The sequence below is a fragment of the Dendrobates tinctorius genome, unplaced genomic scaffold, assembly GCF_039654945.1.
Source record: "Dendrobates tinctorius isolate UK_male_01 unplaced genomic scaffold, ASM3965494v1 ptg000019l, whole genome shotgun sequence".
NCBI lineage: Eukaryota > Metazoa > Chordata > Amphibia > Anura > Dendrobatidae > Dendrobates > Dendrobates tinctorius.
Genome location: NW_027361687.1, coordinates 64958740 through 65102918, shown reverse-complemented (window position 1 = coordinate 65102918; position 144179 = coordinate 64958740). Strand labels below are relative to the sequence as shown.

Genomic DNA, 144179 nt, shown 5'->3' with positions numbered 1-144179 from the left:
GCTGATGTTATAAATCTTCAGGGTGCTTTGCAGCCGGGACACCCAATCAGACAGGGGCATATTATTGCCGTCAAACTTTGGAAGCACACTAAATATGGTGCCCATAGGGAGTGTCCTTGCAGGGGTTCCTCCAATGCCCACAGCATCCCCACTAACACTAGCATTTCTGCCTGCATCTTGGTGACAGTAACCCTGCTCGCAGCGCCACTTGAAGCGATGGCCGGGGGACCACCACAGTGCAGGGAGACTACAGTACGCAAGATGAGGTGCAAGCAACAAAGGGTGAATTTATTTACAGGCAAGGAATGCAGTGTTAGAAAAGTGTAAACAAGGGTATGCAATGTCATATAACAATTTACAAAAGTGATATTCTCTAGCTGGGCCGTACAAATGGCACGGTGCACCAACTATTACAGATCAGTGTATTTTTCAAAAGGCAAAACAATACAATAAAGTACAGTATGCTGCTACTCTAACTATAGCCTGACTGACCGCTGCTACTTCGGCCACACGACTACCGTGCTCTGTCTATTGCAGTCCATCCTAAGCCCTAAACATGAGCGCACACGGGGTTAACACTCACGGTAAAGTTGGTGTCTCAGTTCCTTCCTGGGGGCCCCCTGCAGTTCTCTGCAAGATGATGCGATGTCCTCCCTGGAAGCTCTGTGCAACGTGGCCTTGTCCTTGTGTGACAGTTCGGAACCTGTTCCTAGAAATGGTGAATTCTCTCCTCTGAATTTCTTCTTTGTATATCTTTGTGGCTCCTCGCAGCAACACAGGAAAATCACCTTCGTTATCCCCAGAAGGGTATACACAATCCCATAAGTTCAGTCAGTTACAAGCTGCATGTTTTTCTCCTCACAGCTTACAGCACACCAGTGTCCTGCAGAATCCCAGTTCAGAACACTCAATGGAAAAACAGCCCCTCCCCTCTCCATAGCTGGAGGAGCAAACCAAAACCAGTCTTATTGCAGGGAGAGCCGAATGTCCCATTGCTCTAGCCAAAGGGGGTTCTGTCTCTTAAAATGGCAGTTTATCTCTACTGTTCATAGCAATGCCACCCCATTACATGTGCATGCCCTAGACACAGTGTCCGGAGATTTGCCAAGTGTGCACAGACTTTGAGAAGCAGCAGAAGGAAGAGGACAGCTTCCCTGCTGGGGAGGGGAGGACGGGAAATGTGCAGGGATGCCGGTGCTACAGTTATGTTAACAAAGTACGCTATATTATTTTGATGCACTATTGCTATTTATTTACTTACTGCAGGGTATTTGATTATTTTGATTTTATGCTAGTTGTCAGAAGGTCTGATTGCTTAGACCAGTCGATCATTGAAGGGCACTGAGAAGAACCCCGATAATCACAGTTAGTCGAGTTGGAATTACTGATGCTGGTGTGGGCTATGACTGAAAAGTTTGTGGAGTACCTGTCGGGATTAGGCGTACATGTACAAACTGATAACAATCCCCTCACGCACCTGGAGAATGCAAAGTTGGGTGCACTAGAACACAGGTGGGTTTCGAGAATGCCCAAGTACAGGTACAAGATATCTTATTGATCAAAGTCTGGGAACACGCATGCAGATACGCTGTCCCTAGTGACCCAGTGGGCCCAAATAGGGATGCGGACGGAGAGGTGCAAAGTGACGAAGCCCCAGACGTTCAGCATTTCATGGCAACCCTTGTAAACCACCCAAGATTTAGGAGAGGAGACCAAACCCACTCAGATTAGGTGCAACTGCAACAGTCTGATCCTGAACTATCGGAGCTATGGAAATGGATCACCCTAAGACAGAAACCCAACAAGGAGGCAAGAATGGATTTGTACGCAAGTGCCTTGTAGATCCTGGGGCCAGAGATGTATCTAGGTTTTCTGGCACCCAGGGCAACAATTCAATTTGGCACCCCTCCTGTTGTGAGTTCATTCTCTGGTCCACCAGTAGTGAGTTCTCCTTCCAGACTCCCTCTGGTGGTAACAGGAGGTAGTGAGGCTGATTTAATCAGTAGTGATCCACCACCTGATAATGAGGATGATGATTGGACCTCAGGAATCTTAGACTGGATTTAAGACAGCCGACGCCCTAAGTCAGTGCCTGTGATTGCTTCTGGCTTCTCAGGTCTTGGTTTTCAGCTCTGTTCTAGCCTTCTCAAAGCTGTGTTTTTGCTAATGTTCACACTTGATTTTGTTGGTCTATTCAGTTTTTTGTGTGTTCAGCCAGCCCCGGCTGGGGCTGTGCTAAATTTCCACTCTTATTTATCTGTATTTGCCAATTTGCTTTTTAGTCTCGTATTAGATTGGCCTCTTTTTTGCTCTGTCTCAGAATATTTCAGAGTGCTGATATAGTGGGAGAAGTCTAGTGACTTCAGGGTTAATTTTGTTATCAGAAGTGTTGGACATTATTTTTGTAGGGTTTTTGGCAGATTGCAGACAGTGTCTTTCCTTTCCTATCCTTTATAGTTAGTTTGGGCCCCATCGTTTGCTCAGCCTATTTTCCTGCCTGTGTTTGTGTTTTCTTCCTGTTTCACCATCAATACATGTGTGGGGGCTGTCTATTCCTTTGGGGTCTTCTCTGGGGCAGTTAGTTCTCCCCTTTCCTTGCTCTAGGCTTATGTAGTCCTCCGGCGGTGACGAGGCGTCTAGATCATCGTAGGAACACTCCACTGCTACTGCTAGTTGTGTGGATAGGATCAGGGATCTGCAATCTGCATAGTTACCAACCTCTCTGGTTTTCTGGGACTTGGCTTTTTGTTGTCCTCCTCGGTGACCCATTCATAACAGAATCACCAGCCATACCGCAGATTCTAGGGTACTCAAAAGCAGGAGAAAATTGTTTAAAAAAAAAAAAAGGAATAGTGTCAGAATTTTTTTTATATATATATTTTTTCCTCTTTTTTTTCTGGGGCTGTAGGAGGATTTTTTTTTTTCCAATGGAGATTAAGCAATTGTCTGATCGTGTGGAGCAACTTGCTGCTGAAGTGCAGGGAATTTCCACTTACCTCATTCAGTCACATGATGCTGAACCTAAGATCCCCACTCCTGATGTGTTTTTTGGGGATCGGTCTAAATTTCTGAATTTTAAGAATAATTGTAAATTATTTCTTGCCTTGAAGCCTAACTCATCGGGGGGCTCTGTGCAGCAGGTTAAAATTGTCATCTCCTTGCTGCGCGGCGATCCCCAGGATTGGGCTTTTTCTCTGACATCTGAAAATCCTATTTTGACTAATGTGGATGCATTTTTTCAAGCCTTGGGGTTGTTGTATGATGAACCTAATGCTGTTGATCAAGCTGAGAGAACCCTGTTGGCATTAAACCAGGGTAAGGATTCTGCAGATTTATACTGTCAAAAATTCTGAAAGTGGGCGGTCCTCACTACATGGAATGATAGTGCATTGGCAGCTCTCTTTCGGAAGGGTTTATCAGAGACCGTAAAAGATGTTATGGTGGGATTTCCTGTTCCCTCTGGTCTGGATAATTCTATGTCATTAGCCATTCAAGTTGATCGGCGATTACATGAACATAAAACTACACGGGAGGCGCTGCCACCTTTTGAACAAATGTCTGAACCTATGCAATGTGATGGGGTTTTGTCTAGGGCGCAATGTCAGGAGTTTTGAAGGCGTAATAAGCTGTGTTTTTTCTGTGGAGACGCCTCTCATGCTATTTCTGTCTGCCCTAAACGAGAGAAAAGTTTTGCACACACATTTGCTGTGGGTGGTGTACAATCTAAGTTTCTTTTGGCAATTACTCTGATCTGCTCCTTATCCACATTTTCCACTAAGGCTTTTGTGGATTCTGGAGCAGCGTTGAATCTGATGGATTTGGACTTTGCTAAACATTGTAGTTTTTCCATGACGCCTCTGCGGACGCCTATTCCTTTGAGGGGTATTGATGCTACTCCTTTGGCGGAGAATAAACCTCAGATTTTGACCCAGGTGATATTGCGAGTTGCCCCAGACCACCAAGAAAATTGTAAATTTCTGGTGCTGCATAATTTGCATGATACTATTGTTCGGGGTTTTCCCTGGTTGCAAACTCATAATCCTGTTTTGGATTGGAAATCTGGGTCTGTGGTGAGTTGGGGCTGTCAGTGTGTTCTTAGGGATGCTCCTGTTTTCTCCACCTCTCCTCAGTCTCATGATATTCCTGATTATCTGGCCGATTTTTCTGATGTATTTAATGAGAGTAAGTCTGCGTCTTTGCCTCCTCATAGGAGTTATGACTGTGCAATTGAGTTGATGCCTGGGTGTAAATTTCCCAAGGGTCGGCTTTTCAACTTAGACCATCCTTGTCACCTTTAGGTGCTGTTTTTTTTGTGGCCAAGAAAGATGGTTCATTAAGACCGTGTATTGATTATCATTCCCTTAACAAGATGACGATTAAATATCAGTACTCATTACCTCTGATGTCTGATTTATTCTCCAGAGTTAAGAGTGCCTGCTGGTTTACTAAGCTTGACCTCAGGGGGGCGTATAATCTTATTCGCATCAAGCACGGGGATGAATGGAAGACGGAGTTTAAAACTCCGGAGGGACATTTTGAGTACCTGATGATGCCTTTTGGGCTCACTAATGCCCATTCTGTCTTCCAGTCCTTTATGAATGATATTTTTCGAGACCTTGTGGATAAGTTTTTGATCATCTATCTGGATGATATTTTGATCTTTTCTAGTGATTGGGATTCTCATTTGGAACATGTCCGGACTGTGTTCCGAATTTTGAGGGAGAATTCCCTGTTTGTTAAGGGATCGAAATGCCTCTTTGGTGTACAGAGGATTTCATTTTTGGGATTTATCTTGTCTCCGTCGACTATTGAAATGGACCCGGCCAAGGTACAGGCCATTCATGATTGGGTTCAGCCTAATTCTTTGAAGGCTCTCCAGAAGTTTTTGGGTTTTTCTATCGTAAATTTATAGGTAATTTTTCTAGTATTGTCAAACCACTGACTGATCTGACCAAGAAGGGCGCTGATGTGCTGAATTGGTCTCCTGAGGCAGTCTCAGCATTTCAGGAGCTTAAGCGGAGATTTACTTCAGCTCCAGTTTTACAGCAACCTGATGTCTCACTTCCATTTCAGGTGGAGGTAGATGCTTCTGAGATTGGTGCAGGAGCTGTTTTGTCCCAAAAAGACCCTGTGACTTCTAAGATGAATCCTTGTGCCTTCTCCCCATCTGAACGCAACTATGACGTGGGGAATCGGGAATTGTTGGCCATGAAGTGGGCATTTGAGTGGAGACATTGGTTGGAGGGAGCTAGACATCAGGTTGTGGTCCTCACCGATCACAAGAATTTGATTTATCTGGAGTCGGCAAAACGCTTGAATCCCAGACAGGCTAGATGGGCCTTGTTTTTCACGCATTTTAATTTTATGGTCTCTTTTCTTCCGGGCACTAAGAATGTAAAGGCAGACACTCTTTCTAGGAGCTTCTTTGCTGATTCTCTTAATGTGACCGAGCCTACTACCATCCTAGGTGAGGGGGTAGTTCTTTCTGCCATTTCGCCCGATTTGAGATGCACCCTGGAGGAATTTCAGGAGGATAAACCTGAGCGTAGCCCTATGGGAAAATTGTATGGTCCTGACCAGTGGAGAAAGAGAGTGATGTCTGAAGTTCATTGCTCCACATTGGCTGGTCATCCAGGTATTTTTGGTACCAGAGATTTGGTGAGTCGGTCTTTTTGGTGGCCCGCCTTATCTCGTGATGTCAGGAATTTTGTGCAGTCCTGTGGGACTTGTTCTCGGTCTAAACCCTGTTCTCGTTCTAGTGGGTTGCTGATGCCCCTGCCGTTGCCCAAGAGGCTATGGACTCATATCTCAATGGATTTTATTTCTGATCTTCCTGTTTCTCAGAGAATGACTGTTATCTGGGTGATTTGTGATAGATTTTCGAAGATGGTCCATCTTGTACCACTCCCAAAGTTGCCATCTTCCGCTGAGTTGGTGCCCTTGTTTTTACAACAGGTGGTTTGGTTACATGGGATTCCTGAGAACATTGTGTCGGACAGAGGAGCCCAGTTTGTTTCCAGATTCTGGAAAGCCTTTTGTTCCAATCTGGGAATTCAGTTATCCTTCTCCTCTGCGTTTCATCCCCAGACTAATGGGCAGACTGAGATAACAAACCAGACCTTGGAGTCTTATTTAAGATGTTTTATATCTGCTGATCAGGATGATTGGGTTTCATTTTTGCCCTTGGCCGAATTCGCGCTGAACAAGAGAGCTAGTTCTGCCACTTTGATGTCACCCTTTTTCTGTAATTTTGGGTTTCATCCTCGATTCTCTTCAGGGCAAGTGGAATCTTCATCCTGCCCAGGTGTGGACACTGTGGTTGAGAGAATGCAGCAGATATGGGACCAAGTAGTGGATAAGTTGTCACTCTCTCAGGAAAAGGCCCAGCGGTTTTCCAACCGACGTAGGACCATTGGTCCCCGGTTTAAAGTGGGTGATATGGTCTGGTTGTCGTCTAAGAATATTCCTATGAAGGTTGCATCTCCAAAATTTAAGCCAAGATTTATTGGACCTTATAAAATTTTGGAGATTCATAATCCTGTTTCTTTTCGATTGGCTCTTCCAGTTACGTTCAAGATCCATAACGTATTTCATAAATCACTGTTGAAGAGGTTTGTTGAGCCAGGGGTTCCTATGGCAGCACCTCCTGACCCTGTATTGGTTAAAGGCAATATGGAATATGAGGTAGAGAAAATATTGGATTGTCGTTTGGTTAGACAGAGACTCCAGTATTTGGTCAAATGGAAGGGTTATGGCCAGGAGGATAATTCTTGGGTCTCTGCCTCTGATATTCATGCCAATAGATTGGTTCGTGCTTTTCACCGGGCCCATCCTGATCGGCCTGGTGGCGTGGATGATGGTTCGGTGATCCCTCCTCAAGGGAGGGTACTGTTGTGAGTTCATTCTCTTGTCCACCAGTAGTGAGTTCTCCTTCCAGACTCCCTCTGGGGGTAACAGGAGGTAGTGAGGCTGATTTAATCTGTAGTGATCCACCACCTGATAATGAGTATGACGATTGGACCTCAGGAATCTTAGACTGGATTTAAGACAGCCGACACCCTAAGTCAGTGCTGGTGATTGCTTCTGGCTTTTCAGGTCTTGGTTTTCAGCTCTGTTCCAGCCTTCTCAAAGCCAAGTGTTTTTGCTAATGTTTACACTTGATTTTGTTGGTCTATTCAGTTTTTTGTGTGGTCAGCCAGCCCCGGCTGGGGCTGTGCTAAATTTCCACTCTTATTTATCTGTATTTGCCAATTTGCTTTTTAGTCCCTTATTAGATTGGCCTCTTTTTTGCACAGAATATTTCAGAGTGCTGATATAGTGGGAGAAGTCTAGTGACTTCAGGGTTAATTTTGTTATCAGAAGTGTTGGACATTATTTTTGTAGGGTTTTTGGCAGATTGCAGACAGTGTCTTTCCTTTCCTATCCTTTATAGTTAGTTTGGGCCCCATCATTTGCTCAGCCTATTTTCCTGCCTGTGTTTGTGCTTTCATCTTGTTTCACCATCAATACATGTGTGGGGGCTGTCTATTCCTTTGGGGTGTGCTCTGGGGCAGTTAGTTTTCCCCTTTCCTTGCTTTAGGCTTATGTAGTCCTCCGGCGGTGATGAGGCATCTAGATCATCGTAGGAACGCTCCACTGCTACTGCTAGTTGTGTGGATAGGATCAGGGATCTGCAATCTGCATAGTTACCAACCTCTCTGGTTTTCTGGGAATTGACATTTTGTTGTCTTCCTCGGAAGCCCAATCATAACACCCTCCCTAAGCACATAGTCGATTTGCTTTGCCTATATAGTGCTATCTTATTCCGCATCACTTTACAGACATCACTATCCCCAATGGGGCTCACAATATAGATTCCCTATCAGTATGTCTTTGGAGTGTGGGAGGAAACCCTAGAACCTGGATTAAACCCACGGGAACACAGGTAGAACATACAAACTCCTTGCAGATGTTGTCCTTGGTCGGATTTGAACCCAGAACTCCAGTGCTGCAAGGCTGCAGTGTTAACAACTGAGCCATCGTGCTGCCCCAACTTACAGTCACATGCCGCCTAGCTGCTCTCCTTAACCCCTTACCTACAATTGACGTAATATTCCGTCCATGTGACCCTGGACCTAATTACCATGGACGGAATATTACGTCACCGCGATCAGCGGCGCCCACGTGGTGAGCGCCGCTGATCGCGGCCGAGTGTCAGCTAATTATCATAGCTGACACGCGGCACAATGTGTCAGGGGCGGTCACGGACCGCCCCTGGCACGTTAACCCCTTGCACACCGCGATCAAACACGATCGCGGTGTACCGGGGGTTAAAGGGAAGCATCGGCAGGGAGGGGGCTCCCTCCTTGCTTCCCTGAGCCCCCCACGGCAGCGCAATGTGCAGCCCTGCTGCGGGGGACTCCTTTCCTGCAGGTCCCCGGATCCAATATGGCGATGGGGACCTCCGGGGGCCTGCAGGAAGCTGGCTTCCTCAGTGCCTGCAAAGCGCAGGCATGAGGAAGCCTGTGCAGTGCCTGTGACAGATCGCTGATCTGTCACAGTGATCTGTGATGTGACAGATAAGCGATCTGTTACAGGACAGTTATATCCCCCCTGGGACATTGTAATAAAGTAAAAAGAAAAAAAAAGTGTAAAAATAATTTTAAAAAAAATCGCTAAATAAATTAAAAAAAAAATATTCCCAAATAAATTCATTTTTTGGAAATAAAAAAAACCCACAATAAAAGTACACATATTTGGTATCGCCGCGTCCGTAACGACCTGCCCTATAAAACTGTTCCAATAGTTAACCCCTTAAGCAAACCCCTTAAAAAATAAAAATAAAAAACAAAGCAAAAAATAATGATTTATTATCATACCGCCGAACAAAAAGTGCAATAACGCGCGATCAAAATGACGCATATAAATATCCATGGTACCGCTGAAAACATCATCTTGTCCCGCAAAAAACGAGCCACCATACAGCATCATCAGTGGAAAAATAAAAAATTATAGCTCGCAGAATGAAATGATGCAAAAATAATTATTTTTTATATAAAATTGTTTTCATTGCATAAAAGCGCCAAAACATAAAAAACTACCTAAATGAGGTATCGCTGTAACCGTACTGACCCAAAGAATAAAACCGCCTTATAAATTTTACTGCACCCGGAACGGCATAAACGCACCACCCAAAAGAAATTCATGAAACGCTGGTTTTTGTAAATTCTGCGTCCCAAAAAACAAAATAAAAAGCGATCAAAAAATTTCACATGCCCGAACATGATACCAATAAAAGCGTCACCTCGTCCCGCAAAAAATAAGACCTCTCATGACTCGGTGGGTCAAAATATGGAAAAATTATAGCTCTCAATATGTGGTGATGCAAAAACTATTTTTACAATAAAAAGCGTCTTTTAGCGTGCGACAGCCGCCAAACATAAAAACCGCCATAAATAGTAAATCAAACTCCCCCGTTATCACCCCCTTAGTTAGGGAAAAATAATAAAATTAAAAAAATGTATTTATTTCCATTTTCCCATTAGGGTTAGGGCTAGGGTTAGGGTTAGGGCTAGGGTTAGGGTTAGGGTTAGGGCTAGGGTTAGGGTTAGGGCTAGAATTGGGCGTTTCCACTATTTGCGCACATCAGGTGCTCTCCAAACGCAACATGGCGTCTGATCTCAATTCCAGCCAATTCTGTGTTGAAAAAGTCAAATGGTGCTCCTTCCCTTCCAAGCTCTGCCATGCACCCAAACAGTGTTTTACCCCCTCATGTGGGGTATCAGCCTACTCAGGACAATTTGAAAAACAACTTTTGGGGTCCTATTTCTCCTGTTGCCCTTAGGAAAATAAAAATTTGGGGGCAAAAATATAATTTTTGTGGAAAAAAAATATTTTTTTATTTTCACGCCTGGGCGTTATAAACTTCTGTGAAGCACTTGGGGGTTCAAAGTTCTCACCACACATCTAGATAAGTTCCTTAGGGGGTCTAGTTTCCAAAATGGTGTCATTTGTGGGGGGTTTCCACTGTTTTGGTACATCAGGGGTTTTCCAATCGCGACATGATGTCCGATCTCAATTCCAGCCAAAAACGTCAATTGGCGCTGCTTCCCTTCCGAGCTCTGCCATGCGCCCAAATAGTGGTTTACCCCCACATGTGGGGTATCAGCATACTCAGGACAAATTGCACAATAACTTTTAGGGTCCTGTTATCCTTGGGAAAATAAAAATTGGGGTGAAAAGATCATTTTTGTGGAAAAAATATGATTTTTTAATTGTACCGCTGTACGTTATAAACTTCTGTAAAGCCCTTGTGGGTTCAAAGTTCTCACCACATATCTAGATAAGTTCCTTGGGGGGTCTAGTTTCCAAAATGGGGTCACTTGTAGGGGGTTTCCACTGTTTAGGTACATCAGGGACTCTCCAAACGTGACATGGCGCCCGATCTGAATTCCAGCCAATTTTGCATTGAAAAAGTCAAACGGCGCTCCTTCCATTCTGAGCTCTGCCATGCGCCGAAACAGTCGTTCCCCCCCACATATCAGGTATCAGCCTACTCAGGACAAATTGCACAATAACTTTTGCAGTCCAATTTCTCCTGTTACCCTTGGTAAAATAAAAAAAATTGAACCTGAAGTATTTTTTTTGTGAAAAAAAGTTAGATGTTCATTTTTTTTAAATATTAAAAAAATTCCTGTGACGTACCTAAAGGGTTAATAAACTTCTTGAATGTGGTTTTGAGCACCTTAAGGAGTGCAGTTTTTAGAATGGTGTCACTTTTGGGTATTTTCTATCATATAGACCCCTCAAAGTGGCTTCAAATGTGATGTGGTCCTAAAAATAAAATGGTGTTGTAAAAATGAGAAATCGCTGGTCAAATTTTAACCCTTATAACTTCCTAACAAAAAAAAATTTTGGTTCCAAAATTGTGCTGATGTAAAGTAAACATGTGGGACATGTTAGTTATCAAGTTTTTTGTGTGCCGTATCTCTGTGATTTAAGGGCATAAAAATTCAAAGTTGGAAAATTGCGAAATTTTCAAAATTTTCGCCTAATTTCCGTTTTTCTCACAAATAAACGCAAGTTATTTGAATGAAATTTTACCACTAACATGAAGTACAATATGTCACGAGAAAACAATGTCAGAATCACCGGGATCCATGGAAGCGTTTCAGAGTTATTACCTCATAAAGGGACAGTGGTCAGAATTGTAAAAATTGGCCCGGGAGTTAACGTGCAAACCACCCTTGGTAGTGAAGGGGTTAATTCTCTCAATGTCCAGTGGAAAACTGAAAGAAGCAGGAAGAGAAGCTCGTCACATGACCATAGGCATCAACATCGCATTTTAGAGAAATGGCTGGAACCAGCGAGCAGAGCTAAATTCTGACAGTGAGGATATTACATGCTGTTAGGATTGGCTACAGGGCTTTATTTTATATATAGCAGGTTTGAGATGAAGTCTACAGTCACTCTAAGTGACTGCAGGCTTCTGAATTTTTATAGCGCATGCACTGCACACCTTTAGGGTCTGTGCACATGTTGCGCATTCTGCTGCGGTGTACAGTACCATTATTTCCTATGTAAATTAAAAAACGCTGCATGCTGTGGATTTTCTGCGGATTTGAATCTGCAGCATGTCAATCCTTTTGTGCGGATCTGCAGTGTTTTGACATCTGCTCAATTATAGGAATCCGCAGGTGTAAAGACGCAGGGGAAATCAGCACTAAATCTGCACTAAATCCGCAGTAAATCTGCACTAAATCCACAGGTAAAACGCAGGACATTTTACCTGCGAAATCTGCATGGAAAAATCCGCAGGGTAATCGACAACGTGTGCACATACCCTCAGGATTCTCCCTTGCTGATGGCAAGAGTGGACGGTCATGTCAGCACACGTATGCGATTTGAATACTTCTGGTCACATTCCAACTAGACTTGTCCAGCCTCGCTCAATTAATTTTCATTAAGTAAGGCTATGCATATCTTGTCAGCACGTGACCGCATGTATGTAAATCGCCCAAAAGAATCCTGACAGTGTCCAGTGCGCAGTGTGTGAATTCAGAAGTCTGCAGTCACATAGAATGACTGCAGACTCATCTCAAACCTGGACAACCCCTGTATGAGAATTAGTATTACAAAAAAAATTTACATCTTGGTACCTTTTTAGATGAGCGACTCCAGAGACAACGTCTCTTTCATTTATCTTCATTTTGTCCAGATGCTATGATGACTCTTCTCTCCCACAGCTCCTCTCCGCAGACTTCCATCTTCTCCAGTCATGGACCGCCCCCGACACATTAACCCCTGGCACACATCACTGATCTATCACAGCGATCTGTGATGTGACAGATCAGCGATCTGTCACAGGACAGTTATGTCCCCCCTGGGACATTGTAATAAAGTTTTTAAAAAAAAAGTGTAAAAATAATTTATAAAAAAATCGCTAAATAAATTAAAAAATATATATTCCCTAATAAATTCATTTTTTGGAAATAAATAAAAAAAAAACAATGAAAGTACACATATTTGGTATTGCCGTATCCGCAACAACCCGCCCTATAAAACTGTCTCACTAGTTAACCCCTTCACCGAACCCCATAAAAAATAAAAATAAAAAAAAGCAAAAAAATAATGATTTATTTATCATACTGCCGAGCAAAAAGTGCAATAACGCGCAATCAAAAAGACAGATATAAATAACCATGGTACCGCTGAAAACGTCATCTTGTCCCGCAAAAAATGAGCTGCCACACAGCATCATCAGCGAAAAAATAAAAACATAATAGCTCGCAGAATAAAGCGATGCAAAAATAATTATTTTTTATATAAAATTGTTTTCATTGCATAAAAGCGCCAAAACATAAAAAAAGACATAAATGAGGTATCGCTGTAATCATACTTACCCGAAGAATAAAACCGCTTTATCAATTTTACTGCACGTGGAATGGTGTAAACGCACGCCCCAAAAGAAATTCTTGAAATACTGTTTATTGTTCATTCTGCGCCCCAAAAATCGGAATAAAAAGCGATCAAAAAATGTCACACACCTGAAAATGGTACTAATAAAAACGTCAACTCTTCCCACAAAAAATGAGACCTCACATGACTCTGTGGGTTAAAATACGGAAAAATTATAGCTCTCAAAATGGGGTGATGCAAAAACTATTTTTACAATAAAAAGCGTCTTTTAGCGTGCGACAGCTGCCAAAAACAAAAACCCGCCATAAATAGTAAATCAAACCCCCCGTTATCACCCCCTTAGTTAGGGAAAAATAGTAAAATTAAAAAAAAGCATTTAGTTCCTTTTTCCCATTAGGGCTTTGGTTAGGGCTAGGGTTAGGGCTAGGGCTAGGGTTAGGGCTAGGGTTAGGGCTGGGGCTAGGGTTAGGGCTGAGATTAGGGTTAGGGGTGTGTTGGGGTTAGGGTTGGAGTTAGAATTGGGGGGTTTCCACTATTTGGGCACATCAGGTGCTCTCCAAACTCAACATGGCGTCTGATCTCAATTCAAGCCAATTCTGCAATGAAAAAGTCAAATGGTGCTCCTTCCCTTCCAAGCTCTGCCATGCGCGCAAACAGTGGTTTACCCCCACATATGGGGTATCAGCCTACTCAGGACAAATTGCAAAACAACTTTTGGGGTCGAATTTCTCCTGTTACCCTTAGGAAAATAAAAAATTGGGGGCAAAAATATCATTTTTGTGGAAAAAAAATATGATTTTTTTATTTTCACGCCCGGAAGTTATAAACTTCTGTGAAGCACTTGGGGGTTCAAAGTGCTCACCACACATCTAGATAAGTTCTGTGGGGGGGGTCTAGTTTCCAAAATGGGGTCACTTGTGGGGAGTTTCAACAGTTTAGGCACATCAGAGGCTCTCCAAACGTGACATGACACCCACAAACCATTCCATCAAAGTCTGCATTCCAAAACGTCTCTACTTCCCTTCCGAGCCCCGACGTGTGCCCATACAGTAGTTTTCTTCCACATATGGGGTATCAGGGTACTCAGGACAAACTGGACAACAACTTTTGGGGTCCAATTTCTCCTGTTACCCTTGAGAAAATAAAAAATTGGGGACTAAAAGATCATGTTTGTGGAAAAAATATGATTTTATTATTTTCACGCCCGGGCGTTATAAACTTCTGTGAAGCACTGGGGGGTTCAAAGTGCTCACCACACATCTAGATAAGTTCCGTAGGTGGTCTAGTTTCCAAAATGTGGTCACTTGTGGGGGGTTTCCACTGTTTAGGTACATCAGGGGCTCTCCAAAGGCAACTTGACACCAGCAGACCATTCCATCAAAGTCTGCATTCCAAAACGTCACTACTTCCCTTCCGAGCCCCGACGTGCGCCCATACAGTAGTTTTCTCCTACATATGGGGTATCAGGGTACTCAGGACAAATTGGACAACAACTTTTGGGGTCTAATTTCTCCTTTTACCCTTGGGAAAATAAAAAAATTGGTGACTAAAAGATCATTTTTGTGGAAAAAATAAGATTTTCTTTTCACACCAGGGTGTTATAAGCTTCTATGAAGCACTGGGGGGTTCAAACTGCTCACCACACATCTAGATAAGTTCCTTAGGGGGTCTAGTTTCCAAAATGGGGTCACTTTTCGGGGGTTTCCACTGTTTAGGTACATCAGGAGCTCTCCAAATGCAACATGACACCAGCAGACCATTCCATCAAAGTCTGCATTCCAAAACGTCACTACTTCCTTTCCGAGCCCCGACGTGTGCCCATACAGTAGTTTTCTCCCACATATGGGGTATCAGGGTACTCAGGACAAACTGGACAACAACTTTTGGCGTCCAATTTCTCCTGTTACCCTTGAGAAAATAAAAAAATTGGGGACTAAAAGATCATGTTTGTGGAAAAAAATATGATTTTTTTATTTTCATGCCTGGGCGTTATAAGCTTCTATGAAGCACTGGGGGGTTCAAAGTGCTCACCACAATCTAGATAAGTTCCTTAGGGGGTCTAGTTTCCAAAATAGTGTCATTTGTGTGGGATTTCCACTGTGTAGGCACATCAGGGGCTTTCCCAAGGCGGCATGGCGTCCAATCCCAATTCCAGCCAAAAAAGTCAAATGGCGCTGCTTCCCTTCCAAGCTCTGCCATGCACCCAAATAGTGGTTTACCCCCACATATGGGGTATCAGCGTACTCAGGACAAATTGCACAATAACTTTTGTGGTCCTGTTACCCTTGGAAAAATAAAAATTGAGGGTGAAAAGATCATATTTGTGGTAAAAATGTGATTTTTTAATTGTACGGCTGTACGTTATAAACTTCTGTGAGACCCTTGAGGGTTCAAAGTTCTCACCACACATCTAGATAAGTTCCTTGGGGGGTCTAGTTTCCAAAATGGTGTCATTTGTGGAGGGTTTCCACTGTTTTGGTACATCAGGGGCTTTCCTAACGCGACATGGTGTGCGATCTCAATTCCAACCAAAAATGTCAAATGGCGATCTTCCCATCCGAGCTCTACCATGCACCCAAATAGTCATTTACACCCACATATGGGGTATCAGCGTACTCATGACAAATTGCACAATAACTTTTAGGGTCCTGTTACCCTTGGGAAAATAAAAATTGGGGGTGAAAAGATCATTTTTGTGGAAAAAATATGATTTTTTAATTGTACGGCTGTACGTTATAAACTTCTGTGAAGCCCTTGTGGGTTTAAAGTTCTCACCACATATCTAGATAAGTTCCTTGGAGGTCTAGTTTCTAAAATGGGGTCACTTGTGGGTGGTTTCCACTGTTTAGGTACATCAGGGGCTCTCCAAACGTGACATGGTGTCCGTGAAAAAGTCAAATGGCGCTCCTTCCCTTCTGAGCTCTGCCATGCGCCGAAACAGTGGTCCCCCCATATATCAGCGTACTCAGAACAAATTGCACAATAACATCTGCAGTCTAATTTCTCCTGTTACCCTTGGTAAAATAAAAAAAATTAGACCTGAAGTAATTTTTTTTGTGAAAAAAAGTTAAATGTTCATTTTTTTTAAACATTCAAAAAATTCCTGTGAAGCACCTGAAGGGTTAATAAACGTCTTGAATGTGGTTTTGAGCACCTTGAGGGGTGCAGTTTTTAGAATATTGTCACTTTTGGGGATTTTCTATCATATAGACCCCTCAAAGTGACTTCAAATGTGATGTGGTCCGTAAAAATAAAATGGTGTTGCAAAAATGAGAAATCGCTAGTCAACTTTTAACCCTTATAACTTCCTAACAAAAAAAAATTTAGTTCTAAGATTGTGCTGAAGTAAAGTAAACATGTGGGAAATGTGTGCCATATCTCTGTGATTTAAGGGCATAAAAATTCAAAGTTGGAAAATAGTGAAATTTTCAAAATTTTCGCCAAATTTCCATTTTTTTCACAAATAAAAGCAAGTTATTTGAATAAAATTTTACCACTAACATGAAGTACAATATGTCACGAGAAAACAATGTCAGAATCACCAGGATCCATGGAAGCATTTCAGAGTTATTACCTCATAAGTGGACAGTGGTCAGAATTGTAAAAATTGGCCCGGTCATGAACGAACAAACTACCCTTGGGGGTAAAGGGGTCAAAGAGAGCAGTGTCATTATAATGCTCCCAAATAAAAATATCTGCCATCTTGTGCAGCACATCCCCATATGATGCCCTTAAAGATAGCCATGTCATTATAATGCTCTGGAATAAAAATATCTGCTGAGCCTCTCAATAAATAATTGCCCCTCATTATATTCTCTGCACAAAATATGACCCCCATACTGTCCCTTTTATGCTATGTAAGGGGGTGAAGAGAAAGAAGAGTCAGAAGGGGGTTACATCCCCTGCTCCGTGTCTGGAACCACATAGCCGGGCAGCAGGGTTGCCGGGGGCAAGACTTGCTGACTTGGACCGACTACACCATGTGACTGTCAGGGGCAAGGGGGAAGAGAAGGGGCAGTGGACTGGAAGCTGTGCAGGCTGAGGGCGCGACAGCAGGGTGCACGTCACGTAAGAAGCATGCTGCAGCACTGCGCTCCAGGAGAGAGAGGACTCCCTGTCAGAGGACTGAGGCTGAAGGACAAGATATAGAGAGCGCTGTCTGTGAGTACGTGGACTCAAAAGCCCCTGTGTCCAGAGGACAGTGCAGAGACAGTGACCCGTGCACGCAGCTCCGGTGCCCGCGGTGACAGGCTAGAGCCCCTGAGTGTGGCAGAGAGACTTATCAGTGTGTACAGCATCTTTCCTGCGGAGAGACTGTTAGCTTGACATACAGAGACTTAGAGCAGGGGAGACCCAGTTTCACAGCGTCACCCGACCTCCTGCTTTAACCCCGGAGTTCCCGTTTCCCAAGAGAAGAGAGACTACAGAGATTTCAAGTGCCGCTGTTGACGGTGCCTACGTTGGAGAAGATGACCCTTTATCAAGACTTCATCGGACTGATAAGTTACTAGAATACCCGTTTAAGCATTTTTACTCTGCTTAACTGCTTGACAGCTTTGCCTAGCTTTTAGTGTTCCGTTGATTGATGAAACAGGCCCTGCGAGAGCGCATGCGGGTAAAGCCAGATATGACTTTCTCTGAGGGTGGGAGTGAGGCACGCATGCGCGAGCAAGAGCGGGCAGTGATAGTGCCAGTGGGGAAGGTATGGAGCAGGGAGGTAACTGCCACCACGGACGCTGCCCCTCAATGGGTGGAAGACTTGAAGGAGACTAAACATGTCTGTGAAGAAATGGCTGTGTCAAAGAGAACCCTGAAACTAGAGCCCGGCTCGCTGGTGGGAGATAGGGAGACTACCCCCCCTGACGTGAGACTGGTGCCACCCGGAGAAGAGGCCCACCTACATGTTATACCTGCTGAGAACCCGATCACATTGCTCGGTGGTGCCCCCAGTGGAGCCGACCATCCCCGCTGCATCCATTAACCCTCCGTCAGGAACAATGGATCTGACAGACACAGCTCTTCTACTTTCATTTCTCCCTTCTCACCAGATTTTCAGGAAACCCCCTCCCTCTAGATAGTCTCCTGGCTCTAGCTGCTGTGTGAAACCTGATACCACAGTTGGTCTGCAGAGCTTCTGGAAGGAAGATATAGCTGTGCTGGCTTCTCAGGCTCATTGGTCCCGAACACATCACACTTTATAAGGTTGGTATGTAATGTTTTTAGTCATTACTATTGTTTATTTAGCTTGTTTTATGAATGGATAGAGAAAGGTTAGTGGATATTTCATATAAATAAGGCAGATTTTCTTACAAATGAAAGTGTGTTTCTCACTCACATTGTTCCCTAACGCATATTCTCTCTCTTGCTTCAGATTATCTTCTGAAATGGAGAAGAAAATGTATGATCTTTCAAAACCCCATCATGTTGAGGAAATGGAAAACATGCTGTTAGATGATGATGATGATGCAGACCCCACAATGAATGAGGATTTTGAAGAAAATGAGCTTGATTCTCATGATGAGGTGGAAGTCTGTGAACTAAATTCTGAAACAGAGCAAGATGGTGACAGTGATGAGGAGGAAGAAGATATAGAATCTTATTATATGGGAAAAGATAAAAAAACCAAATGGAACAAGAATCCACCCATAAAAAACGTATGGAACCTCATAACATTATCACTCACCTTCCTGCAGTTATGGGAACAGCACGTAATGCAAAAAATGCAGCTGAATGCTGGAATAGTTTTTTCACAAATGACATTCTGGACTCTATTGTCATATACACTAATCAATATATAGACAATATAAAGCACAAGTTCATCTGTGACAGAATCCTGAAGCCCACGGATGAAATCGAACTGCGTGCATTTTTTGGATTATTATACCTTGCAGGAGCTTATAGGGCAAATCGGCAAAGTTTGGAGGAACTTTGGGGTATAGAAAGTGATGGAATTGAAAAATTTAGCCTTATTATGTCTCTAAAAAGATTCAAGATTCTAATTCGTTGCCTTCGGTTTGATGACAGGACTACCCGAACCAAACGTAAAACATATGACCGGCTTGCTCCAATTCGCGATGTATTCCAAAAATTTGTGGAAAACAGTAAGATAAACTATCGCCCTGGGGCAAATGTCACAATTGACGAAATGCTCCCTGGTTTTCGTGGCAGATGCGCATTTCGTCAATACATACCATCAAAACCTAGCAAGTACGGAATAAAAATGTATGCCCTTGTTGATGCCAGTAAGACCTACACATACAACATTGAAATTTATGCTGGAAAACAGCCAGATGGTCCTTACTGTGTCAGCAACAAACCCACTGATGTTGTGAAAAGAATGTCTGAGCCCTTATTTGGATCAGGTCGCAATATAACTGCTGACAATTGGTTTTCAAATTGTGATCTTATTGATTATCTAAAAACGCAGAAGCTTTCATATGTCGGAACTGTAAGAAAAATAAAAAAGAATTGCCGCCACAGCTTGTTACTGTGACAGGGAGAAAACAGTACAGCAGTATGTTTGCATTCCATGATGGAAAGGTTTTGGTTTCCTATGTACCACGCGAAAAAAAAATGTACTTCTTCTCTCAACGCTTCATAATGATGATGCCATCGATCCTAAATCTGAAGCACAACAAAAACCAGAGATTATTACATTTTATAATGAAACCAAAGGGGGTGTTGATACAGCTGATCAGATGTGCTCAACTTTCAGCGTCAGCAGAAACACCAAGCGCTGGCCAATGGTCATATTTTTCGCTATGCTAAAATTGGGTGGTATAAATTCACAAATCATTTACCTTGAAAACCAGCTTGAACCACTCCGTAGACGATTGTACCTGAAAATATTGGCCCATGAACTAATGCTTGGAGAGCTACGCAGGAGAAGTATGAAAACCATCAGTATCCCCTCTGGCCTTCAAGTTAGGCTCATAAGATTCCGCCCAAATATTGATACTGAAAATCCAACACCTGTACCACCTCCCTAAAGAAGGAGATGCACCACCTGCACTATGGAAAGCGGGAACAGAAGGCTTTCTAATTATGAATGTCTCAAATGTCATCATGCAATCTGCCTGACACATGCAAAAATGTATTGCAATTCTTGCTCTTTGCTTTGCAAATGTGTTTTTTCTGGGGAACCTTCAGGATCTAATTCAGATTAATTCTGTGTGTAATATTATTCTAGGTGCCTAGAAAATGTTTTTGTGCCAAAATTTTCTCTTTTTAATAACAGTTACTTGATATCATTGGGGGCTATTTGGTGGGAGTTTTGAAATTTGTGTATATCAAAGTTATTACTTTTATGTTGAGTAAATGGGTTTGTTTTGCACCTGATAATGTGTAGTCTCTTTTATTACATCCCTATGAAGGTCTCTGATCACTTTTAGATCACTGAAATTGAGAAAATTAGATATTCTAGGCATTTTTCTAGCCTACGCTTGACAGGCACATTGTTCCATTACGAGTTAGCGCGAATATTGTTCCTGACGGAGGGTGGCTCCAAGCCCGAGGGACGCCGCCCGGAGCGTGAAAATTGGAGAAGGAGTATCAGAAGTCCTACCAGCCTCATTTCTCCATGCCCTTTGGTATGGGATGAAATGAATGGAAGAGCAGTACATTGCCTAGTAGACACCGGCTCACAGGTTACCACCATGCCTGAAGGATATTTCCACCGACACTTCACGAAGGCTCTGCGGCCAGAATCCGGCCCAGTGATCAAACTCACAGCAGCCAACCACTTACCCATCCCGGTCACAGGGGTGGTAAGGATGAACATAGAGGTCTGCGGTAAAGATGTTTTGGGAGAAGAGGAGTATTGGTGGTGGATGGAGAAGCAGCTAAGGAACATACTGTAACTCTGGGCATGAATGTGCTTAAAGATCTCGGAAGCCTTCTCTTCAACAAGTCCCCAGAACAGTTCCTGCAACAATGGAGTGACCAAACCCCTCAAAGAAAGGTCTTCCAGTCCGGGAAACATACAGCGACGGGAAGGCATTCGGCAAAGTCATTGCATCCGCCTCTATCAATCGAGTGTTGCCCCCTGGACAGACCATGCTCCCCTTGCCTGTCCGAGCTGATTTTCCGCTGGAGGGGGTGGAGTGGAGGTCAAGTTGAACCTAGCAAAGCCGACCAGCTGCCATCGGGAATATTGGTCGCACGGACCTTGGCTACTGTGCGGGATGGCACTGTCCTTGTATGCTGTGTAAATTTGGGGGAGACCGATGTAACCTTGCCCCCCACGAGTGAAGTTGCCCACAAACTGGGTATGCCAGACGTGCTGGTTCCATCTGAGAGAGTACAGCTGACTGTAAAGCCAGAACATCCGTGCCTGGTGACTATCAAGGCAGAAGCAGCCCCAGACCCCCAATTGCTGCAGGAAGGGCGACAGATACTGGAACACATGCAGGCAGAGCTCTCGGAACTGACTCCTCAGAAGGTTTCTCGGGTGGAAGCCTTGTTAGGAAAATACCAGGAGGTGTTCACCAAAAATGAAAATGACTTTGGGTGCACCACGGCCATTACCCACGAGATACCCACCGGGGATGCGGCACATATCTGGGAACTGTATTGCCAGATATTCCCACAGATGTATCAGGAGGTAAAAAGGATGCTGTCACAGATGTTGAAGAGGGGAGTGATTCGTGAGAGTCACAGTCCGTGGGCTGCCCCCAAAGTCTTGGTGCAGAAGAAGGAAGGGTCCTTACGCTTCTGTGTGGACTACCACCGGCTCAACGGTTGTACGGTGCGAAACTCCTATCCATTGCTGAGGATAGTGGAGTGTTATGAATGGGTCACCGAGGAGGATGACAAGAACAGGCTAAGCCACCAGAAGACTAGAGAGGTTGGTAACTAAGTTGATTGCAGACCCCTAATCCTATCAACACAGCTAGCAGTAGCTGTGGAGCGTTCCTACGATGCCCTAGACGCTTCGTCACAGCCGGAGAACTAACTAAGCCTAAAGACAGAAAAGTGAAATCTAAACTGCCCCGGAGGAGATCCCCAAAGGAATAGACAGCCCCCAAACATATATTGTCAGTGAGACAAGATGAGACACAAACACAGGCAGAGTACAGACTGACAAAGAGTGGGGCCAAAGCTGTCTAGACAGGACAGAACAGACACTGTCTGCAATCACGCATAAAACCCTAAAAAAGTCCAACACTTCTGATATACAAAATACCTGAGGTTACACGACCTCACCCCCGCTAGATCAGCACTCTGGTATAAACTGGAAGCAAAGAAAAAAGATACTAACATAACAGGGGACTGAACAAGCTGCAACATATGAAGCATGGCCCAGTGCTGCCCCCAGCAGGGAGCACGCTGAACCCTAGGAGAAAAACAGAAAGCAAAAAAAAGACAAAACCAGATTAGATGCAAAGGATTAGCAAAGGAATCACTTAGCTGAACCATACAGATCAGGCAGGGGACAAAAGAACTCCAAATGCACACGGAGGAAATCACCAGCAACCTTCAAGAGGAGCCAGCTCAATTATATGCTCCCAGCCAGCAATTCCAGGTTCCCAATTATCGTCGTCAGGTGGGGAACCTCCATCAACCTGGCTAGCTCCACTACTCTCAGTAACCACCAGAGGGAGCAGAGGGAGCTTCAGCTCAGAACTACAAGCAAGGGAATTCACAACAGAGGAATCCCTATCGGCGCTAGAGAATGCCATGTACTTTTCCACGTTAGATCTGGCCAGCGGTTTCTGGCAGGTACCAATGTCCGAACAAGATCGAGCCAAGACAGCTTTTATCCTTCCAATGGGATTAAATGAGTTTGACCACATGCCCTTCGATCTAGCCAATGCTCCGGGAACATTTCAACGCCTCATGGAAAGATGTCTTGGGGACCTGAACTTTGAGGCCACTTTGATTTACCTGGATGATATCATCGTCTTTGCCCCCACCTTTGATCAACATCTGCAGAGACTGGAGCAGGTTCTGAGTCGGCTACAGAAGTACAGGCTGAAAGTGAAACCTCAAAAGTGTCACCTATTCTGTACCCAGATTGAATACTTGGGACATGTTGTTTCCGCTGAAGGAGTGAGGCCCTCTCAGGAGAAAATCGCAGCGGTACAAGAGTGGCCGACTGCAAAGACCGTGAAAGATGTGCGTGCATTTCTGGGACTCACAGGATGCTTCTGGTGCTTCCTAAAATACTTTACCTACATCGCAAATGAGTGCCCTCTTGTGCAAAAAACAGGAACATACAGTGGGGAGAGAGTCAGGAAGAAGCATTCCTAGCCCTGAAGAAAGCTTTGACGGAGGCCCCTGTGCTGGCCTATGCTGACTTCATGCAACCATTCATCTTGCATACCGACGGGAGTCTACAGGAGCTCCGGGCATTCTTGTGCCCCGCTCGATACTTGATGGTGAATTCATAGTTAGACAGCCAGGCCATCCATCGCTGCTACAGTGCACCTCGTTTGGCAGTTTCCAAGTGAGTCAACGGGTTGTTGTCCGTGAAGATGGTAAACTTGGCTGAAGCTAGGTAATGCTTGAATCGTTCAGTCACAGCCCAGACTATGGCAAGGAACTCCAGCTTGAAGGAACTGTAGTTGTCAGAGTTCCTTTCAGTGGGACGAAGCTTCCTGCTGGCGTAGGAGATCACTCTTTCTTTGCCATTCTGTACCTGTGACAGTACTGCTCCCAGTCACACGTTGCTGGCATCAGTATACAACACAAAGGGTTGGTCATAATCTGGGTAGGCCAGAACTTCATCTCCTGTGAGAGCCATCTTCAGTCGAGTGAAGGACCTCTCTAGTTCCTCATTCCATTCGAATGTAGGACTCTGTTTTCTGATTTTCTTGGGCTGGCCCACCAGAAGATTTTGCATGGGGGTGGCTGTCTCAGTGAAGCCCTTGATGAACCTTCGGTAGTAGCCTATCAACCTGAGGAATTGATGTACCTCATGGAGGTTGCTGGGCTTCTGCCAGTCCCGGATGACAGTGACTTTGTCAGGATCTGGTGCCACACCTTCTGCACTCACTACATGACCGAGGTACTGTACCTTGGGCTTCAGGAGGTGGCATTTGGAAGGCTTCACCTTCAGGCCAAAGTTGGACAAGGCTTCAAACACCTCAGCCAGGTGCTTCAGATGGTCTTCATAAGTTTTGGAGAAAACAATGACATCATCCAGGTACAACAAGACTGTCTCGAAGTTCTTGTGTCCAAGACAGCACTCCATCAGCCGTTGGAATGTCCCTGGGGCAGTGCAGAGCCCGAATGGCATGTAGTTGAACTCGCAGAGACCCATTGGGGTAGTAAACACTGTTTTCTCCTTGTCTGCCTCTGCCACGGGAACCTGCCAATACCCACTAGTGAGATCCAAGGTGGAAAAATAGTTAGCAGTTTTAAGTGCGGCTAATGAATCCTCAATTCTGGGTAATAGGTAGGCATCCGTATGTGTAATGCTCTTAATTTTCCTGTAATCAACACATATTCTCATGGTACCATCTTTCTTTTTCACAAAAACTATTGGGGCTGCCCAGGGGCTACAACTGTCTCTGATCACCCCAGCCTCCTTCATTTCCCGCAACATACTTTTGGCACATTGATATTGTGTTGGGGGTATAGGCCGGTACCTTTCTTTGATGGGTGGATGATCTCCAGTGGAGATATGGTGTTGATCCCCTTTTGCCTTCCCAAAGTCTAGGGGGTGTTTACTGAATACCCGCTCATACTCCTGGGTCACTCTGTAAACCCCATTCTTTTGGTATGAAGGAGTGGAGTCAGTTCCCACCTGCAGTTGCTGACACCACTCCTCCAGCTGCTTTACAGAGCCATTATCCTCCAACCTGGTCGGACGAGACCAAGGGCTCTGCTGCCCATATGGTGTTGTTGCTGACAGTAAGCAGCTTAGCAACTGTGGCATACCGAGGTACTATGGCCTCCTCCTCCCCACAATTCAAGAGGCGTACAGGTACTCTCCCTTTGCGAACATCAGCTACCCCTCTGGCTGTCAAGACAGTGGGCCGGCTGTCAGAGAACACTGGTTCTACCAATGCCTGGTAATCTTTTCCTCTTAGGCCTATGGCTGCCCGACACCAAATCAACATTTCACATCTGGGGGGTATTGCAATGGGGAAAGAATCACTCACTCTGACGCTGCCAATTTCTCCGCCAGAGAGTTCTACCTGCTGTCGTTGCATCAGGGCCTTGATCTCCTTCTGCAGAACTCGTTGTTCACTGGAACCAGCAGTCTTAGCCACCTGTTGCAACAAGACAATAACCTTGGAAAGACAATTTTCAATCACATTGGTACCAAGAGTCATCATTGGGTTACATTCTTGTCGATCAATATCCACAACTATCAGACCTTGAGATTTTAACTCTACTCGACCCACTTTAACAGTAATTTCTTTACATCCTACTTGCGGCAAAGACTGACCATTACTGGCAACTACTGTGAGTTCATCACTTGGGCCATGGGTAAGTTCAGAGTCTGCCCAATACCGCTTGTAAAGGTTATACGGCATAGTTGTCACCTGAGAGCCAGTGTCCAGCAAAGCGTTCATGGGGATGCCGTCAATCACCACTGGGAGGACTGGTCTCCCTCCAACATACTTGGCTCGCCAGTTCTTTGGGCCTTGTGGTCCTACTCTTGGGGGTTGGCCCTCTGCCCCAGGGGTTTCTCATTTAAATAACAGAATCTTGCAAGGTGCCCTGCCTTGTGGCAGTGACGACAGATGGGACGTCCATCCTTGTCATAGCAATCGTTGTTCCTTCCTCGGAGTGGCGGGATCATCTTCTTCTTTAGCCATGGGACATGCTCTGGACTGGAGGTGAGTTGGATCTTCTCCTTGGAGGATACCTGCAGGGATTGCATGGTTTTAGCAAGTGCAGCCATACCCTTGGTCAACTCCTGGACCTGAAGACGCAATTTTGCAGATGGATCTTTGTCTAGAGTCTGTGCATCAGCCTCCACAGGGATGGAAGGGAAAGATGTTGCTTCCTGGTGGTATGTAATCGCTGGGCGCCTAAGGGGCGCTGGACGGCTGACATTCAGTTCATGCAGCACCTGGATAGCCCTGTCTTTGAAATCAGCAAAGTCTAGATCAGGGTTCTGTAGGGCTATGATGTGCAGCTGTGCTCTGTGGGTACTGGATAGGAGTCCCTCAATGAATTGCTCCTTTAGCAGTCCATCTCCATCTTTCACACTGTCTGGGTCACTCTGCTTGACGGCTCACAGCGCCTCCTGCAGGTTAAGAGCATTGTCCCGTATACTGTCCTGCGCTTTCTGCTTACACCAAAAGAATCTCATCTTGATCTCAGCGGCAGTGCGGGTGTCAAAGGTGCTTCTTAACTTAGCCAGGATCTTTTTAACAGTCTCCTTATCAGTGTCCTGCCAGGCTTTTACCTCTATCTGTGCTGCACCTGTTAGCTGCCCAATAAGGATGTTCACCTTCTGGCTTTCAGACAGAGGATACACTTCAAACAAACTGCACTGTCTCTCTTTGAAGTCACTCAGGGTATGTGACTCCCCTGAATACTGCGGTAGCCATGCTGCTCCCGGTATGTAAGGCATAGACAGCGGCATTATGGGGACTGCTGCGGTGGGTGCTATTGGAGCCACAGCCGCGTTGGGCCCTGCATCTTGCGGCGGTGATGGGTTGGCGGGCGCGTCCACCGCTGCATCGGCGCATGCCTCCGACATTCTCTTCCCCCTCAGTTAACGTTAGCCAGGCCCCGGGGTCAAGTAGGCTTGCCGGCTGCAGGCCTCAGCTCCTCGCTTCTCGCGCGGTGTCCTTTTACCGCGCAGGGCTTCCCTTTTTCGTGCTCTTCGGCTGGCTCCGCCCACGACGGCCCGCCTCTTTGGGTTCCCGCGCGCGCCCAGCAGCGGGATAATGGCGGCAATGATACAAACAGTCTAATGCACGCAACACAGTCTCTGGCACACAGGACCAGGGGACACCGGGCTCCGTAAATCCTGTTTGTGACGCCAAAATGGGTCGCCCTCCCAGGGCTGTGGGGTACTCGGTACCGGGCCGGTCCTTCAGAGGGGAATGTCACAGCAGCGGTGACCCAGTCCGTGGCCCTCGGCGCCCATGCAAAAAGGGGTTGAGTGGTGGAATAAAGTTTATGAGTGATTCGTGACGCCACCTATGGTGTTCGGCAAGGGAGGTGTTAAGCCGACGCTGCAGACAGATCCTCTGGGACAGATGGTGGGGTGCAGCAGTGATGTTATAGCCCTCCACAGGTAGGGCTGTAGTCCCAGGGCAGAGTAGATGAAGAGGATAGGTGTTGAGGAAGAGGGTGCAGTGTCTGGCACAGAGATGTAGCAGTGCTGAAGAAGTTGCAGGAAGAAGGCAAGGACACAACAAAGTGTAGTTTCTTTACCTTTACTTATAAGTGCAGTCCAGGGTCCAGATTACAGACGGCACAGGAGCTGATTAGCCTGGAAGCAACTTAGGAATCTCTCTGTCAAATGGGTTGTGTAGTCTCCTCTCTAGCGCTTACTTGAGGTACATGCAGTACTGTGCTGCACTGAAGTTCCTCCTTCTTCTTCCCTTTAGGATCTACCTCGTATGGCAGACAGCTGTAGCCTTCTATCTGCTTTGTCTCACACGTCGCTGTTGTGCCTCCGAGTCTTAGATGGGAATAGAGAATTTACAGCTTCCTATTCCTCTGGTTTCTGTTGCAGGACCGTCAGTATCCATACAACCTTGGAGACCAGGCTCCAGATCATGCGCTCCAGCTGGGAATGAGCCTCAACTCTCTGCTCAATCCCCCAGCTCCTCTCCTTACGTCCACACACTTCACCCTCCTTACAGAACTAACTAATTTCCCCTCCTGGCCCCCAGAGAGAAGCTCTTCCCCTTAGTATTGGTTCAGAGCTCCCTCTGCTGGCCTGGAGTGGAAACTGTGTTGTATGTAGAGATTAACTTTCAGAGAGACCCTTCATTGCTTCCAGGCTTGACATCACACTCCCTAGGAGGAAGGTAATGCCATTGTGGCGACCATACTCCTGGGGGCGCCACACATGCAATCTGCAAGCATTTCATACAGGTGTGCACCAAACGTATCCTCTCCGATCAGGGGGGCCTGTTTCCTTGGAAAGGTGATGGAGGAGCTGCACCAGTTGTATAAGATCAATAAGTCCCAGACAACTTCCTATCACTCATAGGGGAATGGAGCTTGTGAGAGATTTAATCGCACCCTGATCCAAATGCTGCGAACCCTGGAAGAGGACCAGAAGGCACAATGGGCTGAATTCGTCCCTGAATTGGTGTGGGTGTATAACAATCGGAAAGACAGCACCACCGGCTTCACACCCTACTCTCTATTCTTCGGATGGCCCGGGAAAGAGTTGGCGGAGTTGGAGTTAGAGCTCGAGGAGGACTACCCACGGATGGGGGTGTACTCCTGGGTTTGAGAACACCGTCATCGGCTACTGACTCCATCGACTAGTGCAGAACCAGCTACACCAGTTGGAACATCCTCAAGTCAGTCCTCAAAAGGGAACAGCTCTACGGCCTGGAGACTGAGTCTGAGAGAAAAATGCCTACACTTCAAATTCATAGTCGTAGTCATAGTTATTAAGGTTGAAGGAAGACTTTAAGTCCATCTAGTTCAACCCATATCCTATCCTAACCTGCCCTAACACGTTGATCCAGAGGAAGGCAAAAAAAACCCATGTGGCAAACAGTAAGCTTCACATTGGGTAAAAAAAATCCTTCCCGACTCCACATACGGCAATCAGACTAGCTCCCTGGATCAACGCAATATTAAGGAAACTAGTGTATATACCCTGTAATATTATACTTTTCAAGAAAGGCATCCAGTCCCTTCTTACATTTTAGTAAGTAATAGGGTTGAGCTTTCCGATACCGCAAGTATCGGGTATCGGCCAATATTAGCTGTATCGGAATTCCGATACTGACTTCTGATACTTTTTTCGTATCGGATACCGGAATCGGAAGTTCCCATAAAGCTATCAACCTGCTCGATTTGATTCAGCCAATGGGAATCCTCAGAAGTGTGGGCACATCCTGTTAGGCATGTTAACTATTGGCATGACTGTGATTGGCTGCTGAAATGACGTCATCATGATGCGCGGTCTGTGCGCATCATGATGCGCAGTCTGTGCCGACTGCGGGGGGTCTGTGACGACTGCCGGTGGTCTGTACGGGCCTCTCGGGGGCCTGTGCCGGCTGCAGGTGGTCTGTACGGGCCTTCCGAGGGCCTGTGTCGGCTGCCGGTGGTCTGTACGGGCCAGACGGGTGCCTGTGCTGGCTGTCGGTGGTCTGTGCGGGCCTGCCGGGGGGTCTTGTGTGTGTGCAGGCATTGTCCGATGGGACTACAAGTCCCATCGGGCGATGCCTGCTACACTGACAGTGATTGACACATTAGTCAATGATGGGACAGTAGTAGTCCCATCATCTGGCTAATGTGTTGAATGTTAAAAAAAAACAAAAAACATACATACTACATACTACATACATACTACATACAGTATATACTACACTCATACAACATACATACATACATACTACATGCATACTACATATATACAACATACATACATACTACATACATGCTACATATATACTACATACATACATACTACATACATACTACATATATACTACATTCATACAGCATACATACATACTACATACATGCTACATATATACTACATTCATACAACATACATACATATATACTACATACATGTTACATATATACTACATTCATACAACATACATACATACTACATACATGCTACATATATACTACATTCATACAACATATATACTACATACATGCTACATATATACTACATTCATACAACATACATACTACATACATGCTACATACATACTACATTCTTACATACATACTACATACATGCTACATATATGCTACATTCATACAACATACATACATACTACATACATACAGTGCTACATATATACTACATACATACTACATACATACTACATATATACTACATTCATACAGCATACATACATATATACTACATACATGCTACATATATACTACATTCATACAACATACATACATATATACTACATACATACTACATACATACTACATATATACTACATACATACTACATACATGCTACATATATACTACATTCATACATACTACATACATGCTACATATATACTACATTCATACAACATGCATATATACTACATACATGCTACATATATACTACATTCATACAACATACATATATACTACATACATGCTACATACATACTACATACATACAACATGCTACAGACATACAACATACATACATACTACATACTGCATACATACATACTACATACAACATACATACATTCATACAATACATACATACTACATACAATACATTCATACAATACATACATAGACATACAGTACATATAACATAGAGTACATACTCACCAATACTTGTCACATTGTTCCCCGAAGCCAGTGTCATCTAAGGAAAAATATGAAAATAACAAACAAGCCATATACTCCCTGATCCGCAGAAATCCACGAGTGTCCCACGATGATCTCCCATGGAGAGCAGCAGCATCAGCTGATGCGACCGCTCTCTAGGGGCTCAAGGAATCCAGTGTTGGGAGGTAGGTATCCTTCCGCACTGTATTCCTCCGCCACTGTAAAAAAAAATAGTCCCTAGTCTCACTTTTGGCATTGCTGTGTGAAAAAGTTCCCACGCAGCATTTGCCATAAAGTGAGACCAGGGACTATTTTTTTTACAGTGGTGGAGGAATAGAGTGCGGAAGGATACCTACCTTCCGACACTGGATTCCTGAACCCCGTAGAGAGCGGTCGCATCAGCTGATGCTGCTGCTCTCCACGGGAGATCGGCATGGGACACTCACTTGTGGATTTCTGCGGATCAGGGAGTATTTGGTGGTTTGTTATTTTCATATTTTTCCTTAGATGACACTGGCTTCGGGGATCAAAGTGACAAGTATTGGTGAGTATGTACTCTGTGTTATATGTGCTGTATGTCTATATGTATTTATTGTATGAATGTATTGTATGCAGTATGTATGTTGTATGTCTGCAGCATGTTGTATGTATGTATATAGTATATATGTATGTTGTATGAATGTAGCATATATGTAGCATGTATGTAGTATATATGTATGTTGTATGAATATAGTATATATGTAGTATGTATGTAGTATGCATGTACTATGTATGTATGTTGTATGTAGTATGTATGTTGTATGAATGTAGTATGTATGTATGTTGTATATATGTAGTATGTAGTATATATGTATGCTGTATGAATGTAGTATATATGTAGCATGTATGTAGTATGTATGTACTATGTATGTATGTTGTATGTAGCATGTATGTTGTATGAATGTAGTATATATGAAGCATGTATGTAGTATGTAGTATGCATGAATGTAGTATATATGTATGTTGTATATATGTATGTTGTATGAATGTAGTATATATGTAGCATGTATGTAGTATGTAGTATATATGTATGTTGTATGAATGTAGTATATATGAAGCATATATGTAGTATGTAGTATGTATGTATGTTGTATGTAGTATATATGTAGTATGTAGTATATATGTATGTTGTATGAATGTAGTATATATGTAGCATGTATGTAGTATGTAGTATATATGTATGTTGTATATATGTAGCATGTATGTATGTATGTTGTATGAATGTTTTATATATGTAGTATGTATGTAGCATGTATGTAGTATGTATATATGTAGTATGTATATAGTATGTATGTAGTATATATGTATGTTGTATGAATGTAGCATATATGTAGCATGTATGTAGTATGTACGTATGCTGTATGAATGAAGTATACGGCAGAGAAATAGCAGTATAGTACAATGAAAAATACTTCACTTCTTACATCTCATGACTGATATCCATTTTAAATTCTCCAATACCTCCAAAAACGGACAGTATATAACTCCATACAGTATTATGGCCAGCGCTTAGTGCGCTATACAGAGTAATGAGGCCCATATATTTCTCCATATGGAATCATTGATCCCATATAATGTTTCAAACCGTATATGATGAGCTCCACATAATGTTATAGTATATGTTGGTCCCAATGGATGAAGTTCCACTGTCTTATGGGCCCAAATAATGCTCCATATATAATGGGCCCCATTTCTACTGCTCTAGTGTATAATGGGCCCTGTAAATGCTGCTCCAGTGTCTGATGTCCACCTTTGGAATGCTCCTGTGTATGGCGGGCACCATATATCATTCACCAGAGTATAGTGCTCCCCAAAAATTGCTGTCCCAACATTGAAAACAATTACATAAGTCTCCTTGCTAGGGAATCCCTGCACTACTCTGAACTCCTTGTCGTCCCCATCTTCCATCTCACTGCACTTGGCTGTTTAGGCCCTCCCACCGGCATAGACACTTTTGCGTACTATGCGGTGCCCTGTGCCAGTGCCATCGCCCATGAGTATGCCCCCCCCACCTGCTCAAGGAACCTGCACTTTCATCTGCACCTTCCTCTTTGTCACTGTGTAAGGTGGTATAGTATGTGGGAAGGGGAACCTGAGTTTCCTCTGGGTCAGATTCTGGCAGTGTAGAGTGCAAGGGGAATGTAGTGGTCTGGGTCAATGTACCAGCAGCATCATCCAGCAGTGGCTGGGCCTCAGTGCACTTGTGGAGTCCCCAAGAGTACGGTCGCCACTGTGGCATTACCTTCCTCCTAGGGAGTGTGTTGTCAAGCTTGGGAGCAACGAAGGATCTCTCTAGCAGTGAAACCAACACACAACACATTTCCCACTCCAGGCTAGCAGGGAGACCTCTGAACCTGACTGCTGAGGAGCTGCTCTCTGTGGTCGGGAGGAGGTAATTTAGGGCACTCTGTGCAGGGAAGGGGAAGTGTGTGGACGTGAGAAGGGGAGTTGGAGGATGAGCAGAGTTAAGGCTCACTCCTAGCTGGAGCGCATGGTTCTGATTCCAGTCTCCGAGTTTGTAGGGACACTGACGTTCCTGCAGCAGAAACCGGGGGAAGTAGCAGCTATAAATGCTCTGTACCCAACTAAGGCTCAGAGGCCCCAGCATCGACGTGTGGGAGCCAGAAGGAAAAGGCTACAGCTGTCTGCCATACAAGTAAAGTCTGAGGAACATCTGTTAGACAGGAGGCGCTTCAGTGAACCACGGTCCTGTGAGTGCTTCCCCCACAAGCGCTAGAAAGGAGACGTTCAGGAAGGTACATGTTGGCGGAGTGTTGGAAGGGAGCTTTCCATTTTGGTCCCGGAGGTTGGCTGAGGTCCTGACCCAGAGGACATAGCACGGAGGCAGGCATCTGTGTAACCTGCAGACTGTGAGTAAAGCTTTGGAACTGCACGCTCTGGTGTCCTACAGTTATTCCAGCACCGCTACATCTGGGTACCAGCACCTACACCGCCTGTGCCTTTCCCCCATCACTACATCTACACTTCCCTGGGACTCCAGCTCCACCTGTGGGGAGCTTCACCATCTTTGCTGCACAACACCATCAGTCCCAGAGGATCTGCATGCAGCGTCGGCCTAACATCTATGTTGCCGAACACCACAGGTGGCGCCAAACTATCTATATAAACTCTTTACCATTATACCATGCCATTTACATGGGCGCCCAGGGCCACCGTCCGGGTCACCGCTGCTGTGACACATCCCACTGACACCGGCCCGGTACCGAGTACCTCACAGCCCTGGGAGGGCGACCCATATGCCGACTGCTGATCGGGCGGGGTTATTCCCACGAACCTCCAAACAGCGTCCATGAAGGCAAAGTTTTTGGTTTCCGGGGGCAGTATGATTGCAAAGCTGAACCTTAAAGGAATGTCCAAAAGGGCACCACCAGGAGTGGAGCCTGTGGCTTAATTGGACTCCACCCGGGAAACCACAACCATGCCACCTAAAGAAAAGATGCACACTTTGAAAGCTTTGTCGATTCTGTGTGTGGTGTGGTATGTGTGTTTGTAGTTGTGCTAGCGATTTCTCAGCTTTATTCCATTAACAACCGAGACTCCGGCATGCCCCCGCAGTACGTGTCAAGCTTACTAGAGGGATAAGCGAGGCTCTGGCACGTGAGATCGAGCAATAACAGGTCTAGCATTCCCGTACATGTCCAGGGCTGCATTCACGCTACACTGAAAGGACCAGCTTTTGTCGCTTACAGGTGCAGATAACCTGCTGAACTCCGTTAGTGATGGGGATCTGGGATTCAGATTTTTCCCCGCGAACGATGATTTCCCAGTAAGTTCAGGTCAACCGCAATTCCGGAGTAAGGCCTAACCGTCATTCCTGAAAAAATTACGTGTCCAAACCACAGGTGCTGTAGCTTGCTTAACAGCTCGGCAGCCGTTCTCAGGCCCAGTATGGATTCAACAACATTGTAGAAAGTTGATAAAGGGTACAGTTTCACCGGATAACGCGTATATGTGTAGCCTAGTTTACACATTAAAAATATATGTCTATAGATCAGGAGGCAGACTCAGATGTTCTCAGGCCCAGTATGGATTTGACCAGATTGTACAAAGTTGAGAAAGGATACTTTGTCACTGGATAGCAGGTATATATAGCATAGTTAAAACATGTAAAATCTCCGTGTTCTCAGTATGGATTACACAGCAATCTAAAAAGTGGAAAAAAGGAAATGCATTTGAGGCGTACACAACTATATACTTTTGGTGTTATTTTTAAATCTTCATATATATTTCTGTCTCAGTAATACAGTCCAGCCTCTCCGCAATAGGAAATGAGATGCATAGTTACTGACATAAAGGCTAGTGATTGCAGAAATCTAGGAATTACTATTCACGGGAAAAACTTCCATCACAATTCTCATAGGCGATGCTGACCCTCAATTAATTTGTGTGTTGAGACAGTGAAAACATTTTTTTGTGAATAAAGTCTTGCTGTATCGCACTTACGTTGATTCCATCACTGTTACTCATCTCAATCAAATTTTTATCACAGGGAGCGATGTAAACATGGTGCTCACTGGCTATCATGATCTGTCACGTAACTTTGGAGTGCAAAAGACAGAAGCCACAGGCCGTAGGCGATTCTATTTGATTGGCATGAGAGGGCACATTTTAAAATGTGCGCCGGAATGTCACACGTTTGTGAGTAGGAAAACTGTGAAAGCTGATGATAAACCACCACTGCATGTCATTGTGAGTCGACGTCCATAAGAAATGGAAACCATTGATCATCTGGAGCTAGAGCCCGGCCAGCAGGACAGGGCATAGCTACATCTTAACCATCATCTTTCAGTTCAATCAATTTGTAGTGGCACTCCCAGTGAAGGATTTGACAGCCCAGACTACACAGCGGAGGAGCAGGGAGAGGTAAACATTGCAAATGCTGGGGCCCTGCCCAAGAAAGGGGGGCACACTCGTGGGCCTCGGTACTGGGGCACTGGGCCCCTCATAGTACGGCGGTGTATCTGATGGCGGGTGTGCACCACCACCATCAGAGTCACTTGATTGCACTATGAGGGACCCTGTGCCAGTGCCCGCGCCCAAGTCGGCCTACCCACCTGTCCAGGGCAACGGCACTCGCACGGTTTCGTGAGCTAGGTGGTGACCCCAGCCATGGGGGGGCAGCCCAGTTAGGGCGTTTTACAAAGTGGCATATGTTGATGTGGGACATTCAGCTGCTGCAAAAGGCGAAATAGGTCAAGTTCGCGGAATAGGAGGAGGACCAAAGCAAGCCATTTTTCTGGCAACCTATGTGTCATCAAGGGAAGGTGGGACAAAATCCTTGGAAACCCATGCATGGTTCAATTTAATGAAGGTTAGATCATCCACATTTTGGGTTGACAGACGGGTCCTTTTTTTGTCAGGATTGATCAAGCTACACTGAAGACTCTTTCCGATAGCATACTTGCAGCTGGGCAAGCGAGCACCTGTAAGGCATATTGTGCCAATTCAGGCCAGGTGTCCAGTTAAGCGGCCCAATAGTCAAAGGGGAATGACCTGTGCGGGAGAACATCGATATGGGAGGAAAAGTAGTTTGTAACCATAGTTGACAACTGCTGTCTCCTGTCACTTTCCATCGATGCAGTATTACCAGTTGTGTGAGCGGTACTTGAAAAATCAGTCCACAACATTGTCATGAAACCCCTGTCTCCAACGCCACTTCTGCTGTGTGCACCACGAACACCTCTGCCAAGCTGCCCCTGGCCCGTACGGCTCGTGTGAGAACCATCACCGCTGCTGTGTGCTGGGAATGCCTCAACCAACTGGTTTACCAGAGTTGCTTGTTTATTAGCCAATATTAGGTCAAGGTTCTCCTGTGGCATGATGTTTTGTAATTTGCCTTTATAGCGTGGATCCAGGATGCTGGCCAACCAGTAGTCGTCATCGTTCATCATTTTGGCAATGCGGGGGTCCCTTTTTAGGATCTGCAAGGCATAATCTGACATGTGGGCCAATGTTCCCGGTGTCAATGATGCACTGCGAGTGCTGGTTGGAGGAGCACTTTCTGGCAAATCCACATCCCTCCAGTCACGCACAAACCCTGTACCAGACCTTGCCACGCCAACATTTTCACTTGCCCCACGAGATGCATCCTCCTCCCCTAAGTAATCATCCCCATCATCATCCTCCTCCTCCTCTTCTTCCTCCACCTCGTCCAGGAGAGGTCCCTGAGCAGACAATGGCTGAATGTCATCAAGGATTCCCTCCTCCTCTTCCTCCTCGTCAACATTGGCTGCAGACACCTGCTCCTTAAGGTGCGTCAAAGTTTGCATGAGCAGACGCATAAGTGGGATGCTCATGCTTAGGATGGCGTCGTCTGCGCTTACCAGCCGTGTGCATTCCTCAGAACACTGAAGGACTTTACAGAGGTCTTTCAGCTTCGACCACTGCACACCTGTCAACTCCATGTCTGCTCTCAAAGTGCCTGGCCATGTATCCTCCCACAAATGCATTATGGCCTGCCTCTGTTCGCACAGCCGCTCAACCATGTGCAGGGTGGAGTTCCACCTTGTTGCAATGTCGATAATGAGGTGGTGGTTGGGAAGGTGGAGCAATCGCTGCAGCTTCTGCATACAAATGGAGTGTACAGGCGACCGGCAGATGTGCGCGCACAGTCTTCGCACCTTCTGGAGCAGGGCTGTTAACTCCGGATAATTGTTGAGGAAGCACTGCACCACTAGGTTCAAGGTATGAGCCAAGCAAGGTATGTGGCTGAGTTTTGAAAGGGCTATGGCTGCCACAAAATTACGGCCGTTATCACTAACTACCTTGCCTGCCTCAAGATGTATACTGCCCAGCCATGACTCAGTTTGTCGCTGAAAGTACTTGGCCAGCACCTCCGCGGTGTGTCTGTCGCCCAAACACATCATCTGCAACACAGCCTGCTGACGCTTTCCACTAGCTGCTCGATAGGGGGACACCTCGTGTGAAACAGTGGCAGCTGCAGATGGAGTGCTCGTACGATTGCGCTATGTGGACGAGCTTTCGCTTCTGGAGGAGGAGGAGGGTGGAACGCCTACAGCCAACTGTTTCCTATACCGTGGGCTAGGCAGCACTGTCCCACCACCACTGTCCCCTGTGGACCCTGCATCCACCACATTAACCCAGTGCGCAGTGATGGACACGTAACGGTCCTGGACATGCCGACTGGACCATGCATCTGTTGTGAGGTGCAACTTTCCACTCACTGACTTCTTGAGTGCATGGACAATGCGGCCTTTCACATGATGGTGGAGGGCTGGGATAGCTTTGCGAGAGAAGAAGTGGCGACTGGGTAGGTCATAGCCTGGTACTGCATAGGCCATGAGTTCGCGGAAAGCTACGCTTTCCACCAACTGATAGGGCATCATCTCTAACGAGATTAGTTTGGCAATGTGGGCGTTCAAACCCAGTGTACGCGGATGAGAGACTGAGTACTTTCTTGACCTACTCATAGTCTCTGGGAGGGTGAGCTGGACTTGAGAGCTGCATATGGTGGAACTAGCGGTGGACTGGGCAGACTGAGAGAGGGTTGATGATGGTGATGGAGTTGGTGTTCTTTCTGATGGCCTAGATTCAGTCTTTCATTGATATAACAGTGGGATTCCCTGACTGCTTTGGCCTTGCAAAGACACCTCAACATTTGGTGCTGTGCTAACCGGTGGGCTTACAGTGGGGGAAACAATGTAGCGTTGCTGACTACCTTCTTTGTGATCAGTTGCACATGTGGTACTTGAGGTTTGGTGTTGTGTCCACGCTTGCAAGTGCATGCTGGTTAAATGTCTAAGCATGCAACTGGTATTCAAATTTTTCAGATTTTTCCCTCGGCTAAAGGTCTTTGCGCACTTCTTACAGATAACCTTGGCCTGATCATGAGGATTTTGTTCAAAAGAGTGCCACACTGCACTCTTGCTACTTTGGAAGACATTTTGCGGCCTAGCACACTGTGCTATTTTGACCGTCTGGACAAGCTGTCCAGCAACTCTTTTGATTTTTGGAACTTGTCTTTGGAGTGCTCCGGGCCTGCCAGATAACAGCTGTTGCGATGTCGATGTCTGCTGTGGATGCTCCTCATCTGAGCTATTGGAAGCAGCACCCTCTTCCCCCAATGGATGCCAATCTGGGTCAACAACTGGGTCATCCATCACCTCCTCTTCAATGTCATGTGCACCTTCCTTTGTGTCACCGTGTATGGTGGTATAGTATGCGGGAAGGGGCACCTGAGTCTCATCAGGGTCAGAATCTGGCTCATTACACTGCGAGGACAATGTAGTGCTCTGACTGAATGTACCAGCAGAATCATCTATCAGTGGCTGTGCATCAGTGCCCTCCATGTCAGAGTCATCTTGGCCTGGGTAATTCACCATTTCACTTGATAACCCAGGCATGGTATGTGAAAACAGCTCCATGGAGTAATCAGTTGTATGGCCTGCGTCATCCTTCAATCTTGCTTGGGGTGAAGGACACAAGGAAAGGTGTGGTTCATGAACATGAGCCTCCAATGACGACTCAGTGCTTTTATTTTTTACAACTTCAGAAGAGGAGGCGATAGAGCTGGAGGCTGAGTCAGCAATGTAAGCCAAAACTTTTTCCTGAAGCTGTGGCTTTAAAAGCGGTTTGCCAACTCCTAGAAAACTAAGCCTTCGAGGCCTTGTGGAGCCAGATGATGACGCAGGCTCAACACCTCCTGCATTCGGTCCTATTTTGCTTTTACCACTACCATCAGATCCACCACCAACACCATCATTACCAGCTGGCAACCCCCGCCCAATTCCACGGCCTCTTCCACCAGCCTTTTTGGTAAAAATGTACACAAAATCCCACAAACTATATAGTAATGTAAAGCAAGGTACAAGGTGTATATAGGACAGGGGAGATGTAGAATTTCTGAACACACTTGTGGACACTGTTGGATTGTGTGAGGCCCAGTGAATATCACACCGCTATGTCACAGTCTCAATGTCGCAGGTGTGAAAAATGTCACTATAGGACAGAGGAGATGTAGAATTTCTGAACTCACTTGTGGACACTGTTGGATTGTGTGAGGCCCAGTGAATATCACACCGCTATGTCACAGTCTCAATGTCGCAGGTGTGAAAAATGTCACTGTAGGACAAGGGAGATGTAGAATTTCTGAACACACTTGTGGACACTGTTGGATTGTGTGAGGCCCAGTGAATATCACACCGCTATGTCACAGGCTCAATGTCGCAGGTGTGAAAAATGTCACTATAGGACAGAGGAGATGTAAAATTTCTGAACACACTTGTGGACACTGTTGGATTGTGTGAGGCCCAGTGAATATCACACTGCTATGTCACAGGCTCAATGTCGCAGGTGTGAAAAATGTCACTATAGGACAAGGGAGATGTAGAATTTCTGAACACACTTGTGGACACTGTTGGATTGTGTGAGGCCCAGTGAATATCACACCACTATGTCACAGGCTCAATGTCGCAGGTGTGAAAAATGTCACTCTAGGACAGGGGAGATGTAGAATTTCTGAACACACTTGTGGACACTGTTGGATTGTGTGAGGCCCAGTGAATATCACACCGCTATGTCACAGGCTCAATGTCGTGGGTGTGAAAAATGTCACTATAGGACAGGGGAGATGTAGAATTTCTGAACACACTTGTGGACACAGTTGGAATGTGTTGAGGCCCAGTGAATATCACACCGCTATGTCACAGGCAGAAATTGGCTAGTGTATGACAAATTACAAGGTGTATATAGAATTGGGCAGAATAGGAATCTCCCTAGAGTGTAGGTCTGTAAGAACGGAACAAGTCCTCGACTTATCCTTACAGAGTCACACACAGATAGCTTCACTGTGGCCGTGATAACAGCCGTTACACGGTACTGAGAGAGTAGCGTGCACGTACACCGCTGTCCGTAAAATTGTCAAGCTGCGTGTTTTTTAAGTATACGGACTGACACACGCTGTCTCTCTATAGTTTTGAATGTGATCAAACAGCAAATATACTTAACTGTTTGAAAACCAGACAAAACTAGAAGGTGGAGGTCTGTAACAACAGAACAGGTCCTCGACTTATCCTTACAGAGTCACACACAGATAGCTTCACTGTGGCCGTGATAACAGCCGTTACACGGTACTGAGAGAGGAGCATGCACGTACACCGCTGTCCGGTGTCCGTAAAATTGTCAAGCTCCGTGTTTTTTAAGTATATGGACTGACACACACTGTCTCTCTATAGTTTTGAATGTGATCAACAGCAAATATACTTAACTGTTTGAAAACCAGACAAAACTAGAAGGTGGAGGTCTGTAAGAACGGAACATGTCCTCGACTTATCCTTACAGAGTCACACACAGATAGCTTCACTGTGGCTGTGATAACAGCTGTTACACGGTACTTTGTGAGGAGCGTACACCGCTGTATGGTGTGAAAAAATGCACGCTCAGTACCTCACCAGGACAAAATAAAAAAATTTGGATTGCTTTTAAAAAAGCAGTTTGCAGAGCAGTGGGAAAACAGCAATGCAGCTATCAGGAAGCCTTATAAGGCAGCCTAACAACCAACACAGCTGATCCAGCAAAATATAGCCTCCACTTGCACTGCACACACAGTGACTGGTGTGTTGTACAGGCAAAATCGCTAGCAGCAGAAGCAGTTTTTGGTATCTTCTTCCCTGCCTAACGCTCTCCCTACAGAATCAGCAGCAGCAGCAGCTCTCCCTATTCTGAGATCAGCATGAGTAACATGGCGGTCGTCGTGCACGCCCTTTTATACCCCCTGTGATGCCCCCCAAAGCAAGCCAATCACTTGCATGCCCTTCTCAAAGATGGTGGTGACCCCTGCCTATGTCATCACGTTGCCCACAGTGTCCGTGGATCCTGATTGGCTGAAAAAGGGCGGAAAACAAACTTTTGAAACGCGACTTTGGCGCTAAAGTCGCCGAGCTCGTGGCCGACCTCACCCTAGGGTCGGGTTTCGCTTCATGAAACCTGACTTTACCAAAAGTCGGCGACTTTTGAAATTTTTCGACCCGTTTCGCTCAACTCTACTTAACACTAGTAAGAAATCACTCACTACAACAACATATGGCAGAGAGTTCCAAAGTCTCACTGCTCTTACAGTAAAGAATCTGCATCTGTGATTTTGCTTAAACCTTCTTTCCTCCAGATGTAGAGGATGCCCCCTTGTCCCCGTCACAGGTCTAAGAGTAAATTGGAGAACCGGTGGGAGAAGAGCCCATACAAGGTGAAGCAGCGACTTGGTAGCAAAGGTCCTGTCTGTGAGGTTCAGCAAGAAATGGAGGAAGGGGCCCCCACTCGCACGCTGCATCAAAATATGTTGCGACCATGTTTGTCTCGAGATCCTGAACCAGTGCAAATGGCACCAACGCCCCCACAGGCCATTCCAGTGGTAGATGTTGATGATGAAGAAGAGGAAGACTCCCAACTTCCCTCAGGGGGATACGGAAACAGGGCTGGTGCCTGAAACTACCAACACAACATGCCGGGAGTGAACCCGACTCCCGTTGCTCCCGCAACAGCTGGTGTGGCGACCCTGAGGCTCAGTCGTCACAGAGGTACTGCACCTCCTCCTGAGGTGTAGCATCCCACCACCCAGGTAAGGTGGAAACTCCTGACCACACTCCAACACCTACACCCCACACCACAAAGTAGTGTAGCAAAGCACTTTCGGAGGCTCCCTACTTGGAGTATAGCAAAGCACCCATTGGTGGCTCCCTGCTTGGAACACGAAACGTGCTGGGAGGTGGGTGGAGTTTAGTTTACATTACAAGGAGCAGGAAGAATTTAGGATTAGAGGTCAGTTGGCTAGAGAGTTGGAGAGGAGAAGGTACCCGGAGAGAGGGATTGATGGAGGTGCTGCAGCGGATCCCAGTGACCTGGGTCTGCTGGCACGGGAGAGAAAGAGAAAGAGCAATGTAGTCTGAAAGCCTGATTCTCCATAGAAGGAAAGATTAGTACGGAACGTGAGGAGTAAGAGAGAACAGAGGACGTTGGTTAGAAGAGCACCCTTCCTAGAAGTTCTAAGCACAAGGCCGGGGCCCGGTCCCCGAGGTTGTAAGGATACTAATGGTCCTGCAGCAGACACTGGAGGAATAGAAGTAGTGACCACTTTATTCCCACACAAGACTTGGGGGCACAACAGCAACTGGATAGTGAGCCGGGACTTAGTAGCAAGGAGTCCCCGAAGCAGGCTACAGCTGTCTGTTGTGCGAGTACAGTTAATAAGAACATCAAAAAGGAGGCACTCCAGTGTAATTCAGTACTAGGAGTACTTCACTTAAAGGCGCTATAAGAGGAGACGTTCAGAAAGACACATGTTGGCGGAGTGTTGGAAAGGAGTATTCCGTCTGGCCTGGAGGTTGACTGAGTCCCTGACCCGGAGGACACAGCACGGAGGCAGGCACCTGTTTGTACAACAGACTGTGAGTAAAGCTTTGGAACTACATACTCTGGTGTCCTCCACTCATTCCTGCGCCAACCTGCCCAGCACTGCTGCATTCTCGGCGCCTGACACTACACAATCTGCATGTAACCTCACCTACACTGCCCTGGGACTACAGTCCTGCCTGTGGAGGGCTATAACATCATTGCTGCACCACACCATCTGTCCCAGAGGATCCGTCTGCAGCGTCAGCTTACATCTTCATTGCCGAACACCACAGGTGGCGTCACGAATCACTGATAAACTTTCACTGCCACAAGCACACTGAAACAACCCCCTTTTATAATGGGCACCCAGGGCCATGGGCTGGGCCAGAGCTGCCGTGACATCTCCCATTGAGGCTCATCGGGCCCGGTACAGAGTACCCCACAGCCCTGGGAGGGCGACCCACTGGCACCACTGCTCCTTCTGATTTGCATCTTTCTGTACGTTCAACGGCTGGTGTACCCCCCTTTCTCTATAACCAAGATCAGTTCATCTGACAGCAGATTGTGCAGGAATTGGAAGACTGTCAACGAGAACTTCAGAAACTTTCGCCCGTGGAATGGCGAGCAAAAAGAGAGGGGGAATCTAAGGAGGTGAAGCACAAGAAGAATCAGAAAGGGGTTACCTCCTCTGCTCTGTGTCTGGAACCACATAGCTGGGCAGCAGGGTTGCCGGAGGGAAGACTTTTAGACCTGGACCGACTGTATCATGTGTCTGTCAGAAGCAGCAGGGAAGGAGAAGGGGCGGTGAACAGGAAGCAGGCTGAGGGCGCGAAAGCAGAGCGTGCGTGTGGCAGAGCAGCATGTGCCGCAGAGAGAGCAGGTGGCAGCCCCGCACTCTAGAAGAGAGAGGACTCCCGGTCAGAGGGCTAAGACAGAAGGACGTGACATAGATAGTGCTGTCTGTGAGTAAGTGGACGCGGAGTCCCCATTGGGTAGAGGAGTATGTCCCCTGACAGTGCAGAGATGGTGACCTGTGCACGCAGCCCCGGTGCCCGCAGCTCAGGTCAGAGCCCCTGATTGTGGCTGAGAGACTTAACAGAGGATGGAACATCGTTCCTGCGGAGAGACTGTTAATTTGAAAGCAAAGACTCAGAACAGGGGAGACCCAGTTGCACAGCGTCCCCCCTGCCTCCCGCATTAACCCCGGAGGTCTTGGATACCTTCTTACAGAGACTACAGAGACTACAAGTGCCGCTGTTGTTGGTGCCTACATTGGAGAAGACGACCCTTCAATCAATATTTCATCAGACTGATAAGTTGCAAGAATACCCGTTAATTATCGTTGTTCTGCTTGACTGCTTGATAAATTTGCCTAACTTCTGAATACCATTAAATCACTATTACTTTGTCAGTTAAACTCCCACTGCTTTTCCCTGCGATGAGATATTGTCCCCTGTAAATAAACCCTTTAACTTTTGGTCTGTCTCTGTTCCCTGGTGACATACTCAGCACCTGCACGTTATTACAACGTCATGACTGGTAATAATCGTGGGTGTCTCAACGATTACTCTGGACACCGGATAATCCCTAGGGACCCCATGGATGCAGAGGACGTCCATATTCCTTCCGGGGATAAGATAGACAGGGAGTGAGGCGCTCACCAGGATCACCATGCTCCCTGAATCTAGAAGACCAGACACACTTTCTCTATTGACTTCTATAGAACACCTCTGTGACGTCTTGTCAGATGTATAACTGAGACAGGATACCAGATTCACGCTGTTCGAACACTGTTCCTGGCCACAGACACTCAGTGCATTTTTTCACTGCCACTTTTTGGGCCACCGCCTCCTTTTGAGATTCCCTCCACCCTTTTTTGGCAACCATCCCTACTTTAGGTGCACACTGTGAACTCCACATGGTCCTCTCACTGCCTGTGCACGTCAGTCTATCTGCCCCAACAGTTCCTCACAGCAAGACTCCACACTGCTCTGTAAGGCTCTGCCCAACTCCACACAGCAAGGATCCGAGCTGCTCTGCAAGGCTCTGTACGGCTCTGCACGGCTCCACATCTTTCTACATGGCTCTCCAGTATTAGGGTGTGTGCACACGCTGTGGATTCTGCTGCGGTTCCGCAGCGGATTTGGCCGCTGCGGGTCCGCAGCAGTTTTTGATGCGGTGTTCAGTACCATTATTCCCTACGGGAATACAAAACCGCAGTGTAGACGGTGCGGAATTTTCCGCGTGGTTTTCCTGCGGTTTTGAAACCGCAGAAAGAATTGACATGTCAATTCTTTCTGTGGAATCCGCAGCGGTTTCCTATCTCCACCATTGTGGAGATGCTGAAACCGCAGGATAATCCGCAGATAAACCGCAGGTCTTTTGACCTGCGGATTTACCTGCGGATTTTACAAAATCCACGCAGTCAAATCCGCACCCCAATCCGCAGCGTGTGCACGTAGCCTTATAGTAGTTATATTCTTCTACATAGGAGCAGTATTATAATAGTTATATTCTTCTACATAGGGGCAGTATTATAGTAGTTATATTCTTGTACATAGGAGCAGTATTATAGTAGTTATATTCTTGTACATAGGAGCAGTATTATAGTAGTTATATTCTTGTACATGGAGCAGTATTATAGTAGTTATATTCTTGTACATAGGAGCAGTATTATAGTAGTTATATTCTTGTACATAGGAGCAGTATTATAGTAGTTATATTCTTCTACATAGGAGCAGTATTATAATAGTTATATTCTTGTACATAGGGGCAGTATTATAGTAGTTATATTCTTGTACATAGGTGCAGTATTATAGTAGTTATATTCTTGTACATAGGAGCAGTATTATAGTAGTTATATTCTTGTACATAGGAGCAGTATTATAGTAGTTATATTCTTGTACATGGAGCAGTATTATAGTACTTATATTCTTGTACATAGGAGCAGTATTATAGTACTTATATTCTTGTACATAGGAGCAGTATTATAGTACTTATATTCTTGTACATAGGGGCAGTATTATAGTACTTATATTCTTGTACATAGGAGCAGTATTATAGTAGTTATATTCTTGTACACATGAGCAGTATTATAGTAGTTATGTTCTTGTACATAGGGGCAGTATTATAGTAGTTATATTCTTGCACATAGGAGTAGTATTATAGTAATTATATTCTGGTACATAGGATCAGTATTATAGTAGTTATATTCTTGTACATAGGGGCAGTATTATAGTAGTTTATATTATTGTACATAGGAGCAGTATTATAATAGTTATATTCTTGTACATAGGGGCAGAGTTATAGTACTTATATTCTTGTACATAGGTGCAGTATTATAGTAGTTATATTCCTGTACATAGGGGCACTATTATAGTAGTTATATTCTTGTACATAGGAGCAGTATTATAGTACTTATATTCTTGTACATAGGAGCAGTATTATAATAGTTATATTCTTGTACATAGGGGGCAGTATTATAGTACTTATATTCTTTTACATAGGGGCAGTATTATAGTAATTATATTCTTGAACATAGGGGCAGTATTATAGTAGTTATAGTCTTGTACATAGGGGCAGTATTATAGCACTAATATTCTTGTACATAGGAATAGTATTATAATAGTTATATTCTTGTACATAGGGGGCAGTATTATAGTACTTATATTCTTGTACATAGGGACAGTATTATAGTACTTATATTCTTGAACATAGGGGCAGTAGTATAGTAGTTATAGTCTTGTACATAGGGGCAGTATTATAGCACTTATATTCTTGTACATAGGAGCAGTATTATAATAGTTATATTCTTGTACATAGGGGGCAGCATTATAGTACTTATATTCTTGTACATAGGGGCAGTATTATAGTACTTATATTCTTGAGCATAAGGGGCAGTATTATAGTAGTTATATTCTTGTATATAGGAGCAGTATTATAGTAGTTATTTTCCTGTACATAGGAGCAGTATTATAGTAGTTATATTCTTGTACATAGGGGGCAGTATTATTGTAGTTATATTCTTGTATTTAGGGGCAGTATTATAGTAGTTATATTCTTGTACATAGGAGCAGTATTATAGTAGTTATATTCTTGTACATAGGGGGCAGTATTATAGTAGTTATATTCTTGTACATAGGGGACAGTATTATAGTAGTTATTTTCCTGTACATAGGAGCAGTATTATAGTAGTTATATTCTTGTACATGGGGCAGTATTATAGTAGTTATATTCTTGTACATAGAGGGCAGTATTATAGTAGTTATATTCTTGTACATAGGGGCAGTATTATAGTAGTTATATTCTGTACATAAGGGCAGTATTATAGTAGTTATATTCTTGTACATAGGCGCAGTATTATAGTAGTTATATTCTTGTACATAGGGGGCAGTATTATAGTAGTTATATTCTTGTACATAGGGGACAGTATTATAGTAGTTATTTTCCTGCACATAGGAGCAGCATTATAGTAGTTATATTCTTGTACATGGGGCAGTATTATAGTAGTTATATTCTTGTACATAGGGGACAGTATTATAGTAGTTATTTTCCTGTACATAGGGGCAGTATTATAGTAGTTATATTCTTGTACATGGGGCAGTATTATAGTAGTTATATTCTTGTACATAGAGGGCAGTATTATAGTAGCTATATCCTTATACATAGGGGGCAGTATTATAGTAGTTATATTCTTGTACATAGGGACAGTATTATAGTAGTTATATTCTTGTACACAGGAGCAGTATTATAGTAGTTATATTCTTGTACATAGGAGCAGTATTATAGAAGTTATATTCTTATACATAGGGGCAGTATTATAGTAGTTATATTCTTGTACATAGGGGCAGTATTATAGAAGTTATATTCTTATACATAGGGGCAGTATTATAGTAGTTATATTCTTGTACATAGGGGCAGTATTATAGAAGTTATATTCTTATACATAGGGGCAGTATTATAGTAGTTAAATTCTTGTATATAGGGGCAGTATTATAGTAGTTATATTCTTGTACATAGGGGCAGTATTATAGTAGTTATATTCTTGTACATAGGGGCAGTACTATAGTAGTTATATTCTTGTACATAGGGGCAGTATTATAGAAGTTATATTCTTATACATAGGGGCAGTATTATAGTAGTTATATTCTTGTACATAGGGGCAGTATTATAGAAGTTATATCCTTGTACATAGGAGCAGTATTATAGTAGTTATATTCTTTTACATAGGGGCAGTATTATAGTAGTTATATTCTTATACATAGGGGCAGTATTATAGTAGTTATATTCTTGTACATAGGAGCAGTATTATAGTAGTTATATTCTTATACATAGGGGCAGTATTATAGTAGTTATATTCTTGTACATAGGAGCAGTATTATAGTAGTTATATTCTTGTACATAGGGGCAGTATTATAGTAGTTATATTCTTATACATAGGGGCAGTATTATAGAAGTTATATCCTTGTACATAGGAGCAGTATTGTAGTAGTTATATTCTTGTACATAGGAGCAGTATTATAGTAGTTATATTCTTGTACATAGGCGCAGTATTATAGTAGTTATTTTCTTGTACATAGGGCAGTATTATAGTAGTTATATTCTTGTACATGGGGCAGTATTATAGTAGTTATATTCTTGTACATAGGGGCAGTATTATAGTAGTTATATTCTTGTACATGGGGGCAGTATTATAGTAGTTATATTCTTGTACATAGGAGCAGTATTATAGTAGTTATATTCTTGTACATAGGAGCAGTATTATAGTAGTTACATTCTTGTACATAGGGGCAGTATTGTAGTAGTTATATTCTTATACATAGGGGCAGTATTATAGTAGTTATATTCTTGTACATAGGGGGCAGTGTTATAGTAGTTATATTCTTGTACATAGGAGCAGTATTATAGTAGTTATATTCTTATACATAGGGGCAGTATTATAGTAGTTATATTCTTGTACATAGGGGGCAGTATTATAGTAGTTATATTCTTGTACATAGGAGCAGTATTATAGTAGTTATATTCTTGTACATAGGAGCAGTATTATAGTAGTTATATTCTTATACATAGGGGGCAGTATTATAGTAGTTATGTTCTTGTATATAGGAGCAGTATTATAGTAGTTATATTCTTGTACATAGGAGCAGTATTATAGTAGTTATATTCTTGTACATGGGGACAGTATTATAGCAGTAATAATCTAGTAGATAGCGAAATATGCTATTAGTCTTACTGGTTTTCAGCCAACTTTCATAGAAAGAAAAAATGAAGCAGCATCGTCAGAATATTTAACCACTTAGTAAATTACTTCTTTTTACTGAGAATTTTAAGGGGAATCACTCTTGCCATTCTATGGTCGGTCCCGGACTGACCTCATCCATTATTTCTGTTGTCGGAATCTCCGCAGTTTGTGTGAAGTCTAATGAATCAGCATGGAAGCCATTGATTGAAGCTCATTCCATCCCGAGTATCAGCTCTCCCTCCCCGGTATAATACGTGTCCCCTCCCAGAGATGCAGATGCCATGATGGTGTGAGGCAGGAGGATTGCCAGTGGGCTCAGCAGCAGTGAGAGGCGGTGCACTGAGCATCCTGTAACACTAGATCCTGACTCCGCTGCATTCACCTCCGCATTGCCCCAACTGCAACATCCTCCCAACTTGCACCCATTCCTCCGTCTCCTCAGAGCCTGGAGCCTGACAAGTAAGTGATCTCCCCGCACACAGCTGCCATGTACATGTAGAGTTAGGAGAGCTGAGTTTGTCAGATGTAGCAGAGCCTAGGTTGTCATTGACTATAGGGATATATTACTACGCTGTCTGTGCTGGTCAGTGGGGCTGCAGACAATCCTGAGCTTACAGAGTTTCTAAGGGGCACAAGCCGGGCATGACACATTCAGCTCTGCTACATCTCCGTGTGTATAGTGCGGTGTATGAGGGGTACAAGTTTCTGGGATCTGGATTCTGCTTTATTAAGTTGTATTCTGCAGGTGGGGTTATGTAATGGGAGGATATGGGACAAGAGAAGACATGGGACATGTTATTCTAGGGGGTGTTATCTACTAGCTTGTATGAGATTCTATGGAAACACACACACATATACAATCCCATGCACACTTATACACAGACATGTATATACACACTCACATACCCACATATACACACTTACATGTACATATACTCACTCATATGTACTAATATACACACATATACACACTCGCATACATACATATACACTTACATACACATATATATAAACATATGTATATTCACATATACACACATTTACATACAGTATATACATACACTATAGACTGTGTATATGTGTGTATATATATACAATCATGCACACATATACACTTATATATAGACACATATACACACATACACACTCACATGTACATATATGCGCACACAAACGTACATACACATGCATACAGTTAGGTCCATATATATTTGGACAGAAACAACACCAAGGACTAGCTGGAACAGTAGCAATGTCAAGGAGGGAGAAGTTGAACAAGATGGTCAACGAGTACATACATGTACCTACATACACACACATTTGCACAAACATACACACATGTGCAGACACATACACACAAACATATAACACATGCATATACACAAAACACACATAAACACATTAATATGTGCACAAGCATACATACACACACACACACACACACACATATATATATACTGTATATATATATATATATACACACACACAGAAACACATACATATACACACACATATATATATATACTGTATATATATATATATATATATAGACACAGAAACACAAAGATACACACATGTACAGACACATACACACAAACATATAACACATGCATATACACAAAAACACACATAAACACATTAATATGTGCACAAGCATACATACACACACACACACACATATATATATATATATACTGTATATATATATATATATATATACACACACACAGAAACACATACATATACACACATATATAATATATATATATACATATATATATATATACACACAGAAACACACAGATACACACATACAAGGATACACATAACATTTGGTATTCTAGTGACCTTCCCTCTTGCGTGAATATTTTTGGCTATTACTCCTAAATCCTAATCCCAAAATGTTGACCTCTATACGTGAGGAGCAGCCACATAGCCTCTTTCCACCCTTAGGAAGGTCCATCACGTATAAACCTATGGCAGTCTATGGGATTCCTGGGGGCAGTAGTGGGGGCCAGCCTAGCCAGAATCTCCTCTACAGACAGCTGTTTGCCCCTGTTCACTGTACAGCAGAGTTGGGCAGACTGAGTGCAACACCCTTGAGGCAACGTACCAGGTCATGTGATCAGTCATAAAAGTGACTAAAAGAAACTTAAAAGTATGGGCAAAAATGTAAAAAAGACTTTACAAGGGGCATCTTCTTTTTATGTGCATCTAATGTGCATGCAGCAGTGAATGTGATGAATGTATGTTCGCTTACTCTGTTTCTATTGGCACAAACTGCAGCCTGAAAAAATAGTGACCACTGGACCACCAGGGATATTCTACTCTCCTGGACCACTAGGGACACACATGGTCAAAATGGTTGGTACCCTTCATTTAATGCAGAATAACCCACAATGGTGACAGAAATAACTTGAATCTGACAAAACTAATAATCAAAAATCTATGAAAATGAACAAATGAAAGTCAGACATTGCTTTTCAACCATGCTTCCACAGAATTTTTAAAAAAAATAAAACTCATAAAAATAGGCCTGGACAGAAATGATGGTACCTTAACTTAATATTTTGTTGCACAACCTTTTGAGGCAATCACTGAAATCAAACGATTCCTGTAACTGTCAATGAGACTTCTGCACCTCTCGACAGGTATTTTGCCCCACTCCTCAAGAGCAAACTGCTCCAGTTGTCTCGTGTTTGAAGGTTGCCTTTTCCAGACGGCATGTTTCAGCTCTTTCTAAAGATGCTCAATAGGATTTAGGTCAGGGCTCATAGAAGGCCACTTCAGAATAGTCCAGTGTTTTCCTCTTAGCCATTCTTTGGTGTTTTTAGCTGTGTGTTTTGGGTCATTATCCTGCTGCAAGATGCATGACCTGCGACTGAGACCAAGCTTTCTGACACTGAGCAGCACATTTCTCTCTAGAATCCCTTGATAGTCTTGAGATTTCATTGTACCCTGCACATATTCTAGACACCTTGTGCCAGATGCAGCAGAACAGCCCCAAAACATAACAGAGTCTCCTCCATGTTTCACAGTAGGGACAGTGTTTTCTTGATATGCTTCATTTTTCCATCTGTGAACATAGAGCTGATATGCCTTGCCAAAAAGTTCAATTTTTGTCTCATCTGTCCTGTCCACTGTCCATAGGACATTCTCCCAGAAGCTTTATGGCTTGTCGATATGTAGTTTGGCAAATTCCAGTCTGGCTTTTTTATGATTTTTTTTCAACAATGGTCGTCTCCCATATGAAGTCCACTTTGGCTCATACAACGACGAATGGTGCGATCTGACACTGATGTTCTTTGAGCTTGAAGCTCACCTTTATTCTGTTTAGAAGTTTTTCTGGGCTCTTTTGTTACCATTTGTATTATCCGTCTCTTTGAGTTGTCATCAATTTTCCTCCTGTGGCCACGTCCAGGGAGGTTGGTTACAGTCCCATGGAGCTTAAATTTCTGAATGATATGTGCAATTATAGTCACAAGAACATTAAGCTGCTTGGAGATGGTCTTATAACTTTTATCTTTAACATGTTTATCTATAATTTTTTTCCTAATCTCCTGAGACAACTCTTTGCTTCCTCTGGTCCATGTTGAGTGTTGTTGTAAGACAAGGGGCATCGGGGTGGTAGTCCCACAGGGCTCACCGAGCTCACCCACTAAACACAGACTGTAGACACCCCGGCCCCTTGTACATTCAATCTGGGATGGATTCAGTCTTTCCCCCCAAACAGACTTACCTTCTCTCCTCGGGCCACAGCAGTCCAGGCAATTAAGAGTCCAGAGATGCAGCTGTATTCCCACAGGGAAAACATAACTTTTCATTGACAGAGCATGAAGGATGGACATAAAAGACAATTTTCAACAATGGATTTCCTGCTCTTGCCCTAACATTTGCTGTAGTCGTACCCACAACAGCCGCAGCAGCCGAGGGTCACAGTCGTCCAGCTGCTGGAATCTGGGCACCTGAGACCCCTTCAGCGAAGGGGACTCCAGAGTCCAGAGGGCCTGTGTTGCAGTTCTTTTTAGTCCTTGATGGTCTTTAACAGTGGTCTGGCAGTTCCCCATCTGTTTGTACATCTGCACTCGTCCACTATCACGGCAGTTCTTTAGGGAAAACAACAACTTTCTCTCTCTGCTGCTAACCCAGCCCCTCACATTAACCATTGTTGTCCCTAACTAAATACAGCCCTTTAAAGGAGAGCAAACATAATATAGTATAATACATTGCAAGATATAAGGCATACATATAACCATGCAAGTACATCACTTAGGTACATGGAAAGTGCATAGGGGGTCACACGGCAAAGGAGGGGGTGCAACTGAGGGGACCGGCCATCTCCTTACACTCTTCCCTCCTTAAGCATGGCCGTCCACGGCCATGGTAACCTGAAAAACACATAAGACAACGGTTTATAAAACGCGCATAGTCTTATTATGGCTGTTCATTCCTTCAACAAGGGCGGCCACAGTCTTTGGGAAGTGGGCCTCAGTCAGACCCGACAGTCATTTTCCTGTGCGTGGGTCTCCGTGACCCTTGTCCTTCAGGGGACAGTCTCCCCCTCCCTCCTTTCAGTGGATCACGGGCCCCTTTTAGCGGTGGTGGGCTGCTTTTACAAACAAAGGGCTTGCCCGTGGTTTGAAGTGGGGACAAAGTTCAGGAACAGGCAGTCCAGCAGCTGCATCCAGAGTCCACCGTTATTAACACTTTGGGGTCCTGGTTCCGTGATCCAGCAGGGGGGACACCAACGTGTGTAATCAAAACTGGGAGGAGGAAGACAAACAAGTGTGGCCACTAACATGGGGCCACGTCAGGAGCCATTGTCTTTCATGTGCCTTGCAGGGCTGACTGCCCTCTTGAGGATGTGGAACAGTCCCTTAGAACAGTTGGGTGCAACCGGTAACTATTAACATTACCTTAAAGGGACCGCATCAGTCTGGACATGGCCACTGTGTTGCCTAGTGGGCCGCATGGGAACCCTGCACTACCATGTACACGTTGGACGAGAACCCACTAGAGGAGGAGGAGTCTCCGCTATTCCTCTGGCTCCGCACTACCTCCAGTGGTGATCCTGCAGCCCCTTGAGTCTCCGGCTCTATGGACGCACTTGCGGCAGCCTCACTGTTCCGAGGCACTGCTTGCTCCTGTGCAGCCGGGGCAACTGCGGGGTCCCTGTGGTGGACTAGTTTCAAAGTCAGAGGCCATTCTTATGGCCATAGCGTAGGGCCCTCAGGGTCCTTGTTCCTTGATAAAAGCCACGTAGTAACCTTGGCCCCAGTTTTCAACTCCTGCAGGAAGTCAAAGCCCCTGCGCAAATCAAGGTACCTGATGAGGCCGCGGGTCATCCGGCCTACTGCTGTTCCTCCGCCCGGGTGCTGTAGCTCCTCGCGGATGCGGTGCTCCTGCCTCCTTTTTTCCTGGATCACTTCGTGTTTCCACTCGGCCTACGTAGGCAGATGGGGCTCCTCTGTAGCTGCACGGTGTTCTTCCACACCTTCGCCATGGGCGTTGGCCGGAGCAGGCGTGGCCTGAGGATGCGCTGGGGCCTGTGCTGCCAAAACTGATGACAAGGACCCACGGGACATCTCCGGTGAGGACGGCGGGACCACGGGAAGCATTTAAGCGGCCGACGAGACGACAGAACAGTCCGATGGGGAGTTTTTACTCACTGCTGTGCCTGATGTTAGCCGGCTTATACGGCCACTGGGTTCAGCAATTGCAGTTGACACGATGCCTCGCAGGACTGCCTCCAAAATCTCCTGTTCACCTGCGGGCTTCCGTGGGGGTACTGCTGGTCCTTCCTCCAAATAGTCCTTGGCCTTCGCGGGTAGCAGAGGCGGCCGTCGGGATAAGGGCCACTCCTCTAGGTCTTCTGTCCACCAGGCCTCACACTGCAGGCCCGCCTCCACCCGGACATTGGAGCACCTCCAGTCTTGGCGGCCCATACTGCCGTAGTGTGTCATGTTGTGTCTCTCTCTGTCAGCAGATAATGGCGCCTTGTCCAATGCCAGGTAGTCTGTCTTTTCTGGGTTCCACCCATTCGTGGGTGGGGTCATCTTCTGCCACTCCACCGGTTTCTCCTGTTCAGACTGTAAGGGCGGCAGCTCCTCCGTCACCTGCACCCATTCAAAGTGGGTATCTTTCACAACGGGGTGCAGCCTTCTCTCTTCTGGCGCCAAATCCACTGTATGACACCCACGAAAGGCGGCAATTTCCCCATTTTTTGCGCCAACAGCCACCATCTTCTCCATAGCAGTCGGCGCCATTTGTAAGTCAGCAACATCCGCCATCTTTACTTCTTTTACAGCAGTCCACTGCTCAAAGTCTCTATCATCCGCCTGCAATGCTATAATGCGGGCAACAAAGCACAAGACCCAAATTCTCAGTCATAAATCTCCAAATCGCTGTCAGCCGACAGTTCCATTTCTTCCAGCTCAGGCAGCACATCACACATTTCAGATTCATAGTCCCTGTCAGCTGCCACCTCTATTTCTCCCATGGCGGTCACTTCATCCATCCTGTCGTGACTACGCCAAGTGTAAGACAAGGGGCACCGGGGTAGTAGTCCGGACTGTGCTCACCCACTAAACACAGTCTGTAGACACCCCGGGCCCTTGTACATGCAATCTGGGATGGATTCAGTCTTTCCCCCAAACAGAGTTACCTTCTCTCCTCGGGCCACAGCAGTCCAGGCAATTAAGAGTCCAGAGATGCAACTGTCTTCCAACAGGGAAAAAATAACATTTTATAGAACAGCGGATGAAGGATGGACATAAAAGACAATTTTCAACACTGGATTTCTGCTTTCGCCCTGAAATTTGCTGCAGTCGAACCCACAACGGCCGCAGCAGCCGAGGATCACAGTCGTCCAACCGCTGGAATCTGGGCGCCCGAGATCCCTGCAGCAAAGTGGACTCCAGAGTCCAGAGGGCCTGTGTTGCAGTCCTTTTTAGGCCTTGATGGTCTTTAGCCCGGAGCAACAGACCTCTCCCATCTGAGGGGGTCTGGCAGTGCCCCATCTGTCTGTACGTCTGCACTGATCCACGATCCCGGCAATTCTGGAGGGAAAACAGACGCTTTCTGTCTCTGCAGATGACCCAGGCCCTCACATTAACCATTGCCGTCCCTAACTAAGTACAGCCCTTTAAAGGAGAACATACATAATATTGTATAATACATTGCAAGATATAAGGCACACATATACAGGTACATCACTTAGGTATATGGAAAGTGCATAGGGGGTCACACGGCAGAAGGAGGGGGTACAACAGAGGGGACCAGCCATCTCCTTACATTGTGATACACAGCATGTCACCAAACAGCACAGTGATTATCTGTAGCCCTCTATACAGGCCCACTCACTGATTCCAAGATTGTAGGCACCTGTGATGCTAAATAGTGGACACACCTTGATTTAATATGTCCCTTTTATCACATTATTTTCAGGAGTACCATCATTTCTGTCCAGGACTATTTCATGAGTTTTATTTTTTTCAAAACTTCTGTGAAAAGCAATGTCTGACTTTCATTTGTTCATTTTCATGGATTTTTTAATTATTATTATTTTGTCAGATTCAAGTTATTTCTGTGACCATTGTGGGTTTTTTTTGGTCATGAAATGAGGGGTACCAACAATTTTGACCACGTGTATAATCTTATCTCATGGATTACCAGGGATATTCTTCACAAAAATATATAATTATTAGTGTTAGTATGAATATTTAAATAACCCCCAACCACACTGGGAGTTTTTTGAGACCACTGGACCAGGGATGCTGTCACCTAATGATAACAATTCTACAGAACTTCTTAGATATTAGGGAAGACCAGAAACCACTGGGTTATCAGTATTTATCGGAGTGTGTGATCGGAGTGGGTACAGGAGGCCCCCTAAGTGCCCTCAGGGGAACTTTACACTGTTTCAGCTCACTGACACAGGCCTGTCACTACAAAGTCAGGAATGTGGGATGGATGTTCACAAATCTGTGTTATATTTTTGAGAATGTTTCTAAATGAGCAATAGACCTTTGTATGCATGTCATATTCATATATCAGAAGACTATAGCAGTGTCAGTGCTCATACAGTGCTCCCTATGGGTACTGCTATACTGCACTTACTGAGGTAGGGAGCATACAATAAGGCCACACAGCAGGACCGACAGTATCGTCCATAGTAGTACAGGGTGCCGGAGGTCAATCAGAAATATCACATAGTATACGTCTGTCAGGACAGTGTGATACTGATAAAGGAAAGTGCAATATATTAAAACTAGCTATGAACCCGTTCTACGCCCGGGTGGTGAGCATTTTTATTGGTATATGGTCTCCCATCCTGGTATATGCTGTCCCCCTCCTGTCCTGGTGTGCATGGTACCCTATTCCTCATCCTGGTATGCATGGTCCCCTCACCCCCCAATCCTGGTATGCATGGTACCCCCTTATCCCTATCCTAGTATGTATAGTCCCCTCACCACCCTATCCTGGTACGCATGGCCCCCTCACCCCCCAATCCTGGTATGCATGGTCCTCTCACCCCCTAATCCTGGTATGCATGGTCCCCTTACCCACCTATCCTGGTATGCATGGTCCTCTCACTCCCGTATCCTGGTATGCATGGTCCTATCACCCCCTATCCTGGTATGCATGGTCCCCTCACCCCACTATCCTGGTATGCATGGTCCTCTCACACCCCCCTATTCGTAGTATGCATGGTCCCCTCACCCCCCTTTCGTGGTTTGCATGGTCCCCTCACCCCCCTTTCATGGTATGCATGGTCCCCTCACTCCCCTTTCGTGGTATGCATGGTCCCCTCACCCTCCTTTCGTGGTATGCATGGTCCCCTCACCCCCCTTTCGTGGTATGCATGGTTTCCTCACCCTCCTTTCATGGCATGCATGGTCCCCTCACCTCCCTTTTGTAGTATGCATGGTCCCCTCACCCCCCATTCGTGGTGTGCATGGTCCCCTCACCCACCTTTCGTGGTGTGCATGGTCCCCTCACCCCCCTTTCATGGTATGCATGTTCCCCTCACTCCCCTTTTGTAGTATGCATGGTCCCCTCACTCCCCTTTCGTGGTGAGCATGGTCTCCTCACCCTCCTTTCGTGGCATGCATGGTCCCCTCACCCCCCTTTCGTGGTATGCACGGTCCCCTCACCCTCCTTTCGTGGTATGCATGCTACCCCTCACCCCCCCTTTCGTGGTATGCATGGTCCCCTCACTCCCCTTTCATGGTATGCATGGTCCCCTCACCCCCCTTTCGTGGTATGCATGGTCCCCTCACCCCCCCTTTCGTGGTATGCATGGTCCCCTCACCCCCCTTTCGTGGTATGCATGGTCCCCTCACTCCCCTTTCGTAGTATGCATGGTCCCCTCACCCTCCTTTCGTCGTATGCATGGTCCCCTCACACTCCTTTCGTGGTATGCATGGTCCCCTCACCCTCCTTTCGTCGTATGCATGGTCCTCTCACCGCCTTTCATGGTATGCATGATCCCCTCACCCCCTTTCGTGGTATACATGGTCCCCTCACCCCCCATTCGTGGTATGCATGGTCCCCTCACCCCCTTTCATGGGATGCATGGTCCCCTCACTCCCCTTTCGTAGTATGCATGGTCCCCTCACCCCCCTTTCGTGGTATGCATGGTCCCCTCACCCTCCTTTCGTGGTATGCATGGTCTCCTCACCCCCCTTTCGTGGTATGCATGGTCCCCTCACCCTCCTTTCGTGGTATGCATGCTACCCCTCACCCCCCCCTTTCATGGTATGCATGGTCCCCTCACTCCCCTTTCCTGGTGTGCATGGTCCCCTCACCCCCCTTTCATGGTATGCATGGTCCCCTCACTCCCCTTTCGTGGTATGCATGGTCCCCTCACCCCCCTTTTGTGGTATGCATGGTCCCCTCACCCCCCCCCTTTCATGGTATGCATGATCCCCTCACCCCCCTTTCGTAGTATGCATGGTCCCCTCACTCCCCTTTCATAGTATACATGGTCCCCTCACCCTCCTTTCGTTGTATGCATGGTCCCCTCACACTCCTTTCGTGGTATGCATGGTCCTCTCACCCCCTTGCGTGGTATGCATGGTCCCCTCACCCCCCTTTCGTGGTATACATGGTCCCCTCACCCCCTATCCTGGTATGCATGGTCCCCTCACCCTCCTTTCGTGGTATGCATGCTACCCCTCACCCCCCCTTTCGTGGTATGCATGGTCCCCTCACCCCCCATTCGTGGTATGCATGGTCCCCTCACCCCCCCTTTCGTGGTATGCATGGTCCCCTCACCCCCCTTTCGTGGTATGCATGGTCCCCTCACTCCCCTTTCGTAGTATGCATGGTCCCCTCACCCTCCTTTCGTCATATGCATGGTCCCCTCACACTCCTTTCGTGGTATGCATGGTCCCCTCACCCTCCTTTCGTCGTATGCATGGTCCTCTCACCGCCTTTCGTGGTATGCATGATCCCCTCACCCCCTTTCGTGGTATACATAGTCCCCTCACCCCCCATTCGTGGTATGCATGGTCCCCTCACCCCCCTTTCATGGGATGCTTGGTCCCCTCACTCCCCTTTCATAGTATGCATGGTCCCCTCACCCCCCTTTCGTGGTATGCATGCTACCCCTCACCCCCCTTTTGTGGTATGCATGGTCCCCTCACCCCCCTTTCTTGGTACGCATGGTCCCCCTCACCCCTTTCGTGGTATGCATGGTCCTCTCACCCCCCTTTCCTGGTATGCCTGCTACCTCTCACCCCCTATCCTGGTATGCGTGGTCCCCTCACCCCCCTTTCCTGGTATGCATGGTCCTCTCACCCCCTATCCTGGTATGCATGGTCCCCTCACCCCGCCTTTCGTGGTATGCACGGTCCCCTCACCCTCCTTTCGTGGTATGCATGCTACCCCTCACCCCCCCCTTTCGTGGTATGCATGGTCCCCTCACTCCCCTTTCCTGGTGTGCATGGTCCCCTCACCCCCCTTTCATGGTATGCATGGTCCCCTCACCCCCCCTTTCGTGGTATGCATGGTCCCCTCACCCCCCTTTCGTGGTATGCATGGTCCCCTCACCCCCCTTTCGTGGGATGCTTGGTCCCCTCACTCCCCTTTCGTAGTATGCATGGTCCCCTCACCCTCCTTTCGTCGTATGCATGGTCCCCTCACACTCCTTTCGTGGTATGCATGGTCCCCTCACCCTCCTTTCGTCGTATGCATGGTCCTCTCACCGCCTTTCGTGGTATGCATGATCCCCTCACCCCCCTTTCGTGGTATGCATGGTCCCCTCACCCCCCTTTCGTGGTATGCATGCTACCCCTCACCCCCCCTTTTGTGGTATGCATGGTCCCCTCACCCCCTCCTTTCGTGGTATGCATGATCCCCTCACCCCCCTTTCGTGGTATGCATGGTCCCCTCACCCCCCTTTCGTGGTATGCATGCTACCCCTCACCCCCCCTTTTGTGGTATGCATGGTCCCCTCACCCCCTCCTTTCGTGGTATGCATGATCCCCTCACCCCCCTTTCGTAGTATGCATGGTCCCCTCACTCCCCTTTCGTAGTATGCATGGTCCCCTCACCCTCCTTTTGTTGTATGCATGGTCCCCTCACACTCCTTTCGTGGTATGCATGGTCCCCTCACCCTTTCGTCATATGCATGGTCCTCTCACCCCCTTTCGTGGTATGCATGGTCCCCTCACCCCCTTTCGTGGTATACATGGTCCCCTCACCCCCCATTCGTGGTATGCATGGTCCCCTCACCCCCCTTTCATGGTATGCATGGTCCCCTCACTCCCCTTTCGTGGTATGCATGGTCCCCTCACCCCCCTTTTGTGGTATGCATGGTCCCCTCACCCCCCCCTTTCATGGTATGCATGATCCCCTCACCCCCCTTTCGTAGTATGCATGGTCCCCTCACTCCCCTTTCATAGTATACATGGTCCCCTCACCCTCCTTTCGTTGTATGCATGGTCCCCTCACACTCCTTTCGTGGTATGCATGGTCCTCTCACCCCCTTGCGTGGTATGCATGGTCCCCTCACCCCCCTTTCGTGGTATACATGGTCCCCTCACCCCCTATCCTGGTATGCATGGTCCCCTCACCCTCCTTTCGTGGTATGCATGCTACCCCTCACCCCCCCTTTCGTGGTATGCATGGTCCCCTCACCCCCCATTCGTGGTATGCATGGTCCCCTCACCCCCCCTTTCGTGGTATGCATGGTCCCCTCACCGCCCTTTCGTGGTATGCATGGTCCCCTCACTCCCCTTTCGTAGTATGCATGGTCCCCTCACCCTCCTTTCGTCATATGCATGGTCCCCTCACACTCCTTTCGTGGTATGCATGGTCCCCTCACCCTCCTTTCGTCGTATGCATGGTCCTCTCACCGCCTTTCGTGGTATGCATGATCCCCTCACCCCCTTTCGTGGTATACATAGTCCCCTCACCCCCCATTCGTGGTATGCATGGTCCCCTCACCCCCCTTTCATGGGATGCTTGGTCCCCTCACTCCCCTTTCATAGTATGCATGGTCCCCTCACCCCCCTTTCGTGGTATGCATGCTACCCCTCACCCCCCTTTTGTGGTATGCATGGTCCCCTCACCCCCCTTTCTTGGTACGCATGGTCCCCCTCACCCCTTTCGTGGTATGCATGGTCCTCTCACCCCCCTTTCCTGGTATGCCTGCTACCTCTCACCCCCTATCCTGGTATGCGTGGTCCCCTCACCCCCCTTTCCTGGTATGCATGGTCCTCTCACCCCCTATCCTGGTATGCATGGTCCCCTCACCCCGCCTTTCGTGGTATGCACGGTCCCCTCACCCTCCTTTCGTGGTATGCATGCTACCCCTCACCCCCCCCTTTCGTGGTATGCATGGTCCCCTCACTCCCCTTTCCTGGTGTGCATGGTCCCCTCACCCCCCTTTCATGGTATGCATGGTCCCCTCACCCCCCCTTTCGTGGTATGCATGGTCCCCTCACCCCCCTTTCGTGGTATGCATGGTCCCCTCACCCCCCTTTCGTGGGATGCTTGGTCCCCTCACTCCCCTTTCGTAGTATGCATGGTCCCCTCACCCTCCTTTCGTCGTATGCATGGTCCCCTCACACTCCTTTCGTGGTATGCATGGTCCCCTCACCCTCCTTTCGTCGTATGCATGGTCCTCTCACCGCCTTTCGTGGTATGCATGATCCCCTCACCCCTCTTTCGTGGTATGCATGGTCCCCTCACCCCCCTTTCGTGGTATGCATGCTACCCCTCACCCCCCCTTTTGTGGTATGCATGGTCCCCTCACCCCCTCCTTTCGTGGTATGCATGATCCCCTCACCCCCCTTTCGTGGTATGCATGGTCCCCTCACCCCCCTTTCGTGGTATGCATGCTACCCCTCACCCCCCCTTTTGTGGTATGCATGGTCCCCTCACCCCCTCCTTTCGTGGTATGCATGATCCCCTCACCCCCCTTTCGTAGTATGCATGGTCCCCTCACTCCCCTTTCGTAGTATGCATGGTCCCCTCACCCTCCTTTTGTTGTATGCATGGTCCCCTCACACTCCTTTCGTGGTATGCATGGTCCCCTCACCCTTTCGTCATATGCATGGTCCTCTCACCCCCTTTCGTGGTATGCATGGTCCCCTCACCCCCTTTCGTGGTATACATGGTCCCCTCACCCCCCATTCGTGGTATGCATGGTCCCCTCACCCCCCTTTCGTGGTATGCATGCTACCCCTCACCCCCCTTTTGTGGTATGCATGGTCCCCTCACCCCCCTTTCTTGGTACGCATGGTCCCCCTCACCCCTTTCGTGGTATGCATGGTCCTCTCACCCCCCTTTCCTGGTATGCCTGCTACCTCTCACCCCCTATCCTGGTATGCGTGGTCCCCTCACCCCCCTTTCCTGGTATGCATGGTCCTGTCACCCCCTATCCTGGTATGCATGGTCCCCCTCACCCCTATTAAACTGCACACATACAAAAAAAAACATTTATAGTCACCCTTCTTTCCTGTGCTCTAGCATTTTCACGTTCTGCTGGAGGCCGGGGGAGGAGTCTGGCGCCGGAGTACGCACATGCCCATAGCGCTGTCCAGCGCCATATTGCTGAAGACACACTGCAAATGTGTCTTCAGGAAAATGGCGCCAGATCGCGCTATGCGCATGCGCGATTCCGGCCGCACTCCTGCCCGATCTCCGGCCGAAGAGAAACGCCGCGGCAACGCTCCTCCCGGTCAGGTAAGTATGTAAGTATGGTGCCCGAGATCACGGTATGTAAGCAAACTGCCGTCTCCGGGAGCCAAACACACTCCTCACCCCTGGCTGCTTCATTCTGTCTGGAGCCAGACTGCGCAGGCGCGTCGCGCTTGCGCAGTCTATAAAAGCATCGGACAGAGTGACGCTTAGCCCGTTATATTATAGATATACACCGAACAAGTTCATTTAAAATATTATCTTATATCAGTGCTCTACAGCAGTGGAAAATCGTGATTTTACATTAGTGTTATATAGTAGTGCCATACGGTATATTAGAGGTGATGTTACATTACTGTTATATAGTAGTGCCATACGGTATATTAGAGGTGATGTTACATTACTGTTATATAGTAGTGCCATACGGTATATTAGAGGTGATGTTACATTACTGTTATATAGTAGTGCCATACAGTATATTAGAGGTATTTTACATTAGCGTTATATAGTAGTGCCATACGGCTTATTATTATTATTATTTATTTATATAGCACCATTGATTCCATGATGCTGTACATGACAAGGGGTTACATACAAATTACAGATATCACTTACAGTAAACAAACTAACAATCACAGACTGATACAGAGGGGAGAGGACCCTGCCCTTTCGGGCTTACATTCTACAGGATGGTGGGGAAGGAGAATGTAGGTTGGGGGGGTTGCAGCAGTTCCGGTGTTGGTGAGGCGGTAGCTCAGCTAGTGGTGAGGAGGCAGCAGTGGGGATCATTGCAGGCTGTAAGCTTTCCTGAAGAGGTGGGTCTTCAGGTTCCGTCTGAAGGATCCGAATGTGGTTGATAGTCGGTAGAAATCTTGGAGGCGGTTGGGTTAGGAGCGAATAAGGGCCTGTGCACACGTTGCAGATTCTGCTGCAGATCCGCAGTGGATTTGGCCCTGCGGATCCTCAGCAGTTTCTGCTGCGTTGTACAGTACCTTTACATTCAATGGAAATTGAAAAACACTGTGCATATGCTGCAGATTTTTCCACGCGGATTAGCTGTGGTTTTAAATCTGCAGCATGTCAATTCTTTGTGTGGATTCCACAGCGGTTTTACACCTTCTCCATGACCAGGTGTCAAACCGCAGGCTAATCCGCAGGTAAAACGTAGGTCTTTTGACCTGTGGAATTAGCCAAATCCGAGCGGAAAAATCCGCAGCACAATCTGCAACGTGTGCACTTACCCTTAGTGTGGAGGACAAAAGGAGGTCTTTGGAGGACCGGAGATTACGTGAGGTAAGGTATCGGGAGATTAGTTCAGAGACATATGGAGGAGACAGGTTGTAGATGGCCTTGTAGGTCAGTATTAGTAATTTCACAAAACAATCACTGACCTCAGGGAGACCAGTCAAAGAAAACAATGCGGCAGCCGGCAAAGGCGCTCAATTACAGTGAAATCCTAGGTGCATTGCTCCCTGGGAAATACAAATATGCAAATAAAGTCCGTGGAGCTTCATTTAAGAGTCTCAAACACGGGACTAGTCAGATCTTCCTCCAGGTAAGGACCTAGCCAAGTGGTGGCTCCTTTCGGAAATCACCATTACCACCATATTAAGTGGCCCTTTAAGTCAATATCCAGCTCTTTACAAGTTTACAGATATGACAAGGGAAATACCAAGGACAGGTATCCATCCACAGACAGCTGTTTCGGGGTGTTGCCCCTCACCAGTGTGGAGTAGGATTCTGGCTAGGTGGGAGCAATGCCTAGTAGACAAACATCATGAAACAATCACTGACCTCAGGGAGACCAGTCAAAGAAAACACTGCGGCAGCTGGCAAAGGCACTCAATCACAGTGAAATCCTAGGTGCAATGCTCCCTGGGAAATAAGAATATGCAAATAAAGTCCGTGGAGCCTCATTTAAGAGTCTCAAACACGGGACTAGCCAGATCTTCCTCCAGGGAAGGACCCAGCCAAAGAGTGAGTGGCTCCTTTCGGAAACCACCATTCCCACCATATTAAGTGGCCCTTTAAGTCAATATCCAGCTCTTTACAAGTTTACAGATATGACAAGGGAAATACCAAGGACAGATATCCATCCACAGACAGCTGTTTCGGGGTGTTAACCCTCATCAGTGTGGAGTAGGATTCTGGCTAGTATTAGTAATTTGAACTGGATGCGCTGAGGGAATGGGAGCCAGTGATGAGATTTGCAGAGGGGAGAAGCGGAGGAGGTGATTTTACATTAGTGTTATAAATTAATGCCATACGGCATATTAAAGGTGATGTTACATTAGTGTTACATAGTAATGCCATACGGTATATTACCCCCTTAACCCCCGGAGCTTTTTTTTTTTGTTTTCGTTTTTCGCTCCCCTTCTTTCTAGAGTCATAACTTTTTTATTTTTCTGTCAATATGGCCTTGTGAGGGCTTGTTTTTTGAGAGATGAGTTGTACTTTTGAACAACGCCATTGGTTTTAGCATATCTTGTACTCGAAAACGGAAAAACAAATTCCAAATGTGGTGAAATTGCAAAAAAAAGTGCATTCCCACTTTTTTTTTGTTTGGCTTTTTTGCTAGGTTCACTAAATGATAAAACTGACCTGCCATTATGATTCTCCAGGTCATTACGAGTTCATAGACACCAAACATGTCTAGGTTCTTTTTTATGTAATTGGTGAAAAAAATTCAAAAATTTGCTAAAAAAAAATTGCGCCATTTTCCGAGACCTGTAGCGTCTTCATTTTTCATGATCTCGGGTTGGGTGAGGACTTATTTTTTGTGCACCGAGCTGACATTTTTAATGATACCACTTTTGTGCAGATACGTTCTTTTGATCACCTGTTATTGCATTTTAATGCAATGTCTGGGCGACCAAAAAAACCGTAATTCTGGCGTTTTGGCTTTTTATCCCACTACGCCGTTTAGCGATCGGGTTAAACCTTTTTTTTAATTGATAGATCGGGCGATTCTGAACGCGGCGATACCTAATATGCGTAAGTGTGATTTTTTTTTATTGTTTTATTTTGAATGGGGTGCTATGAGCACCGACCACAGGGTGACAGAGCAATCCGGCATCAACAACCATAGAGGTCTGGTTATTATGCCGACGAACCGATGACACCCGATCACGTGACTAGGGGTCACCGGTGAGTGCATTTCCGGCTGGAAAGCCGAGAGCACTTGGTAAATGCTGCTTTCAGAGTTTAACAGCGACATTTAACTAGCTAATAGCCGCGGGCGGTTCGCAATTCCACCCACGGCTATGGCGGGCACATGTCAGCTGTTCAAAAGAGCTGACATGTCCCGGCTTTGATGTGGGCTCACCGCCAGAGCCCTCATCATAGCGGGGTGTACTGCCATTAGACATACTATTTTGTCCAGTGGCAGTAAGGGGTTAGAGGTGTTTTTACATTACTGTTTTATGGTAGTGCCGTACGGTATATTAGAGGTGATTTTACATTAGGGTTATAGTAGCGCTATACATTAGTGTCTAGAACATTCTAGCGCCTCCTATTCCTGCCTAATGATATTAATTCCAGAGTAGCTAAAAGAGAAGGATGCCAACAAGACAGAAAAGTTGCGTTTAGCACACACCCCATTTCCCCGAGGTGCTGCCATCTGATTGTTGTGACTTAATTAATAATTCAAGAAATGTTTCCATCTCATAAGTTACAACAAATATATATTCATCGTCCTGAACTGAAGCCAGAACTAGCGCACAGGGAATCGAGTTACAGCAATTCAATTAATTAACAGGATACATTTTATTTCCTTTCACATCTTTATGTTTCGTTGCCTGAAGCCAAGGGCGCGCGTCAGTGTGATAGAGGTAGAAAAAGATAATAATTAATTCTGTACTGACTTGTTTTATGTATTAGAGTGTTTTTTTTTTTTTTTTTTTTTAAGAAAACGGTGGGTAAGTTCCTTAAATACTGCCACCACTAGATGGAGCCCACTGTAATTTAACTCCATGTTAAATCTGCACTCTCTGAGATCCCTCTGGTGTGCATGTCGGTGTGTGCAGCAGTTATCGCGCTGACTACAGGGTTGACTTACTCAACTTCTTTTGGCACAAGCTGCAGATTCAAGGCTTCAAACTGAAAAAGTAGTGATCACTGGACAACAAGGGATATTAATTCCTAATAGGCCACCAGTGCCATTACCATCAACTCCCACACTTGAAATTACTAACCATCTATAGTATTAAACTGATTGTTTCTACCAAGGATATTATTTAACTGCCCCTCCCCGACATCCCGCAATGATACCATTATTCACTGGACCACCAGGACAATTTTTTTTTATTGTAAATTATTATTACCCTGGACACCACAAAGAATATTATTAATAATAGTGTTAGTATGAATATTTTTAATAACACATAACAGCAAAGAGAGCAATTTTATTTGACCACTGGACCACCAGGGATAATAATAACAAGTTTAACCATCAGGACTGTTAACTAGATAACAATCTAAAGGGATCCCTAGTTATCAGGGAATAACAGAAACCACTGAACCACAAGCAGCAATGGGATGAGATATCTGGGCACCCAATGAAAAAATAAAATAGAAGTCCATTTTTTTCAGCTTTACTGACTCACGCTCTTCATCTCTGTGCACAAGAATGTAAGATGGATGTTCACAGTCTGTGTAATATTTTTTCAGATGAGTTTCTAAATTTGCATCAGGCCTTTGTATATATGTGATATTCCAATACTAGATGACTATAACAGGGTCACTGACCATATAGTACTACCTATGGGTACTGCTATATTGAGAATATACTACACTGCTCAAAAAAATAAGGGGAACAATAAAATCTCAGATCCTAGATATCACTGAATGAAGTATTCCAGTTGCAAATCTTTATTCATTACATAGTGGAAAGCGTTGAAAAACAACAAAACATAAAAATGATCAATGTAAATCAAAATGAATATCCCATGGAGATCTGGATGTGGAATGATACTCAAAATCAAAGTAGAAAATCAAATTACAGGCTGATTCAACTTCATTAGAAATGCCTCAATACAATGAAATGGTGCTCAGTAGTGTGTGAGGCCTCCACGTGACTATATGACCTCCCTACAACGCCTTTGTATGGTCTTCAGGGCCCGTTCACCTGAGGGATCTCCTCCCAGACTGAGATTAATGCATCAGTCAACTCCTGGACAGTCTGTGGTGCAACGTGGCATTTGTGGATGGAACGAGACATGATGTCCTGGATGTGCTTGATTGGACTCAGGTCTGGGGAACGGGCAAGTCAGTCCATAGCATCAATGTCAATTCAAAGAAAGCCCAGATGATCGGCACCAAGGCTCTAATCCACCAGCAATAAGTCGAGGATCAATCACAGGCACACAGTGTGTAAAACACTGCTGGGAATAGCGGTGCTCAGCATCAGAAAAAACATGCTAAATTTGTAAAAGAAGGGAAAAGATGCGGCACTCACCCAGATTTGCAGTGCAGTGTTTCTTTATTCAACCATTAAAGGTCACACAATAAAGGACGGGCAGATAAGATGAGGCATGCGGGGAAAAAAGACGGACGACAGCCGTTTCGCGTACACAGACGCTTCAACAGGTCCAGGTCCAGCAGATGACAGGTCTGTCTCCTGGTATCTGCTGCATGCTCTGGACACTCTTGTGACAGACACAGCTACCCTTCTTGGAACAGCTCGCTTTGATGTGTCATCCTGGATGAGCTGCACTACCGGAGTAGCTTCTGTGGGTTGTAAACACAGCCACATGCTACTGGACAGTACCTCTAGGGGTGAGAGCAATGAAACAATGCAAAAGTGACCAAAGCAACAGCCAAAAAGGATGAAATTGAGAACAGTTAAATGGTCTTTGGTCACCCCCTGCAGAACCACTCCTTTAAAGGGGTTGTCTTGCTAATTTCCTATCATTTCTACCAATTGTCTTTTTCATTTGCACAGCAGCAGGCTGATTTCACAGAACTGTGATCGACTTGGAGTTACATTGTGTTATTTAAGTGTTCCCTTTATTTTTTGAGCAGTGTATAAGGGCAAACAGCAGCACCCACAGTATACTCCAAAATAGAGAGACTTCATAGTGCTGTATGGTAATCCCCAAACAGAAAGGCTCCATAGTATAGTGTCAGGTCAGTTATATTGATACACCAATGCCCCAAAACACTGTCATATATTAAAATTTGTGTGAGTCATAATTATGTCTTATATGCAATGCTACACAGCAATAATAGTGCCATACACTATACACATTACCCACTGCTGTGCCCAGCATATGTAACCAAATCGCTATGTCATCAATGCCAAAACTCTCTATCTACTGTTTTTCATAGTGCTCAAAATGGAGGCGACAGGGAATATTAGGAGCAGTTTGGCAATAGTAATATTTAATAATTCCCAAAATAGTAGCACCAAATACTGTGTGAATTTACAGTTATAGTATCTAGTAGTGCAACATGTTAGGTGCTGTATAATAGGGTCAAAGCATTGATTTCCAAGGGGTCCCAAGGGTCTATTGGCTGAGCTGTGCCGCAAGAGAAAATTAATGCTGTAGAGCATTAAATGATTGATTTTAAATGAGTGTTCTACTGTATAGTAGTGCCACAATGCATGTTAGAGGGGATGATGCTACACAGTAGTGCTATAGTACATAGTAGTGGACAAATTGGAGGAAATTTTAAAAGAGTACTGTAAACACAGATAAAGTACAACTTTACTGCATCTATGAAGTTTAGAGTAGAATCCACAGCCTCCAGAATCCTCCTTCTCTGTGACACTTCCAGCATTGAGGGAGACTCCATTTTGGATTATAGGTTCTCACTCCACTCCTGAAATGTGCCCCACCCTTGGGATTCCACAGGATCATTGTTATTCTTTAATTAACTCAAAGAACAAGCCCTTTGAAACTCTGGTCCCCACCAATTAGCACAGGGTGTGGACTCTCCTGCAGGACCAGCCAAACTGGATTCCTTTGTGCCCCTGCCATTTTTCAGCAGATGGTCAACATGCTGCTCCAGGGACTTTAAGGGTACGCGGCTGCGAACCTGGATGATATTGCCATCTTCAGTCCCACATGGGAGGATAATCTAGAGCATCTGACCCAGGTGCTTAGGCGGAGCCACTCGGCAGGTTTGACCATCAAGCCGGAAAAGTGCCAGCTCGGCATGAGCGAGGTCCTCTACCTGGGTCACCGGGTAGGCAGGAGGGTTCTGAAGTCAGAGCCCAGGAAAGTGGATGCCATCGCATCCTGGCCCACCCCAGGACCAAGAAACAGGTGATGTCCTTCCTCGGGACCGCTGGGTACTATAGGAGGTTTGTTCCACACTATAGTACCCTGGCCAAGCCCCTGATGGACCTCACCAACAAAAAAAACTGCCTCTCGGGGTAGGCTGGTCAGTCACCTGCGAAACCACATTTCAGGCACTCAAGACCGCTCTCTCCAGCTTCTGGGTACTACACGCTGCTGACATTACACAGCCATTTGTAGTACAGACCGACACCAGCGACTTTGGCCTCGGTGCCGTGCTCAGTCAGGTCAACACCATGGGCCAGGAGCATCCCATCCTGTACCTGAGCTGGAAGCTATTGCCAAGAGTGGTGGCCTACTCAACAATGGAAAAGGAATGCCTGGCAATGGTATGGGCCCTGCAGTATCTGCAGCCCTACTTGTACAATCACCCCTTCATCGTGGAGATGAATCACAACCCCCTCAGCTGATTGCACACGGTCTCCAGGACGAATGGGAGGTTGCTCCGCTGGAGCCTCGCGCTCCAGCAATACCATTTTACCATTCATCACAAAACGGGGCGTGACCACAGGAATGCTGATGGGTTATCCCGGCAAGGGGAGATTGTGGAGGGGCACGCGGTGGAACACAGGAATGTGATACCCCCTAGCGCCCTCTAAAGCGGTGAAGTGTGAGGGATGAATGAGACTCCATTTTGGATTATAGATTCAGGACATCACATTCCACTCCTGAAATGTGCCCCCCACCCTTGGGAATCCACAGGGTCCTTGTTTTTCTTAAATTAACTCCAAAAACAAGCCATTTGAAGCTCTGGTCCACACCAATTATCACAGGGGTGTGAACTCTCCTACAGGACCAGCCAAACTGGATTCCTTTCTCTGACCAAGCACATGGAGACATCGTGGCACTATAGGTCCAAGCAAGGCTCTGAGGTATTGAATTTGGAAAATGACCTATAATAATAGAATATAATATCTCTGAGACTTACCAAGCACATAAATGGAATCGACATTCCTTCCCCCACACGCCCGTGCCCCATGACCACACACTCTGTTGTTTTATATACGCGACCCAGGTTGGTTTCTGATCTGATATAAGCCTGCTGTCGGACGGGGCTTATTTCAAATGAGGAACTGGTGGTCACAAACCATACTGTTTTAGTGAGGATCTATGGCAGTGATGGCCAGGACGTTTAAATATATATCCCCAGCCTGGACTGGTGATAGAAATCACCCCTCACTGGGAGCGCCTTATTAACTCGTACCTATAAGGGAAGCCTTTCCTTCGACTATTTGCCCTCGGTGCAGTTCCATGACTGACCTGTGGCAAGTGGTGGCACCAGAGAGCCGATCCCAGCTGGGTCCTTCTCTCTCCTCACCCGAGGTGAAAGAAGTCGACACCCCCTTCTCCTGTGCAATTCGTCACAGTGTACTTCATCTAACGAGGCTATCAGTTCTCCTGAAATCAACAAACGGTCACCGCCAATAATCCTGTCATAAGTGTCCCATAGAAGAACAGAAGAAAAAATGAACTTTAGACACACAAAAGATATATCAATCATATATTGCTTTGAGTTTCCTCAGTAAGCTTCTTCCTGGGAACACTAATATAGAATACTATATATCAAGCCCCAAGAAGAAGCCGAAAGGCGAAACTCAGGGTCTGGTATAAGCTGGCGTGCAGCACATTTGATATATTTTATATGTGTTTTTAATTTATTTATTATTTTAAGTATAATAAAATCACAATTGGAAGCATAGTGTGTAGCAATGATGCTCGATGAGGAGGATTCCAGATATTTCAGTAAAGTTGTATTTAATCTGAGTAGTGTTTAGGACCACTTTGTTAAACTTTGCCTTCCTTCAGTCTCGGTGTCTTTTTGGTTCCAGGAGTGCCAGGTTAGATATAGTCGTGTAATACCGCTGTATAATGGTGACACAGGGCTTATTAGAAGTGATTTTACATAAGTTCTCAATAGCAAATACTGTAGATGAGAACGCGAAAGAAAGAGATATGAGCAAGAGATTGATAAAGAAATAAAAGCAGAAAGATGTATCTATACAGAGCTGTGCCCCATTTTTCAGCATCCAGGTTGTATCTTTGGATGGTCCAGTTGGCGTTGGCCATGAAAATTAGGTAAATTTAATGGTACAATACATGATACCAGGATCATAGTCACCATTCTAGTTAATACCAAAGGTGTTGGTTGGAGTTGAGTTCTGGGCTTTGTGTGTCCAGTCATGTTCTCCCACACCAAGATCTCCTAACTGGGCACATTCATGGGGAACAGAAAAAGGCCTTCTCAAAACTGTTCCTACAAAGCTGGAAGCTACAATAGTCCATTGTTTAGGGGGCCACATATTTCCTCTATAAAAGAAAATTCTTATTTGAGTTTGATGGTGCGGAAAAGGATCACCCCTTTTGAACAGGTCATGCTCTATCATGCCTTGATGTATGTTTGGATGCCGGGGCAGAGTTTGATTATGTAGCATCTAGGCATTATGCTCAGAGCACACTAAATGAGTATTGCTTCCTAACATAATTTTCTGGCACCTTTTGGAACTTTGGAACTGTCTTGGGAATCCGGGAGGTATATTTTTTTTCCCAGGAGCTTGTCAATATTATTGTATTGCTCGAATTTACTGGCAAAAAGCACTTAGGAGAAGTTGTAGGATGTGACCTTCACTCTATGTTGTCAGTGTAGGACTAGTGCATCCTGTGCCACCACTGTGGTGAGAACTCATATGTTGAGCAGGCAGAAGACACAGTAAGGCACTGAACTGCCCTTTATGTTCCAAGTAAGTTGCAGCATCATTATACTCCTCAGGGGTGGGGCCAATAGGCTGTGCTCGTGGGAGGTGCCCCAATGTTGAATTTGTGGAAATAATTTGACTACTATCCAATCCACAGTTCATGGATGGAATGTAAGAAGTTTTGCAACAGGCAGAGCACAGGGTGACAGCTAAGGAAAGTCAGCGTGACAACCGGTCAACATACCTGTGTAAAAAACTGAATAGAGAAGATGAAGTTCTAGGTAATTTTTTATTTTAGAAAACAAATTAGGTCACTTTCTTCTCAGATTTCACTAATACTTGACTCTTATGTAAAATCTGGTGCTCAGTTGCTATGGATATACTGTAGATCGTTGTCCTTCCAGGAATATAGACCAGTTACAGATTGTGTGTGGGAAAATTCAGAGAAAAGGAACAGTTGGGTCCTGATGAGACAGCTGCTCTGATATGAAGGAAGTCTCCTTATGGAGGAAGCTTCTTGGAAAACTTCAGAAAGACGTCTGGGGTGATAAGTGACGGGTTCCAAGATAATTACACAAAAAGAAGAAACTAATACAATATAAGCTGACTGATAATAACACATTTTATGTATGGATCCTGCTGGTATAACCTGGGCATCTTCTTCATAGTATTATATGGGTACAGCTGGTATAACCTGGGCATCCTCTGTAAATAATTATATATTTACAGCTGGTATAATCTGGGCATTTCCTGTAAATACTTAAATATATAAGTGGATGGTTGTGGATTTTAGGAAAGATCAACATGAGATACTTCCAATCTACATCCATGACGAAGTGGTTCTTAGGGTCACAGAGACCAAATTCCTTGGTGTTATCATCTCTCATGATCTTAAATGGGGGAAAAACGTGGATGCTGTTTTAAGAAAAGCACAACAGAGGATGTTCTTCCTGCGTCAGCTGAAAAGATATGGTTTGTCTAAGAATCTGCTGATCTTATTCTTTAATGCTGTCATCAGATCTGTGATTTGTTCCTCTCTGATAGTCTGGTATGGGGGAGCCACTGCGCATGACAAACTCCGCTTACAAAGGACTTTCAGAACAGCAGAGAGAATTATAGGTTCCCCCCTGCCTAAAATCCAGGATCTTTATGATAAGAGTATTCGATCCCACGCATTGAAAATTTCATCCGATCCCTCTCACCCGGGACACTCCTCATTCCAACTACTCCCTTCAGGACGTCGCTTCAGAGTCCCCAAATGCAGCACCAACCGCCATATGAACAGCTTCTATCCACTCTCTGTTCAACAATTAAATCGTCATGTGTAGACTATATACTGTATCTGTCTTGTTAGATGTTACTTGTTGTATCTGTTGTTATATATTATGTTGCCTCTTTGCCACAAAGAATTCCTTGTATATATGTAATATGTACTTGGCGATAATAAATTTGATTTGATTTGATTGATTTGATTTGATTTGATATATATATATACAGCTGGTATAACCTGGGTATCTTCAGTATATAATTATATATGTGCAACTGGTATAACCTTGGCATCTCCTGTACATAATTATACATGTACAGCTGATATAACCTGGGCATCTGCTGTATGTAATTATATATGTACAGCTGGTATAACCTGGGCATCTCCTGTAAATAATTATATATGTACAGCTGGTATAACCTGGGTATCTCCAGTATAAGTATATATGAACAACTGGTATAACCTGGGCACCTCCTGTATATAATTATATATGTACAGCTGGTATAACCTGGGCATCTCCTGTATGTAATTATATATGTACAGCTGGAGTAACCTGGGTATCTTCTGTATATAATTATATATGTACAACTGGTATAACCTGGGCATCTCCTGTATATAATTATATATGTACAGCTGGTATAACCTGGGTATCTTCTGTATATAATTATAAATTTACAGCTGGTATAACCTGGGCATTTCCTCTATATAATTATATATGTACAGTTGGTATAACCTGGGTATCTTCTGTATATAATTATATATGTACAGCTGGAATAACCTGGGCATCTCCTGTATATTATTATATATGTACATCTGGTATAACCTGGGCATCTTCTTTATATAATTATATATGTACAGTTGGCATAACCTGGGTATCTCAATTATATATGTACAGCTGGTATAACCTGGGGATCTTCTGTATATAATTATATATGTACAGTTGGTTTAACCTGGGTATCTTCTTTATATAATTATATATGTAAAACTGGTATAACCTAGGCATCTTCTGTATGGTACTATATATGCGCAGCTTGTATTTTGCATGTATACACAGCTGGTATAAATCATACATCTTCTTACATGTGGTGATATAGGTCATATTGGTATAACCTGGGCTCTAGTTTAGTCATCCTTCGATTTTCACCTCCAGACGCTCGTTTCCATCTTTTTCCTACTATAGTCTAGTACACATTTCCGCACACGTTCTCTGTGCGGTGACTTTGGGATCAGCGGTGATGGTTCTTCATTATGGAGGGGCATCTGGTTCTCACGTGATTGTCTTGGACCAATTCCTCATTATGTGGTGACAGACCAGAGTCTCGCTTTCTTCAATGAATGCTATAAATTTCCATCTTTTCCCCCATTAAGCGGTGGAGCAGTGAATTACTTTGCTGACTTCACATCCCATGTTTTTATTGGAATTTAATCAGTTATTAAAGGCTGCAGAGAAGAAAATCCTGAATCAGCGAAGGGTGGAAGGTGGAGATATGAAAACTTCTGGGCTTCGCTATAATTCATTTCATTTATTCCAGCCCTTTGCAGGTTGGGGCCAGAAGTCAGGCATTTCCATCTGTATCGATCTTCTGGCCAGGAGTCATATAAATACAAGTCTTTCTTGTGTGGTCCTTTCACCGTCAAATTGTCATGCTGTGACGGTCTTCGGTAAAGACAGGGGGGGCCTCAAACTGTCCCTGGAACTGAGACCCTAACTATCACTTTCCCAGGGGGCTCTCTTAAGGTAGAGAGGCCTCAGTCTCCGACCTTACTATGCTCCTGTTAAACCCTGATCTATTCCCTCCATGAGGCATGGGACAGAAACATAATGTAAGCAAGACACAAAGTCAAAACAGGGATTGCAGAAAACCTATATCAGGAACAGGAACCAGGAAATAAACATACCGGTACTACAGCAAAATCCTACAACAACTCCACTCCAACCACTAAGGGTATGTGCACACGTTGCAGATTCGTTTGCGGATCCATTGCGGATTTGGCCCTGCGGATCAGCAGCAGTTTTCCAAGGGATGTACAGTACCATGTTATCGTATGGAAAACAAAAAATGCTGTGCACATGCTGCGGAAAATTCCGCGTGGAAACGCAGCAGTTTATTATCCACAGCATGTCAATTCTTTGTGCGGATTCCACAACGTTTTTACACCTGCTTCATGCTAGGAATCCGCAGGTGTAAAAATGCAGGCAAAATACGCACTAAATCCATAGGTAAAACGCAGGCATTTTGACCTGCGGATTCTGCAGGTTCCGCACAGAAAAATCCGCACACGAATCTGCAATGTGTGCACATACCCTTAGCATTAGCACGCAGCAGAGGAAGACTAATCTTTCACCAGCAGGGACAAGAAGTTCTAACCAGTTTATATAAGAATATGTAATGACCAGATCAGAAACAGCTGAAATGGAGCTAGCATAGAAAGGATCATTAACCTCTTCAGTACCAGAAGAAGCTAAATCCATTTAATATGGGACCCAAATCACACCATCTCTAAAGACGACCAGCGATTCATTACTCAACGTGACCGTCTAATTCCAGATCTTCTAGTAGAACGTGTCACCCTTGTGACACAAATGGTCTGGTGGATCACCCAAATTTTGATTATGCCTCTTTCCTTAAGGGCCCAATTTTTTTTTTCCTGAAACAAGGTCCTAGAGCCATTTTTTAGTCCTGTTCCTGAAAAATCCTGTTGACAAAACAGTAAAACTGCCTAGTTATACTTGAAAATAGAAATAGAGAAGAAATACTACATGGCTAGGAAAGCTGGGGGTAGTTCACACTTGCCTGTTCTCACAAATCCTCATGGAGGCTCCATGAGGGCATGTCCTGTAACAGCAAGCATGGTCAGGGGAGGGATTCCAATTCAGAAATACACCTACCATATCCCCTCCACTCCTTTTTCTACTGCCTAAATGTGTTTTAGGATGTAGAACATGCAGAGATCTTGCACAGGAAACCATCCGGATGCACTGGCTAGAAATTCACTAATATTTAGGGAATCTCCCCTTTTTTATTCTCTAGGAACCTTTTGGAGAGTGTTCTGAGAAAACTAGCAAATATGGTTATCACCCAAATGCAGATTTAAATAGTATTTGCCATTAGTAGATATAGATGTATTTACAGTGTAGCCACTTCCGTATTCATGTCCACACATACTCTTTGAATAAACCCAAGCTTACACTTGCCATGCCTCTGAGTTATCTGCCAATATTTCACAAAACTTGCTTTCTTGGAGGTTATGGAAGATTTCCGTGGTGCCAAGGACACTTTGCCAACTCCCATGCAAATCTGGGAGTTCGACTTTTTTTCCTGGAGATTTTGCATTAATATTTTTATTATTTTTTTTTTTTATGTTTTCCAATACTCCTGGTTTATATGTCATGCACTACATGATAAAACTGACTTGCCATTCAGAGGTCTGAGAAAGCTGAGGTTGAACCCTTGGGTTACCTGTTATGATGACCATGTTGATTTTCCCTCATCTTTCCCAGGAATAGATATAAACAGAGAAATTCGATTTTAAAAACTTAAATGAAGACTTGTCATACAACTTACGTACATTCCTGACCGGTAATCTGGGAAGACAAATTGCATTACAAGACAGATTTTAAATTAAAAAGCCAAGTAGAAACGGTTGCCAAAGCTACAGAGGTTGACTTATCTGCTACTATGGTTAACTAAGGCAAATTCTCTATAACCTCTTTTGGAACATGGGGCTTATTGCAGACAAATTATTTCAATAAGACAAAAATGAAGATTGAACATAGGAGCAGTATTATAGCAGTTATATTCTTGTAAATGGGAGCAGTATTATAGCAGTTATATTCTTGTATAGAGGAGGAGTATTATAGTAGCTATATTCTTGTACCTAGAGAGCAGTATTATAGTAGTTACAGTGGGGCAAAAAAGTATTTAGTCAGTCAGCAATAGTGCAAGTTCCACCACTTAAAAAGATGAGAGGCGTCTGTAATTTACATCATAGGTAGACCTCAACTATGGGAGACAAACTGAGAAAAAAAATCCAGAAAATCACATTGTCTGTTTTTTTTTCATTTTATTTGCATATTATGGTGGAAAATAAGTATTTGGTCAGAAACAAAATTTCATCTCAATACTTTGTGATATATCCTTTGTTGGCAATGACAGAGGTCAAACGTTTTCTGTAAGTCTTCACAAGGTTGCCACACACTGTTGTTGGTATGTTGGCCCATTCCTCCATGCAGATCTCCTCTAGAGCAGTGATGTTTTTGGCTTTTCGCTTGGCAACACGGACTTTCAACTCCCTCCAAAGGTTTTCTATAGGGTTGAGATCTGGAGACTGGCTAGGCCACTCCAGGACCTTGAAATGCTTCTTACGAAGCCACTCCTTCGTTGCCCTGGCGGTGTGCTTTGGATCATTGTCATGTTGAAAGACCCAGCCACGTTTCATCTTCAATGCCCTTGCTGATGGAAGGAGGTTTGCACTCAAAATCTCACGATACATGGCCCCATTCATTCTTTCATGTACCCGGATCAGTCGTCCTGGCCCCTTTGCAGAGAAACAGCCCCAAAGCATGATGTTTCCACCACCATGCTTTACAGTAGGTATGGTGTTTGATGGATGCAACTCAGTATTCTTTTTCCTCCAAACACGACAAGTTGTGTTTCTACCAAACAGTTCCAGTTTGGTTTCATCAGACCATAGGACATTCTCCCAAAACTCCTCTGGATCATCCAAATGCTCTCTAGCAAACTTCAGACGGGCCCGGACATGTACAGGCTTAAGCAGTGGGACACGTCTGGCACTGCAGGATCTGAGTCCATGGTGGCGTAGTGTGTTACTTATGGTAGGCCTTGTTACATTGGTCCCAGCTCTCTGCAGTTCATTCACTAGGTCCCCCCGCGTGGTTCTGGGATTTTTGCTCACCGTTCTTGTGATCATTCTGACCCCACGGGGTGGGATTTTACGTGGAGCACCAGATCGAGGGAGATTATCAGTGGTCTTGTATGCCTTCCATTTTCTAATTATTGCTCCCACAGTTGATTTCTTCACTCCAAGCTGGTTGGCTATTGCAGATTCAGTCTTCCCAGCCTGGTGCAGGGCTACAATTTTGTTTCTGGTGTCCTTTGACAGCTCTTTGGTCTTCACCATAGTGGAGTTTGGAGTCAGACTGTTTGAGGGTGTGCACAGGTGTCTTTTTATACTGATAACAAGTTTAAACAGGTGCCATTACTATAGGTAATGAGTGGAGGAAAGAGGAGACTCTTAAAGAAGAAGTTACAGGTCTGTGAGAGCCAGAAATCTTGAGTGCTTGTTTCTGACCAAATACTTATTTTCCACCATAATATGCAAATAAAATGAAAAAAAAACAGACAATGTGATTTTCTGGATTTTTTTTTCTCAGTTTGTCTCCCATAGTTGAGGTCTACCTATGATGTAAATTACAGACGCCTCTCATCTTTTTAAGTGGTGGAACTTGCACTATTGCTGACTGACTAAATACTTTTTTGCCCCACTGTATATTCTTGTACATAGGGGCAGTATTATAGTAATTATATTCTTGTACATAGGAGCAGTATTATAGTAGTTATATTCTTGTACATAGGGGCAGTATTATAGTAGTTATATTCTTGTACATAGAAGCAGTATTATAGTAGTTATATTCTTGTACATAGGGAGCAGTATTATAGTAGTTATATTCTTGTACATAGGGGCAGTATTATAGTAGTTATATTCTTGTACATAGGAGCAGTATTATAGTAGTTATATTCTTGTACATAGGGGGCAGTATTATAGTAGTTATATTCTTGTACATGGGGCAGTATTATAGTAGTTATATTCTTGTACACAGGAGTAGTATTATGGTTTATATTCTTATACATAGAGCAGTATTATAGCAGTTATATTCTTATACATAGGGAGCAGTATTATAGTACTTTATATTCTTGCACATAGGAGCAGTATTATAGTAGTTATATTTTTGTACAAAGCAGTATTATAGTAGTTATATTCTTATACATAGGAGCAGTATTATAGTTTATATTCTTGTACATAGGAGCAGTATTATAGCAGTTATATTCTTGTACATAGGAGCAGTATTATAGTAGTTATATTCCTGCACATAGGGGCAGTATTATAGTAGTTATATTCTTGTACATAGGAGAAGTATTATAGTAGTTATATTCCTGTACATAGGGGCAGTATTATAGTAGTTATATTCTTGTACATAGCAGTAGTATTGGAATCCACAAAAAACTGAGTTCAAAAACACGCCCAACCAATACAAACCAAATATTCAGCATGAGGACAAAAGAGTTTTGTTTTAAACATGCAAAAATTCTTTTTATTCAATTTTAGTAAATACATGTATATTAAAAGGCGAACATACAAGTGAGTATATGTAAGGTACTAGAACCACGGCATGGAACACCCAACACATTAGTTGATCACATTGAGAAAAGTCTCCATTTAAATAAGGTGAACAGTGACAAAGGGGGTGCACATGAAGTCAGTGCAACCCAGATATCAATAAATTAGTAATAAATTTCATATCATATTATCAATTCACCTTAATAAACAAGGAGAGGGTACATATAATGGTTATGCCTCAATGCCTGCTATCTACTTCACGCACCCTCCCTCAAATCCATGGCTAACTATCAATGAGACAACATAAACATCATCTTACCCATGTGGGTGGTCGGATGGTCTTGCCAATTCCCCGACGCGTTTCGCTATAGGGCTTCCTCAGGGGCTGTGCACTGACTTCATGTGCACCCCCTTTGTCACTGTTCACCTTATTTAAATGGTGACTTTTCTCAATGTGATCAACTAATGTGTTGGGTGTTCCATGCCGTGGTTCTAGCACCTTACATATACTCACTTGTATGTTCGCCTTTTAATATACATGTATTTACTAAAATTGAATAAAAAGAATTTTTGCATGTTTAAAACAAAACTCTTTTGTCCTCATGCTGAATATTTGGTTTGTATTGGTTGGACGTGTTTTTGAACTCAGTTTTTTGTGGATTCCAATAATGTTTTGAGTTGCCCATTTTACATATCTTGACACTAATGATCAACTTTAGGTATGATAACTTTAGTTAAAATAGCAGTAGTATTATAGTAATTATATTCTTGTACATAGGGGGCAGTATTATAGTAGTTATATTCTTGTACATAGGAGCAGTATTATAGGCGTTATATTCTTGTACATAGGGGCAGTATTGTAGTAGTTATATTCTTGTATATAGGAGCAGTATTATAGTAGTTATATTCTTGTACATAGGAGTAGTATTATAGTTTATATTCTTGTACATAGGAGCAGTAATATAGTAGTTATATTCTTGTACATAGAAGCAGTATTATAGTAGTTATATTCTTGTATATAGGAGCAGTATTATAGTAGTTATATTCTTGTACATAGGAGCAGTAATATAGTAGTTATATTCTTGTACATAGGAGCAGTATTGTAGGAGTTTATATTCTTGTACGTAGGGAGCAGTATTGTACTTATATTCTTTTACATAGGAGGCAGTTTTATAGTAGTTATATTCTTGCACATAAGTGCCAGTATTATAGTAGTTTATATTCTAATACATAGGAGCATAGTACCGTATAAACTCATGTATAAGCCGACTCGTGTACAAGCAACCCCCCTAATTGTGCCACAAAAAACTGGGAAAACTTATTGACTCGCGTATAAGCCTAGGGTGGAAAATGCAGCAGCTACTGGTAAATTTCTAAAATAGATACCAATAAAAGTAAAATTAATTGAGACATCAGTAGGTTAAATGTTTTTGAATATCCATATTGAATCAGGAGAGCCATATAATGCTCCATACAGTTCATGATGGGCCCCATAAGATGCTCCATACAACATATACCCCATAAAATGCTGCACAAAGGTTAATAATGCCCCCATAAGATGCTCCATAGTATAATAAGCCCCATATAATGCTCCATAAAGGTTATGGCCCCATAAGATGCTCCATAGATTATGCCCCATAAGATGCCCCATAAGATGTTCCATAGATTACGCCCCATAAAATGCTCCATAGACTATGCCCCCATAAGATGCTCCATAGATTATGCCCCAATAAGATGCTCCATAGATTATGCCCCCATAAGATGCTCCATAGATTATGCCCCCATAAGATGCTCCATAAATTATGCCCCAATAAGATGCTCCATAGATTATGTGCCATAAAATGCTCCATAGATTATGCCCCATATGGTAATCCATAGATGCACTCATATGCTGCTTCATAGAATATGCCCCCTTTATGCTGCCCCATAGAATATGCCCCCATATGCTGCCACATAGAATATGCCCCCTTTATGCTGCTCCATAGAATATGCCCCCATATGCTTCCCCACAGAATATGCCCCCATATGCTGCTCCATAGAATATGCCCCCATATGCTGCTCCATAGAATATGCCACCATATGCTGCCCCCATAAGATGTTCCATATATTATGCCCCCATATGCTGCAAGAAAAAAATGCCATACTCACCTCTGCTCAGGACCCAGCACTTGAAATATTCACCTGTCCGGGGTTCATCGCTGCTCACCGCTGTCTGCCATTTTCTGTGTCAGTGACTGTTCAGCCAGCAGAGGGCACAGCGTGCACTAACTACGTCATCGCGCCGTCTGCTGCCTAAACGTCACTGACAGGACTCAGCAGAGCAGACAGCGGTGAGCAGCGATGGACCTCGGACAGGTGAATATCGCTATACTTACCCCCTCCTGGCACGGTCTCTGCAGCCCCGCTTATCCATGGTCTCCTTTCCTGCCTTCAGCGGTCACGTGATACCGCTCATTACACTCATGAATATGCTTCTCTGTGGAGAAGCGAGGAGGCTGCAGAGACCGCGCCAAGGGGAGTAAGAATGATCTCTGACACCCCCGCTCCCCCTACCCCGTCGACGTATTATAGTAATTATATTCTTATACATAGGGGCAGTATTATAGCAGTTATATTCTTGTACATAGGAGCAGTATTATAGTAGTTATATTCTTGTACATAGGGAGCAGTATTATAGTAGTTTATATTCTTGTACATAGGGGGCAGTACTATAGTAGTTATATTCTTGTATATAGGGGGAACTATTATAGTAGTTATATTCTTGTATATAGGGGCAGTATTATAGTAGTTATATTCTTGTACATAGGGACAGTATTATAATAGTTTATAATCTTGTACATAGAAGCAGTATTATAGTAGTTATAATTTTGTACATAGGGAGCAGTATTATAGTAGTTTATATTCTTGTACATAGGGGGCAGCACTATAGTAGTTATATTCTTGTACATAGGGAGCAGTATTATAGTAGTTATATTCTTGTATATAGGGGGAAGTATTATAGTAGTTATATTCTTGTATATAGGGGGCAGTATTATAGTAGTTATATTCTTGTACATAGGGACAGTATTATAGGCGTTATATTCTTGTACATAGGAGCAGTATTATAGTAGTTATATTCTTGTACATAGGGAGCAGTATTATAGGAGTTTATATTCTTGTACATAGGAGCTGTATTATAGTAGTTATATTCTTGTACATAGGGAGCAGTATTATAGGCGTTATATTCTTGTACATAGGAGCAGTATTATAGTAGTTATATTCTTGTACATAGGAGCAGTAATATAGTAGTTATATTCTTGTACATAGGGGCAATACTATAGTAGTTATATTCTTGTACATAGGGGCAGTATTATAGTAGTTATATTCTTGTAGATAGGGGCAGTATTATAGGAGTTTATATTCTTGTACATAGGAGCAGTATTATAGTAGATATAACCTTGTACATAGGAACAGTATTATAGTAGTTATATTCTTGTACATAGGAGCAGTATTATAGTAGTTATATTCTTGTACATAGGGAGCAGTATTATAGTACTTTATATTCTTGTACATAAGCAACAGATCCCCTTTCTTTACTTTTAATCCTGACACTAAATATTAGATTGACGCTTTCATGAAATGATTTCCCCCTATTTATATTTAGGTCGTCCAATGATTTAAAATCTTATTTGACTTCTCCGTGTCGTTACTCTGTAATCCCTTTATATCTCATATCTCCTCACATATACATTTGTCTTTTTGCCGCCTCCACATCTTAGAAATAACTGATTTTATCTTTTGCGTCAAGAACTGTTGGTTTCATTCATCACAAGCTGCTGCCAAGAAGATGCCTTTGCTATCCTGGAATGGCGCCATGTCTCCTCATTCATATGTGATCTCATCTCAGAGGCCTGGCTTGTCCTTATTGCTGAAATAGATTCACTGACAACATGGAGAAATTAGCTCAGATTGCCTCGTTATCCCCTGCACCACCTTCTGACAAACTGATTTGCGCAATGACAAGATTAATGATATTTTTCAATTTTAATGGTTTATTATAAGGTAGGTAGATAAAATTTCAATTCTAGGTATATGCCTAGTACCAGCAATTAAAACCCTTTAGTACTTAATGGGCCAGTCTACCTACAACTAGTAATTATTTTAATGTATATATTGCAGTATAATTTTTCTTTTCAGGATGACCAACAAATGCGCACAGGTATCCCCTAACTCTGACATCAGCTGTGAGGCCGAGGTAGGACCAAGCATGCAGGATTTTGACATGCCTGATCTTTTGATATAACAGCAAATAATCAATTTTAGCAGTGTCTGACTTATTATTTGCCTTTCTGGCTTAATAGCTGAGCCCTCCTGTTAACTCAGCCAATTCCTCTGACATCATCATAGCCTTTTATGGATGGGAGAAGTGGAGGCTTGGTATTTGGGTTTTGGGGTTTCATTATCATCAGTTGCCTCAAGTTGGTTAGAGAACTTCATCTACTTTACTTGCCTGAACTTAAGCCAGGAATCTATCGTCTACTCTGCTATGACTGACTTTCATGCTAGAATTTCCTAGATCAGTCCAATATGTGTTCACACCTACTCTCAGCAAGCAAGTTACCAACTCTTCACAATTGTTCTTAGTGTAGTTAACACATGGCCTCTACAATCAATGTTAGGTATCTTTACAAGGATGTCGCCAGATACTTCTCTTCCTTTACTTCTCTATTATATTACTACTATTAACCATTACCATACTGAAGATATCAGACTGCATTTCTGTGATTATCTGCTTCCCTGCCAGAAGATACCAGTTTCCTGTACAGTTAGTGGCCCGTGTATCCGCATTCCTAACTCTGCACTACCTGCTTCTCTCTTTTGTCTGCAGCTTCCATACCCCGCTACACTGGTCCTCGCTGATCCGTATGTTATCTGTTAAGACCCACTCTGCTGCACCATTACTTCCTGTCTTTGCTGCTCACCCAGATCTGTAGACTAGAAAATTGACCTAACTAGGTGAGCCCCTACCATGCCCTTTGCCTATTGAGAAAATACTCTACGTACCCTTACCCGATATGAGGCTGTCACTTTCAGAATCTTAAGGAGTCATTGGCTTGCCTTCTGCATCTCCCTATATATTTTACTGTACAATGACTTGCAAATGTATTCACCTCCTTGCCATTTTTCGTGTTTTGCTACCTCACAACCTGGAATTTAACTGTTTTTTTGAGAGTTTGCATCAGTTCATGTAAAGAACATGCCTACAACTGTGAACATTTGTACATTTGTTTTTCTTTTTTTTTTGTGATGCAAACAGCAAATTAAACAAAATCACTGGAAACATCGGTGTGCCTAACTATTCACCCCCTAAAGTCAGTAATGTGTAGAACCTCCTTTTGTGGCAATTACAGCTGCAAGTCGTTTTGAATAAGGTACTTTGCACTTTCCACATCTTGCCACTGGGATGTTTGCCCATTCCTCAAGGCAAAGCTTCTCCAGCTAATTCAAGTTAGATGGTTTCCTCTTGTGAACTGCAATCGCCAAGTCTGACCACAGATTCTCAATTGAATTAAGGTCTGGGCTGTGACTAGACCACTCCAAAGTATTTACATATTTCCCCTTAAACCATTTAAGTGGTGCTTTAGCAGTATGCTTTGGGTCATTATCTTGTTGGAAGGTGCACCTCTGCCCCAGTCTCAAATCACTGACAGACTGGAACAGGTTTTGCTCATGAATATCCCTGCGTTTTGCACCATTCATCTTCCCCTCAACTCGGACTATTTTCCTTGTCCTTAATGCCGAAAAACATCCCCATAGCCTGATGCTGCCACCACAATTGTTCACTGTGGGGTTGGCGTTCTTGGGGTGATGAGTTGTATAAGTTTGGGGCCAGACATATCGTTTAACTTGGTGGCCAAAAAGTTCAATTTTGGTCACATCTGACCAAAGCACCTTCTTTCATACATTTTGGGAGTCTCCCACATGTCTTTTGTCAAACTAAAAATGAGTCTTACAATTTTTATTTTTTTGTGTAAGTAAGGCTTTATTCTGCCCACTCTTCCATAAAGGCCACCACTATTGAGTGTATGGCTTATTGTGGTCATATGGACAGGTACTCCAGTCTCTGCATGGGAACTCTGCAGCTCATTCAGGGTTTCCTTTGGTCTCTGTGCTGCCTCTCTGATTAATGCCCTCCTTTCCCAGGCTGAGAGTTTTGGTGGGCGGCCCTCTCATGGCAGGTTTGTTGTGGTACCATGTTCTTTCCATTTGATAATGGATTTGATGGTGCTCCGGGGGATCATCAGAGATTGGGATTTTTTTTTATAACCCAGCGCTAACTTGTACTTCTCAACAACTTTTCCCTGACCTGTTTAGAGATCTCCTTGGTCTTCATGGTGTTTGGTTAGTGGTGCCTCTTGCTTAATGGTATGTGGCTTTCAGAAAAGGTAAAGTGTTTATACTGACAGACCTGTAACAGGTGGACATCCTGTCACTAAGCATATGACTTATGAAGGTAATTTCTTGCACCAGAAATTTGTAGGGGTATAATCGCAAAATACATATGCCCATGTCAGTTTTTAGTTATATTATCCATAAATTTATTTTATGCCTATGTTTTTCTCACTTCAACACCAATTTAGTGCGGATGCGTCACAAACAAATCGGATTACAAAAATATTTAAACGCAGGTTGTAAAGTACACTCAGATCTACCTCTCTGGCCCTGATGTCACCTCTCTGCTGTCCAGAATCCCGGAGTGTCTATCAGCCATATCCTCCTTTTTCACCTCTCGCTTCCTAAAACTCAATGTAGACAAAACTGAACTCATTATCTTTCCTCCATCTCACGTATCTTCTCTACCCAATCTATCTATTATGGTAAACGGCATCACGCTCTCTCCCGCACCTGAAATTTGATGCTTCGGAGTAACTCTCGACTCTGCCCTGTCCTTCAATCCACACGTCCAAACTCATGCGACCTCCTGTCGCCTCCAACTCAAAAATATTTCCAGAATCCGTCCCTTCCTCAGCCCTCAATCTACTAAAACTCTTGTAAATGCCCTCATCATCTCCCACCTTGACTACTGCAACACTCTCCTCTGTGGCCTCTCTGCTAACTCTCTTGCACCACTTCAGTCTGTCCTCAATTCTGCTGCCCGACTAATCCACCTCTCTTCTCGCTACTCCCCTGTCTCTCCCCTCTGCAAATCCCTCCATTGGCTCCCAATTCCCCAATGAATCCAGTTCAAACTACTAACACTGACCTACAAAGCCATCCACAACCTCTCTCCTCCCTATATCTGTGAACTAATCTCCCAATATCTTCCCTCACGCAATCTTCGATCCTCCCAAGACCTCCTATTCTCCTCCACATTTATTCATTCCTCACAGAACCGCCTCCAAGATTTCTCCCGAATATCCCCTATCCTCTGGAATTCCATGCCTCAACACGTCCGATTATCCACCACCCTCGGATCCTTCAAATGGAACCTGAAAACCCATCTTTTCAGGAAAGCTTACAGCCTGCAATAACCATTCTGCCGCCTCACCACTGCCTGAGCTGCCGCCTCATCACCACCTGAGCTGCTGCACCCCCGACCTTCTGTCTCTTCCCCACTCTCCCGTAGAATGTAAGTCCGCAAGGACTGGGTCCTCTCCCCTCTGTACCAGTCTGTCATTGTAAATTTGTTTACTGTTAACGATATCTATAACTTTGTATGTAATCCCCTTCTCATGTACAGCACCATGGAATTAATGGCGCCATATAAATAAACTAGCTGAAGAGCCCGGCGCTGGACGGGCATAGTAACTAACTGTGGTTAGTTATAGCAAATTATAATTATCCTCCATCCCATAGTCCCGTGCCCATATACCCATCATACATATCTACCATCCCATAGGCCCGTGCCCATATACCCATCATACATATCCTCCATCCCATAGTCGAGTGCCCATATACCCATCACATGTCCTTCATCTCATAGTCCCATGCCCATATACCCATCATACATATCCTCCATCCCATAGTCCCGTGCCCATATACCCGTCATACATATCCACCATCCCATAGTCCAGTGCCCATATACCCATCACACATCCTCCATCCCATAGTCAACCATTATAACATCATAATGAGCGGCGGGGCTTGCAACCTATGATGACATCAGTGTCGCCATGGCAGCCATTATGACATCATAATGAGGGGCGGGGCTTGATACACACACTTTTTCCCCATTATGTAGAAAGGGACAAAATTGTTTGGTGAATTGGAACGCGCAGGGTTAAAATTTCGCCTCACAACATAGTCTAGGACGCTCTCGGGGTCCAGACGTGTGATTGAGCCAAATTTTGTGGCTGTAGCTGCGACCGTGCGGATGCCAATCCCGGATATACACACACATACATACATACACACACTTGAGCTTTATATATTAGATAATAATAATAGTAATAATAATGTAACAAAATAGGTAAAAATCCAAAGGGTGGGGTCGAATACTTTGGCAAGTCACTGTATCTGTCTTAAGAGTATTTCACACAATATTTGCACAACTGTTCAAATCGATGAAAAATCAGGTGACTGATCATATGTGGTCAAGTGTCTCCGGCAACACTATTTCAGCTCTTCCTAGATAGAGCTGATGATCTTTTTGTAGAACAGTTTCCCTGGCCTCTAATATTAAATCTCTACTTAGGAATTATTTTTTTCACAGACGTAATATTCCTTTGTGGATTATATCAGGACTTTAGGGTAATTTAAAGTTAGAGTTGGTAGGATTTACAGCCCTAAAGTGTAGTGGTCGATGATTGCCAGACGGCAGAAATCCTGAATTGATTATGTTCCCAGTAATACCAGTTAACTAGGTGCATAACGGCTTTTGGCACTGAAGGAAAGAGGAAACCGCGTTCAAGCTTTTGGAGAGCTCCTGAATTATGTCCTTGCAGGATATGAGGGCTATTTCATCCCCTGCCACGTTGCCTTGGGAAAAAAGAGAAAAATCCCTCTAACAAAGGGGACCCAGTATTTGGCAAGACCTCTTTATGGTGGGGATGGTCTGGCCAGCTCATGTTTTCAATTACATTGTGATCTCTAAGACTGGGAAGTTACTCCAGTCGAATACTAATGATTATCTAGTGATGGCGGCAGTTCCTGACAGTGAGACATTCCCTCATGTACAGTATATGTCTTTAACGTTATAGCGCCTGTTGACTTGGGGGAAGTCCAACACCAAAGTCTTGTGTGTTTTGGCCCAAATGAAGTATCAGCTTTTATTTAGAGGTGCCAACAGGAATCGTAGACACGCCTATAGCTATTGTGGCTATCAAGTCACATCTAGTTTATACTTTATTTCCTAAATAACTTAATAGACATGGTAGGGTAACTTGAAGCTCCTCAGACCACCAAAACCATTTGCCATTTATAACCTTTGGGTCGAAATAGGTATTCGAAACTGAATATAACTGCAATGTCTATATATTCTTTAGCTTCTACCTATTAGTCCAGAGATAATATGACTTCGGTGTTTACAATATCCTAAAACCAAGGTAACATAAAATTGATTTTTGAGTCTTCTTGGGCCAACACTATTTTTTGTGTGTATATATATATATATATATATATATATATATATATATATATACAGTGTGGAAAATAAAAACAGACCTGTTAGTTTTCCTTTAAGAAGCCCTCCTACTCTGCACTCATTGCACCTGTTTGAATGTGTTACCTGTATAAAAGACTCCTGTCTAACACTCAATCACACTCAAACCTCTCCATCATGGTCAAGACCAAAGAGCTGTCAAAGGACAACAGTGACAAAATTGTAGACCTACACAAGGATGAGATGGGCTACAGGACAATAGACTAGCAGTTTGATGTGAAATTGTAGTACATGGGCCGACTGGGGGGTGGTCCCTTTCGGTCGCAGAACAGACTGGAGGCAGAAATCCGTTCAATCAGGTCCAAACTTTATTCAGTGTCCTCTTGACATCCACAGCAGACACACCAGCTTCTGCTCCCTGGCCTGAGTATCTGTCACCTTCCTTCTGCTTCGATTGGCGAAGACCCTCTGGGTTCTTTCACCGTGGCTGCCGTGCTCTTCTCACTTCTTTCTTCCCCATGGGTGTCTCTCTGCCCTGCCCTTGGGACTTCTCTCTCTTATCTCCTCTTTCTGGAAATCCCCACACTACACTGTCATGGATTAAAATCCTGCAGGACATGCAAGGTCCCCCTGCTCACGCCAGCACATGTCCAAGCCCGTTTGAAGTTCACGAATTACTATCTGGATGATTCAGGGGAAGCATGGGACAAGGTCACATGAAAATCTTTGGAGGGAACTGAAACTGCCCAGCGACAGCCCCGAAACCTGAAAGATCTCGAGAAGATCTGTATGGAGGAGTGGACAACAAACCCTGCTGCAGTGTGTCCAAACTTGGTCAAGAACTACAGGAAACTTCTGACCTCTGTAATTGCAAATAAAGGTTTCTGTACCAAATATTAAGTTCTGTTTTTCTATTGTATCAAATACTTTTTTCATGTGATAAAATGTAAATTAATTATATAAAAATCATACAATGGGATTTTCTGGATTTTTTTAAGATCCTGTCTCTCACAGGTGAAGTGTACCTATGATAAAAATTACAGACCTCTCCATTCTTTGTAGGTGGGAAAACTTGCAAAATTGGCAGAGTATCAAATACTTATTTTCCCCACTGCATGTGTAAGGAGGAAGACCGGGCTGCGGGTACCATTGCGACGCTGGGTCCGGAACTGTTGAGGCTGCGTCCAATGTTGCCGGGGGGAAGGAATGATCTGGTGAGAGGGTGCTTGGTAAGACCAGGCAGAGAACAGGAATTGCGGGAAAAAGGAAGAAGTTTCCCGTCGGTAGAGAAAGAGGCAGTGGGGGTGGACTGCGTTCCGCAGCAAAAGAGGCAGAGTGGAGTTGTCTTCAGCAGAGCTTGCGTGGGGGCCCCCCGAGAGTCAGTGAGTGCGCAGAGCATCGGGCGCTCAGCTAAGCAGCACGCAGTGCTGGCAGTGAGAGGTGGGTGCCAGGTGCTGGATCCTGCGGTGTGTTCCCTATCTTTCAGATGCGTGTGGCGGAGCACGCATAGGACAGAGACCTCTGCAGCAACCCTTCCAGAGACCGCCCTTGCCACCAGAAGCTTGTTTGTGCGTGGGCGGGTTACGCCTGACGACACTGTACCGGCCGTTGCTGGGACTACAGCCCCCCACCAGACTACATAGGGGTCACGATAAGTTTCATAACAAGACTGTTGTGTTATATTACAATTTCCTTTGTTAACTACCTGTTGTCTGCCTGTGAATTTTCCCTATTGTTATAATTAAATTGCATTATTGTTAACCCTTGCTCTGCATTCCTTGCATTACTGTATCCCAGGATCTGCTTACACTTGTATGTGTCTATATCAGATTGTGTAGTTAGCCAGATTCACCTAATTTTCCCAAGAACTTGATTCAAATCAAAAGTACTCTAAAGACTCCAGTTGTCCTGAAAAAAAATTAGACAACAATTTTTGCTTTTCCTCACACACAAATCCTAGTCACTCTTGTGCTGCCAGACACATTATTAATACTATTTCTTCAGTGTTTTATGGTTTTCATTCCCTGTCATTTTGGCTGAAATGTGACGTCATCACACTTTTTAGTTTCGCCACCAAAGGCCTGTTGCATTCCCTGTCTTGGATTTTATACAGGCTATGATAGTCTTGTCTGATTGACTGTGCAATACCATGTGATTTGATAGCTCCGGGACAATATGTGAAATCCTTCCCAGTCACACCTGAGGTCATAAGTACCCTTTCTGGCTGATACAAACTTATGCAATGTGTAAAATGTTGAAGGTCACTTTAATTGATTTGAGTTTTTCGCCGAGTTCAGCAAGTTCCAAAAAATTCAACACAAATCCAATTTGTATCAAATCAATTCATTAATCTCTAATAGTATTTACTGAATTATTTTAATTATTCCCATATATTGTAAGGTGACTATTGTCTATGTAGATTACAGATGAAAAGTATTGGGTCTATTGATGACGTTTCCTGGGTGTTAAACTAACACCAGGAATATTCTGCTGAAGTTGTGTGAGATGCAAGTAAAACAAAAGTACACATACGTAAAACGACGTTGTCATTGTCACCATTCATTCCTTTTCAGAAAGTTTCTTTGTGACCCCCGTTATTTAGGGTGGACTTTGGCCATCGCGAACTTCACATAGTAACTGGCATGAACTGAATTCTAAGAGGCTCCTCACCCCCTTCCATTATCAACAGTCTATGGATTGGTGGTCTATTCAGAGTATTTCACTATTGTGAGGCAGCCAATTCATCCTGCCCTTGGATCATTCTTTAAACAGACAAAGGCTATGGGAATGCCGGGAAGAAAATTGTTCTTGTAGAGAAGTGTTACTTTGAGCTGCAGTATCCTCTTATGATGTCTACTAGATGATCATGGGAGGAATCATGAAGGAAAATTAATGACCAAATGTAGAACACTTGTGATGATTGAGCTTGAAATTGTAGAATGTAAATTTGGTATTATAGTCTTTTTCTAACTTAGTTTTGTACCAGAAGAAATAGTTTCCAAACCTTCATTTATAAAGACTTTCCTAGATTAGGAAGTGTTTAAGTAAAACATGACTATTTACACTGGCCAATTAAAGCTTGTATAGGTTAAGAGAAATAAGATGACAAGTCCGCACTTAACATGTTTCTCCCATATTTTTTTACTTTGCTTGTCTCCCATCAGAAAGGACCCCACTCTAAGTTATGTTTAGAACTACCTACACCCCTTGCCGGAAATAAATGTTATCATAAGTGGATTATATGAATCACATTGGCATCATGTAATATGACAATCATCTGCTCTATCTCAGAAGCTTCCAGTAGAAATTCACTGATGAGCTCCCCTCATCTTCTTCATGGAGCAAAAATGAGTGCAGATTGCGTAACCACCCATTCTGCATCCATTGTGGACCTTGGGCGCTACACAGGAGATGCCTAAAGCCTGTAGTTACTTATGTATTGTGAAGGATTTATAGTAAGACTAGCCCAAGACACCCTAAAAGATGAACTTTGTAGGTAATTGTCGTAAATGACTTCTAAAGAGCCCAACTAACTTTTTATAAGTATGTCAAAGGACACACATTTTGAAGGTTCCATTTTGAAGGTTCGATAGCTACATGCCATCTATTTTGGCTGGGATAAACCTATCTCCGCATTGTGAGAATAAAAAGCTTGGCCAACTTTTTGAGGAATTGTTTGTTGAGGTCATCAATGAGTTTCATACTGTCTCATACTTTTTCAGTTTACTCAACAGTAACAATATTATGGGTGCTTTTTGACTGACCCTACAGCTCCGGGATTTTTTTTAGGCTATGAAAGTCATCCAAGACTCGGGAACATTGTAATGTCTTATATGCCGTATGACATATTACTCATATCGATGTTGATTGCATCATTTATAATGTACGTTCACTAATAGGTGTTATTTCTTTTCGTACAGGCTGAAATGAAGTTAGACTTGTTGCTTCTCTTCGTCTTGACTCTTGTCTCACAAACTTTAACGTCCAACGTTGACGGGGGTTCAAGTTAAGTTTTGTCTCCTCTCATTACTAGTACTTTGAGCATGAGTCATCATCATGATAGTGTGGCCTCCATTTGTGCAAAATTGTCCCTAAATTTAATGGAAAAATAATGTGTATAATTTTACTAATCAACTTACATGTGAGGTTTTCATGGAATCTTAAAGTTACAACCATCATCAATCATTTTGGAGCTGTAGAGAGCTCTTTTCGGTCACTTATTCACCCTCTTGTATACACATACACACGATTATTCGGCTGTTAGCTCTCTCTGCTGACTTCTTTACACACATTAAAGCTCAGCTTAGCCACTGCCAGGCTCCTCTGGCAGCAACTTCTCTTCCTGCCAGACTTTTGCCATTGCTTGGTCAAGGGTTTGATGAAAAAGCAACAGTGGAGTGCAGTGTTTCTGTTCCACAAATGTATTCATTTATGTTTTCAACTCATTTTAATGTTAGGAACAACTAAAGAAAGTAAATAAAAAGGGGCTGTTAATGCAGAAGCGTAATGTTACAAAGACAAAGCCAATTACAACCATCATGAGTCATAACACCAACATTACGACACTTCAAAATTATTCAAGCAATACATTTTCTGCATTGTGTTACAGTACCTCTAATGGAAAGAATAATAAGAAGAATTCAGTTACTTGGATGACTCATTTTGAGATTTTTACAATGGTTTTCACTAATAATATATTCTAAAGCTGTGATGGATCAAACTCTTAACTCTAAAAATCCAGTAACAGAAGTCTAATGCAGTTGTCTAATAAAGGCCTATGAATTCTGATCTTATACTCCACTCACATCCAAAACTGTATTTACTAGTCTGTTGTCTGCCATCTGGAATCAATTAATACTACATGATGAGTAAAACTATTCTGTCCCATCCCGAGGGGTCATCTTAACTAAGGAATCCAATAGCAAAAATCATGAAAATGGGTTTATGTCCCAGACACAAAAGATATCTATTTTTGTCCAGGAACAATATGACCTCCTCTTTTATTGCTCCCATTGTAGAACTTATAGACATATGCTACATAACTACTTTGGCTGACTTTTAGGGGAATCCTCTTGGATGTTTTAGGAGAGAGGACAACTAGCCCAAGGCTAATAGAAAGAGCGTGGAGAGTGAAAACATACTAGGTCTCTGACATGATTAGGAAAACCCAACACTATAATGAGGAACCCCTTAAAATGATTTATATGAGGCCACCTCTGTTCGATGTACACCACCTACTACAAAAGGAGTTTGTGAATATAGCTTTAGATGGGATCAGATGTGTATTCTAAAACTGTAGTTGAGAAAAAGTTAAAAAAAATAGACTTTTAAGATAAAATTAATAGGTTAAAAGAAAAGTTATGTTCTTACGAAGACTCCTGAATATTACACTTTGATGTCTTAAAGGAAAGTATGAATTTATGTCAACATGGCAGGTCAACTTTAATTGTGGTTTTGTAATTGAAGAAAATCAATGTGAGCAGTGACCCAGATTTTCCAAATTTCTGCTAAAGAATGAGGTGTCTCAATTTTCTATGTGGTATAATGTGCATCGAAGTCGCCAATTGTGGTTTGGCATGACACATTGCCATCCTTCCTTACTTAATACCACATTCTTTTCCTGTCTAGAGGATTACCAGAGCTTGAGGGTAAGGATTGGAAATTCTACCACCAAAGCTGTCCTGTCTGGTACTCTCACTATCCCATGCCACATCACATACCACTCAGAACCTGAAGACGTTAGCACTGGGCGTCGAGCTGTCTTGGCCACACCTCGTGTAAAGTGGACCTTTATCTCCAATGGTAAAGAAGTGGAAATCTTAGTGGCCCGGGGCCACAAAGTGAAGTTTAATGAGGTTTATAAGTCTCGAGCCTCTCTGCCTGAATACCCTACTTCAGCATATGATGCCACTTTAGTCCTAAGGGAGCTGATAAGTAACGACTCAGGAATATACCGATGTCATGTACAACATGGAATTGAGGATGACTATGCCATGGTGGAAGTCAAGGTCAAAGGTAAATATATATAATCTACGGTAAATACATATAATCAAGGAAGATTTTGTATGCCCCCTCAGGTTTCATTTTTTTTTTTTCAGTTTACTTTGGATCAACACAATATGGAAATGCTAAGTTGAACTTGATGAATCTTCCTCTTTTTATTTTTAGGTGTTGTCTTTCTCTATCGAGAAGGCAACAATCGGTACACTTATAATTTCTCCATTGCCCAGGAAGCATGCACAAGAATTAAGGCCCACATAGCCACTGCCGACCAGCTCCTGGCTGCTTACCATGGAGGTTATGAACAGTGTGATGCAGGGTGGATCGCAGATCAAACCGTAAGGTAACAAGTCTTTTTTCAGATTCATAATGTTTTTAACCAATGCAAGGTCAACTCTTCTTGACTTTTTAACATGCAGATACCCCATTCAGACTCCAAGAGAAGGCTGTTTCGGAGACATGGATGGGTTTCCAGGAGTTCGTAACTATGGAGTACTGGATCCCAATGACATGTACGATGTTTACTGCTATGTGGAAGAACCCAAGGGTAGGCTTAAATATTGTTTCAGCAATGAAAGTTTGTCAATGATCATAGCCAGGAGGGTCATGCTGATCCCACTTCTCCCAACAATGGTTAAAGATCACAGCCAGGGGAGTCACGCTGAACCCAACATGCAGCTACCTTTTTGTCATGAACAACCCTCTGCTGCCCCCTATCGTCAATTATGCAATTGACTGATGATTAACGAATGAGGCTGCAGGTTGTTTCCATTACTAGGCCAGTTATTGGAGAACTAACAGTGAGTGTAAGGTATATACACCTCCGATTCCAATGCATGGAATATGTGTATAACACGGTATGATCACTGCCAGCTCCACAGTAAACCAACTAACTACTCGGATTAACAAAAGACTTAGGGTACTGTCATCACACTTAGCGATGCACCAGCGATCCCGACCAGCGATATGACGCTGTTAGGATCGCTGGTGCATCGCTAAGTGGTCGCTAGTGAGCTGCCACACAGGCAGATCTCACCAGCGACATCGCTGGGGACGGGGGTCGCTACTTACCTGTCACACCAGGCGATCCTGCGTCCTCCTGCCCAGCTCCACGCTTCGCTCGTCGTCACAGCAGGAAGCGCTGCAGCCTGTTCTCGCGCGATCAGCGATAACCAGCGGGGGAGCGGGTTGTATGTAAGAATCAGACACAGCGATATCGCTAGCAATATCGCTATAACGTTACAAGTTATAGCGATATTGCTAGCGATATCGCTTAGTGTGACATGCCCTTTACTAAACGCTGGTCACAGAGATGGCTTAGTATAGCGGGGATAGAAGCAATCCAATTGAAAAACATCTGGTTAATGTGGATCAAGCCTACACTGATATATATCCTCCTTCACACTGAACACAGATTATATTTTACATTATCTTTTTATCAGCACCTAATTACACCCTCACACCTCGCATTGAGGACTCAAACAGGTCTGGCCTTGGATGTGGCCAGGGCCGGCCCGAGAGATTATGGCGCTCTAGGCGAAACTATTTTGTTGCGCCCCTACTATTCTTGGCAGTAGATGAAAACTTGGGATATCAATTTAGGAGCAAAATAAGCCACAACAACAATGATTAATTAACTCTCTCCTAACTCTTTAATCTTCTGAGAAGTTGTATAGGACAAATATATACAAAGTAATCAATAACACAAAACAAAAACGACCATAGGTAATTAAAATTTTTGTTTCCTTGCCTTTTTTTTTTAAAAGGATGAAACTAAGTCACTGAGATTAATTTGTTTAGCAACTTCAGATTCTATCGAAATTGTTGCCAACCCAACCAACCTCTCTTGCGTCATATTTTCCCTTAAATATGTACACTTTTCTTTCCATCCCTAAAACTTTTTGCCTTTTGAAAAGATTTTTTATAATTTTTTCTATTTTTTCTCTGGCGCCCCCTTTGGGTCGGCGCCCTAGGCGGCCGCCTAGTTCGCCTATACGTTCGGGCCGGCCCTGTATGTGACCTCAGTTTCAGAAAATTATGAGATTCCCAACATTCAGTTAGGAAATGTAGGTAAAAGTCAGAAAATTATAGTATTTTATCTACACTAGTTGATCTACATGAAAACAAACAATACTAAAAGTTTGGTTTGTTCTTTAGAAGACATTCATTCTAGGTGTAAATATGCCCATATATCTTAGATTGCTGTCAACCAAGCGCTCGCTCAGTCGACAGCTATCTCTCCTCCATAAGCCTCATTATTTAACAAGGCCAAGTGTTAATTTGTTCTCTATAAAGAATGGGAGTAAGACGCTGCCAATCATCTAGGAACAAGAAAAGAGAGGATGGCACTCATCGTTCTGATGTGACAAATTAATTGCTGGATAAAAAGCATTGACACGGGAGTAATGTACAGACTGTGGTATGTGGACAACGGCCTTTTCACGCTCCTGCACTTCAACGTGAAGCTCAGGAGTGTGAAACGGCCGTTGTCCACAGTCTGTACATTACTCCCGTGCCAATGCTTTTTATTCAGCAATTAATTTGTCACATCAGAACTGTGAGTGCCATTCTCTTTTTTCTTGTTCCTAGTTGCATAATTCGTGTGTTTCTTCAGGATTGAGCACCTGTTCTGTTGGTTGGTGGCGTTTCACTTTTAGGTGTGTGAATTGCTTCTTGCTATATGGTGCTAAGGTGAAATAGCTGCAGCGGTGCCGAACACATTTTTCCTTTCATCGCTGCCAATCATCTCCGCAAACAACTCATCTATCTGAAGAACAAAAGGATACCGCATTTAATAATAATAATAATAATAATAATAATATTCTTTATTTATATTGCTCCAACATATTCCTCAGCACTTTACAGTTAAACAGTTTTAAACACAACAGTCATAAGTAGCAACATTAACAATAATATAATGATTAAAGCAAAATAAAACAACCCTGCTAGTGAGAGCTTACAATCTACAATGAAGTGGGGGAGATACAAAGTACAGGTGTGTATTTACAATAATGGTACAGCCATCTTGAGGGGTGGGGGATAGATATAGTGAATAGGCTACACACGCACACTTTCACATAAAATGACTTTGATTAGGGAACGTGATAGGCTGCTCTGAACAAATGTGTTTTTAGGGAGCGCCTAAACTGTGCAAGTTGTGGCTGGTCCTAATTTCTTGGGGTAGAGCATTCCAGAGGATTGGCGCAACACAGGAAAAGTCTTGGAGACAGGAGTGGTTAGTCAAAAGTCATTTGCAGAGCGCAGCGATCAGCTAGGCCAATAGACAGAAATGAGGGAGGAGATGTAGTAGTAGTACTTTGAATTGGATTGGTGTCAAACACAACACCCAGACATTGCGCCTGCTGCCGGAGTGTTATTATGATGCCATCCACGGAGAGGGAAATGTCAAATTTAGAGAGGTTAGTAGAGGGCGGGAGTAGAAGAAGTTCAGTTTTAGAAAGGTTGAGTTTCAGATGGAGAGCGGACATGAAGTTGGAGACTGTGGACAGATAGTCACTGGCGTTCTGTAGTACAGCGGGGGTAAGGTCAGGGGATGATGTATATAGTTGTGTGTTATCAGCATAAAGATGGTACTCAAAGCCAAATCTGCTGATGGTTTGTCCAATTGGGCCCGTGCAGAGAGAGAAGAGAGGGGGGCCAAGGACTGAGCCCTGAGGTACCCCAACAGTGAGGAAGAGGAGATGAAGTGGAGCCAGCGACCAGAACACTGAAGGAGCGGTCCAAAAGATAGGAAGAGAACCTGGAGAGAGCAGTATCCTTAATGCCTAGTGACTGGAGCCTAGAGAGTAGGAGGTGGTGGTCAACAGTGTCGAAAGCTGCAGAAAGGTCGAGAAGAAGGAGCATAGAGTGGTCACGATTATATTTTGTTTCAGAAGGTCATTGGTCACTTTGAGGAGTGCAGTTTCTGTTGAGTGTAGGGGTGGAAGCCAGACTGTGAAGGGTCTAGGAGGGAGTGAGTGGAGAGGTAACGGGTAAGGCGGGAGTAGGGGAGGAAGGGAAAATGCCCGAGGAGAGGGAGAGATTAAAGATTGTAGTTAGGTGAGTTGTGACGACTGGAGAGAGAGACCGAAGGAGATGTGAGGGAATGGGGTCAGAAGTGCCTGTAGTCAGAAGAGAAGAAGAGAGGAGCCTGGAGACTTGTTCTGTGATGGGATTGAATGTGGAGAGTGAGCCCAGGGGAAATGCAGGGAGGGATGAGAGTCACTGCCCCTGGGTGCTGGGAGCGGATTTCCTGATGGATATTATCTATTTTCTCTATGAAGTGGGAGGCTAGGTCATCAGCACAAATGTCTGTGATAGGAGCTTGTGCTTTCATCTTGAGGCGGGAGTGAAAAGTGTCAAAAAGATTAGTGGGGTTGTTGGATAGTGAGGAGATCAAGGTGGTGAAGTAGGTCTGTTTGCTGAGATGAAGGGCAGAATTATAGGTTCTTAACATAAATTTGAAGTGGATGAAGTCTTCTGGTCTGTGAATTTTCCTCCATAAGCGTTCAGCACACCTAGAGCATTGCTGGAGAAATCGGGTTTGCAATGTGAGCCAGGGCTGTTTTACGCTGTGCTTGGCGGTTTTGAGGGTGGGGGAGCTACTTGGTCAAGGGTGCTTCTAAGAGTGTCGTTGTAGTGATGTACAGCCAGATCAGGACAGGAAAAAGAGAAGATTGTGGACAATGATGAGTGTAGGGAGTCTGCAAGTGTATGAGGATTAATGGCTTGTAAATTTCTGACTGTATGGTAGGTAGGAGTGTGCTGGGGTGGGCAAGGATTTGTGAACGTGAAGGAGAGAATGTTGTGGGTAGAGAGGGGAAGTGGTGAGTTATCTAGGTAGGAGATTGAACAGAGCCGGACAAAGACCAGATCAAGGATGTTACCTTCTTTGTGTGTGACAGAGGTTGAGAGTTGTGAGAGGCCGAGAGAAGTGATTATTGATAGAAGCTGGGATACAGATGTGGAAGTGGGGCTGTTAATGGGGATGTTGAAGTCTCCCAGGATAAGGGTGGGAGTTCTGAGGACATGAAGTGCAGCAGCCAGGCAGAGAAATGGTCAAGGAAGTGGGTGGGTGAGCCTGGGGGCCAGTATATGACCACTACTCCAAGGTAGAGGGGACGGAAGAGCCTGATGGTGTGGTCCCCAAAAGAAGGCAATGAGAGTGATAGAACTGGGGGATGACCTGGAAAGTGGATTGTGTGGACAGGAGTATGCCGACTCCACCAGCATGTCTGTTTGTGGGTCTCGAGGAATGGGAGAATTGTAAGCCACCATGGAAAATGGCAGCAGGGGAGACAGTGTCAGAATCCTGAATCCATGAGGGCCCATAGATTCAGAGAGTTGTTCAGAAAGTAATTGTGTAGGAAAGGTAGTTTGTTACATACAGACTGTGGATTCCCGAGGGCACTATTAAAAGAAGGCAGTGAAGGCGTGCAACTAATATTAATAAGGATAGTAAGGTTTCGATGTGAGGTGGGGTAGGGGTAGAGGTCGGGGGATGGTGGACCAGGGTTGGGAGAGATGTCCCCTGAGATCAGAAAGGAGAAGGAAGATAAAGAACAAGTAGTTATTGGAATTGTAAGAAATTTTTTTGTGCGATCTGTTTGGGCAAGATGAGCTGAGGTTTTTCAGGAAGGTGAGAAGTGCATGGGAGCTGTACATGGGAGAGGGAAGTAAACAGGGGCTGATGTGTATTAACCGTGATGTAGGAGGGATGGGGCGGTGAATGTGGATGGCTAGGGAACACAGGAGGATAGAGATAAAGCACATTGATAAAAGGGAGAGCAGAGTGTGGGTTACCTGACTCCTGCCCTTATTCCTTGCCATGGAATAACTGCTTTTTCTTGATGCTTAGCTTCTGTGATGCATGCAGCCCCTCAAAGGCATGCAACACTTAGAATGTTTTTAAATATATAGCCCATACGACAGGGTCAGGAGAGATGAATTGTGGGAGCTGATTTGGGATAATTTGACAGCTGGGGCGAGCACACCAGAGGGTGGTTAGATGATCAAAGACATTGGGCCTGGCTACATCTATATGCTATAGCACCTTCCACCATATAACATCTAGAGTGACTCCAGTCATGGATATACAACAGTGAGTATTAAGTGCAATGCAACAATTGAATTGTACCAGTGATTTAGCAGGCACATTAAGATATGTTGCTAGGTGGTAAAGCGGCAGATGACAGACAGCAGACAGCAAGCAGAGATGGATACCATTAAAGGCTGATTGCTCACATAGAATAGAGTGAATACATGCAGAATCAATGCAGGAGTTGAATGAGATGGACACCATTAGAGGCTGCTTGCTGACATAGAATAAAGTGAATACATGCATGATCAATGCAGGAGTTGAATGAGATGGATACATGTGTGAAGAGGGAAGATGGATGTTAATTCTTTGCCATGGAATAACTGCTTTTTCTTGATGCTTAGCTTTTGTGATGCTTTGCTTGTGGGATGTGTGCAACCCCACACATGCATTTGGATTGAAATAGTCCTACTATTCATTTTACCTGACATCATCGGTCAGGGAAGAGTCGTAAGGCCCCTAAGACATTAGATAATCTGCCAATCCAACTGAAATTGGTGGGCTTGGTAATCATTAATGCAACGTGTTCATTCTATCAACATAGGGACCTTGCAATTTAGTTTGAAGGCACGAAGGCCAGTCTAATAAATATATCAAAGCTTCTCTAATATACCACTTCTATGAGAAGACAAACCCTTTATACTATAAGTTTTCTTGAGACAAATTTCTAGTTCCATCATACCATTTTTAGAGTCTTTGGTCAATGCACTAGTAAAGCTTCCAACATATCTGAATCTAAGTATCACTGTGATCAGTTGGGTGACCACTAATTCCTAAAAAGCATTTAAAATAACATTTTGGACCACCTAAATTTTACACTAATTAATTAAAATGCCTAAATTTCCTCCAGAAGTACCTATCCTTAATTCTTCTAAGTAAATTTAGATATGCTTAAGTAAGGACCTCTTTGATGACTTTCCTTCTGCCTTTTCACTGTAGGTCAAGTATTTCTAAGTTTATCGTCCAAAAAATTCACCCTGGAAGAAGCTAGAGAACACTGTAGTGCCCTCGGTACTGAAATGGCAACAACCGGTCAACTCTATGCTGCGTGGAACGAAGGACTGGACCAATGCAACCCAGGGTGGTTGGCTGATGGAAGTGTTCGATACCCTATAGTGAATCCCAGGGAAAAATGTGGTGGCAACTCTCCTGGGGTGAAGACTATCTTCCAGTTTCGTAACCAGACTGGTTTCCCCAACTCCCAGGCAAAGTATGATGTTTACTGTTTTAAAGGTACGTCATCAATCTATAGAAATAGATCATGATAAAACAAGATAATCCACAATCCGCTGACCACCATAAGTTGGTCAATAATCAATTAACAATGTAATGTTTAGGAGACCAATTCTGATAATTTAAAGTTTAACTTCTAAAATTATAGGCAGACATTTCATTGTAAATATTGCTGAATTTCAAAATGTCCATTTTAGGTCAAGACACTGGACCAACACATGAATCCTTAGTCTCTGGAGATCGAGATGTTATTACAGTAACAGAAGGTTTTGAGGAACTAAAGTTTCCAGATATAAAAGCTGAAAATGAAGCCCAAGGCTCAGTAGACTCCATACCTTTAAATGAGACTCAACTAAAAAAAGTAAGTGGAGAAGATGAAAGGAGGAACTCACCTGTTCTCAAGGTCCAACAAGAGTCTCCACCTTCTCCTCAAGTACCAACAACCCCAATTCTCAAAAGCATTGTCAGTGATGAAGAAGATCTGTCTCCTGCATTTGCAAGTTTTCCACCTTATGAAGATCATACTGATAACAGTGAAGAATCTACAATGGGTTACACCATTAATATGCCCATTTTACAAAGTTCTCAAGGTAAGTATATATGGTAAATCAGCCTCAAGTTACCAATTATGTATCTAAGATTTAGTCAAGGGAAGATTCCCATTAATTAAGTTTAAGTTTCATTAAGTTATGTATGGTATGAATGCACAAGTTTTTCTGGTCCTGGGGTCAGATTGTTACACTCAACCACTCCTAAAGGATACATGTGAGTCTCTTCATTGAATATTATGGACACTGAGGCAACAGTTTTATTTCTAGATCCCATTAATTGCAACATAGAGCCACCTTTGCACAGGCGGTCACTTCTACTGGAAAATTTCTGCCTATAACAAGCCTTAATCAACTATATTGAAGTTTAACAGCACTCGTTTAAAGCACCGTTCACACGGGCTAACAATCTGTATGAGGACAGAATGATTTGCAATACTTTGGGCCATGCACTGCCAACAATGTTGATTTTTATGCCTGTAAGAATGATTTAGTAAACCAGTAAATTACCATTTTGCTCATTTGTTGGTTCAACGGCACATGTATGAGCAAATAATTGGCAACGAGCATTATCATGAACATCCAAGTAAATAAATATTTACTCACCTCTTTGTGGGGTCCCAATTAGGAGTCAGATGACCCCATTTCTTTAACCCATTCCTGACATCTGTTATACATGTATGGCGCAAGTTGGGTATGGTATACTCTCTATGCCAAATGACACCACCACAGAGTGCCTATTGTCTTTCCTTATGATGCACTGTTGAAATCCAACCTGTAGATGGTCTTCGTAAAAGACTGATTTTTACTATTTGCGATGATGAAAAAAAGTGAAAAGAGTTGAAAAAAAGAAGAATAAAGTTGATTGATTTTTTTCAAAAATACACATGTGGTATCTCTGTGTCTGTAAAAATCCAATCTAACAGAATTAATCAACCCAACTAGAAAACACCATAAAGAGAAAAATGATGTAAAAGTAAAAAAAACAATAAGAAGCTTTCAAAAAGCTGTATCTATCCAAAAATGGTATGAATACAAATGTCAGCTTTCCCTTTAAAAATCAAGTGCCCACAAATCTCCAACGATGAAAAAATAAAAAAGCTAATGGTGACACAAAGAAAAAATTATTTTTGTTACAAATTTCAGAATTGTTTTATAAGTACTAAAATAATTTAAAAACTGAACAAGCTTGGTATCTTAATATCCGTACTTACATGTTGAATCATGAAGCCAGGCCATTTTTACCCCACACTGAATGCCATAGAAAGAAAACCCAAAAAACAATATTGAGTACATTCCCTCAAAACAGTATAAGAACATTCTCTCCACACACAATAGTGTGTCCACTCTGAATATTCCCAACATACTATGCAAGGTCCCCAATGTACATTATATCCACAAAGTAGGATGATCCCATGATACATTATGTCTACATAGTACAATGTACCCACAGTACATTCCCCCACACACAGTATGATGTCCCCACATTACATTCCCCCACGCACAGTGTGATGTCCCCACATTACATTCCCACACACACAGTATGATGTCCCCACAGTACATTCCTCCACACACAATATGATGACCCCACAGTACATTCCCCCCACACACAGTATGATGTCCCCACATTACATTCCCCCACGCACAGTGTGATGTCCCCACATTACATTCCCACACACACAGTATGATGTCCCCACAGTACATTCCTCCACACACAATATGATGACCCCACAGTACATTCCCCCCACACACAGTATGATGTCCCCACAGTACATTCCCTCCACACACAGTATGATGTCCACACAGTACCTTCTCCCACACACAATATGATACCATCACAGTACATTCCCCCACACACAGTACAATGTTCCCACTGTACCTTCCCCCACACACAGTATGATGTCCCCACATTACATTCCCCACACACAGTATGATGCCCCCACAGTACGATGCCCCCACACACAGTATGATGTCCCCACATTACATTCCCCCACACACAGTATGATGTCCCCACAGTACATTCCCTCACACAGTATGATGTCCCCACAGTACATTCCCCCCACACACAGTATGATGTCCCCACATTACATTCCCCACACACAGTATGATGTCCCCACAGTACATTCCCTCACACACAGTATGATGTCCCCACAGTACATTCCCCCCACACACAGTATGATGTCCCCACATTACATTCCCCCACACACAGTATGATGTCCCCACAGTACATTCCCCCACACACAGTATGATGTCCCCACAGTACATTCCCCCCACACACAGTAAGATGTCCACACATTACCTTCCCCCACACACAGTATGATGTCCCCACATTACATTCCCCACACACAGTATAATGTGCCCACAGTACATTTCTTTACATAGTATAATTATCCCACAATACATTATATCCACACAATATGACATCCCGACAGTACATTTCCTCCGCACAAAGTATAATCCCCACAGTACATTCCCTTCGCACACAGTACAATATCCCCACAGTACATTTCCCCCACAAAGTATGATATCACCAGAGTGCATTCCCTCACAGTACTGGTTGAGCGCCGGCGTCACGTGTCACAATACAGCCCCGAGAACTATTATTTCATTGGGGCCAAACATTTAGTTTAAGAAAGGGGTGTCCTAGTAGTGGACAACCACTTTAATATATGATAGGCCCACAAAGTGGTCTGGTGTTTGTCTCTGTTCCAGCACTACATATCACTTCCCTCTGGCATGGATTACATGTAAGCAATCACACATAAGCATGCATTTCTATGTCCAGATGGTTGGGGGCCACACAGAATAGTATCAGGGGCCACATGTGTTCCCCTCTCCACTGGTATTGCATCCCCTGATTGATAGAAACAGCATTAGGTGAGCGCCTGCCTTGAGCTGCCATGTAATAGTGACATATACAATGAAAGGCCAAAGCATTATTTTAACCTCTTCAGCCCGAAGCCTGTTTTCACCTTCCTGACCAGGCCAATTTTTTCAATTCTGACCACTGTCAATTTATGCGGTAATAACTCTGGAACGCTTCAACGGATCCTACTGATTATCATATTGTCTTCTCGTGACATATTGTACTTCAAGATAGTGGAAAAATTTGTTGGATATGACTTGCATTTTTTTGTGAAAAAATCGTAAATTTGGCTAAAATTTAGATGTTTTAATTTCCAAACTTTTAATTCTTATGCTCTTAAATCAGAGAGATATGTCACACAATTTGTTAATAAATAACATTTCCCACATGTCTATGTTACATCAGCACAACTTTTGAAACAAATTTTTTTTCGTTAGGAAGTTATGAGTGAAAAGTTGACCAGCGATTTCTCTTTTCTTTCAACAAAATTTACGTACCAATTTTTAGGGATTTCTATGACAGAAAATACTCAAAAGTGACACCATTCTAAAAACTGCACCCCTCAAGATGCTCAAAAGCACATTCAAGAAGTTTATTAACCCTTCAGGTGCTTTACAGGAAGCAATGAAGAAGAAAATAACATTTAAATTTTTTCACTAAACTTTTATTTTGACCCATTTGTTTTATTCTCACAATAGTAACAAGAGAAAATTGACCCTAAAAATTGTTTTGAAATTTCTCCTGATTTTTCCAACAAAAAATGTTTTTTAGTCCCAATTTTTTTTATTTTCACGAGGGTAACAATTGAAAATGCACCATAAAATTTGTTGTGCAATATCTCCTGAGTACACCGATATCCAATATGTGGAGGAAAACTACTGTTCACACAACAGGGCTCGAAAGTAGACCCCTCAAGGAACTTATCTAGATGTGTGGTGAGCACCTTGAAGCCATAGGCTCTTCACAGAACTTTATAACGTTGAGCCGTGAAAATAAAAAATCACATTTTTCACACAAAAATGTTTTTTCAGCCCCAAATTTGTTATTTTCACAAGAGCAACAAGTGAAAATGGACCAACAATTTGTTGTTATATTTCTCCAGAGTACGCAGATACCTAATATGTGGAGGAAAATTATTGTTTGGGAGCACGGGAGGGCCCAGAAAGGACAGAGTGACATTTTGGAATGCAGATTTTAATGGAATGTTCTGCGGGTGTCATGTCATGTTTGGAGAGCCACTGATGTGCCTAAACAGTGGAAACCTTCCCTCATGAGTGATTCCATTTTGGAAACCAGACCTAGCAAGGAATTTATCTAGATGTGTGGACCTTGAACCCACAGATGCTTCACAGAAATTTAGAACGTTGAACTGTGAAAATGAAAAAAATATCTTTCCCACAAAAATATTGTTTTAACCCCATTTTTTTTTCATTTTTCACAAAGATAGCAGGAGCAAATGGATCCTAAAATTGTTGTGACATTTCTCCTGAGTACACTGATATCCCATATGTGGTTGAAAACTACTTTTGAAGCACAGTGCACAGTTCAGAAGGGAAGAAACGCCATTTATTTTGCTGGACTGGTTTGAGGGTGCCATTTCACATTGGTAGAGCCCCTGAGGTGCCAGAACAGCATAACTCTCCATATGTGACCCCATTTTACAGAATATACCTCACAATAAATTCATCTAGAGGTGCAGAGATCATATTGATGGAGGATTCTAGCAGGTTCGCAGGATGCAGTGACGAGACACGAGACTAAGTGTGGTTTGTGGAAATAACTTTTATAAACTGTAGCCGCTGGGGCTATATTGAGCAACCAAAAAAAAAGTATTAACAGCAACCAGTCCACGCAGGGACTCAACAAACCTAGCAACACTTTCTTATGGGTAATGCGACTAACCTGGTTGGCCCGGGTGCTATAGGCCATGTATGACCAAACTGGGGGGTCCTTATCTCTTATAAAAAACTTATCCTTCCAGGGGTCTGTCAGGATCACAGGCGTGGCCGCGCAGAGGTCGCTGATGCGGCTGCCTTGACGCCTCGATATTCCGGGATGGAGGTGGGTGCAACAGGCCCTGAAGAAATGATGACGGTGGGGCGCAACAGGCCTGGAAGAAACGATGACGGAGGGGCGCAACAGGCCCTGAAGAAACGATGACAGTGGGGCGCAACAGGCCCTGAAGAAACGATGATGGTGGGGCGCAACAGGCCCTGAAGAAACGATGACGGTGGGGCGCAACAGGCCCTGAAGAAACTGTGCCGATGGGTGCAACAGGCATCTCCTTGCGGCTCTCGTATCACTGCGGGGTTATGACGCAGTCTCAAAATATAACCGTTCACCAACCTCTGCTCAGGGTCCCTGAGTAAACCGGACGTGGGCCTCTACTACCGCCTGTAGCGAGGTGGCGCCCCCTAGGGCCGGTGATGACAGGGCCGCAGCTGTGGGAGAAGGCAGGGGGCAGTGTCCTGACCGCTGTAAAGGAGTGGTCTGTCATCGCTGCGGTCGCCTGAGGTAGGCGCCTTGTCACAACAGGGTGGGAAGCAGCGGGAGTCGCTGTATGGGACCGTATGCGGGGAGTGGCCGCCGGTGCAAGTCTCTCATGTGTCACTAGTCGGTGAGTCCGCAGCTTTCCTTTCACAGGCCCCTGTCGGTCCCTCCACAACACACCGTCTGCTCCCTCGGTCCTCTCTGTCTCACACGGCTTCCTGTCTGTTGTCCTGCTCTCTGTCAACTGCCACTTCAGCGCACCCCCTGCTCCTTTTAAGCTTTCCCTGCCCCCTGTTTCCCTGACAACTTCAGTCAAGTCTTTCCTTTTACTATCTTCCAAGTATCGTTCCCTCAGGAACCCTGATGGCGATCCCCTAGGTACCTGTCCTTTCACTGTCTGGGAGTCCTCCTCCCCACAGTCCTCCAGCCTGTAAGCTCACCAGTCCTCGGGCAAGGGCCTTAGTCTATTGAGATCGGTCTGTAGAGGTTTCAATGTTCGTTGCCATATGAATTGATCTTGCTCATATCGTTCAGGGGGTTTGCCGGCTGTTGACCGCTTGGAGCGTCTAAGTCCGACTGAGGTAGAGTCGTCTGGGGTGGTGGACATCAGTGGGCTGGTTGGTGCGGGCGGGCTAATTGTGTCAGATGATTCATTACTGAGTGGAGGGACTCCGAGTCCTGGGAGACAATCTTCGTCATCGTCCGGGTCCCAACATATGGAAGACGGTTCAGATGTCGACGGGATAGGCTCCGGTTGCTTCGGGTTGGAGGAAGTACATGGGCGTAACATATTACGATGCACAACACGAGTGGGCAGTGTTTCATCCTCCTCGGATTGTATTTTGTACACCGGTCCGTCCTGATGGATACGGCGTAAGACCCGATAAGGACTTTCCTCCCAACGCGGCTCCAGTTTGTTCTGGGGGCGTTGATCTAGTACAAGCACCCGGGCCCCGCTTTGGAGGTGAGGAGGCGGGGTTGCATTCTTCCCTGGGTGCTCCTAGTCTCGGAGCTTGGTGTGTACAATTCGGGGAAGAGTTTGCAGCCGATAGCGATGATTTCGGAACCAAGACGGCACTCCAGTCCAGGGCTGAGGTTCTTCGGGGTCTAACTCCACCTCCATGATCCCTTTACCTTCTCGCCCAAACAACAGGGAATAGGGGGTCTAGCCAGTCACTCGATGTACCCTATTGTTATAGACCCAAACTAATTTGGAAACATATTCGGGCCAACGGGCCTTCTTGTCATTCTCCAGAGTGCACAACATCTGAATCAATGTCCGATTAAATCGTTCACAAGCCCCATTCTCTTGCGGGTGATACGGTGCGGTCAAGAATTTGTGAATTCCATAGAGGTGATGTAGTTCTTCCATGACTTTTCCCAAAAAACATGCTCCCTGATCAGAATGTATTCGTTGAGGGCAGCCGTATACTTGTATAAAGTTTCTACAAACGGCGGAGGCAGCTTAATCTGCGGTCTGATCCCGAGTGGGGGTGACCACAGCGAACTTGGTGAAATGATCTACCATAACGAGACAGTGTTCGTATCCCTGAAATGTGGGCCCAATGGTCAGATAATCCACCGTCAGGAGCTCAAGGGGCGCTGAGGTCACAATAGTCTGTGTTGTGGTTTGGCTAGTTCACACAAGCGGCAGGTCCGGCAAATTCTGTCCACAACAGCCGGCAAGCGTGGGTGGTAAGCTTTCTGTTGCAGCCATTGCAAAGTTTTCTTTGTTCCGAAATGGGCCCCTTTTTCGTGAGCCTCCCGAGCCAGTACGTGAAGTTGGGCTCCTGGCGTAACCACCTGCCAAACCGTCATTGAGGTTGTTTGTGATGTTATTTTACGATACAATAATCCCTTTCAGATAACCAACCTCTCCCATTGTCGCAGCATAAGCAACAGGTTTTGAGTCAAATTTTGCCGTTGAGAGTCAGGGGGTAATTGCCCAGCGGCGACCCATGTCCTGAGAAGGCCAACCTCTTCATCTTCTTGTTGCTGTTGTATCCACTTATCCCGGGATTGTTTTAATATGCCCCTTGGGGTCTCAGAGGAAGATATTTTTTTATTGTCAGTTGTGAGCACGGCAGCAGTGAGAGCGAACGGTATTTCCTCTCCTTCTAATTCTTCGTCTCGATTCTGTCCTGGAGTTGTATGTCAAATCCTGGAGAGGGAGTCTGCGTGGACATTCTCGGCCCCTCTTTTGTAGATAATCTTATAATTGTACTTAGCCATCCGGGCCACCCATCGCTGTTCCAGAGCCCCCAATTGGGCATTTTCCAAATGGGCCAGCGGGTTGTTATCAGTTCGCACTACCACCTCGGAGCCCGTTAGGTTCTCTGCGAATCTCTCCGTCATAGCCCACACCATTGCGAGGAGCTCGAGCTTAAAAGAACTGCAATTGTCGGGGTTACGCTCGGAGTCATGGAGTGAGCGACTTCCATATGCGATCACTCTCCCGGCCATCCTGAACCTGTGACAACACAGCCCCCAACCCGTGAAGTCTCCCGTCAGTGTGCAGGATGAACGGTTGGGAGAAATCCGCATAAGCCAACACTGGGGCATCCAAGAGCGCAGCCATGAGGTCTCGGAAGGCCTCTTCCTGGGGGTATTGCCAATGGATTTTTCGCCCATCGGCCCCAGCGGGAGCCTCCTTCAGCAGGTCGTGCAGGGCTCGAGCTCGACATGCAAAATTCTTTACGAGGCAACGGTAATATCCGGCTAACCCCAGAAAAGCCCGCACATCTTTCACCGTCTCGGGGGTAGGCCATTCCTGGATAGCAGCAACCTTCTCCCGGGATGGCCTCACACCCTCTGCCGAAACGACATGACCCAGATACTCAATCTGAGAGCGAAATAGGTGGCATTTCTGAAGCTTCACCTTCAACCCGTACTTTTGCAACCAGCTGAGTACCTGTCCCAACCGCTTCAGGTGGTCCTCAAAGGTGGCGGCATAGACGATGATGTCATAGAATCATAGAATCGTAGAGTTGGAAGGGACCTCCTGGGCCATCTGGTCCAACCCCCTGCTCAAAGCAGGATTCGCTAAATCATCCCAGTCAGATGTCTGTCCAGCCTCTGTTTGAAGACTTCCATTGAAGGAGAACTCACCACTTCTCGTGGCAGCCTGTTCCACATGTCGTTCAGATTGATCAACGTAGCCTCAAAATTGAGATCTCCCAGACACCGCTCCATCAATTGCTGAAAGGTCCCGGGGGCGTTGGCCAACCCAAACGACATCCGATTAAAATCAAACAGTCCCACGGGCAATATGAACGCCGTCTTGGCTCTATCTTCTTCTGACATGAGCACCTGCCAGTACCCACTGGCCAAGTCCAGGGTTGAAAAATATGTTGCTGTTGTGAGTTCATTTTCCCCTCCGTCACTGAGGCCTGGTGAACTCCCTATTCTAGTGAAGGAAGGTAGTGAGCCTGATTATCAGGCACCTGGGACTAATGAAGACGATTGGCTGAGTGGAGTCACTGACTGGATTTAAGGCAGCCTACGCCCTTTCTGCCCTGCGGGTGATTTCTCTGTGGACTCTTTGACACCAGTCTGATTCCTGCTCTCCTAAAGCTAAGTTTTCTGTTTTGCCTTTTGCATCTAAGTTTTGCTTTTGTTTTTCTTGCTTTTTGGATTCTGCCACTCCCTGCTGGAGTGTGCAGTGTTCCTTGAGCTCTGTCTTCTGAAAGTACCTGAGTGCTGATTTAGTTTTTGAAGCTTAGTTGCTTCAGGGCCATTTTTCTATCAGCTTGTTGGCTTTTGTCTCTGATAGGGTTTTGGCAGATTGCAGACAGCAGCCTTCCTATCCGTTCCTATCTAGGTAGTTTTTGGGCCCCGTCTTTGCTCAGCCTGTCTTTCTGTCTGTGTAAGTGTTTTCATCTTGCTTCACCGTCATTATATGTGGGGGGCTGCCTATTGCTTTGGGGTCTGCTCTGGGGCAGTTAGATTTCCCCTTTCCTTCTTTAGGCCTATGTATCTCTCCGGCTGTGATCGAGGGGTCTAGGTCATCGTAGGAACCCCCCACGGCTACTGCTAGTTGTGTTGATAGGTTCAGGGGTCTGCAATCTGATAGTTGCCAACTTCTCTGGTTTTCAGGACTTAGCTAGCATTTCTGTTTTTGCCTCCTACGGTGACTCTATCATAACAGTTGCTTTTCCCAAGGCGGACAGGGATTCTTCTATGCGGGGCAGTGGATATGAGTCTTTAATAGTGCAAGCATTCAGTTTACGATAATCCACACAAAATCGTAGTGTACCATCTTTCTTCCGGACCAACACGATTGGGCCGCCCAGGGGCTTAGACTTTCCCGTATCACCCCTTTTCGCAGCATTTGGGCCAGCAAAGTTTTCACCTCTTGATAGAGTTGTGGCAGAATCTGTCGATATCGTTCCCGGATAGGGGCCGCTCCTGCTGTGGGGATTTCATAAGTGATGGTGGTAGTATACCCAAAATCGTCCTCATGACTAGCAAATACTTCATGGTACTGTCCCAGCAATGTTTTTATCTGTGAGAGTTGGGCTACAGTTAACCCAGAAAGCTCGGCCCGCATCTACTCCAAAATCTTTCAGCCCTTCTCTTGTGCCGACACTTCGTGGGCCTGTAAGGTTCGTATTATTATTTCCCAAGGATCCTCGGGGTGTACTTGTAATTGAACCGCAGGAGCTGGCAGCACTTCTTCTAAAGGCCTTACTAGTTTGGCCAGCACAGTCTGTGCTTTCAGAAAGATGTCTTGGTCTTCAAGGTTACTGCAGCGCACCAGGACGGCTTCTTTTTGCACGGTAGTCAGGGAACGGGCCACCAGTATGCCAGGAAGTAAGCGCTCCGAGTGACACGGCTCCACCTGTACCTCCACGCCCTCCAAGGGTATCAGGGCTCGAAAGGGCAGGGCCACCACAGTCTGTCCAGGAGGTAACACAAGCAGGGGAGTCGCTGGCATGATGACCTTACCCAGAGCCTCGCCTTCCTGGCGGTCCTGATGTACCCGTGCTCCCCGCACCAGCTGCTGGAATACCTGTCCCTGAGCTGTGCGAGAACCCCACTGCTTCAGAATCCTCTGTGTAGGGTCATTGAGCAGTAGGTTGCCGAACTCTCGTAGAACATTCATGCCTAGGGTGACGGGGTGTCACTTATCAGCTTCTACTTGAGTCAGTACCACCCCTCTGCGACCAAGGGATTTACCGCACATTGTCACTTGCACCCACACCACCCCGGCAACTGGGACCGGCAGTTGGTTGGCAGCTACTAGTCTGATCACGGGCCCCCACTGAGGCCTTGCTGCTTCCGGGAAGTTCTGTTGAAATTACGTTGCGGGCATAGTGGTTACTTGTGATGCCTTGTCCACCAGGCACCGGATGGCCGGGCCCTCCTCTTCTGCCCAAACCACCTGGCATTTTGCTACCAAATCTTTGGGACTTGGGACTTCCACCACCCCTAGTTGTGGTTTTCGGCTCCGAGCGTCGTCCCCCCCAGCCTGGAGCCCTTTACTTTAATGGCGACCGGGGTGGGTATCTCCCACGCCGCGGACACTCTCGGTTCTCCACACTCAAAACACCGGGCCTGTGTAGATTGACCACCCTGCGGGGAGTGTGATCCCCAGAAGCCGGGGTTAAAGCCAGGTCGTCCAGTCCCGGTCTCGGTTCTTCTCTTTACTTCGGCCAACTCGCCATTAATACTTTTCAGCTCTTGCTTCATCTCTTCCACCCACTGAGGCTCCTTGACTACATTCGCGGAGGCCTCCACACCTCGGACTTTCCCTACGGGGACCGCCATCCCCTGCTCCTGCTCTCGAGCAAGTGCCTGACTTCCCACCTCTGAAAAATCTATTCGGGGATTCATCCTGATCTCTTCCCGCAGTGCCTGTTTGACTAATGGATCTCACAAACCAGTCACCAGTAGGTCACATAGGGTAATGTCAACAGGTCCTGCCCCTACCCCGTCCTTTCTTTCTATAGCTGTATGCAATTCTTGGAGGACATTCATATACTCTGTGATCGTCTCCCCCTCTACTTGCATCCGACTAAACAAACGAGTTCTTAACTCTTCCACATCAGTAGGGTCCCCATGGGTATGTTCTACTATCTGTAACACTTTTTCAAAAGTGTTGCGGTGACCCGGAGGTTTCAACATCACTGACCTCCGCGCACCCCGTCAAGTGCCATGAGTGCCACCTCAGCCTCCAGATCAGGGGTCATTGGGTGCATCCGAAAGAGTCCCCGCATCCGCTCTGTCCAGCTCCATAACATAGTATTGGAGCCGGAAAATCTAGGCAGGTTGTTCAGCATGGCCCCCAATGATATGCTGGTATGAGGACCCTCATCATTTGTAGAGTTTACAGCTCTAACCTGATCTGGGGCACCACTGTCTGTGCTCGGAGACTGCATCCTGCCGACTACGCCAAGTGTAGGGTTCTAGCAGGTTCGCAGGATGCAGTGCCGAGACACGAGACTAAGTGTGGTTTGTGGAAATAACTTTTATAAACTGTAGCCGCTGGGGCAAAAATGAAGAACCAAAAAAAAAAGTATTAACAGCAACCAGTCCACGCAGGGACTCAACAAACCTAACAACACTTTCTTATGGGTAATGCGACTAACCTGGTTGGCCCGGGTGCTATAGGCCATGTATGACCAAACTGGGGGGTCCTTATCTCTTATAATAAACTTATCCTTCCAGGGGTCTGTCAGGATCACAGGCGTGGCCGCGTAGAGGTCGCTGATGCGGCTGCCTTGACGCCTCGATATTCTGGGATGGAGCTGGGCGCAACAGGCTCTGAAGAAATGATGATGGTGGGGTGCAACAGGCCCGGAAGAAACAATGACGGTGGGGCGCAACAGGCCCGGAAGAAACAATGACGGTGGGGCGCAACAGGCCCTGAAGAAATGATGACGGTGGGGCGCAACAGGCCCTGAAGAAACAATGACGGTGGGGCGCAACAGACCCTGAAGAAACTGTGACGGTGGGGCGCAACAAGCCCTGGAGAAACTGTGCCGATGGGCACAAAAGGCGTCTCCTTGCGACTCTCATCTCACCGCGGGGTTATGACGCAGTCTCAAAATATAACCGTTCACCAACCTCTGCTCAGGGTCCCTGAGCAAACTGGGCAGGGGCCTCTACTACCGCCTGTAGCGAGGTGGCGCCCCCTGGGGCCTGTGATGACAGGGCCACAGCTGTGGGAGAAGGCAGGGGGGCAGTGTCCTGACCGCTATAAAGGAATGGTCTGTCGTCGCTGCGGTCACCTGAGGTAGCCGCCTTGTCACAACAGGGTGGGAAGCAGCAGGAGTCGCTGTATGGGACCGTATGCGGAGAGCGGCCGCCGGTGCAAGTCTCTCACGTGTCACTAGTCGATGAGTCCGCAGCTTTCCTTTCACAGGCCCCGTCGGTCTCTCCACAACACACCGTCTGCTCCCTCGGTCCTCTCTGTCTCACAGGCTTCCTGTCTGTTGTCCTGCTCTCTGTCAACTGCCACTTCAGCGCACCCCCTGCTCCTTTTAAGCTTGCCCCGCCCCCTGTTTCCCTGACAACTTCAGTCAAGTCTTTCCTTTTACTGTCTTCCCAGTATCGTTCCCTCAGGAACCCTGATGGCAATCCCCTGGGTACCTGTCCTTTCACTGTCTGGGAGTCCTCCTCCCCACATTGACACCAGAGGGGTGTCAAAGAATTCTATACCATTGGGCAGTGAAGAAATAAAATACATTTTTACCACCAAAATTTTGTTAAAGCCCCAGATTTTACATTTTCGCCCTGGAAAATGTGTAAAAATAGCACCAAAATTTGTCCCACAATTTCTGATGAATGTAGAAATACCCTATATATTGCTGTACAGTACTGCATAGCCACATGGCGAGACTCAGTAGTAACGGAGCGCTATTCTAGAGTGCAGATTTTCCTAAAATAGTTTGCAGACTCCATATACAGAGCCCCTAAGTGCTATAAGGCCAGAATCCCCCCTCAAGTGACCCCATTTTGGAAATTATACCCTTTTGGGAATTTATCTACAGTTGTATTGATGATTTTGACTTAATGGGTGTTTTCCAGAAACAAGCAGCAGTGGATGTTGCGAAGTCAAAATTACAAACTGTCACTGTAAGTTGCAGTCACCAGTACATTATAGTGCCTCCATCTGCCTCATTCTAGGAAATCTTCCGCCTGAAGTTCCGTGTGAATCAGGTTTTTCAGAGATTTACATGGAAACCCCGGTGAAAGTGCTCAGCGCAGAGCACAGGATAAATGTGCGCCGAGCCTTACTGTGATTTTTGGGAGGCAGAATGAAAAAATCAATAGCAAGTGAAGAATTGGTTTTATTTATTTTTTACTCCGTTCCCCATGCACTATAAGTGATTAGGTGACTTTATTCTTCGCTTCGATTACAGCAATACCAAATTTATATTTGTTTTTTATGTTCGGCTTCTGTCACACTAAAAGACTAGTTTTTGCATCGCCATATTTAGATTGCTATAATTTTTCACATATTTCAGCTGACACAGTCATGTTAGGGATGACAGAATGAAGAAAAAACAGAAATTCAGATTTTTTTTTTTATTAATGTTCTTCCACGTGTGGTAAAATTGATAAGGCAGTTTTATTATTCGGGTCTGTACGATTACACAGATACCACACTTAGGCCTCTTTCACACATCCATGTCTCCTTCGTGTGGTGATAGTTTTCACATATATCGGAGACACAGACACATGTAGGCCCATTCAGATGAATGGGTCTGTGCACATGTCAGTGTATGTACAGAGACCGTGTGTCCATGGGCAAAACACGCTGACATGTCCATTTTTTACCGTCAGCACGAGCCGCAAAACGTCCCGCACACATGCACACTGAGAACACACATTGATGTCATCTGTGTGACACGCATCTGTATCGGGGAAGAAGCACTACAAGTAAGCCCCCAGCTTTGAGTTTTGCCAGGCTGGTTATAGAAAATAGAGGGAACCCACGCCGGGTTTTTCATTCATTTATTTAGGTATAGGGCAGGCAGCGTGTGAGGAATACCCCCATTATCTGCTCCTGCTGTCACTGTTCTTAGCGGCAGCAGGTGTAGGTTGATGGGAGTAATAGTCTCAAAAGCCCCCACCTGTCATTGTTCTGGCTTTAATATATCTCTCATCATTCTCCCCTGCTTGTGCCGATCGCCGGCAGATCAGGGGAGAATGATGAGAGCGTCTTCAGCACCTGACGCTGGGGAAAAGCGCTTACTGTAGCACTTCTTCACTGCCATCCGTCCGTGTGGTACTGATGCGGCACACGGGCGGCACACGGTTGCCACACGTGTGCCGCGAGTATTACACACACGGACACGGATATCTTGGGTACCGGAAATAAACGGACGTGAAAGAGGCCTTATATAGTTTTTTGTGTTTTGCCGCTTGTACACAATAAAAACTATTTTGTAGAAAAAATATTTTTTTTTGCATCGCTTAATTGTGAGAGATATAACTTTTTTATTTGATGAAGCTCTATGGCTGCTTGTTTTTTTTTTTACGGGACAACATGATGTTTTCAGCGATACGATTTTTATTTAAATTCATCTTTTCCATTACGTTTTATTCCACTTTTGTTCTGTAGTATGATGAGAAAGCATAGTTTTTTTGCCTCATTTTTTTTCTGGTGTTCACTGAAGGGGTTAACGAGTGGAACAGTTTTGAGTTGTTCTGTCACTACTCACAGTGGCATCAGAGGGGTTAAACGCCCGCAATTGGGTCTAAAAAACTGAATGTGGGCAATGCTGCAAGGTGTCAGTTCTCATATAGAGCTAATACCCACATTTGATCACGGCAGCGCTCAGCGTCAGCCCGCGTAATTGTCATGCAGTACATATACGGCGGTTTGCAGGGATGCAGCTCTCACAGTGCCCTATATTTATTTATGACGCATGTCGTGAAGGGGTTAAAATGCCTCTATCAGTTCTGAAAAAAATGTAAAGAGCGTTAGTGGATGAAATTATAAAGGTAAGTTCGCACTAGGCATTTTTTCAGCATTTTTTTTTCTCCAATCAAACCTATTCCCTTGGCAGGAAAGAAGCTGCAGAAAAAAGCAGGTTTTCCTTGTTCTTGATGCACTTTTTGTGCATTTTTTGATGGGGTTTTGGCATGCTAGGTTTGTCTCTTGTGCATGCTAAATAAAATTTAGTATTGAAAAAAAAAGTTCTATTCCAAAGTATGAGGTTTAGGCAAAAAAAAAAAAAAATGTTGCAAAATATGATACTTGCGTTAGCTATGCGTTTTTTTCACCACCCATTAAAGTTAATGAGTGAAAAACGCTGAAAGAAGTGACATGCTCTATGTCCAAAAAACCATAGAAAGCACAAAATCCTGATGACAATAAAACCAATGTGTGCATGAGATTTCTGAAGTCTCATAGGCTTTGCTGGTACTGAAGAAAATGACTGCACAACAGAGGCCCTAACACCCACGGAAGGTGGCAGGATTTACATTTGCTGCTACTTCTATACTTCTGCTCCATGTAATATACAGGGATCAATCCGATTTTGGCAAATATATACAGTAACTACACTGAGCAAGGAGTAAAGACTCTCCTGTCTTGTTTATAAGCTACATTTTTCCATGCCCCCCAACCACCCTTAGTAAGTGGTATATAATTCAGATACAGCAACCCTCGCACAGCTGTCAAATAGTGAGACCCCCAATTTGAACCGACTTTAGTCGACTTCTCTTAAAGGGCCAGAGCTAAATTAGTCAATCATTTTCCTAATTATATAATTTTAAGAATGATTTATATTTGGTTTCCTTTTTACTTTCTCAAGTTTCCCAGGATAAAATAGATCCTTACCAGATCAGCCATATAATAAACAGTGGTAATTTTTCTATAGATGGACAATGTCTTGAACTATAAAATAAACTTATCCAAAAAACATAAAAACGGATAATACATATTAATGGTGAAGACACCTGAAGTGATACTATGATAACATATTGTACATTGGTTTTTTTTATTTTTTACAGAAGACAAGGTTGGGTTGGTCCAAGAGAACACTTCTTCTGAGTCAACCAGAAGAACAATTGAAGGAGCTGTTCTACCGACTGCAGGTGACTCCATCTTAAGCGTAAGAATTGTGAATGCACATGCAGAGAATGTATATGACAACTTTACTGGCTTGGCACAGGAACCGGGAGTTGCTGTGTCAGAATCACCAAATTACTATGACATTGATGAAATCCCTGTTCCTATACAGTTCCCCGAAAGAGACCATGGAGCGGATGCAAACCTTGAGAAAGATACAGATCAAGGAGATGAGTATAACAAAACTAGGACAGATAACAGTTCTTCTGCCATGTCAACCACGGCCTCCTCTATCCTTGAGGCTTATGTAAATCATACAGATATCAATAAGAAGTTAGCTGTCTTATATGATAATCAGTTAATTGACACTACATCACAAACTTCTACCATATACATGTTTCCCACCATACATCCATCCATTGATCATTTTGAAGGATCTGGACAAGAAGATCACTCTGTGTTTTCAGGAGGACTCATGCTTCCACAAACAACCCAACGATCACTAGAGGGACTAGCTTCTGGTGACCATTTTAGCGGTACGCATGATCCTATAAAAGATGTTTCTGTCTTAGCTTCAAGTCTAAATCCTAAAACACTATTGCAACCTTTGTCACAGCCAAAAATCGATAATAGCTCTAAATTATCTTGGGAAGATGGAAGTGGAGATGTTCCAGAGTCTACGTGGATTAACTTGGCTAGTGAGTCCATGATCAATACAAATTATACCCAAAAACATGAAACCAATGCAACCATTCAGAAAGAAGGTCAACAAAATACAACTCGTACACCTATGCTACTCATACAAGGTTCATATGGGCTAAATGAAACGTCTACTGCACAAGTTTCCCACCTATTAAGTGCTAACATGTCTCATGTCCTATCAGCTGTTAAGGATATAGGCGTAGAAAAGTCAACAGTGGTAGGCTCAGTGGAGAGCATTAAAGACCTACAATCCAATACATCTGTATTTCCCACCATTACTACTTTCACTTCATCGCCCATTAATCCCAGGAACTCTTCACACAACAATTTAGAGAAGACCATTCAACCCACTGCGTCCATGAGCCCAACAGATCCTCTGCTGGCTGTCCCTACCGAGAAAGCTCTAGTGGGATCCTCCGTGAATTTTTCAGGTAACCACCTAATTATCTGCACAGCTATTCTTTCGGTGGTCTGCTACATCACCAAGGCCTTCAGATGAATCCTCTACTTCTACCTCTGCGCTTTGTTCTTTCACTATCTCATTAAAATCTGGGATTCCCTGTCAACAGCCTGATCTATGTCAATCCAACCAATCTGATCATTTGAGAGCACGCATTGTTTTTTGTTGACTTCTATGAAGTATTTTTATGATTGTTTCCATGAAAAAAAATAAACCAAATTAAATGCTTTTTTAGTATTAAAGCACTTGGTTCAGGTTACATTCTTTTTTCTTCCTTCAATTCCTTTCCGGTGTCTTCTTTATGTGTGTGTGTCTATCTGATTCTTTCACTAACATTTTCCTATCGCATTTATAAGAAATAAAATTAGTTATTCTGTACAACCAGTTTTCCAATACAATGGAATTCCAAGGACACTACATTCACTTGTGATTGGGCAGAAGAAATAACAAACAATTTTGCAATATTGAGCTTTATAGGTAAATGTTTTTGTTAAAAAAAATTCCTTAAATTGTCCTCTTCACCTGGTGGATACTTTTTGTAATGGCTCAAAAAGAATTTGGCTTTCTAGATAAAGATCAGAAATGAAATAAAGCCAATCTAGACACATAATAATAATAATCTTTATTTATATAGCGCCAACATATTCCGCAGTGCTTTACAGTTTAACAGTTTCAAAACACAAGTCATAAGTTACAACGTTAACAATATAATAATTGAAATACTGTAGATGGCACTTTGCTATCTTAGGTGTCAGACATTCACACCTTGAAGATAGATTTGGAAAATAAGGTCTGAAGTGGGGAGTATTTAAGGAATGAAGGACAAGGAACACCTGAATTAACCCAATATGTCAGAACTTATTACATACAGTTGTGCTCAAAAGTTTACATACCCTAGCAGAATTTTTGCTTTCTTGGCCTTTTTTCAGAGAATATGAATGATAACACCAAATCTTTTTCTCCAGTCATGGATAGTGGTTCGGTGAAGCCATTTATTGTCAAACTACTGTGTTTTCTCTTTTTAAATCATAATGGCAACCCAAAATATCCAAATGACCCTGATCAAAACTTTACATACCCCATTTCTTAATATCGTGTATTGTCCCTTCTAACATCAATGAAAGCTTGAAGTCTTTTGTGGTAGTTGTGCATGAGGTTCTTTTTTTCTCAGATGGTAAAGCTGCCCACTTTTCTTGGCAAAAAGCCTCCAGTTCCTGTAAATTCCTGGGCTGTCTAGCATGAACTTCACGCTTGAAATCTCCACAGAGTGGCTCAATGATATTGAGGTCAGGAGACTGAGATGTCCACTCCAGAACCTTCATTTTGCTGTAGCCAATGACAGGTTGACTTGGCCTTGTGTTTTGGATCATTGTCATGTTGAAATGTCCAAGTTCGTCCCATGTGCAGATTCCAGGCTGATGATTGCAAATTTGCCACCAGTATTTGCTGTTAACGTGCTGCTTTCATCTTTCCTTCAACTTTGACCAGGTTTCCTGTGCCTTTGTAACTCACTCATCCTCAAAACATCAGTGGTCCACCTCTGTGCTTTACAGTAGGAATGGTGTTTCTTTCATTATAGACCTTGTTAACCTCTCTCCAAATATAACGTTTATGGTTGTGGCCAAAATGTTTAATTTTAGTCTCATCACTCCAAATTACCTTGTTCCAGAAGTTTTGAGGCTTGTCTCTGTGCTGTTTTGCATAATGTAGGTGAGATACTTTGTGGCATTTGCGCAGTAATGGCTTTCTTCTGGCAACTCGACCATGCAAGCCATTTTTCTTCAAGTGCCTCCTTATTCCCAACAGTCACACCGCTAGTTTTCAGAGTCCAGTATTTCAGCTGATGATATTTTTCGTTTTTTCTTTGCATGCCGAACAATTTTCCTGGCAGTTGTAGATGACGTTTTTGTTGGTCTACCTGACCATGGTTTTGTTTTTACAGAGCCCCTGATTTTCCATTTGTTAATCACAGCTTGAGCGCTGCTGACTGGCCTGATCAATTCCTTGGATATCTTTTTGTATCCCTTTCCTGTTTTATACAGTTCAACTACCTTTTTCCGCAGATCTGTTGACAATTCGTTTGCTTTCCTCATGACTCACAATCCAGAAACTTCTGTGGCTGGCTGAAAGATACAAGAGTCTGTCTGGATCCTAGAAACTCACTCAGCTTTTTTGCACCCACACTGATTACAAGTAAACATGTCACAGGTGAGGATGTTACCTTTAGTAGCCATTCAAACCCATTTGTGTCAACTTCTTGCATGTTATTTGGCCAAAATCACCAGGGTACGTAAACTTTTGATCAGGGTCATTTGCATGTTTTAGGTTGTCATTATGATTTAAAAAGATAAAACACAGTAGTTTGACAATAAATGGCTTCAGCCAACCACTAACCATGAGTGGAGAAAAAGTCTTGGTGTTATCATTCATATTCTCTGAAAAAAGGCCAATAAAGCAAAAATTCTGTTGGGGAATGTAAACTTTTGAGCACAACTGTAGAAGGAAATCAACTGTGGAGTTCCATTTATCTTCTGACGTTTAGTCTTATAAAAAAAACATAACATCTACAATACCTTTAGCCAAATTGACCTAGACCCCTGCAGTACTGGTTAGATCTATCCATATCTGTGATTTCCAACACAGGTCTGATTCTGAAGCCAGTGGTGTTTCCAAAAAACACTACAATTCTCTTTAGGAATTTGTAGGGTTGAAGACCATGAAATAGAATTAGTCTTTCCAAATATAATTGTTAGAAAATGCTATCTTTCTACTCATATTTTTCTGCCAGAACCTTCTATGGTTAACTTTAAGGTTGTCATCATTGATGGCATGTACATTAGTTACAGTATAATTTATGCTGTTTTTGAGCACATTCGTAGTTTCCCATTGTCGCTTGTGTTGTAGATGTCTGCTACCCCAACCCTTGTGAAAATGGAGGGACCTGCATTGATGAAGACGATGGTGAATTTCGCTGTTTGTGTTTGCCAGGCTATTATGGAAAAGTCTGTGATATAAGTGAGTGAATAGGGAGTGAATTGTTATTTAATTGTTTACAGCACAATATAATTGATGTGTCACATAATATACATACAGGCGTTCCACACATATTACAGAATAGTCATGTGCAGAATTATGGACCACATACAGTAAAATATATAAGACCATTTGGACATACTATTCTTCCATCTTGTACCTAACTGTCTACATGGAATAAGGTGGGGAATTATCTGTTATACATGGTGTCTATCTGGAGAATTTAAAAGGTATAATATGATCAGATGACATTAAAGAAAGTGGTGACTAGTGAACAGCTAGCCACAACTGGCAGTTTTTTCTGGGCTCCTACTGGCAGTACCACCTATAGTACTATGATGGGGCTTTTATCAGGTCATTGTCTACAAAGATCCAATGGGAATTTAACATTTTGAGCAATTTCTATACAAGAAAAATTCAAATACTTTACAATTAAAAGGGGACCGCTATGTGGTCTTACTACAGCCTCAAACATTATACCACTATAAATAATAGAAAACTAATTAAAATAAAACCAGCTTCATTGCAGATTTTTGAAAGACATAGTAAAACTAGTAGTGCAGCACCTACTAGTAACATCTTCTATACCAGAATTATTTAAAATTAAATTGTATTATATAGATGTACTGATCCTATGGTAGTTTCAGATTCGGAAACGGAAATCTCGGAATACCAGACTTAGGAGATGATGTAACAAATGCAAAGGAAGAGACTGATATTGTTATGTTTAGGGACAAAAGCTATACTTCAGTAATTTACTATGCAAAAAAAATAAACTTTCTTGAGAGAAATGTTTACATTCTTTAATCCTTAGCTCTACGGTAGCAATGCACACCCCTTTCTGGTCCGAGGACCATGGTGTCAGATTGAAGCAATTCATTGGACCATAATGAAACTTAAAGAGGTATTACAATCTGAGACTTATGGCACAGCAACAGTATATGTTGTAAATATAAGATAATTACCAGCTCCTTTCCAGGACTTTGACATATTAAAAGAAAGCGGGTACCCTTTCTCAATTTTCTCACTCTAGAAATAAAGATACCACCCATGCATGTGTCTCTCACTGTTGAAGTTTATGTGCTTTGCCAAAATGGCTACTCCCAAAAAAATTAAATAAAAAAAATTGGCACGCATCTAGTGTCACACAGAGGTTCAGAGACTGTTGACATATGGGGATCCTAGAGATATAGTTCACCGATAGTTCTTACACCAAAATGCCTTCACATTCCAAGTTATTCCTGTACTTTGCGGAACATGCAGGTGAGCAACCACCAGAAAAAGACTTGAAAGTTTGTGATTAGATGGATAGGGTCTACATAGAATAGCATCATGGGTCACGTTTAAACACCAGCTGGATATCAACAAGTATACATTGGAACCACAAGATGACAAGGGCACCACGGCCATATAGTTACTAAGACAGAAATATAACTTCTTTAAGTCACAAACCTTTTTCATTCCTGCCCATTCCTTATACTTTTGAAGCCAAGTGTGCTTGTATTTCCACAACATCCAGATAAGCACATTAAGGATAAATCCCAAGAGAAATTTTGAGCTATCATTAGAGAAGTGGTGTTGCCTTATGAGGGACTATCTTAGCATTCAGAACAAAATTCTCTATGCCATTGCTGAACATCTTCCTTCAGCTCCTGAACTTATGTCCTATGTTAATGTCTCTGGTTAGATGTAGATAAATGTCTTGACGATTGGGACACCTTCCAAGGATTCTGCTACAAGCATTTCTATGATCGTAAAAGTTGGGAAGAAGCTGAAACCCACTGTCGAGAATATGGTGGTCACCTCGTAAGCATTGTGACCCCAGAGGAGCAAGATTTTGTAAACAGTAAGTATAGAAATTACAATGTATTTATGGACTCCTAGTATGATTTTTCCTATCCAAAGCGCTGCAATTTCTGGATCGTGGGCACCGGGCCTAAAGGTCACAGCTCGCAATATTTGGTAACTAGTGTAGAAAATATGAAAGCTAGAAGTGAATTCCAAATCAACCAAAATAAATAAGACACCTAACCTGCTTTGGCAGAAAAAAACTAGTGATCCTTGAAATTCAATGGGGTCTGATATTTTCACAAGCACAATCATCTCAATTTATTTAGAATTTTTTTTCACAAGGAGCTTGGGCTACCAATATACGTAGCCCAACCTCAGCAGTGTCTAGATGTAGGATTATTTGCCCCAGTTCCCACTGCGAGCTAAACCACAAAATACAGATTTTTTTGTGGTTTGAGAAATGGAAGGCACGATTCAATCATAAATAAAGTTGTGGGAAATTTTCCTCAAAATAACTATAGCCCTTCAACTTGGATCTATCATGGTGTACCGAAATACCATTACAGTAACAACATGGTGGACAAACTCTCTTGTGGAAGGCTTACCTTTCACCATACATATATGACTGTCTGAACCAAGCATGCATGTTTATAGAGAATTCAGAGGAATAGCTGGCCTTGCCTCTCAGAAATATAATAAAATCTCAGGTTATGTCCATAAACCTAACCAAGGTGTTTGTTCTCCAGACATGCATCGGAATATTGAGCTTCTGCCTCATGAAGATTAGACCTCACATAAACTATAGATCATATTGTTCGGTTGAATGTTTGGCTGACAGTCATCTCTAACCATACACAGGAGCGATTGTTCGACTGGGCACTCGTGTTCTCTATTAGGGTTCATTACATTACGTGACGCAACAGCCATCCCGGCAACAATACGACCTGGTAAGGATCGCTGGTACGTCGCTAAATGGTCGCTAGTAAGCTGTCAAACAGCGGACCTTGTCACACAGCAGCTATTCTGACGACTCCCGCCTGCGCCCCTGAGTTCTGAGTCGCCAACAAGGTCGCTCGTCAGCGTCAAACACAAAAATGCATGCTGGCCAGCGGGACACCAGCGATCAAAAAATGACCCAGGACATTCGAGCATGATCAGCGAGATCGCAGCGGGAGCCCAGTCGCCGCTATGTGTCATTTGTAGTGAGATTGCTGGCGAGGTCGCTGTTGCGTTCCAAAATCTGTGACGTTTCAGCAATCTCGCTAATGATCTCGCTATGTGAGACGGGGCCTTTAGAAACCCACTAACAGATATGTCTACCAGTGGCTTATCAGAGGTACCCGATCAGCATCTCGAATGACAATCAATTGGCTGGCACTCTAATACAGAAATGTGTCAGCCAAACCAGTCGATATCATTGGGTGTGGCTGACATTGGTCAAATGTGTATGAAGTGGCTTAAAGTTGGAAGACCATTTAATGTGTATTGGATGGACATAACAAATGTACTTAACATAATCCTAGAAGACATACATAGCACTACCATGTCATTTACAGTGCAAAAGAGCTTCTTCAATTATAGCAGAGCATATCCATCGACATCTCGCCGATAAACTACCAAGACTAATGATTTGTCCAAAAAGGAAAAATATCTCCTTCCTTATATTGTAATCCTGTTTTTATTATATATGTTTGTTTTGATCATTTATATTGACATCTTTACTAAACACTTTAGCAACATTTAGGTAAGGTTGCACTTGATGAACCCTGTGTTTTAATCCGATAAAGCTACAAGCACTTCATACCACAAATTTTTTTTATGACAATGCTTTTCTCAAGCACTGAATGGGATGTTTATGAGTACGAACCACCATGGATTCAAGCAGTAAAAAAAAGTCCACTAATTTCATATATATATATATATATATATATATATATATATATATATATAAATAGATATATATATATATTTATTTATTTATTTTACGACAGATAAGTATCAGGACTACCAATGGACAGGCCTCAATGATCGGACGATAGAAGGAGATTTTCAGTGGTCAGATGGAAATCCTCTGGTAAGTTTTGTACAGCAGGTTTTGTCTGGTAATCTTTACTTTTTGATATTTTAATCAACTCCTAGATCCAACACATCCCTCCAGTTGGTTAGCTATAGTTAGTACATGTCTAAGGTTGTCAGAGATAACAGCCGGGGGGGGTTGCCAAGAATCCACCTGCTGCCACCAGTTGTCAAGGATGACACCAAAGAGATCACACACATCCCAAAGCTATCACCAGTTTCTCATAAGACGTAACTCCACTGCCTCCATTTGTCAGGACAATTCCGCAATTGACTGACAAAGAATGGACGCAGCTGCTTCCACTACTAGGCCGGTTATTGGGAACTCACAGTGAGTGTATGGTATATACACCTCTAATTCTAACTCATCAAATGTATATATATGCCCCAGCACGGTGATTGCCAACTCCACAATAAGAAAGGCAACTACTAGCTGCCACCAACAATAATTTTTAAAGGCTGATTGAACACCCATTACAAGGTAGCATATGGCTTTAGGAGAGCAGTTTACAGAGCAAAAGCAACAGAGCTATTAAGTTTTATATACTGTATATTTAATCCGGAAAGGTAGACAGTGTTTATAAAAATATACAAAGATGATACAAAATGGGACCAAAACAATACGATATGTACAAGTACATAAGATAAAAGGGCTAAAAAAAGAAAAATATTAAACCTGAAGTTACAGAAATTACATAGAGCTTAGCGGAAAACAGACAGATAGAACCCACATCAAGCTGTACCTTCCAGGACTGACGAATGACAGAAACCCACACTCGGGTTTTACTAGATAACGGTTACACCCACATACCTCTCCTTCGTGAGCTCATGTGGGGGATGCTTCTAGACATGCTAGGTCTTTCAGAATTTTGAGATTCCCAATTTACAGGATATTTTCGCCCCTGGAGGTCCCAGGAGGTAGATATTGTTGTCATGTTTCTTTTCACTATTTTACCTGTCCATAGAGATGAAACAAGGCATGGTTTATTATGGAACAGCATAACCCATAGCAGGGTTCAGTAAAGTAAACATGGCCTTTCTGGCATAACAGCAAAACAAAAAGATAAAGTATAGCAAAGTCCATATGTCTGAGGGGTTCGCCCGCTCAGACCACCATGTGTCTTCACCTCCACCTAGAGCCACGTCCGGATTTTCTCTTCTCCAAACCACAACACAGAGAAAAAAAACAGTGGCTGTACATTTAACATCTCAGCCACACCCTTGAGGTGGAGATATGGTGAGTTGGCATCCTGCCCATCTCTTACTTACTCACCTACAAACCCATCCTGTAACATGGCTGATTAACTTCTTCAGCACATAGCATGCTGAAGAGAAATTTATGGGTTTCTAGATCACTGAGGAAAGCAGTCTCCCTGACACATATCTCCCCTAATAAACTGTGCCAGTAACCCTTACAAAGTAGATATTCTGTTGCATTTACCTTGTCCCTGCAGGATTCCCCTACTTCAAAGGAGGTTAAGTGTCAGTTCCCTCCTGCGTCTCCAGTTATAATTAGTGCTTCTCTTTCCCAGCTATAATTAATCACATATGTTCAATTTGCAGCTGCTATGTCCCCTCTCAGGAGATGTCTTATGGATTTTAATTTTTCTCTATGACAATAGTAGATAAAATAAGAAGTCAACTTTGACCCATTATCTTTTTAAAGGTGCCAAGGGACCAATGCTACGTCTCCTACGTACAATAATATAGACTCAGTCGAATCATAACTCTTCTATATTTTGCCTTTTTTTTTTACAGCTTTTTGAAAATTGGAAACAAGGACAACCTGACAGCTATTTCCTTTCCGGTGAAGACTGTGTGGTAATGGGTTGGCATGATGGTGGTCTTTGGAGTGACGTCCCATGTAACTACCATCTGCCCTATACTTGTAAAATGGGTCTGGGTAAGAATAACTACAAACACTACTCCATTCACCCTACAAAAATGATGCTCGACAATGGAAGGTGAGATTCGATGTGCGAAAGAGTAATTTTTTTTAGCATCACATATTCATATTGTTTTCAGTGTCCTGTGGTCCCCCACCAGAAGTGGCTAATGCTTCTATATATGGCCGACCCAAAATACGGTACCCAATCAGCTCTGTGGTTGGATATCGCTGTGAAGATGGTTTTGCTCAACGAAATTTGCCCATCATAAGGTGCCAGTCGGACGGAGCATGGGAAGAACCACAAATAAATTGCTTACCTGGTAAGAAGCTGGAAAGGTGTCCTAACACGTTGAGTCAATTACTGAAATGGGTAGTTGGGCAATTGCCTTTTTGAGGGCAATTAATGAAAGGACATTGACGAATGAGATCTCATAAAATTAGTTTTAGATGGGATAAGAGAACATCCAGTGTCTGAGATGACACCCTAGCCCCAAACTTAGCTCTAAACCTAGCTTAAGTGCTAACCCAAGCCCCAACCTTAACCATAGTCCTAAGCCTAACTCTAGCCCACTTCTTGCCATAATGGAGACATTTCTCTGTGACATTCCCCACTCTATGCCACTGGGGACACCACATATTTTAAAAAACCTAGGAGATGTTTTACCACCTGCTCCCTCAGACCCCCACCAACAAGAAAAATCTGACCAATTTCCCCTAATATTTTCAAGGTGGTTGCATAACAGTAGTGTACTTTCCACTCTATAGTCAGTTTTGTATGCAGCAGAAGTGGAATACTGCACCTTTTTTGGGTACAGTTTGAGCACCCACCCCTCTCACCCCACCCCAATTTGAGTAAGCCATCCCTTCTCTCTCCTTCCTCTTCTCTCCTTGCTAGATTTGGAGGTGTACCAAAGGGTGGATTTTAGGGTATGTTTTTGTTCCAAAGGAAATTAGAGTCATCAACTCAGTCTGGCTTGGCCAAGTAAGGGAAATTTTCTGAAACTCTGGAGCATGCGTTGACTTGGGTGAATGTTTCTTGGTTGGTTGGACAGATGAAAAGAAACTAGGCAACTGGTCGAAAATTGTCCGTCTTTTTATAAAGAGTCTTTCGTGGTGATTTTACTCACATTTTGCTCTCTACCCTTCTGTTTCCATGCAGCACTTCAATGATGTGATCGCATTTCCAGATCCTAATCCATCTGCCACTCGAATAGGAAGTTTTGGCCAATTATCACAGGCTCTATGACTCCCAAGACGAGGCCACATTTGGCCAACACTCCACTAAAGCAGAGCCACAGGGAGGTGCTATATACTATTAGTCTGTGGCCTGACTGTTCCATATATTGAGCATTTATAACCTCTTTGATACACATAGTTTTCAACGACAAGCCTAGATACACGTTCCAGTTCGGATTATCCATAGGATAGTGGGTTTTTAAAATTATATCCCTTATGTATCTTCACTTTTTACAACATTTCCCTATTTATGCTGGGAGAAAAGTCGGCCATTTTGGCAATGGCTAGGATGTAACATGTAATAATTGTGAACTTGTATCCTCAACCATTCATGTTCATCATGTTGATAGTATCATCTGAACTCAGGTCATGGATGCCCATCCGAATTACTGTAGTTACAGCGTCACCAACCAGATCCACACTCTGTGCCACCATAGACAATGTTCTCACCGATAAATCAGAACAGATCTTGATCCAAACTGAAGAGTCCCTTAATTTACCATCTGGTAGTAAATTTTTAGCAGACAGTCTGTAAAAACGCATTCTGCAACTTTTGTTATCTGGCACCGAATGTTACAAATGGGGGAGGTGGAAGCAATGATTTGTATAAACTGGAATTATTTACTAATTATTGTAATTGAGATTTTGTTGAAATAAAAGTAAATACATTGATTTTTTTTGTTCCATTTTCTTAATGTAAGTGACCCTTATATAAATAAGTAGTAGTATTATAGTAGTTATATTCTTGTACATAGGAGCAGTATTATAGTAGTTATATTCTTGTACACAGGAGCAGTATTATAGCAGTTACCATATATTCTTGTACATAGGAGCAGTATTATAGTAGTTATATTCTTGTACATAGGAGCAGTATTATAGTAGTTTTATTCTTGTACATAGGAGCAGTATTATAGTAGTTATATTCTTGTACACAGGAGCAGTATTATAGCAGTTACCATATATTCTTGTACATAGGAGCAGTATTATAGTAGTTATATTCTTGTACATAGGGGCAGTATTATAGTAGTTATGTTCTTGTACATAGGGGCAGTATTATAGTAGGTATATTCTTGTACAAAGGGGCAGTATTATAGTAGCTATATTCTTGTACATAGGAGGCAGTATTATAGTAGTTATATTCTTGTACATAGGGAGCAGTATTATAGTTGTTATATTCTTGTACATAGGGGCAGTATTATAGTAGTTATATTCTTGTACATAGGAGCAGTATTATAGTAGTTATATTCTTGTACATAGGGACAGTATTATAGTAGTTATGTTCTTGTACATAGGAGCAGTATTATAGTAGTTATATTCTTGTACATAGGGGGCAGTATTATAGTAGTTATATTCTTGTATATAGGGGCAGTATTATAGTAGTTATAGTCTTGAATATAGGAGCAGTTTTATAGAAGTTATATTTTTGTACATAGGGGGCAGTGTTATAGTAGTTATATTCTTGTACATAGTGACAGTATTACAGTAGTTATATTCTTGTACATAGGGAGCAGTATTTTAGTAGTTAAATTCTTGTACATAGGGAGCAGTATTATAGTAGTTATATTCTTGTACCTAGGAGCAGTATTATAGTAGTTATATTCTTGTACACAGGAGCAGTATTATAGCAGTTACCTTATATTCTTTTACATAGGAGCAGTATTATAGTAGTTATATTCTTGTACATAGGGGGCAGTATTATAGTAGTTATATTCTTGTATATAGGGGCAGTATTATAGTAGTTATAGTCTTGAATATAGGAGCAGTATTATAGTAGTTATAGTCTTGTATATAGGGGCAGCATTATAGTAGTTATATCCTTGTACATAGGGGCAGTATTATAGTAGTTATATTCTTGTACATAGGAACAGTATTATAGTAGCTATATTCTTGTACATAGGAGCAGTATTATAGTAGTTATATTCTTGTACATAGGGGGAAATATTATAGTAGTTATATTCTTGTACATAGTGACAGTATTACAGTAGTTATATTCTTGTACATAGGGGGCAGTATTATAGTAGCTATATTCTTGTAGATAAGATGAGTGTAAGGCCGGGTTCACATAGTGTTAACACAGCCCGTTCAATGCATAGCGTTGACGGGCTGCGTTAGCGCTCTAGCATAACGCGATATGCATTATGCTGCAGCCTGTGTCCGAGGCTCCGTCAGTGATAACGGCACGTCGCGAACGTATGCCGCTTTAAGGCATGGAGGTTAAACCTGAGATGTCTATATCCAGACCTGGTTGGCCTTTATCTGCGCTCGCCTTTTATGGCTCCATGGGAGTGATTCAGAAACACTTCAGGTACAGATTGCATTCCATATGGTCTTGCTTTTAATACATTTAGGAGGCCGCAATAGCACAGCGAATATAAAAAACGTAGAGTTGGACTGCCCCATATGAGATTGCCTTGGCATGGCGGGGTGGCTCAAATGATTGATCAATTTTTTGCCAAATGTCTCATTTTGAAATACAGTTAGAAATTAATATGTGCATATGCACTTTATGTATTGCGTTCTGATCACAAGCAGTGCTAGCTTCTCCCCATTTTTTTTTACAGTATTATAGTAGCTATATTCTTGAACATATGGGCAGTATTATAGTAGTTATATTCTTGTACATAGGTGCAGTATTATAGTAGTTATATTCTTGTACATAGGAGCAGTATTATAGTAGTTATATTCTTGTAGATAGGAGCAGTATTATAGTAGTTATATTGTTGTACATAGGGGCGGTATTATAGTAGTTATATTCTTGCACATAGGAGCATCATTATAGTAGCTATAGTCTTGTACATAGGGGGCAGTATTATAGTAGTTATATTCTTGTACATAGGGAGCAGTATTATAGTAGTTATATTTTTGTACATAGGGGCCGTACTATAGTAGTTATATTCTTGTACATAGGGGTGGTATTATAATAGTTATATTCTTCTACATATAGAGCTGTACTATAGTAGTTATATTCTTGTACATAGGGGCAGTATTATAGTAGTTATATTCTTGTACATAGGGGCAGTACTATAGTAGTTATATTCTTGTACATAGGGACAGTATTATAGTAGTTATATTCTTGTACATAGGGACAGTATTATAGTAGTTATATTCTTGTACATAGGGGCAGTACTATAGTAGTTATATTCTTGTACATAGGGACAGTATTATAGTAGTTATATTCTTGTACATAGGAACAGTATTATAGTAGTTATATTCTTGTACATAGGGGCAGTATTATAGTAGTTACAGTATATTCTTGTACATAGGGGCAGTACTATAGTAGTTATATTCTTGTACATAGGAGCAGTATTATAGTAGTTATATTCTTGCACATAGGAGCATCATTATAGTAGCTATAGTATTGTAATAGGGGGCAGTATTATAGTAGTTATATTCTTGTACATAGGGAGCAGTATTATAGTAGTTACATTTTTGTACATAGGGGCCGTACTATAGTAGTTATATTCTTGTACATAGGGACAGTATTATAGTAGTTATATTCTTGTACATAGGGAGCAGTATTATAGTTGTTATATTCTTGTACATAGGGAGCAGTATTATAGTAGTTATATTCTTGTACCTAGGAGCAGTATTATAGTAGTTATATTCTTGTACATATGGAGCAGTATTATAGTTGTTATATTCTTGTACCTAGGAGCAGTATTATAGTAGTTATATTCTTGTACATAGGGACAGTATTATAGTAGTTATATTCTTGTACATAGGGAGCAGTATTATAGTAGTTATATTCTTGTACATAGGGAGCAGTATTATAGTAGTTATATTCTTGTACATAGGGAGCAGTATTATAGTTGTTATATTCTTGTACATAGGGAGAAGTATTACAGTAGTTATATTCTTGTACCTAGGAGCAGTATTATACTGTAGTAGTTATATTCTTGTACACAGGAGCAGTATTATAGCAGTTACCTTATGTTCTTTTACATAGAAGCAGTATTATAGTAGTTATATTCTTGTACATAGGGGGCAGTATTATAGTAGTTATATTCTTGTACATAGTGACAGTATTACAGTAGTTATATTTTTGTACATAGGGGGCAGTATTATAGTAGCTATATTCTTGTAGATAAAATGAGTGTAAGGCCGGGTTCACATAGCGTTAACACAGCCCGTTCAATGCATAGCGTTGACGGGCTGCGTTAGCGCGCTAGCATAACGCGATATGCATTATGCTATACCGCTAGCGCTGATGCTTCATCAGCGCTAGCGGTGACGGAGCCTCAGACGCTGCAGCCTGCGTCCGAGGCTCCGTCAGTGATAACGGCACGTCGCGAACGTATGCCGCTTTAAGGCATGGAGGTTAAACCTGAGATGTCTATATCCAGACCTGGTTGGCCTTTATCTGCGCTCGCCTTTTATGGCTCCATGGGAGTGATTCAGAAACACTTCAGGTACAGATTGCATTCAATATGGTCTTGCTTTTAATACATTTAGGAGGCCGCAATGGCACAGCGAATATAAAAATCGTAGAGTTGGACTACCCCATATGAGATTGCCTTGGCATGGCGGGGTGGCTCAAATGATTGATCAATTTTTTGCCAAATGTCTCATATTGAAATACAGTTAGAAATTAATATGTGCATATGCACTTTATGTATTGCGTTCTGATCACAAGCAGTGCTAGCTTCTCCCCTTTTTTTTTACAGTATTATAGTAGCTATATTCTTGTACATGTGTGCAGTATTATAGTAGTTATATTCTTGTACATAGGAGCAGTATTATAGTAGTTATATTCTTGTACATAGGAGCAGTATTATAGTAGTTATATTCTTCTACATATAGAGCTGTACTATAGTAGTTATATTCTTGTACATAGTGTGGCAGGGCTAAGGGTCGTGTAATTGATGGGAGATATGTGCCTCATAAATGGCTTGTCTCTATAATGTAAGGCATAAGTAAAGCGTACCAGATATTATTATTGTGGTTGTTTGAAGGACCTGTGGTGAGGTCACAGTCAGGTGACCAGTCAGCTGCTGAGTTTGTGGGTGTGGCTACAGCCTTATAATGTGGCCTGCTCCTGAACCAGGGAGTTGTGTGTGGGGAGGACTAAGCCTCCCATGTGTGCTGAGACTCCTGCTCTGAGTCTACAACTACGGACATTTTGTGTTATTTTGCCTGAGCTAAAAGGCTATTTGTTTGGTGTTACGTTGCCTTGTGCGTTTATGCCGTGAATAAACTGCAAGCACTGTTGAAGAACCTGTCTCATATTTGTCTCCCGCTGCACCTAAGCGAGCCACATCCCCACAATTGGTGGTACACGTGCGGGCAGCGGTCCCAGCAGAGACTTGAGACAGTTGCTGCATGTCCTGGGTGAAGTTTGCAGCGGGGCAACAAGTACTGCCGGGAATCATGGAGGACCTGCTGAAACACCTGGTCCAGTCCCAGGCACTGCAGCAGGAAACCAACAAGCTGTTGTTACAGCAGATCCAGCAAGGCCAGCAGGAGCAGCGGCAGCAGTTCCAGCAGAGCCAGCAGGAACAACGGCAGCAGATGCAGCTTCTGGCAACCGCCATCCAGGAGGGCAGGACGAGCGCCCCAACCCCAGGTCGGGCTGATGCCACCGACGTCGAGAAGGCGGTAAGACGCGCATTACAGAAAATGACCCCTGAGGATGATGTTGAGGCCTTCCTGACGGTGTTTGAAAGGGTGGCTGAGAGGGAAAAACTTCAGCCAGAGCGGTGGGCGGAGGTACTGGCCCCATACCTAACGGGGGAGACCCAGAAGGCGTACTTTGACCTGACGGTACAAGATGCCAGAGAGTATCCCAAATTAAAAGCGGAAATTCTCGCCCGCTTGGGGGTAACAATGACTACCAGGGCACAGAGAGTGCATCGTTGGGCCTATCACCGGGACAAACCCCCGCGCTCCCAAATGTTTGACCTGTTGCACCTGGTCCAGAAATGGCTGCAGCCAGAGTTGGCTTCCCCGGCACAGATGGTAGAGCGAGTTGTGATGGATCGGTTTGTGCATTCTCTGCCTAGACCTCTACAGACTTGGGTTGCCCAGGGTGATCCCCAAAATGCTGATGAACTGGTTGGGCTGGTCGAGAGATACCAGGGGATGGAAGGTTCCCTGGGGAAGCAGCCCATTCCGTATTGGGGGTCCCAGCAGGGGGCGGAGTCACAAAAAGGCGTGGTGCGTCCAAGGTCAAAAGGGGTGGGGGAGGCGGTGCCCAAGGTCCTCTCGGGTGTTATTTGCTGGAAATGTCATGAGCCAGGACATATAGCGGCCCGTTGTCCCCAGACCACCGAGCAGATGGACTGCAGCATGGGACGCCATAGTTCATACTACGCATATCCAGCTTGCAGTGTGAACTTGCTACCTAACAAGGGGCCACAAGCGTGTCCCGTGAAGGTGAACGGTCGAGCAGCAATGGCGCTTCTGGACTCCGGGAGCTTGGTGACCCTTGTGAGGGCCAGTTTTCCTCTAAACATACTCCCGGGTAAAAAGATTGGTGTTCGGTGCATACATGGCGATGCAAAGGACTACCCTATGGCTAGGGTGAAGATTGAAACGGCGCATGGCACCGAGTCACATGAAGTTGGTGTTGTTTGAGACTTGTTGCATCCCATAATTATTGGCCGGGATTTCTGTCTGTTTTGGGATCTGTGGGGGAGGGGTTCTGAGTGTGCTAGCAAGAGCAGGGAACCAATCCAACCCACTGAGGTATCGCCACCACCAGAGGCAGACGACTTTCCTTTATGTGTCCTTGTTGGGGATGAAGAGGAAGGGTCCCCTGTACCTGACATCCCGGAGTTAGGGGTGGCCGGGGAGAATTTTGGGACTGCCCAACATAGGGACCCCACACTAAGGGAAGCCTTTAACAATGTCACCGTCATTAATGGGGTTGCACAAGAGCCAGGAGCAGACACAAGGTTTCCCCATTTTATGTTGAGTGGGGAATTGTTGTACCGGGTCACGAAAATAAGGGAGGAGGTGGCAGAGCAGTTAATAGTACCAGGCCCCTATAGACGAAAAGTGTTGGACATGGCCCATTCACACATCTTGGGGGGACACCTGGGGGTGGAAAAAACCCAGGAACGGGTTGTACAGAGGTTCTATTGGCCTGGGTGTCACCGGGAAATAGTAAACTATTGCAGGTCCTGCCCGACATGTCAGTTAACTGCCCCCACATCTCATTTTCGGAACCCTCTTGTGCCACTGCCCATTATTGAGGTGCCATTTGAGAGAATTGCCATGGACTTGGTCGGTCCCTTAGTTAAATCAGCTCGGGGGCATCAGTATATATTAGTCATCCTGGACTATGCCACACGCTATCCTGAGGCCATTCCCCTGAGAAACTCCTCCGCGAAGAGTATAGCCCGTGAGCTGGTCCATGTGTTTTCCCGGACGGGTTTGCCGAAGGAGATCCTGACCGACCAGGGGACACCTTTTATGAGCAAAGTGATGAGAGAATTGTGCAGAGTCTTGCAAATTTCCCAGTTAAGTACTTCAGTGTACCATCCGCAGTCAGATGGCCTTGTTGAGAGGTTTAACAAGACACTGAAGAGCATGCTGAGAAAAGTCATAGAGGAAGATGGTAGAGACTGGGATTGTCTCCTACCGTATTTACTGTTTTCTATCCGTGAAGTTCCCCAGGCCTCCACGGGGTTCTCCCCCTTCGAGCTTCTGTACAGCCGGCATCCACGAGGTCTCCTAGATATAGCCAAGGAAACCTGGGAAGCCGAAGTCACGCCCCACAGAAGCGTCATTGAGCATGTGGCACTGATGCAGCAGAGGGTTGCGAAGGTGATGCCCATTGTTAAAGAACATCTCCGCCAGGCACAAGAGGCTCAGGCCAGGGTCTACAACCGGTCAGCCAGAGTGAGGCAGTTCAATCCGGGAGACCGAGTTCTCGTACTAATCCCGACGGTGGAAAGTAAGTTCTTGGCCAAGTGGCAAGGGCCATATGAGGTGGTGGAGAAGCTGGGAGACGTAAACTACAAGATCCACCAACCCGGAAGACGGAAGCCATACCAGGTTTACCATATTAACCTTATCAAGCCATGGCAAGATAGAGAGCCAGGGGTAACTCCGTGCTTGCTGGGCAACCTAGAAGGGGAGGTTGGAGCCGTTACCATAGCGGAGACTCTGTCGAAGGCCCAGAAACAGCAGTGCTGGGAGTTACTCCAGAAAAACCGCGACCTGTTCTCAGAGTTGCCGGGGAGCACGAAGGTGGTGGAGCACGAAATTCTGACCGAGCCACATGTGCGGGTGAACGTGAAACCCTATCGTATTCCTGAGGCCCGGCGAGAGGTAATCTCCAAGGAGGTGCAGCGTATGTTGAAGCTCGGGGTCATTGAGGAATCCAAGAGCGGCTGGTCGAGCCCGATTGTCCTGGTCCCAAAACCTGATGGTGAATGGAGGTTCTGCAACGATTACCGAAAGCTGAATGAGGTCTCCAAGTTCGACGCTTATCCCATGCCACGCGTTGATGAGCTCATCGAGAGGCTTGGACCGGCCAGATACATAACCACTTTGGATCTGACAAAGGGATATTGGCAGATTCCCATGGCACAGGAAGCCAAGGAGAAGACGGCATTCTCCACACCAGACGGGTGCTTCCAGTATGTCCGGATGCCGTTTGGCCTACAGGGAGCTCCAGCAACCTTCCAGAGGGAGATGGATAGAATCCTTGCGCCTCATAAGCTATATGCTGCCGCATATCTAGATGATATCGTCATCTTTACCCCGGACTGGGAGACTCACCTGGAGAAGGTCCAAGCAGTGTTTGATGCTCTAAGAGAGGCGGGGTTTACAATAAACCCGAAGAAGTGTGCCTTGGGGAGAGAAGAAGCCAAGTACCTCGGATATGTAGTGGGGCGTGGCGAGATCAAACCCCAAATCAATAAAGTGGAAGCAATTCAGACATGGCCGAGACCTCTGTCAAAGAAGCAAGTTAAAGCTTTCCTGGGGATTGTGGGATATTACAGGAGGTTCATCCCAAACTTCGCCACAATGGCTGCACCTCTAACTGATCTGCTTAAGGGGACGAAGTCAGTGATGGTCAGCTGGTCCGAAGAAGCAGAGTCAGCCTTCCAAGAAATGAAGGGAGCTCTTTGCAAGCAACCCGTTTTGGTGGCCCCAGACTTTAAACGTGAATTTTTCCTCCAGACAGATGCCTCAGATGTCGGGATAGGAGCAGTCCTCTCCCAAGAGATACGTGGGGAGGAGCATCCTGTTCTCTGATTGAGTAGGAAGTTAACTCCTTGTGAGAGAAATTACTCAGTTGTAGAGAAGGAGTGTTTGGCCATAAAATGGGCAGTGGACACATTACGGTACTACCTGGTGGGACGGAAGTTTAGATTAATATCCGACCAAAAACCAGGGGAAGAGTCTTGAGGAGATCATTTGCATATTCCCAGTGCCTTCTGGGATAAGTGAAGAGTCTCCGCGAGCTCAACGATCACTGGGTTTTGGCCGTTGCAGCTGAAAAGAGGAAATCGGAAAAAAAATTTTGGCTCATCTTTCATCGTTTTTAAGAAATCTCAAGATGGAAGAGGCCAGGAGCCATTTGGTGAGTTGCATTTCTTGCTACATGTTCACAGATTTACCAGTGGAAAAGCCAAACTTCACATGCCACAAATGCAAGCTTGTGTCCCTGTTGGAGGAAAAGTTGCAAAATCTCGAAGAGAGGTTAGCTACGTTGAAGATCATTAAGGAAGGTGAAGAATTCTTGGACAGAGCAGAATTATCTCTTCATGTTACAGAAAGAGCAGAAATTCGAAGTGCACCTGAAGAAACAGAGGAATTGAGACATGTGACCCAGAGAAGCAGGAGGATCAGGAGGCAGTCAGCACCCATACTGCTCAGAAACCAGTACCAGGCTCTCACGCAGGAAAACGATGAAGAAATACATCAGGATAAGACTTTGCCAACAAACAGCAACCTTGTACGCCTTCAGAGTCCTCCTGGGTGGAGAAAGAAAAATGTTGTGAAGAAGAAACGGAGAGTGGTGGTCATGGGGGATTCCCTGTTGAGAGGAACAGAGGCCGCTATCTGCAGACCGGATATAACTTCAAGAGAAATGTGCTGTCTTCCAGGTGCAAAAATTAAAGATGTGTCTGACAGGATATCAGGACTTTTCAGACCTACAGATGAATACCCATTCCTGCTACTACATGTGGGGACAAATGACACCGCAAGAAGCGACCTGGAAACCATCTGCAGAGACTTTGAAGACTTAGGCAAGAAAGTGAAAGAACTGGGAGCGCAGGTGGTCTTCTCTTCCATCCTCCCAGTGGATGGCCATGGAACAAGGAGGTGGAATAAGATTCTGCAGGTGAACAACTGGCTACGTCGATGGTGCCGTCAGCAACGATTTGGATTTCTGGATCACGGAGTGAACTACTTATACGATGGACTACTTGCTAGAGATGGGGTGCACCTTACGAAGACTGGAAAGCATGTATTTGGAAGTCGCCTTGCTACACTTGTAAGGAGAGCTTTAAACTAGAACAACATGGGAAGGGAAGCAAAAGACCAGAAAAAGCCATACACCTGACAAATGCTATTGAGAACTCTGCTATTAGAAGTGGAAAGGAAGAACAAAGACGAAAGAATCTAATTAATAAAAATATTGGAGAAAGAGAAACCAATCACAAACTAAAATGTTTCTATACTAATGCACAAAGCATGGGCAACAAACAAGGAGAATTGGAACTACTAACACAGGAAAAGAAATATGATGTCATTGGAATCACTGAAACTTGGTGGGACAATACACATGATTGGAATACAAGACTAGAAGGATACAACTTATTTGCAAGAAACAGACTTGATAAACGAGGAGGGGGTGTCGCATTGTATGTTAGAAACACGTATATCTGCACAGAGATTGAAGCTTCAGAGACTGGGAGTTCTGTGGAAACTGTTTGGGTAAGAATACAAGGACAGAACAATGGAAAGGACACCATTGTAGGCATTTACTACAGGCCGCCTGTGCAAGCTGAAGATATGGATGAACTCTTTATGCATCAAATGGCCAAGTTCTCCAAAAAATATGACATAGTTGTCATGGGAGATTTCAACTATCCAGACATTTGTTGGGAATCTCTCTCAGGCAAAACTAACAGGTCAAGGAAATTCTTATCCTCTCTTGCTGACAACTTTATCTTCCAAAAGGTAGGGGAGAAAACAAGGGGAACTGCTACCTTGGATCTAATCCTTATAAACAGGGAGGAAATGGTTGAGGAGGTAAAAGTGGCTGGAACCCTAGGAGGTAGCGACCATGCTATTTTAGAATTTTGGATAACTAGAGGTGGAAGACCTGTGAAGACTCAGACGTCAAGGTTAGATTTCAGAAAGGCAGATTTTAAGGGATTCAGAAAGATAATTGGAGGGATCCAATGGCTGGATATCCTTAAAGACAAAAATGTCCAGGAAGGATGGGAAATCTTGAAAAATGAAATTCTCAAAGCACAGTTGTTAACAATTCCGAAAAGAGGGAAGAATAGGAAGCAATTAAGGAAACCAGGATGGATGAATACAGAACTTAAGCACATGCTAAAAAGGAATTAAAAAATGTTTATAAAATGGAAAGAGGGAGGCATATCTAAAGAAGAATATAATGCTGTCTGCAGAACCTGCAGGGCACAAATCAGATTATCTAAAGCTGAAAATGAATTGAGGCTTGCAAGAGATGTCAAAAGCAATAATAAAGGATTTTGGGGATATGTCAAAAGTAAAAGAAAAGTCAAAGATGCTATAGGATTTTTACAGGATAAAAATGATGAAATGGTAAGACAGGATGTTGAGAAGGCTGAACTTTTAAATTCCTATTTTGCATCTGTTTTCTCTCAGAAAGGAAATGTAACATCAACTGTTATTCACTGTCCTATTAAGGGAATAGAAGAATCCAGGATATCTATAAACAGAAAGATAGTGAGGAAACACTTAGCTAACCTAAATGAATTCAAGTCTCCAGGTCCAGATGAATTACACCCCAGAGTACTGAAGGAGATAGCAGAAGAAATTTTTGAACCCCTCTCCATAATCTTTGAAAATTCTTGGAGAACAGGAGAAGTGCCAGAAGACTGGAGAAGAGCAAATGTTGTTCCTATCTTCAAAAAGGGGAAGAAGGTGGACCCAGGCAACTATAGGCCAGTGAGTCTGACTTCTATACCAGGAAAGATCTTTGAACAAATTATTAAACAACATGTATGTCAATACCTGGATAAGAATGAAGTGATCAAACAGAGTCAGCATGGGTTTGTAACTAATAAGTCATGTCAGACTAACTTAATTTCCTTCTATGACGGTATCACTGATTGGGTGGATCAAGGAAATGCTGTAGATATAGTATATCTTGACTTCAGCAAAGCATTTGACAAAGTCTCTCATACAATCCTTATTGAAAAAATGACTAAGTATGGAATGGACAAGGCAACTGTTAGGTGGATTCATAAC

General features: G+C 44.0%; 1 protein-coding gene across 2 annotated transcripts; it reads left to right on the top strand.

The window, feature by feature from the left end:
* The first annotated feature begins 49218 nt into the window (after positions 1–49218).
* BCAN (brevican) lies at positions 49219–132425 on the top strand. 2 transcript variants are annotated; one of them, XM_073567152.1, is made up of 14 exons: positions 49219–49414; positions 94228–94312; positions 95936–96322; positions 96476–96650; positions 96727–96854; positions 103344–103637; positions 103835–104227; positions 120510–121700; positions 124634–124744; positions 126450–126608; positions 128545–128627; positions 130388–130532; positions 130655–130837; positions 131677–132425. In XM_073567152.1, exons 2-14 carry the CDS (start codon positions 94234–94236, stop codon positions 131685–131687), a joined length of 3339 nt encoding a protein of 1112 aa, XP_073423253.1. In that variant the 5' UTR covers positions 49219–49414; positions 94228–94233; the 3' UTR covers positions 131688–132425. The 2 variants fall into 2 exon arrangements, with proteins under 2 accessions (XP_073423253.1, XP_073423254.1); XM_073567153.1 differs by having other exon boundaries at positions 49222–49414; positions 120510–120593.
* The last annotated feature ends 11754 nt before the right edge of the window (positions 132426–144179 follow it).

Excerpts from the sequence above, each read along its gene's own strand:
- BCAN (XM_073567152.1), top strand. The coding sequence starts at position 94,234 with ATGAAGTTAGACTTGTTGCTTCTCTTCGTCTTGACTCTTGTCTCACAA. Across the intron at positions 104,228-120,509 it reads CATTTTACAAAGTTCTCAAG|AAGACAAGGTTGGGTTGGTC; the intron begins GTAAGTATATAT and ends TATTTTTTACAG. Across the intron at positions 130,533-130,654 it reads TACTTGTAAAATGGGTCTGG|TGTCCTGTGGTCCCCCACCA; the intron begins GTAAGAATAACT and ends TATTGTTTTCAG.